At 38.9% G+C, this 111697-nt stretch overlaps 3 protein-coding genes across 4 annotated transcripts; 1 reads left to right on the top strand and 2 right to left on the bottom strand.

Moving 5' to 3' along the window:
* Positions 1-12417: 12417 nt before the first annotated feature.
* LOC145981963 (3-ketoacyl-CoA thiolase, mitochondrial-like) lies at positions 12418-40644 on the bottom strand. Of its 2 annotated transcripts, XM_083115470.1 has the most exons (8): positions 40394-40644; positions 37990-38156; positions 33573-33704; positions 31319-31583; positions 28610-28785; positions 24624-24824; positions 24074-24228; positions 12418-13603 (listed from the first exon to the last, which is right to left on the bottom strand). In XM_083115470.1, the coding sequence occupies exons 1-8, from the start codon at positions 40410-40412 to the stop codon at positions 13522-13524; spliced, it is 1197 nt and encodes a 398-aa protein (XP_082971596.1). In that variant the 5' UTR covers positions 40413-40644; the 3' UTR covers positions 12418-13521. The 2 variants fall into 2 exon arrangements, with proteins under 2 accessions (XP_082971596.1, XP_082971595.1); XM_083115469.1 differs by lacking the exon at positions 40394-40644 and having other exon boundaries at positions 37990-38178.
* Positions 40645-55973: 15329 nt separating this feature from the next.
* Positions 55974-102399, bottom strand: LOC145981895 (3-ketoacyl-CoA thiolase, mitochondrial-like). Its single transcript, XM_083115384.1, has 8 exons — positions 102243-102399; positions 95611-95777; positions 92292-92423; positions 89006-89270; positions 76788-76963; positions 71491-71691; positions 64378-64532; positions 55974-56227 (listed from the first exon to the last, which is right to left on the bottom strand). The coding sequence occupies exons 1-8, from the start codon at positions 102259-102261 to the stop codon at positions 56146-56148; spliced, it is 1197 nt and encodes a 398-aa protein (XP_082971510.1). The 5' UTR covers positions 102262-102399; the 3' UTR covers positions 55974-56145.
* Positions 102400-108918: 6519 nt separating this feature from the next.
* On the top strand, positions 108919-109284 carry LOC145981714 (protein GVQW3-like). The gene has a single exon (XM_083115119.1). The coding sequence runs from the start codon at positions 108919-108921 to the stop codon at positions 109282-109284; it is 366 nt and encodes a 121-aa protein (XP_082971245.1).
* The last annotated feature ends 2413 nt before the right edge of the window (positions 109285-111697 follow it).

Here is a 111697-nt window from a genome sequence, read left to right as displayed (position 1 = left end):
GAAAATAAGCCACAATACCAGTATTATTTACATACAGTAGGGTTTGGTTCATTTGGTTGTGAAGGATCCCACCTGAATTACTCTCTTCTCTTTCACTCCCCTTCATGCAGAGGCGAGGCTTCCGGTCATCGGGAGTTGCGGGGATGACAAAGCAAAATAATAAAAATATTGCTTTTAAAATATTTTATGGAAGAAGAAAAATAAATCAGAATATTCGCATATTTGAGCGAAATTAGTCAAGTAAAACCATTAAACAGCTAGAAATACGCAAGAGATTCGCTAATTTTAGCGCATCGATAGGAGTCTCCAGTCTACACCCCCTTTCCTCCGTGCCCAAACGTCCCGCTGTGTTTCCATTGAGTGCAATGATGTTAGGCGGACCAGTTCATCGCAGCAGGTCTGCGAATCAAAGGTCCTTGCACCGCTTCTCCCCCGCTTTTGAAGGTCTGGTCATGAGAGACCTTTTTCTTTTTTTCCAGCCTCCTTGTTTACAAACACGGCAGGGTTTCTGTGACATCAAGATGAAACTTCTCAGAATATCCAGCACTGTAAATCATGCAACGCTCTTGTTTTTAAAGAGAAAAAAACATATTGAAGAGCATCGCAACGCAACTTACACACAATACATGATGAAAGTAATGGTGCATAGAAAGAAAAACATAAGTAAGCAAAAGCATAAATTTCCCCACGGTTAGTGCTAGAAAGAACTGGAAAAAAAGCAGTTCTGGATCCATTCTATTTTCTTCATAGTATTTCTTCTTTTAATTTTTTTGGATCCGGCGGTTCAAATATAGACCGTAGAACGTGTTAAAAATGTAAACATAAACATTGGTGAGGTCTTGCCCGGTCCCCCCGGAACTTCCGGTTTAGGCCAGTCCCCGTTGTTGCCAGTGCAGATTCACCTGCATACGAAGTAAGAAATGAGCGCTTGTTTACATCAGTTGTGCGACCATAGTCAAGAAAGGTATTTGTTAAAGTTCTACTATGAAGGAGTGGACGTCTAGAATCCGTCGGATGATCAACTGCAGAGCAGAGTATTAAAATATGACGTGTCTTTGTGGCCGCCGTGTTGTATAGCATACTACATAGAAGTCTCTCATGTACACGCACAACGAACTCAAAACGTACAAAAGTTTAGATATATTCAATTATTTTGTAAATGAAAAAGTGAGGGAAAGATAATTGTATAAAACTAGTGATATTATTATATTAGAAAGTAAAGCTTAAGTGAATCTTTGCCAACAAATCTGCAGAAGTAATGACACATAACAAATGCTAAAGTAAATATATGTGCTCTCAACGTCGCCTTTCAGCCTGAGGGATTTAGGGAAAACCTATGATATGGCATGCCACTTTCACTTGCACGAATATACTTCAAACAACAAGGGAGTTTTCAGACTGAAGCGACAAGCGATATCGGGATTTCGCACAGAAGCATTGGATCTAAAGCAAACCATTCACCAGCCACGCTTGCGCAAATAATAGGCCGGGGCAACACAATGCACGGTATTGATAAAACAGTCCAGTCCGAGCGACAAGCGACACCTCCAATTTGTCGTGTCGCTTTAATTCGGAAGGTGTTTTTTTATTTTTGAATGTTGGTTTCCAAGAAACACGTATCGCTGCAGTCTGAAAGTTTCCTTTCGAACTAATTCATCATGAGAAAATGCACGTGTCGCTTGGACTGGACTGTTGTTTTGTTAGCACCATGCATCGTGTCGCCTCGGTCTGTCGTATGTAAGGTGAATTGTTTCTTTAGAGTAAAGGGGCTGTTGTTGCTTGTCGCTTCGGAGTGTAATCTCTGTGCCACTTAAAAGTGAATCCTCAGTGATCAATTAAATTTTTCGAACCGAAGCGACACAACAAGCTGCACGTGTCGCTCAGATTCCCAATGGTGTGTATTGTGCTGCCTGAGACTTGATTTCCCATGAGCGGTAAATGCTTATTTATAGACTAAATGGGCCTGTGTCGCTTGTCACTTTGGTACGAACCACTGCTGTCGCGTGTCGCTTAGGTTTGAAACCTCACTAAGAGGCGTGCTTTTCACCACAACACAATACGCAGATAAATGATCAACATGCTTAAAAAAATGCAAGTCGTACAAATCCTTTTCGTGTACCAACCCTTTCTTCGTTCTGCTTATATCAACAGGTTTCGTCTCTCTACGTCCTTTGGAAACCTACGAAGTGATACTTGACTCAATAAATTTGTTCCCGATCGAACTGTGAAACCATATCCTACACAGCTGACACCCTATTTCATATTAACGTCCATAGCACCTAAAGCGTAACCGGATGTTCGAGGGGGACCAGACGAGTGTGCATGCTCCGCAGTAGCTCCGCCTTTAACACCATCTATAGATTTTTTTTTGGGGGGGGGGGCGGAAATGTTCTTGGTTTACAAAACACGAAGTACTTCCTGCTGTTTTGTGTTTACTATGCTTACAAATGACAAGATTTTTGTTCTCGAGGTGATAGACATACTTACTCAAACAGAACCTTTTCCCTAACATATCTTACTTTCACACCAGGGATGGCCAAAAATATCAGGATTCCGGAAAATCTAAAAATATCGATTCAAAAATTCTACTACCCGGATTTCGGAAGTAATCCGAATTTCGGAGAGAGAAGTTTATTATTAATATTTTTTTTTAAATAGATTTAGCCATCTCTACTTCACATGTCATGTACGAACACTGTTATCATCATTATCAATGTAGGAATGCCCCCTCCCTTACCCTTCCTAGGTTGAAAGATTGACCCTGACGTTTGGCAAGTCTTGCGATGACTATGTAAAATGTCACGCTTCGCCACTGGCTTCATGGTCTTCTCTACCATACTGTAGAGAACAAATCTCCTTGTCTTACGCCTTAATTCACTTCAAATTCTCTCTCTAGCTCTCCTTCAATCTTTACTTTGCAATTTGTTCCTCATAATGCTTGCTTAATAGCGTGCCACGCATGGCTGTCCGCAAAAATCTTTCCAGGGACGGGCAAGCAAGGTATTTTTTCCAGGGAAGAGGGGGCAACGGAGGTGTATTTTCCCCCATAATAGTGATGACCCCTCAAAAACACTGCTTGAGTCTGGAATTACCATGTTCCTTCAGCACATTTATAATAATTAACATAAATTACTGTTACTGAAATGAAATTTATGTGTGAAATATATAATTTTTAGGTGGACGTCCATGATGCCACCTGAATATCAAAATTATACTTGTAGTATTTCTATTTCTCCATTGGTAACACTGTTAAGCCTTGTTTCCATGTTAATAAAACATTAAAATGCTGACTAAGGCAAACTTTTATAGTAAAGTACACTCTCCCCTGTGCTTTGCACCATGGCATGAAGGCGTATAGGGGTTGTAGAGTTAGGGCCCCACACTTCCTTGATCACGGCCAAAGGTGGGGGTGATGTGATCAGCACCATGCCCCTGGCTGCCTTTACCCCCCAGAGATTCCTCCAGGTATCCACTTTATACGATGCTCGGTGCTTGCCGGAGCTGCTTGAACAGGTGGAAAAATCCTGGTTTTCCCCCGCCGGGGATCAAACCCAGGTCTCTCGCATGGTAGTTCGTCTGAAGAGGACCCTGTTAGAGGGTGGAAACGTTTAGTTTTCATGTATATTTTTTATACTAAAACAGGGCTCGAAAAATCCCGGTTGCCAGGTCGACTAAAAATTTCAGCCTGGCGACTGTGATCTTTTGCTGTAATATTGCTGTTTTTAAGTTTGCATGTACAAAATTTTGAAGAATCTAAGTTCAAATTGCAGTACAGCATAAGTTAGCAAATTATTTTTTTGTCAACGTTGTGAACATTCCATAGAATCAGTAAGAATCACAACCCCCCCATTTCCAGCTTTCTCACATGCTTTAGCGATGTTTTGAATACAGTGATGCTCAGCTTCTTATAGATTGATTGATTTGCTTTATTTTACTTCGATGTTTGGGCCACTTTTGGCTAATTTGCGAAGATAAGTCATGATATGATGAAATTGATGACCGAACACTCGTAAACATCCATGCCCAGGTCAGGCTGATTCGAACCTGGGACCCCTGGCGTCGTAGCGCGATGTGCTAACCACTCTGCCATGGGGACAGTCTCAGCTTCTTATAGTATCCACAATTGCTAGATGGTTTCCTGGCGCCTGATTTTCAAAGCTGGCACCTAGCTGTGAAGAAGATTTTTCGAGCACTGACTACAAAAAGATTCCCTTGGTCAGCATTTTAATTTCTCCATTATCTACCAACCAATGGACGAAAAATCACACTGGCAATCAAATGTGATTACTTCGGTAAATGGTGACCATCTTGCAGCTACAAGCTTTGCAAGCACTCTTCTTCATTGTAATGTTGAAGGCAGCATGCAACACTCTTGTCATAGATGGAAAAAATAAGGTATAGTCTACCTCATAAAACCACCTCTTTTATATTGACAGCTTTTACCAGTTGTTAAAAGAATTAATATTTTTAATAGAGATAAATTGTTGCATCATCATCAGAAATTATAATTGTTCAGCTAGAATTAATTGCATATTTTGAAAGAAATGTATCTAATCGCTTGCAAATTTGGTATGAAATTTAATTTTTTGCACCTTAAGGTAACAATGGTCATTGTTGAAAAAGGGTTATTTTTTCTGTTGTTTCTCATTTTCATGGAAACTGAGGTTAAATTAAATCTAGTGATTTCTCTGAATTATATTGTTTTCTATCCAGTAAAAATTGTTTTCTGAAACAAAACACTTGAGTCAGGGAAGGTCTACTCTCAACCGAGTGACTAAAAACAATCAAAGCTTAAGGGAAGAGAATGAGTAAGTACATATAAAATCAGATTATCAAAAACAAGCAATAGTTGTGTTAAATAAATTAGTGGCCTTAATTTAATCAAGATGGATTGATTTGGTGTCTAAGTCCACTTTTATGCACAGTAAGGCTAATTGGGACTGGACCTACAGTTTAAAGTGGGATCTGAACCAATGTGTGCCTCCACTGGGTATCGAACCTGGGACCCCTTGATTACAAGGCGATGACGCTACCACTGTGCCATCGAGGAGGCTCAATTTACTCAAGAGATGTGTTAAAATGACGGACACGAAATTTGTAAAAATCTACTTTCTTCACAGTGAAGGTAATAGAAAATAGATAAAAATGAAAATGTACAATATAATAATTGTGCATCTCAACTGTGTATCATAAGAGGAGAGTAATATTAGATTTAACGATAAGTGGTGATACAATCGGATTTTTTATTAGTGGAACAAGATCATGTATTTCATTATCTCCACGAACAAAATGATAAACTACCCAGTCAACACACTAACGTTGCCACAACGTTGTATGTATGTTGTATTTATGATGAATGTTGTATGTAAGGGAACAATGTTGTGATAACGTTGCATCAACGTTACAAAATAAACATTCCACTGAATATGCTTTAGTTTGGATGGTCACCACCATGAGTGCCACAAGCGTCAGATCGGAGTGTTTTGTTTAATCTGAATTTGTGTGAACTGACCACCAAACCTTATATTTCCTACAGCGTACACTAGATGGCAGTGCGACTCAAATGCCAAACAAACATAAGTTTTAGTAACACAAATAAGAATAACTTCGATTGTAATTAGTGAAAAAATGTGTTTTATTATCCTTCAAAAGATGTATGAATATTGAAGTTGTAAGGAAGATCAGAAAATGAAATGTGGTGAATACAAGTGAAACTCCCATGATAAATATTTTTATCCAAGACTATATAATCAGGAGCTAAGTACTTCAAAAAGAAAAAAAAATGATTACCAGATGTAGTTAGAGATTGGTTAATTCATCAAACTCTCCAGACTAACAATTGCCTATTTTGGTGGAGCAGGAAAAGTTTTTTATAATATGTAAAGAGAAACTGTGACGTTACAAACATGAGTTTTTCCTGTTATGCATATGTATTATATACAAAAATGCCTTGGCAAGATTGCTAATAGCTTACCATGCGAAATAACCATATTTTAAATATGCATTGTTGTTATATTCATAAATTACACAGGCAGCAAGGTAATGTTGCAAAAAAAGTTGTGGCAACGTTAACCCCTTACATACCTAACGTTGCTACATAATGTTCAGTATATGTTGCCACAACGATTTCAACCTACGTTGCAGCAACGTGAAATAAATGTCCCTTAAACGTTGACACAACGTTGTATCAACATACATTCAACATTGTAACAATGTTAGGTGCTAACGTTGCCACAACGTTGTGGTAACATTACCTTGTTGACTGGGTAGAAGTAGGAAGGAATTCACTTACCTACTACCTGACCAAAATAGGCTATCCAGCTTTAAAAAGCTAACATCACTCGCATCTTCATTGACTGAAATTAAGTGATTCCATCAAAATATGAACCAGTCAGTTGTGGACACGTTTCCGAGCTTTGGAGATCTAACATCACTCTCGTTTGGAGATTGAAGTGAAAATTTACAAATTGTGAGATTTGCTAAATAAATTTTGAGTACTCTCGGTGCTCATAAAAATGACAAATTGTGTCATAGGCTTTGGCAGATGTGACAGACATATATTGTCCCAGAGCACTTTTGATGCTGACTAGGTTACACTAGAATCAGTGTAATTTTCAAATATTTTACTCTACACTCACTAAACCCTCCTTTAGAAGTTTCTTGTTTTCAGAAATTAAGAATCTAGAATGTGTCGGCAAACTGGCTGGGTCACTTAAAACTCGTTTTGATTTTAGATGCAACATGGAACTTTAAGCAATGCATGCAAGGTGGAAATCCCAAACTATTTATGCTATGTAATAAGGGTTGCCTAAATGAAAGTGAGACTCTTGGTTTCTTTCTGTAATGATTTATTGGTTGGAAAATATGAACATACATGAAGTAAAAGTGATCCATGGGTGACATATCCTCTACATATAGTCACCTTGTCTGTTCAAGCAAGTGTCCCAGTGCATCACAAGGGTATGGATACCCTGAGCGAAGAACGTTCGTGGTTGACTGCGGAACCAATCGTCACTTTTTTCAACGAGAAGGGCCCATTGCTTTGGATTGGCTGGATGCAGATGGGACTGTCAACACAACAACATACTGCACTACCCTAAACAAACTGAAATCGGCCCTCAAGAGTAAGCAACCTGGCATGTTGTCAAATGGGGTTTTTGTGTTGCATGACAACGCACAACCTCATGTTGTTTAGGGTAGTGCAGTATGTGGTTGTGTTGAGAGTCCCATCTGCATCCAGCCAATCCAAAAGCAATAGGTCCTTCTCGTCAAAGAAAAAAAGTGAAAATTGGTTCCGCTGTCAACCATGGACATTCTTCGCTAACATCGATCACTTTTACTTCATGTATGCTCATATATTCCAACCAATAAATCATTACAGAAAAAAACCAAGAGTCTCACTTTCATTTGGGCAACCCTTATATTAATCTTCTTACAAATGATTAGTGGATGATGATAAAGTCATCCCGTAAGTGATTTGATTATGTTTATTGTTGAATTTTTGGTTTACTTTTAATTTACTCTACGAGAGAATGGAATAAACACAAGAATACAAGAAAATTGAATTTAGAGGGGTAAAAACACATGAGTCTTCATTACATCATGATGAACAAGAAAAAATACTTCTAATTACTAAACAATTTCAAAGATCTAAACTACCGTATTGGCCCGAATATAAGTTGCCCCCCGCATATAAGCCGCACCCTAAAATTTGAAGGAGCGAAGAAAGAAAGAAAAGAAAAATATGATACCCGAATATAAGCCGATGGATGAAGAGAAAATATCGGTAACCATTTTGCAACAAACCTGTAGTGAATACCTGTATAAGCTTAGAGAAGAACGAACACAATCTTAATAAAATTCGAAGAGTATGTTATCAAGAATGCCGGCAGTTTTTACAAGGCCCAGTTAGAAACAACAATGCTATTGTTCCAGTTAGAAACAACAATGCTATTGTTGGATAACATTATGGTATCTACAATGTTATTGTTGCATTATCCTTATTTCAAATGGGAAATCAGCCGATTTTTAACAGCATATGATTTGACGAAATGTCATAATTTTTTTAAGGTAGCGAATATAAGACGCATCCTAATTTTTCACAATTGAAATTTGGATAAAATGTGCAGCTTATATTCGGGCCAATACGGATCACACACACTACATAATAACAAATTACACAGACATCTGCTTTAAATGTATTTATTTTTTCCATAACATGAACAACTGTATATCTTTACAACAGATTTTAATCTTATAAAAATAATACAAACACTTTTCTTTAATATTCACATACTTTTTGATTTACATTAAGAGATCATTCTTATCTGTGCTTCCTGCCAGCTTCTTAATTAAGTTTCCAAAATCTAATTGTGTATTGTTACAAAAAGCTGAAATGTGAAATAAAAAGACTAGGTGTCAATGAGATCTAAATTTATTAAATCTTATTTTAGCAATGTCCAGGTGGTACTGGCCTATGCTTTGTGCTGGAAAATACATTTTTGTTTATTTTTATTAACATCTTGGATCTGAGGTAAAAATGTCATAGCCGGGAAATGGATTTCTTCAAATTTACAGGAGAAAGTAATTACGGAATTGAGTTTGTGTGTAATTTCGGAAGGTCGTAGAAGTGTTTTCTAGCATTTTCAATGTATTTGGCCACTAAATCATGTATTTTTCTATAATAATGTCCGTGCGATGTATGAAAGCTGTAGCTTGCATTTCCATCCATGCACTTGAACCGGATGTTGTGAGCATCTGATGACGTAATTCCCAGTAAGTGTTTCCAAACACACAGTTTTTTCACTATATTGCCCAACCTAAAGCAACGTAACCTAACCTTACCGTGATGGTGCGTGAGGCTATCGTGAATGGTTTTTGAGGCTATTGGTGGATGGTTATACAATCCAGAATGGTTTCTGGGGGTATGCGTAAATGGTTTTTGGGGCTATGCGGAAATGGTTTTTCAGGCTATTCGTGAATGTTTTCGGGGCTATGCGGGAATTTTTCTGTTACGATGGTTGAAACACTGCTTTGCCATTTGAAACACAATGCTAGTCAAGATTTGAAACATTTTGCATGTTCAGGAAGCGAGAAAAGAACGAACAATAATTACTCGATATGTCGAAAATAGATACTAATTTTGTAAAAAAAGCAAAATCCCTTGTTAAACAATCTTTCGCAATGCAGAATAAGTAAGTACGAATGTCAACAATTACAGAATAAACGAGTTAGAGACGATTCCCGGCTTTGATAGTATTACTGAATCTGATTCACTTCAATATATAATTCATTGTATTCTCTCTTTCTTTCAACTAGATATGAACTGATGAGATGAATCAGAATTCGTGATATGTCAATATTTGTAACAAGGAGGAATGTGCTGCTTATACCAGGCGTGTCAATAATAATGAAGGGGTTACAAAAATTTATTGCAAGTAAACTATTGAACTTATGTTAATGAAACTAGTCCAGAACGATCGAGCAACGCAAACAGTTTGTGCGTGCATGTCTTGTTAAGCTTACAGTACATATCACTCACAGTGTTTTGTGCAATGCTTTGGTCCCCAAGATCACCGGACCTTACACCATGTGAAATCTTTTTGTGGGGTTTCAGCAAAGACAAGGTATTTATCTCACAGATGCCACATGATATCGCAGGAATGGACATTATCGACAGGCCCATGTAGATGCGTGTGTGGCAAGGAGTAGACTATCGTGTCGATGTGTGTCGTGTCACCCGTGGTGCACACATTGTAGGTGTAAAAAGAAAACTGAGTTCCTCGTTCGTTCTAGACTGGTTTCATTAACGTATGTTCCATACTTTTTACTTGCAATAAATTTTTGTAACCCCTCATTTATTTATGAAACACCCAGTACTTATAAATAAAAAATAAAATATCCAGAAGGTTTGGGAAAACAAATATATACCAGGTGTATAAGCTTAAATCTGCTGTTTTGTAGTCAGAAAAACACATGGTTTATTTATAGAAGGCAACAAGAAATTTATTCCAAGTACTTGCCTTTGCGAGCTACACATTTTGCCCACCTCTCGGGCAATTTGTGGATACCACGCCAAAAAAAGTCCTTCTCTTTCGAGGCAAACCACTCATCAAGCCATTTTCGGACGTCTGCACACGTATCGAAGTGCTGCTCAGCGAGGGCGTGGTCCATCCACGAGAACAGATGGTAGTCGGAAGAGGCCAGGTCTGGTGAATAGGCGGGATGGAGTAGCACCTCCCAGTTGCGTGTCTCCAAGTAGTTTTGGACCAGACTTGACGTGTGCGATGGGGCGTTGTCGTGGAGGAAAATCAGCTTGTCATGTCTTTGTTGATAATCCGGTCTTTTGTCACATAGAGCATGGTGCAATTTGATCAGTTGTTGGTGGTAGCGGTGGGCAGTGACAGTTTCACCAGGTTTCAACAGCTCAAAGTAGACGATACCCTGTTGATCCCACCAAACACACAGCATCATCTTCCGGCCGAAGCAATTTGGTCTCGAGGAAGATGTTGATGGTTGGCCGGGATCAACCCACGATTTCTTGCGTTTAGGATTCTCGAAATATATCCACTTTTCATCGCCAGTCACAATCCGATGCAGGAAAGACTTTCTTTTTTGTCTGGCAAGTAAGATTTCGCATGTGTTTTGGCATCTCTCCAGCTGCCGATCGGTCAATTCATGCCTCACCCATTTTCCAATCTTTTAAACCTTTCCCATAGCACGTAGACGCATGGAAATGGCTGCTTGAGTAACACCCAATTGCTCGGCAAGCATCTTTTGCGTTTGGGTATCGTCCTCGTCCAAAAGAGCCTGCAATTGATGGTCTTCAACCTTCCTGGGCCGATTTTCACGCTTCATGTCGCTCAGGTCAAAATTGCAGTCTTTGAACCGACGAAACCACTCCCTGCATGTTGTTTCCGATACAGCACTGTCACCATAAGCCTCCACAAGCATTCAATGCGATTCGGCAGCCGATTTCTTCAAATGGAAGCAGAAAAGCAGAGCTTCCCGCATATGCTCTTTTTCTGGCACAAAACTAGACATGCTTACCACAGGAACACTGTCTGTTGTTGTCTGCACGTGCAGACGATGTGCACTGATTCGTGTTGGCACATGTCCATCTCATACAAACACCAGGTATGGCGTGCCCATGGTAGCTTCATATGCTCACTAACGCCATCTATGAGCAAACAGCAGATTTAAGCTTATACACCTGGTATATGCTGGAAGTAGGGCTATGTCGATACTGATATGAGCAATTTATTCATTGATACCAGCTGATACTTTTCTGGATTCCTGGCATCTCACAGTCTTCAATAATGCCATGTCACAGTTTCATAGAGTTTAAATATCCTAAAAACGATAAAAAATGTGCAATTTTCGTTACTTTTGAAATAACATTATGGAGAGCAATGAATTTCATGATTAAATAATTATCTCATGTGAAACTATGAATATTTTAATGCAAAAATGGGGTAAATTGCTACGGTGTAGTAATTAACCACTCTCAATTGTTACCAGTTTCAAGTAACGGTGTCATTGGACTGATTGATTTAATTTGCTTTGCCTTCCTGCCCGTTCTGACTAAATGCAACAATGAGAATGAGTGATGATATGATGAAGGGATAATCACAAAAAACACCTGTGTCGGGACTCCTGGTACCGTAGTGCACTGTGCTAGCCACTCCACCATGGAAGTCGGTAAGAGTATCGACTCAGCCCTCATTCGAAGGCAACTAGAAAATCATCAGTTGTATTCTCTCCCTTAAAATAGAGCCTTAAATGACTAAACATAATTTGCAAGAAAATACCCCTGAAATACAGGGTGATTCTTTACGTAGTTTACAACTTCAATAAATTATAATTATTTATTGGAACCACATACAGACTTGGTTTATATGTCATTATGCAATAAAACACTTCAAGTTTTTGACTCATGTAGTGTGTAGTTGCGGAGTTGATCACATGCTGCGCCACCGGTCTATCGTTGAAAATGGCTTTCACTGGTGCGGAAAGAGCTAAGTGCGTGTTCTGGTTCGAAGAAACACTCCACTCGACTTTTTTTGTGGGGGTTTGTGAAAGATAGGGTGTACACCCCTCCCCTACCTCATAATCTTCATGAACTTCAAGATCGCATTACAACAGCCATCGCTAATGTTACCCCTGAAATGCTGGTTAATGTTTGACAGGAAATTGACTTTCGTTGGGATGTGTCCAGGATGACCAACGGTGCACACATTGAACCATAACAGATTTCAAATAAAAAACTTGAAGTGTTTTGCTGCATAATGACATATAAACCAAGTCTGTATGTGGTTCCAATAAATAATTATAATTTATTGAAGTTGTAAACTACATAAAGAATCACCCTGTATTTATGAACATATTAATTCCTCTGGAAAAAAGTACAAGCAATGACAAACTCATTGTAAATTTTTAATGAATTATATATGTAAAGAATGTAATTAATGTATCTTTGTAACAAAACGAAGTGGTTTCATTCAGTGTTGTAGCTAATTGTGTAAATAAATGTTTCTCCAGAAAATTACAGTTCTGTGCAAGGAGCAAAAACCATTACCCATTTTCCTAAAATTTGTAGTAAGTTTCCTAAATGTATGAAATGATGATTTATGAAATTTCTGTGTGTTAAATACACCGAGTCCATAAATATACTGTCATACTTTAAAGTGGTATTACGTCGCTTTGGATAATCGTATTTAAATGAAATTGGTGACATTTGAAAGAAAAACTCAAATATTTTTGTGCATGTCAACAATGGACAACAATATCAGCAATGGACAACAATGAACGAGATCAAACATAGAAACTGAAATAAATTCACTCCTGACAACAATAGACGATGTGGGTTCATCGTTGGATATTTAGCAGGCAGGCAGGTTACATGTGAATGTTTTTCTTTAAAATTGTGTTGTTATTACAGAAGATTTAAGAACGTAGTTGGTGTGTTTTAGAATATCATTACACGCAGAGTTTGGTGAACGTGTTGGTGTGTTTTATCATTCCACGCAGAGTTTGGTGAAGGTCTTATACAATTGGCTGCCGAGGTCACCTGAATTGACGGTCTGCAACTTTTTTTTTATGGAGTTACATAAAAGATTGTGTCTATGTACCCCCATTGCCTCAAAACCTGCAAGAACAGCAAATTCGCATCACTTCTGCAATCCAGTCCATCCCTGTGGATATGTTGGAGCGTGTGTGGCATGAATGGGAATATCGCCTTGATGTCTGCAGGGCTACTCGTGGGGGCCACATTCAATGTCTATGAGTTGTAAAATAAAATATTTGAGTTTTTCTTTCAAATGTCACCAATTTCATTTATATACGATTATCCAAAGCGACGTAATACCACTTTAAAGTATGACAGTATATTTATGGACACGCTGTATTTTACGCTAAATTATCATCATTCACACCACACACAACATAGATAAAAGAGCATTATGATAACCACCACCACTGGTTGGGCAGTCTTGCTAGAATGTTTCCACGTGTGATTTCCTTTTACAAGCTCTCCAGCAACAGAGCAATTCCTTGACCACCTCCAATGCACGCTGAGCCAATTCCATACTTGGCATTCCTCCTCCTGAAAATATATTAAAAAAGTACGAGATGTGATTGAGTTGGTGTTTTAAGTCCACTTTATGCATATTAATGCTAATCGGGACCAGATCTACAGTTTACAGTGGGATACGAACCACTATGTGCCTTCACCGGATATCAAACCCGTGACCTCTTGATTACAAGGCGATGATGCTACCACTATGCCATCAGGGAGGACCTTAAGAAATATGAGTATGGGTGCCATCAATGTTAATCACACATGCAGGGATGATTACTCATGTAATCTGTCTTGTCTGTGCCTTAGTAGCCAACTTCCATGGCAGAGTGTACTATGATGGCAGGTGTCCTGGGTTTGAATCCCGGTCTGGGCATTTCTTCATCATATTATCACTCATCCTCATCTTTACGATTAGCCAAGAGTGGCAGAAAAGCAAAGTACAGAGTGGTCACGAAGTGGGCATACCCCCTTTTTACTTTCGACAGTACGATGGTTCTGGTTGAATGCTTGATATGGACACATACCTGATGATTTAAGAGTACAGAACATTGGTATGGAGACTATCATTTTCATAGCACAGCCGAATTCTGGCCCATATTGTGCAGAGATAATCCACAGTAACATGCGAGACAACTGCTCGTAACTCTTGTGCTGTACGATACTGGTTATTTCTGACTCTGATGAACCCCCCAGAGGTGAGATCGGGACTTCTTAGGAGGCCAGGCTAAGGGAGCTGGGTAATCTTCAGAACCTCTCACAATCCAGCATGCGGGAAAGGTTTTATTCAGGTAATGATGCACTTGCAACATGAAGTGTGCCAGAACATGAAGCAGAATTTGGCTGTGCTACGTTTGATTCATTGAGTTGGTGTTTTAAGTCCACTTTATGCACAGTAAGGCTAATGGGGACTGGACCTACAGTTTAAAGTGGGATGCGAACCATTATGTGCCTCCACCGTGTATCGAACCCGGGGCCCCCTTGATTACCAGTGTGCCATTGGGGAGGCCCTGGCTGGGCTACGTAAATGTTGGTCTTCATAACAATGTTCTGCACTCTTAGACCATCAAGGTTTTCGTCCATATCAAGCATTCAAAAATAACTACCATAGTGTCAACAATAAATGAGGAGGGGGGGGGTATGCCCACTTTGTGACCACTCTATACAATACACCAATTCATCCATGCTTCCATTCATCAATCTGTCTATTAATCCATTCATACATGTGGCTACCCATCATTCCAACACCAATCTCTGTTCATCAATCTATAAATTTATCCACACATTGATTTTCATGCCCACTCATGCACTCATCAAATAGCCGTGGTGGTTTAGTCAGTAGGGCATCTGACTGCCACATGGGAGACCTGGGTTCGATTCCCAGGATGGGTGATCCTAACGTAGGAATTTTCCCAGCCTTCTTCTTGCATAAAGCAGCTCTCAGGCTCACCCAGCCTCAAATCAATGGTACATGAGGGCAACCCTGCAGAGGTGGGTAAAGGCAGCTGGAGCATTGTTGCTGATCACATCACCTCCAAAATGGCCAAGATTGAGGATGCATGGGCCCCTACCCCAATATCCACTAAATGTGCTTTCATGGCATGGTGCTATATACACGGGGAACATTACCTTACCTTTATTCATGCACTATTCAACTATTTGTCCATCCATTGATCCATGCACCTGTCTACCCTTCCATCTGAGCACCCATGCATCTCTTTCTTCATACATCCATTAATCACCTGCACACTCATTCGTACATCCATTAATCACCTGCACACTCATTCATACATCCATTAATCACCTGCACACTCATTCGTACATCCATTAATCACCTGCACACTCATTCGTACATCCATTAATCACCTGCACACTCATTCATACATCCATTAATCACCTGCACACTCATTCGTACATCCATTAATCACCTGCACACTCATTCGTACATCCATTAATCACCTGCACACTCATTCGTACATCTATTAATCACCTGCACACTCATTCATTCATACATTAATCACCTGCACACTCATTCGTACATCCATTAATCACCTGCACACTCATTCGTACATCTATTAATCACCTGCACACTCATTCGTACATACATTAATCACCTGCACACTCATTCGTACATCCATTAATCACCTGCCCACTCATTCGTACATCCATTAATCACCTGCACACTCATTCATTCATACATTAATCACCTGCACTCTCATTCGTACATCCATTAATCACCTGCACACTCATTCATACATCCATTCATCACCTGCACACTCATTCATAGATCCATTCATCACCTGCACACTCATTCGTACATACATTAATCACCTGCACACTCATTCGTACATCCATTAATCACCTGCACACTCATTCGTACATCCATTAATCACATACACACTCATTCATACATCCATTAATCACATACACACTCATTCATACATCCATTAATCACATACACACTCATTCATACATCCATTAATCACCTGCACACTCATTCGTACATCCATTAATCACCTATACACTCATTTATACATCCAATAATCACCTGGACACTCATTCATAGATCCATTCATCACCTGCACACTCATTCGTACATCCATTAATCACCTGCACACTCATTCGTACATCAATTAATCATCTGCACATTCATTCGTACATCCATTAATCACCTGCAAACTCATTCTTTCATACATTAATCACCTGCACACTCATTCATAAATCCATTAATCACCTATACACTCATTCATACATCCAATAATCACCTGCACACTCCTTCATAGATCCATTCATCACCTGCACACTCATTCATACATCCATTAATCACCTGCAGACTCATTTGTACATCCATTAATCACCTGCACACTCATTCGTACATCCATTAATCACCTGCACACTCATTCCTTCATACATTAATCACTTGCACTCTCATTCGTACATCCATTAATCACCTGCACACTCATTCATACATCCATTAATCACCTGCACACTCATTCATAGATCCATTCATCACCTGCACACTCATTCATAGATCCATTCATCACCTGCACACTCATTCGTACATACATTAATCACCTGCACACTCATTCGTACATCCATTAATCACCTGCACACTCATTCATACATCCATTAATCACATGCACACTCATTCATACATCCATTAATCACATGCACACTCATTCATACATCCATTAATCACATACACACTCATTCATACATCCATTAATCAACTGGCACACTCATTCATACATCCACTAATCACCTGCACACTCATTCGTACATCCATTAATCACCTATACACTCATTTATACATCCAATAATCACCTGCACACTAATTCATAGATCCTTTCATCACCTGCACACTCATTCGTACATCCATTAATCACCTGCACACTCATTCATAAATCCATTAATCACCTGCACACTGATTCGTACATCCATTAATCACGTACACACTCATTCATACATCCAATAATCACTTGCACACTCATTCATACATCCATTAATCACCTGCACACTCATTCATACATCCATTAATCACCTGCACACTCATTCATACATCCATTAATCACCTGCACACTCATTCGTACATCCATTAATCACCTGCAAACTCATTCGTACATCCATTAATCACCTGCACACTCATTCCTTCATACATTAATCACTTGCACTCTCATTCGTACATCCATTAATCACCTGCACACTCATTCATACATCCATTAATCACCTGCACACTCATTCATAGATCCATTCATCACCTGCACACTCATTCATAGATCCATTCATCACCTGCACACTCATTCGTACATACATTAATCACCTGCACACTCATTCGTACATCCATTAATCACCAGCACACTCATTCATACATCCATTAATCACATGCACACTCATTCATACATCCATTAATCACATACACACTCATTCATACATCCATAATCAACTGGCACACTCATTCATACATCCATTAATCACCTGCACACTCATTCGTACATCCATTAATCACCTATACACTCATTTATACATCCAATAATCACCTGCACACTAATTCATAGATCCATTCATCACCTGCACACTGATTCGTACATCCATTAATCACCTGCACACTCATTCATACATCCATTAATCACGTACACACTCATTCGTACATCCATTAATCACGTACACACTCATTCATACATCCAATAATCACTTGCACACTCATTCATACATCCATTAATCACCTGCACACTCATTCATACATCCATTAATCACCTGCACACTCATTCGTACATCCATTAATCACCTGCACACTCATTCGTACATCCATTAATCACCTGCAAACTCATTCGTACATCCATTAATCACCTGCGCAGTCATTCATTCATACATTAATCACCTGCACACTCATTCGTACATCCATTAATCACCTGCACACTCATTCATACATCCATTAATCACATACACTCTCATTCATACATCCATTAATCACATACACACTCATTCATAGATCCATTAATCACATACATCCATTAATCACGTACACACTCATTCATACATCCATTAATCACCTGCACACTCATTCGTACATCCATTAATCACCTATACACTCATTCATAGATCCATTAATCACATACATCCATTAATCACGTACACACTCATTCATACATCCATTAATCACCTGCACACTCATTCGTACATCCATTAATCATCTGCACATTCATTCGTACATCCATTAATCACCTGCAAACTCATTCATAGATCCATTCATCACCTGCACACTAATTCGTACATCCATCAATCACCTGCACACTCATTTGTACATCTATTAATCACCTGCACACTCATTCATTCATACATTAATCACTTGCACACTCATTCGTACATCCATTAATCACCTGCACACTCATTCATACATCCATTAATCACATACACACTCATTCATACATCCATTATACACACTCATTCATACATCCATTAATCACCTGCACACTCATTCGTACATCCATTAATCACCTATACACTCATTTATACATCCAATAATCACCTGCACACTCATTCATAGATCCATTCATCACCTGCACACTCATTCGTACATCCATTAATCACCTATACACTCATTCGTACATCAATTAATCATCTGCACATTCATTCGTACATCCATTAATCACCTGCAAACTCATTCATTCATACATTAATCACCTGCACACTCATTCATAAATCCATTAATCACCTATACACTCATTCATACATCCAATAATCACCTGCACACTCGTTCATAGATCCATTCATCACCTGCACACTCATTCATACATCCATTAATCACCTGCAGACTCATTTGTACATCCATTAATCACCTGCACACTCATTCGTACATCCATTAATCACCTGCACACTCATTCATTCATACATTAATCACCTGCACTCTCATTCGTACATCCATTAATCACCTGCACACTCATTCATACATCCATTAATCACCTGCACACTCATTCATAGATCCATTCATCACCTGCACACTCATTCATAGATCCATTCATCACCTGCACACTCATTCGTACATACATTAATCACCTGCACACTCATTCGTACATCCATTAATCACCTGCACACTCATTCATACATCCATTAATCACCTGCACACTCATTCATACATCCATTAATCACATACACACTCATTCATACATCCATTAATCACATACACACTCATTCATACATCCATTAATCACGTACACACTCATTCATACATCCATTAATCACCTGCACACTCATTCGTACATCCATTAATCACCTATACACTCATTTATACATCCAATAATCACCTGCACACTCATTCATAGATCCATTCATCACCTGCACACTCATTCGTACATCCATTAATCACCTGCACACTCATTCGTACATCAATTAATCATCTGCACATTCATTCGTACATCCATTAATCACCTGCAAACTCATTCATTCATACATTAATCACCTGCACACTCATTCGTACATCCATTAATCACCTATACACTCATTCATACATCCAATAATCACCTGCACACTCATTCGTACATCCATTAATCACCTATACACTCATTTATACATCCAATAATCACCTGCACACTCATTCATAGATCCATTCATCACCTGCACACTCATTCGTACATCCATTAATCACCTGCACACTCATTCATACATCCATTAATCACCTGCAGACTCATTTGTACATCCATTAATCACCTGCACACTCATTCGTACATCCATTAATCACCTGCACTCTCATTCATTCATACATTAATCACCTGCACTCTCATTCGTACATCCATTAATCACCTGCACACTCATTCATACATCCATTAATCACCTGCACACTCATTCATAGATCCATTCATCACCTGCACACTCATTCATAGATCCATTCATCACCTGCACACTCACTCGTACATACATTAATCACCTGCACACTCATTCCTTCATACATTAATCACTTGCACTCTCATTCGTACATCCATTAATCACCTGCACACTCATTCATACATCCATTAATCACCTGCACACTCATTCATAGATCCATTCATCACCTGCACACTCATTCATAGATCCATTCATCACCTGCACACTCATTCGTACATACATTAATCACCTGCACACTCATTCGTACATCCATTAATCACCAGCACACTCATTCATACATCCATTAATCACATGCACACTCATTCATACATCCATTAATCACATACACACTCATTCATACATCCATAATCAACTGGCACACTCATTCATACATCCATTAATCACCTGCACACTCATTCGTACATCCATTAATCACCTATACACTCATTTATACATCCAATAATCACCTGCACACTAATTCATAGATCCATTCATCACCTGCACACTGATTCGTACATCCATTAATCACCTGCACACTCATTCATACATCCATTAATCACGTACACACTCATTCGTACATCCATTAATCACGTACACACTCATTCATACATCCAATAATCACTTGCACACTCATTCATACATCCATTAATCACCTGCACACTCATTCATACATCCATTAATCACCTGCACACTCATTCGTACATCCATTAATCACCTGCACACTCATTCGTACATCCATTAATCACCTGCAAACTCATTCGTACATCCATTAATCACCTGCGCAGTCATTCATTCATACATTAATCACCTGCACACTCATTCGTACATCCATTAATCACCTGCACACTCATTCATACATCCATTAATCACATACACTCTCATTCATACATCCATTAATCACATACACACTCATTCATAGATCCATTAATCACATACATCCATTAATCACGTACACACTCATTCATACATCCATTAATCACCTGCACACTCATTCGTACATCCATTAATCACCTATACACTCATTCATAGATCCATTAATCACATACATCCATTAATCACGTACACACTCATTCATACATCCATTAATCACCTGCACACTCATTCGTACATCCATTAATCATCTGCACATTCATTCGTACATCCATTAATCACCTGCAAACTCATTCATAGATCCATTCATCACCTGCACACTAATTCGTACATCCATCAATCACCTGCACACTCATTTGTACATCTATTAATCACCTGCACACTCATTCATTCATACATTAATCACTTGCACACTCATTCGTACATCCATTAATCACCTGCACACTCATTCATACATCCATTAATCACATACACACTCATTCATACATCCATTATACACACTCATTCATACATCCATTAATCACCTGCACACTCATTCGTACATCCATTAATCACCTATACACTCATTTATACATCCAATAATCACCTGCACACTCATTCATAGATCCATTCATCACCTGCACACTCATTCGTACATCCATTAATCACCTATACACTCATTCGTACATCAATTAATCATCTGCACATTCATTCGTACATCCATTAATCACCTGCAAACTCATTCATTCATACATTAATCACCTGCACACTCATTCATAAATCCATTAATCACCTATACACTCATTCATACATCCAATAATCACCTGCACACTCGTTCATAGATCCATTCATCACCTGCACACTCATTCATACATCCATTAATCACCTGCAGACTCATTTGTACATCCATTAATCACCTGCACACTCATTCGTACATCCATTAATCACCTGCACACTCATTCATTCATACATTAATCACCTGCACTCTCATTCGTACATCCATTAATCACCTGCACACTCATTCATACATCCATTAATCACCTGCACACTCATTCATACATCCATTAATCACATACACACTCATTCATACATCCATTAATCACATACACACTCATTCATACATCCATTAATCACGTACACACTCATTCATACATCCATTAATCACCTGCACACTCATTCGTACATCCATTAATCACCTATACACTCATTTATACATCCAATAATCACCTGCACACTCATTCATAGATCCATTCATCACCTGCACACTCATTCGTACATCCATTAATCACCTGCACACTCATTCGTACATCAATTAATCATCTGCACATTCATTCGTACATCCATTAATCACCTGCAAACTCATTCATTCATACATTAATCACCTGCACACTCATTCGTACATCCATTAATCACCTATACACTCATTCATACATCCAATAATCACCTGCACACTCATTCGTACATCCATTAATCACCTATACACTCATTTATACATCCAATAATCACCTGCACACTCATTCATAGATCCATTCATCACCTGCACACTCATTCGTACATCCATTAATCACCTGCACACTCATTCATACATCCATTAATCACCTGCAGACTCATTTGTACATCCATTAATCACCTGCACACTCATTCGTACATCCATTAATCACCTGCACTCTCATTCATTCATACATTAATCACCTGCACTCTCATTCGTACATCCATTAATCACCTGCACACTCATTCATACATCCATTAATCACCTGCACACTCATTCATAGATCCATTCATCACCTGCACACTCATTCATAGATCCATTCATCACCTGCACACTCACTCGTACATACATTAATCACCTGCACACTCATTCGTACATCCATTAATCACCTGCACACTCATTCATACATCCATTAATCACATGCACACTCATTCATACATCCATTAATCACATACACACTCATTCATACATCCATTAATCAACTGGCACACTCATTCATACATCCATTAATCACCTGCACACTCATTCGTACATCCATTAATCACCTATACACTCATTTATACATCCAATTATCACCTGCACACTCATTCATAGATCCATTCATCACCTGCACACTCATTCGTACATCCATTAATCACCTGCACACTCATTCCTAAATCCATTAATCACCTGCACACTGATTCGTACATCCATTAATCACCTACACACTCATTCATACATCCATTAATCACCTACACACTCATTCATACATCCATTAATCACATACACACTCATTCATACATCCATTAATCACCTATACACTCATTCATACATCCCATAATCACCTGCACACTCATTCATAGATCCATTCATCATCTGCACACTCATTCGTACATCCATTAGTCACCTGCACACTCATTCATACATCCATTAATCACATACACACTCATTCATACATCCATTAATCACCTATACACTCATTCATACATCCCATAATCACCTGCACACTCATTCATAGATCCATTCATCATCTGCACACTCATTCGTACATCCATTAGTCACCTGCACACTCATTCCTACATCCATTAATCACCTGCACACTCATTCGTACATCCATTAATCATCTGCACATTCATTCGTACGTCCATTAATCACCTGCAAACTCATTCATACATCCCATAATCACCTGCACACTCATTCATACATCCATTGATCACCTACACACTCATTCATACATCAATTAATCACCTACACACTCATTCATACATCCATTAATCACCTACACACTCATTTATCCATACAGTTTTTCATCCACCTACCTGACCAACCAGTTATCCGTTCATACATAAATACATCAATCTGCTCCATCACACATCTGCCAATGCATACCTATATCTAGCCATCCAATCATCCATACGTCAGCCCATCAATCCATGAATGTTACTATTCGCGTATCCATGCATGCATCCTTTTTCATACATCTATACTTACTCTCATTCATCCTTCAGTCTTTCCATCTATACAGACATCCATCCATTAATCCATACAATCCTTCATATCTTTGCATTCATCCACCTATATGTTTGCTGATTTGTCTATACATCAATGCATCTAACAATGCCTATGTCCATCCATACACGAATATATACACCTGTCCATTTATACATCTATCCACTCATTCAGCGGTCTCTCAGTCCATTCAAATATGCAGCTGCCCATCTGTAAATACATCTTTTAAATAACTATACACTCAGTCATCCACCTGTCCAGCCACCCACCTTCCATCCATTGATTTGCATTGAAACAAAAATACAATATCGTACCTTAGCTCGTGGACTAAGTGTGAAGTGATCCGTGATCCAGAAGCACCCAAGGGATGACCCAGGGCAACTGCTCCTCCGTTGACATTCAGGATGTCTGGGTTGATCTTCAGTTCTTTCTGACAAGCTAGAGTTTGGGCCCCAAATGCTTCGTTGATCTGAAAAGAGGGAGAATGCAGTTTAACTAAGATAGAGCTAATATCACTTTGCACTTTTGACAGACGCCAAAATTTAAACCTCTTTCAGTCATTACCTATGATGATATTTGGGAATTTCAGCAAAAACAAAACCTTGCAAATGTGACAAAAGATTATAGTACACCACTTTTGACAAACAGAATGACTGATTCATTTGAAATTGTTGGGTTCTTCGGCACGAGGGGCCATTTTTCCCCCTTCTAAGTATGCAGGGAAAAATCCATTTATCTAAAACCCTTTCCTCAAAATTTAAGAAAAAAAAGATGTAAATATCCCTTTTGAGAAAAGTTTAAAATGTAATTTATAAAGTGACCTGCACAAGACAAACAGCTCGCTACACTCAAACACTTAATTACCTCAACCAAATCAATATCCTTCAGTTCCTTCCCAGACACTTTAAGGACCTTCTGGATGGCAGGAACAGGGCCAATCCCCATAATTGTGGGTTCCACTCCAGCGATGCCATACCCCACGAGCCTTGCCAAGGGCTTCAAGTTGTGCTGCTTACATGCCTCTTCGCTGGCGATGATCACTGATCCTGCACCGTCACAGATGCCCTGAAAAATTCAGAACTTATATCTAAAGGTACAAGAAAAATGTATAATACTTTTATCTAAAGATGAACAGACTTGTCAAAAAGTAAATGATGATAATGGTTCTTTTGTGAGAAACAATATTATGTTAAGATTAATATATTTAAACAAGTGTACACTCTGCTTCTCAGTTAATTGCTGTGGGTCATTTTAAGACCCCCAAAGCCATAAAATAGCCATTCAGATAGGCTAATCGGAACTGAACCTATAGTTTAAAGTGTGCAATGTGTCTCCGTTGGGAATCAAACGTGGAGTCCCTTGATTACAAGACGACATCAACAACTACAAAACAGTACTTTAAGTGACTGAAACTTTACATTACTCAATACTTTTAATACGAGACAGAGTCAAATGTAAACCTTAAAAGTCTGACATACTGTATTCAGGTCACATTTACATCAGGCATCAACTGTTAATTTACAGAACGACCTCAAGGCTGCAACACTGATTAAGTGAGCTTCACAACACCATTTTCGTCATTTATAAAGATGGCATCTCCATCACACACTTGCACCAGCGAAGAACAGTGGTTTCTTGCCCTCTGGAAGCCTAAAACTTATAGAAATTCTCTGCTAAATGAAAATGCATGCTTACCATGCCAGCAAGTTTACAAATGGAGGGAGAAGTGTAACAATGGCTTCTTGAGTTTTCAGACAGATGGGTGGAAAGACCTTTGCAATGGGTCATAAGCGACTACACGTGCATCCCAAATATTCTTCTTCACAAGACACACAGGCACTAACTCAAGACTTGAAAATATACGTGGATCAGCAATGGATATATTTATTAAAATGCAACAAACTTGTGCAACTTGAAACGCACCTGCACACACACACACACACACCCACGTTGCAGTGGCGGTAATAATCAGAAACGGGCCCCACTATCTAAGATGCTCCAAGTTCAACATAGTAGACACCATATATCTGAAACATACCTGTTCAGCGTTAATAACTGCAACGTACCGGGTTCAACGTTGTGACGGTCATCAATATTCAGATTTACCCATAATGTTAACTCTATTCTAGCCAGAGATATGAGGATCTTATACACTCAGGGTTCGGGTATACGTAATGAAAGATCGTGTCGACTTAACAAGTTTATTACTTCTTCTTCTTCTTTTCCCTTATGCCCACTTAGGCGTCCACCCAGCGGTAGAAGCCTCAATGAAGCTTTTTTCCGATGCGAGCCTCAGCAACTGGGCGGGTCGCAGGTGGCGGATAGCGAACGGCCACCAGATATGGTGGTTAGCTGCGAATAAGGCAATGCCAAATAAGCAGTCCCGGACCGAGGCGACAATGCTAACAGGGCCTGGGGAGGATGGTCTTTGGCAAGTCCATACTCAATAAAAACCCAGAAAAGCCCAATGACAGCATTGTGACATGGCGAGGAAGTGCCGCCATTAAATAAGCACTGCCCCTGCTGCCTTGTAGGGAGGGGAGGGATCCCCAAAGGCTAAGGGAAGGAACCCTAACAGAAAACCGGCCAACGGCTCTAGAGATGAAAAAGACTGTAGAGTCCCAACATCCTAAGAGGCGGAAGAGCTACAACCCCACTGCCTTGTGGTAAGGGTTTTGACCCGAAGGCTATGGGAGCAAACCCAGAAAGAAAACCAAGCAAGGGCAGAGGCTTAAAGGGAGCACTCCTCCCACTGCCCTAGCTTCATCGTAGGGCTAATAACCCACATGAAGTGAAATAATACATATTCAGAGAGAAAAAAAAAAAAAAAAGTTTATTACACTGGGGGTAAATGTAGATATCTGCACTAAACAAAGTCACAAAATCTTCTGATATGATCTCCTGGTTCGAAGCTCCTCTGCTGTCATCTTGGAGAGGGAGGACAGGGACCATTCAAAATTTCCTCTTCAGAGAAACCAGAGGGTGGTAAGGGACTTTTTTTTTCTTTTAGGGCATTGGAATACAACTGTGTTGACATAGGGGACAATAGGGCATCAATTTAACGACTCAAGGAACATTTAAATCTGCTTTCCTAGTAACCAAAGAGTAATATCAACAAGCAAAAGAGATTTACTATAAGCTTATAATAGATAAGGCTTAGTTAAACGTTATTTACTTTAATTAATAATTTAATAAAGCTAAACTAAAGACAGTAATTAACAACTACTTATTTTACCCTTTATGAAAATTAACTATCGATGAACATCACCCTTCGTATTATCTACCTGGTAGGCCGAGAAATATTGCTACCACTCGTATAATCTACCCGAGTAGGCCACACTGTAAAAAGCCCTCTTGTATCCCTAAGCACCCGTGTGCTTGCAATACTGGGCTATTTGCGGGAGCAGAGCTCGACCAAGAGTCTTCGAAGACACAGAACTAACTGGCCGGGGCCACGTCACTGCTTACATACAATTCTGAGTGCAGCACCAGCGCCTCTAGTGGATACTCGTGAACTACGAGAGTGCTGCTTAACATTGAGTGCCATCTATACAGGTTAACAATGAACTAATAGAACAATAACGCTCCCTGAGATATGGTAGAACTTCTTTCTCTACCAAGCATAGCAGTGAAATCCTATGCACAAGTGATAACAGAACAGATAAGATTACACAATGCTATTCTCAACAATGACAATAAAAAGAACAAATGCATAACTTTGTAACGATCTAGCAGGATCGTTGCAAATTCTACATGAAGAAATCTACTAGATAAAAAACGAAAACAAATGAAGGTTTTCATTTGACTGCCCCTCGTATATTTCACATCTTTCACTCAGAACTCTGCTTGTAGATCTCTACGAAGTAATAAAACTGTTCAATCACTAAAGTACAATTTGAAGGTTGTTGCTTCTACATCAGTCCTATTTAAAATTTTACGCAGATATCGAAGAAAAATTCTTATTTCACCTTAATAGGTGTGAATGTGACTGTCAGATTTTCTTTGTAAGCAGAAGATTTTTCCTCAGCAATGCACATGCTTTCAAAACTAACTAACTCTCTAGCCTTCTTAAACCAGAAAGTTTATGGCTGCAGCAGCACAAGCCTTCCATCTGTCCCTATCCTGGGCAAGATCAATCCAATCTTTTACATCCTTACTGATTTCCTTTAGGTCCGCTCTATCTCAATGTTATCGTCTTGGCCTTCCTACGGGTCTCTTACCATCAAGTTTCCCAACAAGAATCCTGTAAACTCTTCTTTCCTCTCCCATTCGTGCCACCTAAGTCTTCTTGATTTAATTATTCTAATAATATCTGGACATGAATACAAATTATGCAGTTCTAAATTATGTAACCTTCTCCACTCACCTGTCTCCTCATCTCTTTTAGGTCCAAATATTTTCCTAACGATTTTCAAATACTCTTAATGTATGTTCCTCTTTTAATGTAAGGGACCAAGTTTCGCATCCATATAATACTACAGGCAAAATTACTGTTTTGTATATTTAAATTTTTAGTTTCTTAGATATTATGCGAGAAGATAAAAGCTTATGATGAGAAAAGTGACATGCATTTCTTGAATTAAGTCTGCTTTTTATTTCATCTTTAATTTGTTACTATTACTCGTAAGTGCTTGAATTTGGAAACTGATTCAAACGAGTTATTATCAATAATTAGATTTTGATTATTACCTAACACTTGGTTTTGGCTTGCAAGCATATATTTAGTTTTCCCTTTGCTAACTTTCAACCCTATCAAAACTAAGCAAAATGTTTTTCTCATATAAATGCCTATGAACTGAAGAATTCAAGTCTAAAAATAATGCATTTGCTTTCACAAAACAAAAACGTACCGATGATGAACCAGCTGTAACTTTCCCGCCTTTCTTGAACACAGGAGGAAGTTTTGCCAGCCCTTCCATCGTGGTTTGTGGTTTTGGGTGTTCGTCTGTATCCATGACAACCTCTTTCTTCTTAATTGTTAAGGTTATGGGAGCCATTTCTTCCTTGAAATATCCATTGTCGTTTGCTACAACAGAAACAAATTGTTGACAATTCCAATCATCACATGATTCTACAGTCAGGCTGCCTTCGCCGAAACCATGGACATAAGTGCGCATGCACCAACTGGACTTGTTCACTCTCAAAATAGGGGTGACTGCAGAAATCAGAGACTGAAAACGATGAGCTTTTGTTTGATGCCGTGCATAGCCATGGGGCTAGAAATATGGCAGAGATGCACATTAACTTGTTAAGTTTTCATTTTTGTGAAGATATTATTTGTACTCACTTGTGGAGTGTAATATGTAGAGTTATATACTTCTTACAAAACTTAACAATTGCAATCTTGTGTGGTGCAATGACTCACAATCTTGAAAATAGTTGTTAAAAGTAGAAATATGAAGGTATGCTCTCCACCATGAAAGTATCCCCTTCTCTACGAAATTTTTGGCTTAAAGTTGACCCATATAATAAGGCTTACGTTTCTGGTCTGGTACCTGGAGGTCTGTTGCAGCAATGGCATTTTGGGAAGGGAAGGGTTCAATGAAAATCGTTTGGTGTGGAAACATCAATCAAGTAAATAGAGATATGTTTCAAATTATCGAAGGGTTCAGAATGAAAATAAAAACAAGCAAATCTATGTAAACGAAATATCACAGTGTAGTTTGGCTGGTGCTTCTACCTGCTTCCCCTCTAGCGTTTGGAAGAGACCTTTCCTGCTACTTTTGTCTTCCCTGGCTGGACTGTAATTATATTAATTGTCACACTTACAAACTATTAATCCAAGTATTAACTAAAAACCAAAAGGATTCACAGCATTCCATCTTGAAAATGGATTCACAGCATTTTATACTTGTACATACGAGGGCTATTTTACATACGAGGGCTATTTTTCTTTCAACCTCCGATAGGGCATGAAATCATAACCACAGTGAATAGCAAAATGGGTTTATTGACAAACATTAATGTACCGATGCACCAGCTTTCCAATACCCACTGCAAAGATAGGTGCCGCCTGTCTGTTGAGCCAGGTTTGACGAAGCTCTGCATTGTTGTGGAAGGACCGTCCTCCCAGTCACTTCCTCATCACCTGGGAAAGGTGGGAAGTCACTTGGCACCAGGTCTGGGCTGTAGAGAGGGTGATCAAACACTTCCCAGTGGATTCATTGAAGAAGGTCTTGAGTTGATGTAGCAACCTGTGGTCGGGCATTATCATGAAGCAAGACACTACCCGAAGACAGCATGCTTCTCCGGCGCACAGCTCCTTCCATGGTGACTTTCTGCTGCATTATGCCCCTCTGCCTGTAGAAATCGTATCACACTACTCACCTCGCACTTGGCAGGAGAGTCGATTGTAGCAGATATCTCTACGTGCCCGTCGCTCAGCTTCAACTGAAGCGTTGGCCTTGGCAGTGGTGGTGGCAGTGGCAGGGGGGACGCCAATCATGCTGCGTGACGTCCCGCTTCCTAGGGCTTCACGAGCCTCTTGGCGGCACCATTGGAGGTTAAAAAAAAAGCCCTCGGATATCTGTAATAATTTATTTTTAGTGAATGTAGTCCCGATATTTTTTGGACAGACCCTGTGCCAGGTGTCCCGGTTAAAAATTCTTAATTTCATCACTGGATGGCGCTGGAAGCAAGGGTTGGTGCACAGTCTCAACTGTTACGTCAGTGTGTTGCCAGGACAGTACCTGTCAAAACGCCGTGGGATGTGCAACCGTGTGAGAGTGATCGTGATATTGGGTTTGTGTGGGAAACATGTTGACCTTCAAACCAAATAAGGAGCATGTGCGGCACGTCCTGCTTTTCTTGTTCAATCAAAAGAAAAACGCGAGTGAAAGCCATCGTATCCTTGTGGGAACGTACGGTGACAATGTCCTAAAGCAAGATGCGTGTGTGCATTGGTTTCGACAATTCAAAAGTGGTGATTTCGACTTGAAAGACAAAGGTCACCCGGGCCAGCTGAAAAATTCCAAGATGCCGAATTGCAAGCACTGTTGGATGAAGACGATATGCAAACACAACAACAACTGGCAGAAAAGTTAAATGTTGGTCGCCAAACCATACCTGATCGTCTTTATGCCATGGGAAAGATCCAGATTGGGCAACAAGACACAGAAAAGTGATTTTGCAGCTCGACAACGCCTCATCACACACAGTGAAAGGCGTCAGAGACACCATTTCTGCACTTGGCTGGGAATTTTTGCCCCACCCGCCATACGCACCAGACTTAGCCCCTTCGGACTACCACTTGTTTTCATCGATGTCTCACTCACTTTCCCAGCAACACTTCAACAATTACAAAGATGTCGAACAATGGCTTGCTGACTGGATCACCTCAAAATGTGAATGATTTTTCTGGTAGGGCATCCACAATTTGATGGACAGATGGGCAAAATGTATAGCTAGCGATGGCGCATACTTTGAATAAAGCATTTGTTACCTTTCTCCCCAGATACACTTGTTTTCTTTCGGATCAATTAAGAATTAGTAACCGGCACACCTGGTAGTCCTGAATGCTATGTTTATGGAATAGAATAATCAATCATTACTCAACTTACCCTTCTTCCAGTTCTGCTGAGACCTGTATGCAAACTCATCTATTTCTTGCCTTGTTATTTTATACTTTTCAGCCAAGTTCTCTGCTGTCCCGCCCATTGATGTGTTACAGTATGTATCGACCGATCCACCCTGCAGATAGTCTTCCACTGTATAATCTGTTCCTAGTCTTGTTCCAAACCGGATGTTCCTTATGATAAATGGAGACTGGCTCATATTTTCCGTACCACCAGTTAGGACAATCTGTGAGTCGCCCATCAGAATGTCCTGCAAATAAACACAAGAAATGAGTTTCATGTACACATTTGGTTGATATAAAACCAAACTTTAGAAAAATGTGACGATATTTGTATGCACAACACATTGGCATTTATTTCCCTTAGGACTGAGGCAATACAATGTGTTTTTAAAACACAGTTACCCATATAACCACAACTGTGTCACTTGCCTAACCCCCACACTTTACCTCCGCACTCGAGGTTCGGTGCACTTCTTACTCGGCTCAGATTTGTCTAGGGGTATTTTTCTTTGTACGACAATGCACGTGGGTTGCTAAAAGCCAACATAATTATATAATTAACTACAAGAGACAACGGATAACCTTTGCGAAACCTTATTGCTATAGGGGATAAATTACCTTGTCCAGCATGTGTGAAATTAAAAACAGAAATTTGGGGTATTTTCTAAAGTTTAATTAACGTAAAATTTGAAGTATATACAAGTCGTATCCGAACGTTCATTTCTCTAATTATTTATCGGGCCAAAACTCTAATTTTGATGTTGGAATCTCTATTGTTTGTAACTCGATGCTTTACATTTCATGAATTACATCAGGAGTACACTTGTCACAAGGTAGACTCGCGTTACTCCAAGAAACGTCTTAACAGGCACAGTCGCCCGACGTGTACATTTCTCAACCTCTACGGTGACAAGGCACTAGGCTGCCCGGCGCACCGTAATTACTTCAAAATAACATCCAGTACAAACTACCTTTTTGCCTGTAAACTGGACACCAAGGCACTAGCTTGCCCGGCAATCCAATCTCTTACAGCATCCGTTTCAGGAGACCTGTCTTCCGGTCCTAGCTAACCGAAGCAAAAACAGCCTCTCCCTTCCGAGTCTCAGTTTCAACAGCCGACCTACCCCACTCTCATCTGGGAGTTTTGTTGGCGTCTGTTGCCAACCGCCCTTCTTTCAAAATTTTTAATCTTTAACAGCTAAATTGCCCGCCTTTCTTTTGAACGTTCGAAACACGAAGAAAGAACAGAGCTACATGGTTTTTATACATGGAATATATACGATAATAAATTGAGGTACACTTACCACATAATATACACGTAATTATCTAATTAATTAACATAGTAATAAAATATTTAAATAAGGAAAAAAAACACTGTTGCCCTGACACGGGAGCAGGATAACAACTGTTGGTCCAATGTGTTTTTTACGTGGGAAAGGTTGGGTTTACATTAGTTGGAAAATTCAAGTTGGTCTTACGTTGAGCTAATGGTTGTTGCTTGTCGAACCATGGAAAAGTGAGTCAAAATCAGTTTTAAAAACTATTGTCTCCTGTTAACGCAACTTTTCAAGAGTATGCTGTAAATTCTGGTGTAAAATAAGTGACATGTAACAGTGTTTTTTCTGAATATTTCAGTCACAGCACATACTGAAAATATAATATTTTGTTAATGAAAATAGATGCTATTTTTAACTTAGTCAGTCACAAGTCCTTTGTCAACTAGCATGGATAAAAAATATTTGTGCTGAGAATTGCCTATGGTACTTGTCTGTTTAGCTGTAGCAGAAGAATGAATATGAATGAGAAAGTGCTGTGTATTTTTTTTCTTTTACATAAATAATTTGTACTATAGTTTATATTTGGCCTCACAATAAATTATCAGAACACAAACCTAACTATACTTCAGTTTTCAGTATGTTGGCCCACACATTGGGCCAGTGTTGGAACCATGGTCAAAATTACCATTATCTAATGGCATGTTCTTACATTTGGCCAACAATTTTCAGTACAATTGGCCCAACGTTGGGCAAACAAGTTTTGGTTATTTGGGTAGTATTTTCATTATTTCTACATTTGTTTTATTATTTGGAACACATTAGGGGTGCCCAGGTACCCCTTGCACCCCCATGTGCACACCTATGGCTCTCTATACCCTTAAGTCACTCTCTGTACATTTGCATTTACACTGACAAACACTGAAATTAACAATTCGCTGTCCAATAACCAAGAACACTTACATGAGCTCCATTTACAATGGACTGGAAACCTGAGCCGCACAGTCGGTTAATGGTGAGGGCTGTTCGCTCAAGAGGAATTCCACAGCGCAATAAAACATGACGGGAGACAATTCCATCTTCTTGACACGAGGCCTAAAAAATGGTACAGATAACACATTTAGCGCATAATTTCTCAACATATAATTACATAATATATTGTTCTCCACCAAAAACTATTAAAAAAAATTATAAAACATCAAAGACCAGTTTCACAGATACGAGAGTATTCCATTTCAGAATATATTATTCTCCTACCACATATTTCTTTCACCGAAACATGAAAAACATGTACCATAATTTCACCACACAATCGTCGCACATTTTGTGCCAATTCTTTTTTTGCAAAAAAGTGGGGTGCAATCATTATGTGAAACTTTTTTTTTTCAAGTTGAGTTGTTGTTGTTGTTGTTGAGTTGGTGTTTTAAGTCCACTTTATGCACAGTAAGGCTAATCGGGACTGGGCCTACAGTTTAAAGTGGGATCCGAACCACTTGTGCCTCCACCGGGTATCGAACCCAGGACCCCTTGATTACAAGGCGATGAAGCTACCACTGCGCCATCGGGGAGGCCCCTTTTTCAAGTTGAGCTAAAAATCATTTAATACTAAAAGTTTTTGGTGTAAGATTAGGATGCAAAGAATACCCGTGAATATACGTTAAAATTCAATAGACCAAGTCAATGCACATTATTTCCTTGTGACAGTTTAACGAACATTTTTTCGGGCTGAAAAAAATTAACACGTTAGTTGATTTGTGCATTATAGTCGAAATATTACACTTGAGAAAATTGACTACAGTGTTACGAAATATGAACTTATAAAATGTAATCTTCTGTGTCAGAAGATTCTGCAGTGATATCGCTAATTTAGTTATCTGACACAACGATTACATGATGAAATGTTATAAACGATTTTTTGGACTGAAAAAACAGGGTGTAACGATTACAAGGTGAAATACAGTATATGTTACAGTTAACAAATAATATACTTACTTTTTTGTGTCAATGTGTGGACCTCTCAGATTGGAACATTAAATAATATTAAAGAAAGCAAGGGATGGCTAGGAATGCAAGCCAAATTCCTTCATTATCCTCACACAATTCAAAACACTCCAGTGCATTATCCCAAGACATATTTTCACTAGCTTACGAAACCATAATCAGGAACAAAAAAATTAATGAAACAAGCCCACTACTACTAAAAACTAGGGTTGAATCGGACCACTTTGAACTGATGCCGATACTCTTACCGATTTCCAATGATACCGATATACCGATACTTGAAAATTGCGAAAAATAAAAGTTGTTCAATATATTCATCAATTATATACATCAATTTACCAATAAATTTGCTTCAGAATATTAGAATAGTTGCTATGTAATCACAAAATACAATTTGTTATGGAAAGTTTAAATTTTGCATAATTTCCAAGATAATTAAATTAGACTCTGTGAAAGTGTCGCACGGCATTTTTGCTGACCCGTGAAAGACCAATATGCCATAAAAGTATCGGCTGGTATCGGTAGATGAATTCCAACCGATATTTCCAATACTTATACCAATACATCGGCATTGGTATCGGCTCAGCCCTACTAAAAACATAACATTATCAACAGTGAAATACCACAGCAATTTGTATGTTTTGATTATTCAGGAAAAAGATTTGTACGTTTATTTACTCACAGACAGACAGACACACAGGAGAGAGATAAGGTGGGGGGGGGAAGAGTGTGTGTTGTGTATGGCCATTTTGCACCCTTGTAAGTATATGAAAGGAAATGCCCTTATCTAAAACTCTTAACTTAAAATTATTAATGGATATAGAGAGTACCTTCAAAGGTTAAAAATTGAAGTTGTATAAGGACCAACACAACATATTAAAAAAAGGTAAAGGTAGTGTAAAAACTTCCTCAGAAACAGTGTAAAAGGCCCGCTAGTGCTGAGCATATCTGTGCATAGACTCACTCACAGGTTCAATTAACACAAACATTTTAAAGTCAAATTTATGTTAGTTCAGACCAGTGGTGACCAGCAGCAAGTATGATGGGTAGTGCCAACGTGATCAAGAAATTGAAAAGAAAAAAAAACCCTCTGCAATGCCTCCGCTCCCTCCTTGAGGTTGCCCCACTGGCCAAGATGTTTATCCTCGTTTGGTAACATGGAAAACAGTGTGAGTTTAAGTAATAACACACTAATACGATTCATCTTCACTCACTAACCTATCTTTATACACTACAGGACACTTCACTAAAAACACAATTACAAGAGGAAGGGAAAACAAATCTTCTCACCTTCTCCTCCCCCATGCACACGTATTCCAACTGGATGTTGAAAATATTCTAGACATTTGATGTAAAAAGAAATTGTCGAAATGCCAAAGGAAACTCGCATCACCATAGGATTTTTTACTTTTATATTTTTAAAAAGTCTGGATGGCCCTCTAGGCGCATCTATCTATTATCAAAATGTTCATTTAACTTTGGAAAAATACTAGGTTCGTTTCTCCAACAGTTGGCAGAAAAGTAGATAGTACCTTTTTCAAGAATTACTTCCCCAACGGGTCTTACAAATCCATCGTATTTAGCGACTTATCTCTGAAGATGGCAACTGTGTCAACACTGCGAAAGTTCCCTCACTGTGCCAAGCAAAAACGGGCACGGCTGGTGTCTTATGGGCTAACACCACCCCCCCGAAACCTTCTTCCCGGCTCATGGTGGAAATGTTACTCGCTGAGACTTCTCCAACCCTCTGCACGTGTTTCAACTTGGTTAGGCCAGCTCTTGGGTGGTGCAGACCGATGCCTCGCAGAGAGTACGAAACAGCTGGCGATGCATGCAGTGGGGAGGTTGGTACGGTTCATCTCTAGTCTGTGGTTGGGGCGGTCGTCACGTCAGCTTCACCGATTGCAAAATTCTAATCTCCTTGTCTGTAAACTATCAATGTATTAATTTAACAATACTGGGCTAGGTATGCATTTCTTCTGAGGGTAGTGCCATGGCACGGCGGCTCTCCCCCTTGAGCCGCCGCTGGTTCAGGCTATTCATTAATTTCATAAGTCCTTGTACATGTGTGCTTGTTCTTGCAATAAAAGCAACCATATTACATGTGCAAATGAAATGACATGTTATTTGTTATTAGACAGGGTTTTGAAGACCACAAGTTGTATTTTCATGCAGTGGCGGCGATTGTGTTCCAAAACCGGAAGGGGGCGAAGATAGTACATTTCCCTTCGTAGATAAGATTTAGCATAGTATGGGGGCAAAAGTTCTGAAAACTGGGAGGGGGGCCCAATCGCCGCCACTGTTTCCATGCATGTGTATTACTACATTCGCGCTTGAAGTGGAAAATGGGGGGGGGGGTGTTTGGTCGCATCTTGGGGTTAGTTAGCTGAGGGGGGGGGGATGCTGCTGCTATGGTTTAACATGGTGTCATCAAATACAAGAGCATCATTGGCAGATACTGAAATTTTAATAAAAAAAAACATTTGCCTACTTACACTACTGCAATTTAGACTTAGTCTCTTGAAAATTCCATACATGCAAATTTAAAAAATGGCAATATTACAGCAAAACATCACAGTCGCCATGGCGACCTGGATTTTTTGAGCCCTCCTTTTGGGTATATATTGCTCTAGGAAACTAGGAAGAATTACTGCCTTTGATGCATAATCAAGGCCCTTATTATACTAAAGTCATTCCGAAAGTAATGCCTCCACCTTAATAAATCCTCATATTTTTATCACATTGCAATGAAACTTCACACACACATAATGCGATATGTTACTAATGCACACAATATTTGCAGCTAACTGAATAAACAACATGAATAGCAGAGAAAAACAGGAGCTGCAATTCAGTTCTTGCAAATATAGGGTTGTCACAGGCAATTGCCAAAATGGGATGGTCGGTAATGTCCCAATCCCCTTACAGTCCAGAATTAGCCCCATTGAACTACCATTTGTTTGCCTCCTCAAAAATAACGTTCGCAAGGACAGCATTTCCAGGACATGGAAGACATTAAATTTACTGTGAATGCATGGATTATAAAACAACCTCAGACTTTTTTCCAGAGCAATTTCAGCATTGGGTTGAACAATGGCAGAAATGTATCGAAAGAAACGGACAATATTTTGAATAGCCTTATTAAATACCCAACATGTGTATATATTCTTACTTTTTACAGCAGAGGAAGCATTATTTTCGGGATGACTTTAGTAATAACTGGTAACTGAATGGGTACAAAAGAAAGAAATCCCTGTAGATTTTATATATTGAAAAGATATTGAAAACTTAAAATTTATATGACCAAAACTGCATATATTTGGTTACACTGAACAAATGTCTTGATATAGAGTTCAATAACAGTATACTTGATACTTACACTAAGAACGTTTCCAACAACCACAGAGTCGACTATTTCTGGATCCACGTTTCCTGCTGCGAGGGCTGCCTTGGCTGCTATCTCTTGGAGGTCGACGCACGTCTTCTGCACCAGCTTACCCCCCATTGTTCCAAATGGGGTTCGCTTGGCAGCAACAATGAAGATGCCTAAACAGACATACATTCCCATTAGAACTGATTTCAATCAATTAAAAGCATTAAAGAAACACTTGTTGAATTTTATAAAATTAATTTTGGTAAGAATTGACAATATAGAGAAAGTCTGTAATTTTCGGTATACTAACTAATTTTGGCCTCCTAATCACGAATCTGTTGTAGAAAACTGGGGGTCACGTCTGGAAAATGTACATTTTGATGAAACATTGTTCGTTAGTCCCACAAACCATTGACGTTAGCCCCCAAAACCATCCACGGGTAGCCACACAAACCATTCACATGAGGTTAGGTTAGGTTCCGTTAGCACTCATTTCACCCCTAAATTCATCAAAAAAAATAGAGTTCGTATTAAAATTGAACATCATAAATCATTTCCTTGTAAAACAACGGCGTGGTTGGAAACAATGACAGGAGATTACATTTTTGTTCGTAAAACTACGCATAGCTATACACCTATATATAAAAATAATAAAAAAAAATCAATCGGTTTTTTTTTCAAATTTCCAGACGTGACCCCCATTTTTTTTACAACAGATTCATGATTAGGAGGCCAAAAGTAGTTAGTACACCAAAAAATATAAAAAACTGGAGACTTTCTCTATATTGTCAATTCGCTCCTTAATTTTGAAAATCAAATTATAATCACAGATAAAAATCATGTGTTTTATAAATTACAGTGCAAAGTACTAGTCGAATAACTATGTTGAGGTCCCAGGTTCGATACCTGGAGGAGGCACATTGCAAAGTCATCGGAACCCACTGTGAACTGTAGGTACAGTCTCAATTAGTCTATCTGTGCATAAAGTGGACTTTGAAACAAAACTTCAAATTTCATTAACTTTGTTGAATAGGGGAAGGGGAAATCATTTTATTTGCTTATTATTGCCGGCCCCCTAACCAGAGTGGTTAGTACATAGCATTACGACGCCAGGGGTCCCAGGTTCGAATCCCGACCTGGGCATGATTCATCACTCATCCCCATCTTCGCAAATTAGCCAAAAGTGGCACAAAAGCGAAGTAAAATAAAGCAAATGAATCAATCAACTATTTAATTATCGCTTGTAGCTTCATTAACGTCACATATATGAGGGAGAATCATATTTTGGGGGAAGAGCTACACTTGGCAACTCTATATCCAACTATGTCTTCTCTGGATGCTAAGGTGAAAGTTTTTTGGTATAATTTAACAATACAGGGAATTTATCCAATTTGTTTGAAATTTGGGATAATTACTAATTTGGACCTCGTAATCACGAATCTGCACTTAAAATTTGGCGCTTATTTGGGGGCAGGTGAATCCGGCCAATTTCTACCATGCCTTTAACAGGGACTCTATAGAGAAAGCCGGGGAGCCGGAGCGGAGGCGGGGCCGCGTTTACGGTTGGGGGCGGTAGGTCAATTACCCCAGGGGCGGAGCCCGGATTCAGTGGGAAATTTGGACTCAAAAATTTCAAACGGCAATATCTGACCTTCAGTCGGCTATAAATTGGTAAATAGTTCTTTCCGAGCTCCAGATTTATGTTCTACACAATTAGCATTACATACTGTTCACAAAAAAAAAAAAAAAAAAAAAAAAATTGATTGAAATCGAGGGTGTAGAAATAAGAACTTAATTTAGATTATTTTGCTATTTCCACGTGTGAGCGCCAAATTTTAACTGCAGATTCGTGATTAGGGGGCCAAAATTAGTGAGTATGCCAAATTTCAAACAAAATTGAGAAATTCCCGGTATTGTAAAAATTGTTTGTCTTTCCAGATCTAAAACACCCGTACCCGTCGTAGCGTACTGTGTTAACCACTCCTTCACGGAGGCCGGCTCCAGGTTGGAAATTTCACAATGACATTTTGTCATAGGAAAATCGTTATGTAATGAGTAGTGATTTACAACATTAAACACTTAAGTCAAGTTAACCATAATTTTCGAGGGATCAAGCCTGACAGCTCCTCTATATAATATTGACTTAATATTGGGGACAGTGGTTCGGATTTCACTTTAAACCCAGATTAGCTAATCGTCCCGATTAGCCTTATTGTGCATAAAGTGGACTTTAAAAACACCAACTCAAACAAATTAACTCTTGAAAAGCATATTTTCGCACTAAAAAAAACTCTGAAAATGCTTCTTCACTCACATTCTTCAAGTTCTCCATTTAGCAATTCCGTTTTCGTGTAAAAATTAAGACATACCCTTTTGCAAAATATAATTTATCAAATAAATTAAAACTAACCTTTTGTTAGCGATGCCATATTTAAACTTTGTATTGCCAAGCGGCTTAAGATACTGTATGACTTGTGCTTTCAGTTCTCGTTTTAGCAAGCGCATGGTGAATTGCTTCATTTTAGTATCTCATCAAGTATCAAAGGTCGTATCTGGTCATGCCAATCTCCTCCAAGACCGCATACAATCGTTACTGTTGTATGAATATGCAGAGAGCAATACACGCAACAACAAGAACAATAAGTAACAAACAGTGAAAATGCTGATTATAACGTAAGAAATTAATAAAAAATAAAGGATAACTTGTTGCGTATGCAAAGTTTCTTCTGTGATTGTGCGAGGAGCATGTCTATGGGAGCACAGAAGCAGACGACAACACGAAACAGACCTCAGTGTTGCCAACCCATCGTAATAAAAACAATCTACATTTGCGGAGTTGTAGACGCGCTTTCCAATGACGTCACCCACTGGGTTTTGTGTTGAGGTGGAGGGTTAAATACAAAGAGTAAATATATAAAATGCCTCTTGTAGTATTGTTTTAAATATTGAATATTAAGAAAATCACACTGACAAAATAGGAATCATATCATCTTGTGTATTTCATGATACAAGCCATGAAAAAGATATGTAATAAAAATGGGTACAAGCATGGATGCAGTCAGTGCCGGATCTACAAATCTTGCCCCCCCCCCCCATATATAATGTCTGTGTGTGTAGAGTGCCACACACGTAAATTTGCCGTTGCGTAGAAACGAATTTTCGTTTCGTCTCCCTCTCTCTTAGCATCATGTGTTCTACCCTGCTCGAAAACCTTCGCTATTGTTGCCATATTGTCATTCCATTCCTGGACACACTCGCGCAAACATCATTGAAAACAATTGAATAGCGCTCCAGCTCGCGGTTCCCACCGTTCGGTAGGGACGCTAATGTGGCAATATAGCACGGCGTAGTGCTTGCTTCTTTTATGCAGTGCATGTTCATTGGCTAGCTAGTAACTAGTGTTGCCAACTGTAATAATGAAGCACTATTTCTGTCACGGAAGGGGAAAAGGCAGGTAAAGTGGCGGTGAGTTTTGTTGGATTGGAAGCACCATATTTTTATTTTATACTAAGTATTTGACCGGTTTGACGTTGTGTGCGTGTATTGCGTGTGTGTATGTAAAAGTGTGTGTTTGCTAATGAACGTTAAATTCCATAATGCCTCCAGTTCTGTCGAAGTTGAAATCAAAAACCTTGCATAGCCAAGCTCGGGAAATTCTAAGCAACGTGCACGAGTTCATGAAGGAGGAAGCCAGTCATGGTGTTAGCATCCCAATAAAGCATTTTGGCAAGAGAGCAGCGAACAGCAGCAACAAATTGTTCATATTTCATAATTTTGGAATTATTCAAAATAAATAAATTATGTGGCTCCAACATCATTTCAACTCTGGCTCCGGCACGTGTTCTTGTAGAAATTGCATAGACGAGGCTGTCATTTTTGCTGCTTAATGCGATACATATTGTTTTCTGTGTTAAAATTGCCATGCTTTGATGGGTGACCAAGTTCATAGCAGGGCCGGCGGAAGGGGAGGGCGTACCGTGCCATCGAAAGAGCGGCAAACTTTGAAGAGAAGAAAAAAATAAGCCTATTGAAAACTGTGATCGAGCGAGATATTCTTTTGCGCTGAATAGTATTGAAATAGCATAAGAAGTCTCATTATTTATTTTATATTTTGATGTTTTAGTTAGGAATATATTGATTTTCAATTTTCCGTTGCTGCGTAATGACCGGGGGGGGGGTCGAATAGAGCCGCCACCTCCCAGGGAGGCAAAGTGACCAGCACCGGCCCTGGTTCATAACAAAAGAAAAAGCCGCGCAGCTTATCTTCTAGTGGCAGTATATGTACTTGTTATTGTTGTGGAAGCCGGCATCCTTTGTAAACCGACTGTCGCCGATCTCAGAGAGGAAATAATAATACTGGTTGAGGAGGAGTGTTATGGTGCAATTGTAGCGGTTTAACACGTTGGCATGTTATTATCTGCCGTTGCAGTTCATACCAGTGTATACGGGTTTTGGGTGTGAAAAGTTAGAACGCCACCAGTGCATTAATGCAATGAAAAAATAATATATATATATAGGCTATATATATATATATTGTTTGAAATCACTCAAATACGGAATCGTATGAAGAAGTCTTCTTTGCAGCATTTTTGGTAATTTTACTTATGTGTTAGTTCATATTTTGCGAATTTTTAGTCCATATGTATGTAGCTACATACAAAGCCACTTGTTAGTACATATTAATCCTAGTCCTGGTATAATGCATGACGTTTAAAACTCAACGTTAAATAGACCTGAATTCAGTAATTTTCTTGTTGTACGTAACAGCTGTGCATCGGCGCACTGCAGCGATTTTTCTATCTGCTCCATTAGCAACACTGCTTCTTTAGTTGTTTCGCGCATCGCACGGCAGAATTATCTGCGCTGGACTCTAACAAACTCACATACGAGAGCCTACAGGTTGATTCAAAAGTCCGTTAACATCCTCTATAAAAAGTAAAGGAGTTACGCTGGGTACAATTGATAGAAACAGGTTAGGCTTAGGGAGAACCACGTTGGTGTGTTCCAAGCTGATGTCCACCATATTAGTGGCCGCCATATTGAATTAACTCAATTTTTTTTAATGGGAAGGGGGTGATGTGCATAGGCGCCGATTTGTTAAGAGATTTGGGGGTAGATAAAGCTAAGTAAAGCATAAATACTGATTTCTTTCTGTTTGCAGGAAGAGGGGCAATTTTTTTGTCCTTAAGGTGGAACCTAAAGCCCCTATCACACGGAACTGGATTTCTAGTTGGAATGCCCTAGTTGGCGATGAACTGACTTTCTGGGTAGTAATCATGGCCGCCTGGCTGACTGCTTGACTGGTTTTGAGGAATAGGACATGTTCTAATTGCTACTAACTTCTTCGACTAGATTCTGTGGAACAGCCAATCAGAGCAAAGTTTGGCCATGTGAAGATATTCTGTGAGTTTGTAAAGTAGCCTTTTTTTTGTCTGTGGCTTCCGAGTACATACAACTAGTGATGGGTTCAAGCCGTTCATTTGTGCGAGTCGACTCATGAGCGCTCGCTCACTGAGAAGAGTCGTTCAAAAGAGTCGCCAAGCTTCTTTTTCTCGAAACACATGCCTGAAAAGGGGGAAGGGGGTAGGTGGTGTTGAAGCAGATGATTGTATTTAAGTAAACGAACACAACGTACGTCCTTCAAGATTAATAAATTGTATTGCATTTTTGTGTATGTGTGTGTGCGTGTAGCCGACTAGATGGCCAAGATTCTGAAGTAATCGACATTTGATCTTGCCACAGAAGTTCCCGGGATCTAGTCCCGGTCTGGGCAAGGATATTCTTTACGAGTGTCCCTTCATCTATATCATCACGCATCATCCTCATCGTCGCGATTACTTAAAATTTGAAGAAAAGCGGCATAAAATAAGAAAAATACAAATACGATTCTGTATGTGTGTGGATATACATATATGTGTAAACAGTAAACACACACACACACAAACAAAATTTATACTTTTTTTTATACACATACTTGTTTTCATTACTCTGCCTCATGAGTGAGATTTTCTATATTTGTATCTTGTTTCAGTTTACATTTCATGCTGCGGATAATGCAAATTATGCAGTACGATAGCATACACAGAAATGCTATATAATTATATCAACCTTTTATTAGTAATAACGTGCATTTACATATTCTTCCTTTTTTGCATTCGATCACTGGTTTTAATATCGCAACAAAATGCACTCCAGATCTGCGCTGCGACACATGCTTGCATTTCCACGAGCATCGCTCGTTCACGACTCTTGAAACAGCACGAAGAGTCACAGCACAGTCCCACGACTCTTTCCCCATCATTCGTTCACGACTCGCGAGTCGGCACGAAGAGTCATTAAGCACCTTAGCGACTCTTCTCCTCCCTCATCGTTCACGACTCGCGAGTCGGCACGAAGAGTCATTAAGCACCTTAGCGACTCTTCTCCTCCCTCATCGTTCACGACTCGCGAGTCGGCACGAAGAGTCATTAAGCACCTTAATGACTCGCTCGCCTTAGCGACTCTTCTCCTCGCTCATCGTTCGCTCGCGAGTCGCGAGCTCTGTTACACAAGGCGCGGCGGCGGCAGTCTCGCCAGCAGACTGGATCTACAGTTTAAAGTAGGATCCACCCGCTCGCTCTCCGCGGATGGCTAACAGCTGTGTTTAAGAAATATATATCGCTCTTGAACATTATCCATATCCATCCCATATCCATGTTTTTGTTGTTCTACAGTCATTCAATATAAGTTTCTGCCAATATCATAATGTATGATCGAATTTCTATAAAGCGGGCCAAATTATACGTATGTATTTTTTTTTAATGTTGCTTTCTACTAGTAAAACACCTTAACACGTAGGCTCACCGCTGATGGCCAACAGCTGTTTATATCACTCGTGAACATGACCCATGTCCATCTTACGTAGTTGTGCCTAATTCTGCAGTCATTCAATAAAAGCTTTTTTGCAGTATCATGTACGATGAGATTTATGATTAAACTTCTATATTTAATCTTTAATGATATTTTCATTAGTAAAATATTTACACGTTAATGTTAATGAAATATTTCACGTCATATGAAAACGATTTTGTCAGACAATGTTTAAAGTTCACTTTATGCTCAGACAGTCTAATCGGGATTGAAGCTACATTTTAAACTGGGGGTCTAAATCACTGGGCAAGGTGCCTCCACAGAGGATCGAATCCGAGACAGGAAGCGATTTCCTTACCAGGATTTAACAAGGAATGAAAGGATGGCTGAATAACATAAATAAAACATACTCCATGGTGCATGTTCTTTGTTTCTTGGTTTCTATGTTGGCCAGCTTGAAATAATCTTGGAGTGACAGATAAGTGGTGTCGCCCTCCTCAAAGTAAGCCTATTGACACCGAAAGTTCCGGGTTCGAACCCCAGCCCAGAGATGAGTGGTAATCTGTATTTATCCTCTTGTCAATTACTCTAATCACCATCCATCCTCCGTCGTTGCCTTGTAACGATACCTGGTGGATCCCACTTTAAACTGTAGATCCAGTCCCGATTAGCTTATCTGTACGTAAAATTCATTCATCCTCGCTGTCAATACTAAGTAATTAGGTATAAAAGATGCATAAAATACAACAAAGCGTGTTAGGCAGTTAAAATATTAAAACTGAATTAATAAATTATAAAATATAATTACTGCATGCTAATTTATAAGAAATTATAGCATTTTAAAATTTGTTTGTTCCTTAATGGGAAAATAACTAGTAGCTTATTTCTTCTGTTCATTCTCATGTTAACAGATTTGTTTTATTGGATAAATAAAATTGAACGTGTAAATTAAAAGGTTTACATGTGCACGAAGCGGAAGAGCAACTCGATCGAGTATCGTGGTGAGACAAGATGACTTGGCACATCGTTTCAACTCGTGAATGAGAATGCATATCTTGTTCGTGATTTGATTTCAAGTTAAAAACACCTGTCAGGTCTTGTTCGCTTATCGATTTCAAAGCATAAATCGGTATCGTTACTCCAATGAGACGAGATTCTCGGACAGTACATTTTACACAGTGTCTCTCATCATCTCACCAACTTTGGAAGGGTTGGCCCTGTTTTCATTGCGATTTTGTAATGCCCTGCTACTTGTCAAACTGATTCACTTCCAACAATTTCAGTCGCCTCTGTGGAGGAGTGGTTAGAACAGTGCGCTAAGAGGAATCTCGGAATTGAGTGTCACTTCATCAATTTCATTATATCATCACTGATTTTCATGTTCGCGATTAGCCAAAGTGGCAGAAGAGCAAAGCCGGGGCAAAAGTGGTATCCCGAGCCGCTATGTGTTTCCACCGAATATCGGCCTCAGGATTCCCTGCCCTCGTGCCGCGATGTGCTAACCACTCCGCCACGGGGGCCGGCCCTCCCCATCACTTCTCTGTTTTATACTAAAGGCTATGATTGAATATGAATTTAAAATTTTGTGTGCGTCACTTAGGCTATTTTGCACCCTTCACTTTATACGGGATCCAGCCCCTTACCAGAACTAAAATAACATAACTGTAATGTCCTGTAGTAACTAAAATATTAAAATAATCTGACCGGTTAAAAGCTGAGGCTGTAAAGGCACTCTGCACACATAAGGACAAAACACAGGACAACACACACACATTCCTACGAAAATTATACTGGCCGTAGGTATAGACGCCAGAGCCTCGTTAGTCTGCAAAATGCAGTCCAGGGTGTACTATGTGGAACTGAGGTTGACAATTGGGTGTACTACGTGGAAGGATCATCCCTTACATCCCTTAAACTATATTTCTCGAGACCCTTGATGTGCTAACCACGCCGGCATACATTATAGAATACTTGAGTTACTTTTGTCAATATTAATTTTATTGATTGCATTTTTGTTTTACAATGATTTTGCGCACTGAATTTTGATATTTATCTTTGCTTTTCATTTGTGTTTTACTTTTATTTTGTATATAATGCTGTGTTTCTATTGGTGTAAATTTGTGATTCGTCTCTAATAACGTTATCATTTCAATGTGATTTATATTTTAATCTTCTAATCTCACGTGTATAATATATAAGTATATGTATGTACACATGCATACAGAGAGAAAGAGAGGGAAATTGCATGATATGATCGTTAAGGGGAAATCCCCACCGTTCCCCGCATAATTTCAAATTTGTTCCTTGTATTACACAAAATATATTAAATTAATGTTATAACAAATTGAATATCTATTATAGATCGGATTATAAGAAATTATGTATAACTGCGTGTGTGAGCGTGTGTTTGTCTCTCAGGTTCTTTATTAAAAAATCAGAAAAACAGAACATAATGTAGTATTCAAATATAAAAAGACCTTCATTTCACGAGTCCACTTATAATGAATTCATTATCATGTGGTTTGTTCTATTAGGTAATTCTTAACTGAATATAAAAAATTGTAAGTTATAATTTTTGTTTTAATACATGTTTGTTATTTTCACTAAAGGTTTATCATTTGAACTTGTGCTTGCTGCTTGTATTACGTCATTTTTGGATTTGGAGTAACATAAAACAAAAGGTGTTTATTGTCTTTGATCTTGCTTTAGAAAATAATGATTGGTTGATTGATTTGGTTTATTTTACTTCGCCTTTCTGTCACTTTTTTTGGGTAATCGCGAAGATCAGGATGAGTAATGAGGTGTACTAACCACTCCACCATGGAGGCCGGCGCTTTAGAAAATAATTAAAAGTAACAATCGCTTTCCACACTAAGTATTTTGTGTTGCAAATTATAAATTACTGCCTGCCTTTTCTGATTCACTTTAATAGCATAGTGGTTAACGCTGTCATGTATTAAAATGGTTTGCTTGGCAAAAATTGTTATAAGTCCACTTTTATGCTCCAATAGGCTAATCGGGTCTCCCCGATGGCGTAGTTATAACGTCGCCGGTAATCAAGGGGTACCGTGTTCAATACAAAGTGGAGGTTCGGATCCCACTTTAAACTGTAGGTCCAGTCCCGACTATCCTATCTGCACATAAAGTGGACTTAAACAATAACAACTCAAAATAGGCTAATCGGAATATTGTAATCAAGAGGTCTGTGCCTAACACCTTCCCAAAATCTTTACAAGACTCCCCTAATATTTTTTACTAACATTTAATTTCTTGTAATTTTAGCGCTAATGGTTTGGCCGAACTTGAAACTACAGGACAAATTTGTTGGCTGTTCTTCGCTGCCCGTCATGGGCTGAGGTTGCGCGCTCTCTCTCTCTGCAAACAACACTCGCGAGCTCGCGAGTCGACTCTTTCCTTCGTTCAAAGAGTCGCTAAAGTGTGCCACGACTCTTTGAACGAAGGAAAGAGTCGACTCGCGAGCATGCTCCTTCCCCTCTCATCGTACACGGCACGTTTCAGCCAGCTTTACTCAACTAGGGGTAGGGAAAAGGAACAGAGAGGACCCCCCCCTCCCTCTCCTCTCCAGTCCCCATTTGCTGCCCGCAGAATCGACTTGCTTTCTTTAAAAAATTCCGGCCGCCAGGCGAGTATACACTTGCGCATGCGCCTTCCTTGCAAAATTCGTGGAAAGGAGAGGGAATAACGCTATGTCCAACGTGGATACGGGCAGCGCGGTGCGTGCGGTGCAATGCGAGCAACGCGGCAGTCGTATCCGATCAAACCTGTAGTCAGCAATAAGCCCGTCCTACGTGGACACGTTACGCGTGCGATTCGTCCGCTCGCAACGCACGCAACGTTTGATTTTCAAACAGGTTTGTTTTGTATCGCATTTGCCGTCCGGTGGCGAGTCGCCGAGAAAGATGGAAGGGCTTATTACAGAAGTGCAAAGAAGAAATGTGTTGTGGGATAAAACAAACCCTCGTTACAAAGATCGTTTAATTGTTGATAAGGAGTGAAATTCCGTAACAGTTTTCACGTTTTAAGTATTTGAAAGTCGTGAGTGGATGAACAAAAACATCAAATTGTATTCACTGAGAAGGAATCACAGAATACGGTTCATACATTTTCTGCTGCTCTCGAAGCGCGGTTGTTTACCTTCGAGAGCTGTAGTTCCTGTCCATCACATTTTCGTCCAAGACGTTTACAAGATAATCTTTTTCTATGTCAATTATAACATTATGCAGAATGCGAATTGCTTTAACAATATGAACAGCATGCTGTACACTACTTTCAATTGGTTTCAATAGGATCCTAAATTTCGCAGAACTTATGCCGAAAGCACACTCCACTGTCATTCGAGCACGCGATAAACGATAATTGAAATATGACGCGGCTGCATTATTTGAACTCTTCTTTTAGAATATGGTCTCATCAGATATGTTCGTAATGGAAATGCTTCGTCTCCTACAAACACAAATGGGTCTTTTTGATGGAAGTTGGACAGCTGCAAATCTTTTGGTAAGAAACCATTTTCGACATTTTGATAAAGTGCTGAGTTAGAATATACACCAGCATCACTTTCTTTGCCATATGCACCCACATCGATCATTAAAAACCTGTACCTTGCATCAACAACGGCCAAAAGCACCGAACTGGAAGCCATGTTCGTCGCAACTGCTCATCACAATCGCACGCAGTAACGTTGGACACTCCCGGCGTTCACGCACATATCTGCGGTGCGGCGCTCGCATCACACCGCACGCACCACGCTGCCCGTATCCACGTTGGACATAGCGTAATGGAATAATAGTTGCTTGGCGGGCGGAGGAGTCGTGGCACACATACGACTCTTTGAACATGTCGTTCAATTCTGGTGAACGAGTCGTTCACCGCTCACAAGAGAGAGTCGTTACTTTTGAACGACTCGTTCACGAACGACCCATCACTACATACAACACGAAAGGCATGTGTACAATTGAAAAAGCTAAAATATTCTTCCATACGTGTATAGTAAACGTTGTAAAGTATGTATTTTATCAGCGCCGTTCTTCTCTACCTAAAACCATTTAATGCGATGCGGATAGTTATCGTATTTTAAAAGTGTGAAGTGATACGTTGTTTACATCTCGCGCGGCCGCCATTATGGGAACGAAAGACTATCGACAAGTACGGTATTAACAAGTACCGTGTGAGGCGAAAATAGCAAATGGGTAGCCAGTCCAGCGTCAACTAGAGCATTCCAACTAGAAATCCAGTTCCGTGTGATAGGGGCTTAATACACTTGAATTAACCTTTGAAAAATAGTAATTGCAATAACTGTATTTGACAACAAAACATATATATCAGGGTACATCGAATTTTTTATCATATTCTGTTTATAATACTTATTCTTACAATCCTTTACAGGAGTTTAATATCTTGACACATATTTACATAAAAAAGGAAGGCCCAAGATAAAATTTTCATCTGGGCGAGCGATTTTTGAGGGGAGGGGTGTAAATGTGGCCGAAGCATCGTGCTGATCACATCACCTCCAAGATGTCCGGCATCGAAAATATGTGGGGCCCTGCCCCCACATATCCTAAATATGCCTTCATGGCATGAACAGGGAACTTTAACTTTACCTGGAATATTGTATTCGTTTCTGTACCTCTGAGTAACTATGTTTATTTTTTATATGCGCATTTGCTGAGGGCCCCCCTAAAGGCTTACTTGTCTCTGGGACCCTGCACACTGCGGGGTTTTGCAGGTTGTAGATGCTAAGCGTGCCGATGATGAAAAGAGGAAATTGAGAGAGACTATTTTCGTTAAGTTTGGAGGGGGCTCTGAGCAAAAAGTGTGCTTGTTAATTCAATAGACCTGGAAAAATCCTCAATTTTATTTCTCATCTCAGACTGAAGTACGTGCATCATATATAGCTATAATAGAGGGAATTATATTTAATTTTTTTTTAAAAAAATATTCTTTCTGTTTCCTGACGCACTAGGTATAAATAATCCTAACTGTTGACAATAATGTAAAATCAACAATTGCAGTCTTAACATTAAAAAATTCAATAAGTAACCATAGATTTAAGTGCAGCTGATTGTGTATAATGTTCTCCTGTACACCACACAGAAAGTAAGTCATACGTTTGTTCTGTTAAGAGATATGTTATATTCATAATTAGTTGAGAGAACCAGAGAGACAGAACTCCAATTTATCAAATTTACAGGAGAGAAGAAATAATATATTTTTATGAATATGTTGGACCCCTTAACATATTCCTGTAAAAAAGGCAGTGCATTGGAGGTACAAGACTTCACCTTACTCCTAAGGATTAGAAGTGGATATTTGTCTGACTCCAAACTTAGAAGTTATTTAAAAAAAAATGAAAACTGCCTTTTTGAGTGAAGTTTCTCTGGTTGTCGTATGATGAATTGTGGTTCGATGTTGCTAAAATAATTTTTCTACAAAATTTCACTTAATTGTAATGCCACCACTCAAGGTGGCACAATTAACCAATATGGATTTCTTTTTTATTTCTACAGATTCTGATTACAAAATCCATCCGATATAACAGTTATCAATAAATATGAATTATTCATTCTCTTCTGTGTGATTCAAATGTCTAAGCTGTTCAAAAAACTAAACCGTATATTAGAAATTGCTTCAAATCCTCGGTACATAAATTAAAACTATTATGTTTACAAAAAATGAAAATATCAAAACATGAACTCAGTTAAAGGCTATTTACAAATAGTAATGTAATGACTAACGCTGTGAATTTTACCAATAAAGTGATATTGGCCAATATCTACGAGTGCCCAGAGGGCATGCAATTCATGATATGCACTGCATCATAGGGAATTTGGAGGGGAGGACAAAAATAATGAACTTCGATAATAAGTAGTAAACAATTTGAAAATATATTTATTTGTACTTTTGTTATTCTTGCACAAAAATTATGGGAAGGGTTGATTGATTTATTTTTTATTCAAGAGTAAATGTCACACAATCTATCAATACAGTTGAAGATTTCTGCTTTCAATCAATGGGAGTTTGTTCTTTTGAATTTGAAACTTACAGACCCCTTTCCATATGATATGTCCAAATGATTGCTGGACAGTTTGTATGAAATGCAGGTACTACACAGACAACTCAACATGGTTTGCTACATACAATGTATTCTTCTACGGTGCCCTTCATGGTTGAATTGGCTGCGGAGCGGCGGCTAGCATGCCGGGCAGTGAGAGCACGAATGTCGGCAAACTGGATGGAAAATCCACATAAACTGGAGCTGCTAGCTATTTAATAATGAAATACGAGGAGGTACCCAAAAAAAAAAAAAAAATGTCACCTTGTTTTATTTTGACCATACATGTACATGTTGTAGGTACATTCAGGTAAGCATGTCTACTCTAGTCACCTTCAAAGTATTGCCCATGTGCTTTAATGCAATTGTTCCAAAGTTTTTGCCACTCTTGAATACAGTTTCAAAACTCCTCTGGCGCAATACTCTTCAAGGTCTTGTCCGTAATGTCTTTGACCTCATTGACGTCATGGAATCGCTCCCCTTTCACATTCCTCTTCATCCACAGGAAAAAAAAAAGTCACAGGGTGCTAAATCGGGTGAGTACGGGGGATGGGGCACAAGCACCATGTTGTTCTTTGCCAAGAACTGTCGCACTGACATGGCCGTGTGGGCTGGGGCATTGTCATGGTGCAGTAACCACATTCAACTTATCTTCAAATCCGTCAGTTAAAATGTGCTGGCAGGTACTCCAGGACAACTCCACTTCTTCAGAAATTGGCTCGATAGTCTTTCGACGATCTTCATTAATGGCATCTCGAACTTTTCCAATGTTTTCTTCATTTCTGCCTGTCGAAGGACGGCCAGGCCTTGGCAAGTCTTCTGTTGACATGTCACCATCTTTGAACCGGGAAAACCATTAGTAGACTTGTGTCTTTCCCAAAGCAGCTTCATTAAAAGCTTGGCGAAGCATAACAACGGTCTCAGCAGCCGTTTTCCCCAACAAGAAACAAAATTTAACACAGATCCTTTGCTCCTTGTGGTACACCATCTCAACAATCACTCAAAAATCACCAGACTCTTGCCGCAACACCACAAACAATGCAACACTGCGAACGAACCGCTCAGCACAGAATAATGCCAACTTGCAGATTGATGCAAGATATCCCATACTAATGACACCTAGCGGCACAAGCCATAACTACATCGGTAATCCGCGCAACATTATGATTCCGTTTTTTTTTGGGTACCTCCTCGTAAGCTTGTATAATTACATTCACAGTCACAATTTACGGCATTTTTTATGGAATTTTTCACTAAAACTTATCAGTTCCTCTTCAATTTCTCTCCTGATGTTTTCTTTCAATTCTTCTCATGTATGGCTTCAGGTTTAAAAGCTTGGTATCTCATTTTGTTATTTAAATGGACTAGGACCTCATTTCATGGTATGCCCCAATGCATAGTAAAAGATACTTCATATTTTTATAAAACCAGGTTAACTTGATGTCACTAAATAAAAATAATAACAAAATGTACTCGGTTAAAGGTTAGTTCTAGAAATATCAGATTAGTAAAATGACTGTTAATTGTACCGCTCAATCGATGTAATATGACTATATAAATAGTTTTAATTAATCTGTCCCATCCCTACTAGGTATTTAGTAGGGATGGACTCTATTGGTATCAGCCGATATACGCATATTGGTGTATTGTTATAATTTAGTGCAAAATTCTACCATTTTGTTATAATTTTTATTGATAATATCCATATCATACTTTAAATGTCTAAATATGCAACTTCTTTTGCACTGCAGTCACCTGAAAAACATTTATTAAGGAGGCCAATGAAGCATTCAGGTTTTTCAAGAACCATTTGGAATTTTATATTGGTATCCGCCAAAATTTCATATCAGCCCATCCCTAATATTTAGGAAATTAGGAATTTGTGGATACTGTGTAAAAGGAACTTCTTCATCTGATCAAATTAGTTCACCTTGTTATCTTTATTGTAGAGGAACAGTGAAGGTGGCTGTGTCTGAATTCTCTACTCCGAAAGAAAGTGCCAGCCAGACATGGAAGGATGAACATCCCGATAGGACAACTACCACCTTCATTATAACCTTTGACTACTTTTCATCATGTGTTAAAAACAGCAAAATCACTAACTAACTCTCTAGTCTTTTTAAACCTGAAGGTTTATGGCTGCAGCAACACAAGCCTTCCATCTGTCCCTATCCTGGGCAAGATCAATCCAATCTTTTCCATCCTTACAGATTTCCTCCGTCTTCGTCTTCCTACAGGTCTCTTACCATCAGGTTTCCTAACAAACATACAGCAAAATCACACATACATATTATTATTACAACAATCATATCATATGAACAAATGGAATAATAAATAAAAGTTTGTGTCTGAAAAATATCAATATATATTTTCAATTTTTGCAATAACAAAGGTACTGTATATGTTGAAACATATACAAAAAGCCTATAAAAATATACATATGACTTTCAAAATCCTGACACATACCTTACATTATAAAAGTGGAAAGATTGTATATCATTTAACAAGGATTTCCAGTTTTGAGATACTAGCACAGAACTATCACCAAAAACATACAACAAAAAGCATAAATTCCAACCATACAATACTGTGCAATTAGAAATTTGTCTTCAGTCTTCTCAAATATTATCTATTAATACAACAAAGAGCCAATTGGTGCTACAAGCAAATATGGTACATAAGTTTATGTAAGGCAGTGTACCAGTATTGTGGGGTGTTTGCAATGTAAGTTTGTTTCGATTGTAAGTAATGCCTTCTGCAACTATAGTCTTGGTAAATGTCTGTTATATCGGAGACACATTTCTAACACATATTTTCAGTTTCAAATGGTTCGTACTTACCAATTGTGTATTGCAGAACCTATTTCAAGGTGCCATTATGCTTTTTACACGAAAATAACTTCGATTTTTCACATTACAAGTAATTCTTTTGGGTCCTTTCTTCCATTGCGGAACATAGAATACTTCGCGCACAGCTGTGGATCATCACGCGTCGTGCTTGTGTTTTGTCGATTTGGAGTGGGCATGCAGTGTTGCAACCTTCTTAACCGAAAAACACCTACTTTCGTGTTCATTATGTCATCGCAAACCATTGACGGATAGCTCCAAAAACCATTCACGATAGCCCCAAAAACCATTCACGTTAGCCCCACGAACCATTTCCGGCAAGGTTAGGTTGGGTAAGCATAGTTAAAAAAAATAAAAAAAAAATCTAGTAAAAAAAAGGCACGTTTGGAAACACTTCTTCCTGTCGCGAGACCGCGTGACTTTCGACACTTGCGCCATCTGCAGGTTCATAATGAAAACAACGGCATAATGTTGTCGCTTCGCACAAAAGGCTACTTTATTACATAAAAGTGCTTATTTACTGTTGTGCAGCATTCCATAGTGACAAAATACCTCCACGAAGTTTGATAAATGCAACAGAAACTCATTTCCGTAAGTAGTTTCTCTGTAAATTTGAAGAATAGTGTCTCCGATATAACAGACATTTACCATAGTCTTCATTCTTTTGGGGGAAAAAATTGTTAGCAAGTTAATATACTAAGATGAAGTACTCACATTTCCACAAAACTAATTTTTCATAAATTTTGGTTGCCAATATCCTCGAGCTTAGTTTTATGGATCAGTGCGTACTTCATTTCAATGTATTAATATAGTAATTTTTATAAATAGTTTGTATTGATAACAATGACCCGAATATATTTACTTCTTTTTGTTAAATGTTTCAGTTGGAGGGGATCTGGGCATCAAGTTCGTAAATTTTACTTATCATCCCACTCCATCATTTACAAATCAAAGTGTGTATAAAGAGTGGGGTATTATAACATTTTCACCAAATTCAAAGCACATTAAAAGTCACTAACACAAAGAAAATTAGCCCAGCATTAGTAGCTTCCATGTTGATATTCTTTATTAAGAAAAATTGCAAATTGAAGAAAATTATAATACACATACGTAGACAGTAAATACCGTTCAACCTTGACCAATAGTTTCAGTATCCAAATATGTTAAATCACGATTAACAAAATTTACCCAGCAACATGAAGAAAGGATAAGAAAAAACATTGTTAAAGAAGTTTTTGTTTAATTTGAATTTACATAATTACAAATCATCCATTAGAAAATATTGTATGAAGAATATAAAGCTTTTTCTGTTGATTGCAAAATAGCATGAAGCAAATAACACCACCACAGGTAGTTCAGTCTTGCTGTAAGGTTCTTCCATGTGTGGTTTCCTTACAAGCTCTCCAGAAGCAGAGCGATTCCCTGACCACCTCCAATGCATGCTGAGCCAATTGCATACTTAGCCTTCCTTCTCCTGAAAAAGAGAATCAATAAATTTAATAAAACGAAATTTGTATCACCTCTAAGGAATATTTCAGACCGGATCAACAAGCAACGCAGAGCAGCAAGGGTTCACACCAAAGTGACAAGCGACAAGCAACATGGGCATCTTCAGTATATGAAGCATATCGCCCACTGAGAATCGGACAATCCACTGAGAATCCATTATTCATGGATCAAATTATAAAGCAATGCAAAAGAAGAACAAGAAAATGCAAAATTGGAAATTATAAGATTAAAACGGTATGGGTACAAACATTACTATACACTGATGATATTGTTCTCCTAGCAAAAGATAGCAACAGCCTACAAAATGCTGTCCTAGAGTGGGGCCGAGCATTCAAAGAACGAAAGATGGAAATCAATGTTAGCAAGACGAAAGTCATGCACTTCACTAAACAAGAACCAGCAAGGATGCACATTCATTGGAATAATAAGACCTTAGAACAAGTAGAACAGTTTGAATATTTAGGAACCATACTAACTGCGGACGGGTAAATGGACTCTGAAATTAATCACAGAATTCAGAAAGCAAATAATCTGTACTATAATATTAGTAACACCATTATAGGTAAAAAGGAGATTAGTAAAGAAACAAAAATGAAAATATATAAAACAGTCTATCTCCCCACGCTATTATGTGGATCAGAAAGCTGGATAATGCAAACTAAATTGGAGAGCAGACTTACTGCTACTGAAATGAAATTCTTAAGAAAAACTGTAGGAAAGACAAGGAGAGATATGATACGAAACACAACAATAAGAAGAGAATGCCTGAATCAGGAACCACTGATTGAATTCATCGAGAAGAGGGAATTAGGCTGGCTGGGACATCTTATTAGGATGGAGGAAGAGCGTAAACCAAAACAAATATTCGAGGCCCGACCAGAAGGAAAGAGAGGAAGGGGACGACCCAGGTTGAACTGGAACCAGTACATTTATGGACTGGCACAGAAGAGAGGGAAGACACCAGACCAAGTGAAAAGACTGGCACAGGATAATTCCCGTGCCAGAAGTCTGCAGGTTTCTGAACGCACGGCCATGAAAATAGGCAGCTGGGCAGAATTGCGCTGGTGCCACATGTGGGAAAAGCAAAGCGAGAGCGGGACAACAGTCGCTGGTTCCCGCACACTGTGTGGCAACGTCAACCGGGCTGCGTTGCCTAGTTCGAGTATCAGATCGACCTCCCTCTGGGGCACTTTCAAGTCCCATTCGATAACGAGCTGGCTATCATGTGAATTTAAAGTTTGTGACAAGCCTCAGAAACGGAGTCCCATATCTACATGTCAGACCAGAGATGTCCATTTCACTTCAGCCTCGCGAGGCCTGCCCTCGGAGCTCAAGAACAGCCTCACATGGCATCAGCCTCCAAACTCCATCTCGGACTCCAGACTCCAAAGGCCCCCAAACTCCATCTCGGACTCCAGATTCCAAAGGCCTCCAAACTCCATCTCGGACTCCAGATTCCAAAGGCCTCCAAACTCCATCTCGGACTCCGGATTCCAAAGTCTTCCAAACTCAATCTCTTACTCCGGACTCCAAAGGCCTCCGAACTCCATCTTGGACTCTCAACAGCCTCAACCTCTGAGCTCAAGGTCTGCCTCTGACCTCACATGGCCCCAGCCTCCGAACTCCATGTGGAACTCTGGCCTCCAACGGCCTCACTCTCCGAACTCCATGTGGAACTCTGGCCTCCAACGGCCTCAACATCCAAACTCCATCTTGGCCTCCAAGCGCTAGGTTTGCCTCTGGCCTCACATGACCTCAGCCTCTGAACTCCAATCGGCGTTTGGCCTCACACAGCCTCAGCCTCGCAAGTCTCTTGGAGGCCGAGGCCTGGCCTCCGAAAGCCGAGGCTGGAAACCTCTGTTTCAGACTACTCTGAAAATGTTTCCAGGACAGAGCTTGTTTTTGAGTTTTTCGAAAAGAAGGGTAAATGGCAAACAATGGATACTGTGACGAGCCATCATTTCACACATGGGCGTAACTTGTGACCAAACATCGGGACTTAACTTTTATGGGAAAAGGTAGAATTGAGAAGTTTTCTATTCCATCAGAAATCATAAAATTTACTCATTATTTATTTTTTCTCAGATTCCAGGAAGTCAACAAAATACCCTTAACTTGTAATCATTAATAAACTTGAAAATTTTGAGGGGAAGTACCCCCTTGCCACAGCCAAGTTATGCCTATGATCTCACATTACCCCATTTCCGAATACAACAATGCTGAGATTAAGAATGTGAAAAACTTTACTTTAGTGGCCTGATATTGCCTACAGAGAATTTCAGTAATTCGAAAGATATTATTTATTCTAAAATTTCATGCCCATACACATATAAACAGGCCACATACTTGTACCAGTAGCGGCTCGTGCCTAAAATAACAGGTGAAGAAGTATATTTATAGGCAATGAAAACAAATAGTAAGTGCCAGTGCCCCCCCAATTTAAAACGTCTTTTTTGTCTTCATCCGTCCATCTGGAAAATGGTGTCTGCAACAAATTACACACTAAGTCATTTACTGGGTTCATTGTAGAAACCACAGCTCAACACATGAACACAACACACGATAGGAAACGCGAAACACACACGCGGAACAAGATCTCACGAGAACGCGAAGATTTTGCCACAAGCACTGGATGCGATGTTTTCTCCGACGAGAGAACTGCTTCATCTAGAAGGCGACACCCGTTCAAGGCCAACGCTAGGTGACGTCACCGTTGCCATGACAACCGGCTAAGTTTTCCGCAACCTAGCGGTGTTTGCTCTTGGGTTGGGACGAACTCAATACGTGCGTAGCGCCGAGCGGCGTGTTATTTGAGTATTATCGTGTGCGTTCTGCTGGGAAATAGTTTAATTTAACAAGCAAATGAAAAATGTCAATATTAATTTGAAAATTAGGTGAAAACATCTGCACTTGTTGCACTTGGCCAGCCGCCACTGACTTGTACGTATATAAAATAATGCAAATGCTTTAAGTTAACCAGGTTGCGTTATTATCCTCCCTTTCCTGCAAACAAGGATTTAATTCAAATTTTTGTGAATTATTAGTGATTAATTTGTGCTCAATTACCACAATACGTAACCAAGTTCATTTTTCAGACACATTTTAATAAGAACACCCTCTAAAACATTTTATTTTGTTAAAAGAGTGCAAATTGTTTTTTTTTTTTTCATTGTGAACAATTGTGCATGCAATTGAGGCATTTGTTCAAATTGGCGGAATGGATAACATAATTCTTTATGCCAGAATAACTTTAACTGACAATTTCCCACATAGGTGAATTTCGTTTAAAATAGTATTAATAGTTCGTGAAGTTTCTCAACGCACTTTTATGAATAAAGTGTTAATTCTAAATTCTAAATTACAATGCTAATGCCTTTTTGATATTGCATTGGAAGAAGAAAATTGAAATAAGTTCATGTTCAATGCTTATTTTATTGTTGTTCTTATTTTGAAGTGACTATTTAGTGTCGTCTTGATTTTTCTCGTATAGTGCCATTTAAATGCCTATTTTCATCATTTTTTGTGCCTATTTGAGAGGTTTTTAGTGCTGATAAATCCGCACCCTATTCATTAGCATAATAATAATAATTGTTACTACTTGTACTATTCAAGTTTTATCAATATTATGACGGTTATTGTCATATGGCATCATAATATTAAAAGAATGTAATGAATGTTGAGAACATTTAAATAATCTACTTACATCCGTAAACCAGTACAATACGAAGTTCAGAAAATAACGCTAGATGGCACCAGTTGTAAGTCATTATAAATTGTAAAATTCTTAAATCACATTGTACGTGAATGTTATTTCGAAGTTAAATTCAAAGTCATGGTTTTGCAAGTGCCTTTATAACAAATTTTAATCTCTTGTTGTTGAAGATCTCATTGTCGTAAAATTTACCGCCAAAAACAGTTTGCTATCGCTATGCACAAGGACATTTTGAAGTGACGGCGGCTGCACGCAAGGACAATTTGCAGTGATGGCGAAAACCTATAAAATTTACAGCGTAATATTCTCCATGCTATCGCATGAATATAGATAGACAGTTTGTTCAAACGTTTATTACAAAAATATCTTGGACATATACATCTGCAAGTATTGTGATAATATACAACTATTTTAACTGACAAATTATCCGAGTTAATTCTGTTGTACAAAAAAGACGGTGGTAGAGGTGAGAAGAAGAGGAAGAAAAAAAGCGGTTGATTCTGGAAAAGATGGAGCGGAAGAAGCTTGTTGGTGAAGAGAAGGGATAATCTTTTCCCGTAAAATTTTGGTGATCACACATTTGTGAGACAAGGACTGAGTGTTGTTTCCACACCGGTAATGGGTGAGGAACGTCTTTAAGATTTGGAGAAGGAAGATGCGTAAGTGATATGTTAAAAATATCGTGCTCAAATAGTCCACAGAGGGACAACGGCATGGCGTCTTTTCCCGGCTACAGAAGGTAAGCTGTTGTTTTCCAAACTTTTAGCATGAGCTCATGTCGACTCAAATTAGGTAGATCTACCAAAAATTAACAGTGTACAAATATGCATGCATTCGTGTGAGGCGTGTGTTGCAAGATAAATTACACAAAAATCGTGTGCAACGTCATGATGTACATCAACTGACAGGCGACGTTTTCATTATCTGGTTCGAGCATTCTTTGTTAAAAAAAACAAGAATCTTGTATTTTTCTATGATTAATAGTTGAACTGTGTACAGTGTGTTTGTAACTCATTGAGAGTGCATTAAATACCATAAGTGGTAAAGGATTTATGGTAATTTAAATTTTATTCAGAGTGACCTGTGGGGGGGCTTCCTCCAAAACAAGGGAAAAATACTGGTTGGGGTTCTCAGTTCTCCTGGAGCGTCATACGAAAATTACTTATACTCAGATGGGGTTTCTGACGTCATATTTTATTTGGGGTAGTTGATCTCCCCCGGCAAATTTCCTCCCACCTTCGCTTTCAGGCGCTGCGAGAGTGACCTGTGGGGGGGCTTCCTCCAAAGTAAGGGATAATACCGGTTGGAGTTCTCAGTTCTCCTGGAGCGTCATAATATCCTGACACCCCCCCCCCCCCTATAAAAATTTCAGCCACATACTATGCACTTGAGTGCACTATGCACCAAGTCCAGCACCCTCCCCCTTCCCTCTCAGACAAAAATTCTGTGTACGGCATCGGACATGGTTGCTGCAAAGTCCAGAAGTTGGGGGGAAAAGACCGCACCCCATGCAACAGAGAGCCAAATGAGATGCCAAATAAAGCAAAGCTCCTAAGCCCCGAGGTACAAATCAACTCTGGCATGTCTCCTAACAAACAATAGTAGAAGCCTGGCTTCCTTTCTGAAAGACAGACAGTTTCATATAATCCGAATTTCTCAATAATTCTCATAGTACAATCTTTGGAAACCAGATGTAGCTTTGGTGGTGGTATTCAGCTGTGTGTGATCGAATTCTGCTTTTGTGTAGGGGAGATGTCTACTTGACTTTGCTCGCGAGGTCCAGCCTTACATGCCTCCAGCCTCACAGGGCCTCAGCGTCCAAACTCTAACTCAGCCTCTGGCCTCACATGGTCTCAGCCTCCAAACTCAATCTCAGCCTCCGGCCTCACATGGTATCAGCCTCCAAACTCCCTTAGCCTCTGTCCTCAGCCTCCGAACTCCATCTAAGCCTCTGGCCCTACATGGCCTCAGCTTCCGAACTCCATCTCAGCTTATGGCCTCACATGGGCTCAGCCTCCAAACTCCATTTCAGACTCTGCCTTCCCATTGCATCAGCCTCCGAACTCCATCTGAGCTTATGGCCTCATATGGGCTCAGCCTCCGAACTCCATCTCAGCCTCCAGCCTCACATGGGCTCAGCCTCCGAACTCCAACTCTGACACCGGCCTCCAACAGCCTCACCCTCCGAACTCCATCTCTGACTCCAGCCTCCAACAGCCTAAGCCTCCAAACTCCATCTCTGACTCCAGCCTCCAACAGCCTCACCCTCCGAACTCCATCTCTGACTCCAGCCTCCAACAGCCTCACCCTCCGAACTCCATCTCTGACTCCAGCCTCAGCCTCCGAACTCCATCTCAGCCTCTGGCCTCACATGCCTCAGCCTCAGCCTCCAAACTCCATCTCAGCCTCTGGCCTCACATGCCTCAGCCTCAGCCTCCGAACACCATCTCAGCCTCAGGCCTTACATGGCCTTAGCCTACAAACTCCATCTCGGCCTGCAGCCTCACAGGGCCTCAGCCTCTGAACTCCATCTCAGCCTCAGGCCTTACATGGCCTCAGCCTCCGAACTCCATCTCAGCCTCTGGACTCCCATCGCCTCAGCCTCCGAACTCCATCTCAGCCTCTGGCATCCAATGGCCTCAGCCTCCAAACTCCATCTCGGCCTGCAGCCTCACAGGGCCTCAGCCTCCAAACTCCATCTCAGCCTGCAGCCTCACAGGGCCTCAGCCTCCGAACTCCATCTCATCCTGCAGCCTCACAGGGACTCAGCCTCCGAACTCAATCTCGGCCTGCAGCCTCACAAGGCCTCAGCCTCCGAACTCCATCTTGGCCTCACATGGCCTCAGGCTCCAAACTCTATCTCAGCCTCTGGCCCCACATGGGCTCAGCCTCCGAACTCCATCTCAGCCTCCAGCCTCACATGGCATCAGCTTCCGAAATCCATCTCAAACTCCAGCCTCCAACGGCCTCAGCCTCCAAACTCCATCTCAGCCTCCGAAATCCATCTCGGCCTCACATGGCCTCAGCCTCTGAACTGTATCTCAGCCTCCAGCCCCCATCTTAGTCTTGGGCCTCCCATGGCCTAAGCATCACAAGGCTCCTTGAAGGCCAAGGCTGGACATCTCTGTGTCGGACTGCTCTTAAAGTTCCGAACACATGGGGTTGTGCTCCAACATGGCAACAATGCAAACTCCTGCCACCTGACAAATTTCATGGCCATGCATTCAGGGTGGAACATTTCCATTGGCCGTGCCTCCAAATGCCCTCTTGTGTCATTCCGCATCTCTTCATTTAGCTTTGGCAAGCATCGTGCTCGGCACGGTACATGGGCGGACTACCCTCAGAAGGGTGCATGGAATTTTCCACTTGGGAGGTTCAGGGTAGTGTGTTTCTGGCATCTTAGTGGGCGATAACCGTAAGCCAGCATACACCATGCATACGCCAACAACAGACCAAAGCAACACAATGGAAGCTATTGAGAAAATCATCCAGTCTGAGCAAACAACAAGCGGTACATGCAGCTTGTCTTGTTGCTTCTGTTCAATAGGTTGCATTGGTCTGGAAGCTCCCTAAATTCAAAGCTTTCGTATTGTAGCAACGTCCTCTATTATTAGTCCTATCCTGGATAAATACAACCGAATCTATTTCTATTTGGTGCATCTTACACTGATCAATACTTTAAAAAGGAATTTGTAATATATGATATATCAGTGGCAACTGGCAGCTGGTACAAGGAGTAGTGCTAATCCAATAAATGTATATCAGAATAAAATCCACACAAGTTTACATCACAAAAAAATCAAATGAATGAGTTAAAAAATACTTTTCTCATAACCCGGGTCTCCTGCATATTAGCAGCATACAAAATATATTTATAACATCTTGTTTTTCAGGCAAAGTTAAGGCTATGGAAACTTTTCTTTCACTTAACCATGTTTACATCAAAATTTTTGTTTGTTGGGCTTGAATATGTTTATAAGTCCAACTTTCTGCACAGAAAGGTTTATCGGGACTGGACCTACAGTTTAAAGTGAGATTTGAACCACTATGTGCCTCTATTGAGTATAGAACCTGACATGCCAATGGGGTTTGCATCATCAAGAAGGAAGCCCCCCCCCTCCCATCTGGTTTGCATTCCTGTGCTTTCCACTTAACCATCGATTACATCATCCATTTATACAGAAATGCATGTAACTATTCATCGACACATCCAATTTGGAGCATGAAAATTATACTCTTATTTGCACATGCAAAATTTGACACCCCAAGCTTCTTCATATCTGGAAACAAAGCTGTTTTGAGTCACCCTAAACTCAACTATGCACCCATTTATACACACAAACGCCCTTAGGATCCATTTCTACATACATTGTTTCACACACATACATTAAAGATTGTCGTACCTCAGCTCGTGGACTAAGTGTGAAGTGATTCGTGATCCAGACGCAGCAAGGGGGTGTCCAAGGGCAATGGCTCCTCCGTTGACATTCAGGATCTCTGGGTTGATCTTTAGTTCCTTCTGGCAAGCCAGAGTTTGGGCTCCAAAGGCTTCATTTATCTAAAAAGGGAAAGTTACATAATTGTTCATGTGTTTCGTTGCAAATAAAATATTTCTGAACTATGTGTAATATTTCATTTTCTCTAAAAAGTGTTATAATATAAACACTAGGGATGGGCAGATATGAAATTTTGGCCGATACTGATAAAGTACCGATATAAAATTTACCAAAACCGATATTCTACTGATCCGATTAAAATTAGATACGGTACTTGAAGAACCTGAAATGTTCACTGATCTCCTTAACAAATGTGTGTTTCGAGGTGACTGCAGTGGAAAAGAAGTTGAATATTTAGTCAATTACTTTTTTAGAAAGTACGACCGAGATTATCCATAAAAATTACAACAAAATGGCAGAATTTTGCACTAAATTATAAGATATTTATCGATATATCGGATCGGTAACTTTAACGATAAAACCGATATGCCTATATCGGCAGACACCGATAGAGTACCGATTAATCGGTCCCATCCTTAATAAACACTAATGATGACAGAAAAACTTTGTACTCATGGTCATCATTTACTGCTGCGTCTCTCATTCCCATAATACAGTGAAACCTCGGTTTTAGGTTTTTCAGGGGACCAAGTTGAAAAACCTTAACATGCGGGAAAATGTAAAATTGAGGAAAATTCTATAACATTTAGCTATGATGCGATAAGATGATAAGATTGAATCTGTAATGCAGGAAAATTGAAAATCCGGGAACGTAGAATCAGGGTTCCACTGTATAAACACTAATTATTAGGGCCCCAGATAGTTATGCATTTTGCATATGCAAATGCAAATATAAATCATGTAAATGTTTTGCATATTTTAAAGCCAATGAGGACAACCACTACTAAAATTGTACTTTTGTCTGTGCATTGTACATTAAAATTATCCTTCCGTCACCACTTTGCTTTACAAAATATGTAGAGCTGAGCCAATACCACTTTGAACCGATACCGATACTTGAAAATTGCAATAATGAAGATTTGTTCAAAATATTGGTGTGTAAATATCCTCCAATTATATGCATCCATTTACCAAGAAATTTATTTATTTATTTGCCAGAGAATTCCAAATACAGCTTTGGCCATTTTACATTGGAATGTAATAACAACAGAAATAACAATTGAAGTAACGATAAAAAATAATAACAAACTAAAATACATATTCATGTTGAGGGGAATAAACAACGCGGTTAATAATATAATTTAAAATTAATAGAACATTTACAAGTAAGTTTCGCGGATATATTTTTAGTAACTCGTTTACATCTTATAAAATACGTATATGTGATAAAATAATTTACATGTTACACAGTAGCTTTTTAAAAATTGCCTGATTTTCAAAAATGTCAACTCGGTTTGGTAGTGTTTTGTATTGGCCGGTTAGTCTGTGGAAGAGAGAACGCTGTATTAGGCTTAATCTTGGTTTCTGATATGTGAAAAGCTGAGTGCTCCTTGTGGTGCGGGACGGTACTCGAAAGTGAATTTCTTGAAGAAGGCGATCACTTCTTATGTTCCCATTGGTTATTTTATGGATGAAAATATGGTCTGCAAGTATGTGCCTATCATGAGGGGTATGCATATTTAGCATTTTCAGAAGGACGGACTTGCTTTACAATATTCAAGAATTGCATCAGAATATCGAAATATATATTATGTAATCACAAAATCCAGTTTTTCATGCAAAATAAAAATAAAGTTTGAATTTCTCATAATTTTCAGGATAATTAGAGTCGGCGAAAGCGTTGCGTGGCATTTTTGTAGACCCCGTGAAAGATTAATATGCCAGAAAAGTAGCATCTGGTATCAGCTGATACCGATACATCGGCAACAGCTCAGCCCTAAAAATAAGGAAGCAGGATTTTTTTCATTGTCTTCGCGGGAACATTCAACAACTACTCTTTTTGAGAGAGATAAGACAACAATGCAATGGATAATCTACAGATATTCTTGAATTTGGCATATCAGATACTGTTGCCTTAAAATATTGTCCAATTATATCTTGTGAGATAAAACAAGTTTTTTTTTCTCGGTATAAAAATATTGTTGCTGAAAACAGGAGGAGTTTCGGAAAACATCAGAAATGCAAGTTTTACCTTAATTACATGCAAAATTGTATGAGCTGAAAAAAACATCTGTTTACATGTACGTTTTTTGCGGTAACTGAAAGGAAACATTTATAAAAGGTAAGGTGTTTTTCTAACTAAATTTTTAACTAAATATATGCTTACAGGCCGAAACCAAGTGTTAGGTAATAATCAAAATCTAATTATTGATAACAACTCGTTTGAACCAGTTTCCAAATTCAAATACTTAGGAGTGATATTAACAAATGAAAATGATATTAAAGAGGAAATAAAAAGTAGGCTTAATTCAGGAAATGCATGTTACTTCTCTCTTCATAAACTTTTGTCTTCTCGTTTAATATCTAAGAAACTAAAAGTTAAAATATACAAAACAGTAATTTTGCCTGTAGTATTATATGGATGTGAAACTTGGTCCCTTACATTGAAAGAGGAACATAAATTGAGAGTATTTGAAAATAAGGTCCTTAGGAAAATCTTTGGACCTAAAAGGGATGAGGAAACAGGTGAGTGGAGAAGGTTACATAATTTAGAACTACATAATTTGTATTCATGTCCAGATATTATTAGAATAATGAAATCAAGAAGACTTAGGTGGGCAGGCCATGTGGCACGAATGGGAGAGGAAAGAGGAGTTTACAGGATTCTTGTTGGGAAACCTGATGGTAAGAGACCTGTAGGAAGGCCAAGACGAAGATGGAGGGACAACGTTGAGATGGACCTAAGGGAAATCGGTAGAGATGGAAAAGAGTATATAGAACTTGCTCAAGATAGGGACAGATGGAAGGCCTGTGTTGCTGCAGCCATGAACCTTCGGGTTTAAGAAGGCTAGGGAGTTAGTTAGTTAGTTAGTTTTAAGGTGTTTTTCTAAAGTGCATATTTGCATATTTTGCGCCTTTGTAGTGCATATTTTACATATTGAAGTGTATAACTATCTGGGCCCTGCTAATTTATGTTAATATGCCCAAAATTATAACAGGCCATATATAAATCACAATTATGAATATAAAAATAAAATGCTATGAAATATTACCAATGGTGTCAGATAACAACAAAAATAAAGTATGTTATTAATGTATTTTACTGGCATTGGTCTGCCGACCCTGCGGCCGAGTGGTTAGCACATCGTGCTGCGACGCCAAGAGTCCGGGTTCGAATCAAGCTCGGGTTTGGTTGTTTGTGAATGTCCATTCATCAATTTCATCACTCATCCCCATCTTTGCAAATTAGCCAAGAGGCACAAAACACGAAGTAAAATAAATAAATCAATCAATCAATCAGTCAAAACTGGCAGTGGTCTGTAATGGCTACAACCGGAATTAATTTATTTTCACCTTCTATATCTTTTATTTGGTCTAGGAATTAATTCGTGCGGTTGTTACCCACACATTGAAGCTGTAGTTCAAACACAAAATACATAAATACCTTAAGAAAAATATTGTCCATCGCGAGCCACCACTTTCGCCCATCTGTCAGGCAAGTTACGGATTCCGTGGCGAAAGAAGTTCTCATCCTTTGAAGCGATCCAGTCAGAGACCCATTTTTCGATATCTTCTGAAGAAGTGAACCACTGTCCAATCAAATCGTTATTCATGCAATCGAACAAGTAGTAGTCCGAAGGAGCAACATCTGGTGAATACGGCGGGTGGGGTAAAACTTCCCATCCGACATTTTCTAAATAGGTTTTGACCGGTTTTGCGACATGTGGGCTAGCGTTATCATGTTGAAAAATAAGTTTATCACGTCTGTTCTCCCATTATGGTCGTTTCCTGGCCAGAGCTTGCTTCAAACGCATTAACTGTCGTCGATAACGGTCTCCATTAATAGTTTCACCCGGTTGCAGCAGCTCATAGTACACCACACCTTTCATATCCCACCATATGCACAGCACAACCTTTGCACAGTGAATATCTCGTTTCGGTTGTGATGGACCTGGTTCACCTGGCTTCACCCAGGCCTTTTTTCGTTTCGGGTTCTCGAAATGCATCCACTTCTCATCGCCAGTAACAATGCGATGCAAAAACCCCTTTCTTTTCTGTCTTTGAAGCAGCAATTCGCAAATTGTTTTTCGTCTTTCAACGTCTCTGTCTTTCAATTCATGTGGAACCCAATGTGACATCTTTTGAATCATTCCCATGGCTTTGAGGTGTTTGGAAACTGTTGTTTGATCAACGCCTAATGCTTCTGCAAGTTCTTCCTGCGTTTGACACGAATCCTGATCGAGCAATGCTCTCAATTCTTCGTCTTCAAATTTTTTTGGCTGTCCAGGTCGCTCTTGGTCTTCCAGGCCGAAATCACCACTTCTAAACCATGCAAACCACTTCTGACATGATCGCTCAGCTAGCGCATGGTCACCATACACTTCCACCAAAATACGATGACTTTCGGTAGCACTTTTCTGCATGTTAAAGTAATGAAGCAGAACACCCTGCAAAAACACTTTATCTGGCACGAACTGTGCCATGTTCAGTTGACTACAAAATGCTGTTGTTGACGCGTCAATCAACTGCCCTATACTACGAACGATGCGCGCTGACAGGAGTTTTCAACGCATGTGTGGATACACGGAACTGTGGGACGATACGCTTGTTACAACATCTCTTGTCCAGTCACACAAATTAATTCCTAGACCAAATATTTAGATTGAACCCGGAGCCTTTGACAAGGTCATGAGTTGATCACGCAATGTATTTGAACACCAATCTTTGAAGTTTGTTTTAGAATACAATAGAATAGACTTTTCATTTCCTGCTGAGCGAGGTTCAACCTAGGGCTGCTCTACCTCCTACCAGGTGTGCCAGTTAATAATTCTTAATTTAGTCGCTGCATGGTGCTGGAAGCAAGGGTTGGTGCACAGTCTCAACTGTTATGTCAGTGTGTTGCCAGGACAGTACCTGTCAAAATGCCGTGGATGTGCAACCGAGTGCGAGTGATCGTGATATTTGGTTTGTGTGGGAAACATGATGAGCACGTCCTGCTTTTCTTGTTCAATCAAAAGAAAAACGCTTGTGAAAGCCATCGTATCCTTGTGGAAACGTACGGTGACAATGTCCTAACGCAAGACGCGTGTGTGCGTTGGTTTCGACGATTCAAAAGTGGTGATTTCGACTTGAAAGACACAGTTCGCCTGGGCGAGCTGAATAAAATCCGAAACGCCGAATTGCAAGCACTGTTGGACGAAGACGATATGCAAACGCAACAACAACTGGCAGAGAAGTTAAATGTTGGTCGCCAAACCATATCTGATCGTCTTCATGCCATGGGAAAAATCCAGAAGGCAGGAAAATGGGTCCCACATCCACTGAACGAGAGACAAATGGAAAAGCAAAAAACAATGTGTGAAGTGTTGCTTTCTCAGCATGAAAGAAAGTCTTTCTTGCATCGGATAGTGACTGGGGACGAAAAATGGATCTACTTCGAGAACCCAAAATGCAAAAGGTCATGGGTTAACCCAGGACAACCTTCAACATCGACCGCAAAACCGAATCGCTTCAGAAGGAAGAAAATGCTGTGCATTTGGTGGGATCAGAAGGGTGTGGTGTACCATGAGCTTCTGAAACCAGGCGAAACAGTGAATGCTGTTCGCTACCGTCAACAACTCATCAATTTGAACCATGCATTGATCGAAAAGTGCCCAGATTGGGCGACAAGACACGGAAAAGTGATTTTGCAGCACGACAACGCCTCATCACACACAGCGAAAGGAGTCAGACACACCATTTCTGCACTTGGCTGGGAATTCTTGCCCCACCTGCCATACTCACCAGACTTAGCCCCTTCGGACTACCACTTGTTTTCATCGATGTTTCACTCACTTTCCCAGCAACACTTCAACAATTACGAAGATGTCGAACAATGGCTTGCTGACTGGATCACCTCGAAATGTGAACAATTTTTGTGGAAATCCACAAAATCCACAAATCCACAATTTGACGGACAGTTGGGCACAATGTATAGCTAGCGATGGCACATACTTTGAATAAAGCATTTGTTACCTTTCTCCCAAGATACACTTGTTTTCTTTCGGATCAATTAAGAATTATTAACCGGCACACCTGGTAACTCAGGACTAGGTATTACAAAGTAGGATTACATGTGAAAAGCATTAAACAAAATGGTTTAGAATACATGAAAAAAAATAGCACTCGCACACTCACACACATAATTAAAAAATTATATCTAAAAAGAAGTAAAGAAATGTGTACACAATACGCATTATTCCTGATGTCAGGTGTGTGTATGGATATTTTGGGGAGAATACTGATAATTTAAGTTGGTTAGCGCTACGATGCAAGTGGTCCCTGGTTTGAATCGCGGCCTGGGCGTGGATGTTTGTGAGTGTCCATCAATTTCATCATATGATCACTCATCCCCATCTTTGCAAATTAGCCAAAAGTGGCACAAGAAGCGAAGTAAAATAAAGCAAATCAATCTTAGCCATATGTGGAGTGACTTCATCATTGTTTTTTCAGTAAATATGGTATAATCTTTTCTTTGAAGTGTTTGATTGCACAAACTAACTAACTAGGACTGGACATACAGTTTATTGATTGATTTGGTGTTTTAAGTACATCTGATGCACAGCAAGGCTAATCGGGACTGGACCTACAGTTGAAAGTGGGATCTGAACCACTATGTGCCTCCACCGGGAATCGAACTCAGGACCCCTTGATTACAAGGCAATGACACAACCCCATCTGGGAGGCCTTGGACATACAGTTTAAAGTGGAATCCAAATCACTATAGTGGAACCTCGGTTTTATGTTTTTCAGGGGACCAAGCTGAAGAAACTGAAAATGCAGGAAAATGTGAAATCCACTGTATATGTCTCCATGGGTTTCTAACCTGGGATCCTGTTACTGCAAAAAGATGATGCTTACCTCAACCAAATCAATATCCTTCAATTCCATCCCAGACACTTTAAGGACCTTCTGGATGGCAGGAACAGGGCCAATCCCCATGATTGTGGGTTCCACTCCAGCGATGCCATACCCCACGAGCCTTGCCAAGGGCTTCAAGTTGTGCTGCTTACACGCCTCTTCGCTGGCGATGATCACTGATCCTGCACCGTCACAGATGCCCTGCAAAAATTACAATTTATACATCTAATGATACGATGAATAACTCAACAAAATAAGTATAATATGATATACTAAGGCCTACATCCAAGATAAGTCCTATATTGATCCAGAACTTCTCTTCCTTGTTAAGCTCTTGTCCTTATTATCTTCTAAATGTTTGCCAATTTAAAATCAATACATTAAGAGAAAACTTTCACTAATTTGTAGAAATTTATCACAATGTGGCATTAGTAGAGGCATGCATATTTCGTTTTTGACGAAAACACAAAATGTGAAATTGTGAAATAACTAGAGGAACATATTTTTGATAAATAAAAAAACAAATTTTCAGTACAAAAGCAGAGTCAATTTCGGGTTCAAAAGCGGTAAATAAAATAAAACTTCGCTGTTATAGCTGTGAAAAATCATTATCAAAATGACATTTTGGTTTTAAAAATGTGAATATAATCCTAAATTTGATTTAAAAACTGCACTTACTACACAAAATAAACATATCCCTTCTAATAACACATTTATGTCGTTACCAGAATATTAAGTTTATTCCTGCATAAAGGGATCCATTTTTGCATCTCAATATTTACAGCAGAATTAATCAATTTTCCGTGATTTGCATAACTCACAGGATAATTCTGACCAGAAAGTGCCGCGTAGGTAAATAAACTCCAAATTTCTTGTTTAAGAGTCTATTTTGCATTTTGCAGTTCATTTCGCATTATTTCGTGACAAAACAGGGTAGGAAAATGCACCTCACATGTTTCAGAAACATGAAAAATTAACATTAGAATGTGTTATTTCATATTTCGTGTTTTCGTCAAAAACGAAATATGCATGCCTCTGGAAATAACACTGTAATGTTCATTTTTCATGTTTTGGAAAGGTGTGAGGTGGATTTTCCTACCATGTTTTGTCACGAAATGATGTGAAATGAACTGCAAAAGTGAAATAGACTCTTAAACAAGAAATTTGGAGTTCATATACCGACCTGACACTTTCTGAGGTATGAATTATCCTGTGAGTTATGCAAATCACGGAAAATTGATTAAATCAGCTGTAAATATCTGAGAAGCAAAACTGTACCACTTTACACAGGAATAAACTTAATACTTAGGTAGCTATATAAATGTGCTATTACAAGTGAAATGTTAATTTTGTGTAATAAATAAAGTAAAGAAAAGTGCTCCCCTGTGCTTTGCACCACACTATGAAGGTGCGTAGTTTTTAAATGAAATGTACGGTTTTATTCACCATTTTAACACCGATATGCCATTTTCTAATACTGAAATGTGCCTAGTTTTTGCACCGAAATCTTGATGTGCCTATCAGCATTAGTTAAACACACTCTGACTTTCCATATAGCTCTAATTACATCTAAGAACAATTTCTATTATATACAGTGGAACCTCGATTTTGTTTTTCAGGTGACCAAGTTGAATAAACTTCAAATGCAGGAAAATGTAAAATTGAGGAAAATTTTGTAACCTTTTGCTATGGTGGGACAATGAAGATTGAATGTATAATCCAGGAAAATGCAAAATCCGGGAACGTAAAATTGGAGTTACACTGTATTTGTTTTAACTGTATCTTCAGTAAAGTTTTTGGGAATAACACTAGATCAAAAATTAACGTGGGAAGAACAAATTAACAACATCTGCAGTAAACTATCATCTAATCTATACGTGCTAAAACAAATGGCTGAATATAATTTAACAGAAATTAACAAATGCATATATTATGGACTAATTTACCCCTATGTTGAATATGGCATAATAGCTTGGGGTGGATCATTTTATAATAATACTGTCAGAATACTGAGACTTCAAAAGAGAGCACTTAGAATAATGTACAAACTAGGCTGTAGGGAATCTTGCAAAGAGTTATTCAGGGAGAAACAAATAATGACAATATACTCCCTATACATCTATAAGGCTATAACGTTTGTTCTAAATACTGGAAGCATGACTAAAAATAACCAATTACACAACCACAATACAAGGGGGAAAGATAATTATTACCAGAACCAACACAGACTCAATATCTCAAAACAATTGACAATGAATGCCGGGAAAATATTCTACAACCAGCAACCTCATGACATAAAACTGATATCTCCAAAAAATAAACAAATACAAACAATAAAAATATATTTGACAGAGAGAGCTCTCTACAGTATCAGAGAATTCATGGAACAAGAAAATACAAGGTCAATGTACTAAACAATATGTATTTTAATTGTATTCTTATTTCAATCATGCAACAATGATAATGTGTTTTTATTTTTATTGTAGTGTAATGAAGTGTATTTTTTTTAATTTTTACTTGGTGTAGTGATGTAATGTACTACACAATGTTCCTTCTTTTTTGTTATGGTGTACTTAACTAGTTATTATTTCATTATGTATCTTGACGTTTTCCATGCCCTTCTAATCAAGGGTCAACGGAAGAAAAGAAAATTCAAATTCAAATCTTATTTGCACTATGGTACACACATTTTAAGAAAATTATTCAAGGAAATATGAAAGTAATCATAAAAGGCAAACAAGTATTTGTGTATTACTAAGACATGTTAATGATGTTTCATGACAACATTTAGGTTAGGTGTACTGTAATGATCACAAGCACTACAGAAAGGAGAAGTATTTCTACAGGGTATCTACTTTACAACTGAGATAAAAATTCAAGTATAATTCCACAAAAAGCTGAGAAAATAAGGCAAAGTGACAATACTATTCTATGAATAATATTAAGATTGAGGTATATTAAGATTGAAGTACACTGTTTGCACTGTTTTAGTGTAAATGTTTATGTACGTATTAGTAGGGTGACCATACGTCCCGTTTTGACTGGGACAGTCCCGTTTCAGAGGTGTTTCCGGTCGTCCTGTCAATATTATAAAACACTGTTTGTCCCGTTCTATAAAGGTCTAAATTTAAGATATTTCATGCTAAAAATTATGTTGATGGAATTTTTAAACCAGCGTCATGGCAATACAGTGGCAAAACAGCTGGATTGCATTTCAAGCACTGCATAACAATCAAAATTTTCCATTGCAGTCGAAAACGTTCGAGCAGACAGCAGTTTAATGTTAAAGTTAGTTCGCATTGTTCGTTGTATTGTTTTGTGTGTATTCAGTTATTTGCAGAGCAGTGAATAAGCATGGTCAAGAAATGTACAAGTAGTTTTAATACGGACCTGCAACAAGAATTTAAATTCCTGTGTCTTGACACAAACTCAAAAGACGAATCTCGCGTTGTGTGTCATATGTGGAAAGAATAAAGCTGTTTTGAAGAATACTTCTAGCATTTCTCAACTTCAGCGTTGGACTAACCAGACAAATTCTGTGAACTAACATCAAATGCAAATCAGAAGGGATTGTAATAATAAATGCCTTTGACCACGATCATATTTCATTTATTGTTTATGACCCATACTTTAATAAATAATAATACATTAATAATAATAACAATAATTATATAATTAGGACCAAACAATTTTTTGGCTCCGGTATCCCTTTCTACACCCTCGATTTCGGGCACATTTCAAATATTTTCGTGCAAATATTTAGTTCCTCATAACAAACAGTGTTTCTAAATAGCTCGGAAGTTAATTTTTTAGATCTACGTGCTACGAAACTTATGTTTTTTTAAAAAAAATTAAAATTCCTTGCGTAACGTCAAAAAGGGTTTTCAGGGCTTCTATGATGGCGGACGATGGATTAATGTCACAGGCGCAAGTCTCATTTTTTTCTTTTTCTTCTTATGATTGACTTGTGCAATGGGAACATTTGTGCTTGCGATATGTTATTTGTGTGATATATTGGCAGGTTGGACATTTCAGACATTGGATTTCATTTATGCGACTTCAGAAATTATTTCTTTTTTGGCAACTGCATGCCGAAAAGGGGAGGGCTGTATTTTGTAAATGACTTACTGTAGGATTGGACAGGAGTGGAGGGTGGTATTTTGTGGAAAAGGACAACAAGGACTTTCAACATAGAAGTTACATCATTTTTCGATTGATTGATTGATTTGGTGTTTTAAGTCCACTTTATGCACAGTAAGGCTAATCAGGACTGGACCTACAGTTCAAAGTGGGATCCGAACCACTTGTACCTTCACCGGGTATCGAACCCGGGACCCCTTGATTACAAGGCGACGACAATACCACTGTGCCATCGGGGAGGCTGCATCATTTTTCGAGTTTTAAATTTAACTTCGACCCACAATTCAGTGCCTGGCCTTGGTAAAAAGAGGTAAGTTACCTTCTTAGGTTTAATTTTAGTCTTCATTTTTGGTATATTCATGTGTCAATGCGGAAAACAGTGAGAAATAGTGTTGGGGGCAGGTGACTCCGGCCAATTTCTAACATGACTTTAAACGGGACTCTATAGATAAAGGCGGGACCGCGGTAGCGGTAGGGGGTGGTAAGTCAATTACCCCAGGGGCGGAGCCTGGAATTGGTGGGGAATTTAGACTCAACAATTTCACTCAACTTCAAATGGCTGTACATTCGTAAATACTTGTTTCCACGCTCCAAATTTTTCTACTTCATAATTAGCATCACATAATCTTCATAAAAAAAGAAAAAACTTCCAAAATCGAGGGAGTAGAATGGGACAACGGACCCCAATTTTTTATGAGGAGGGAAGGGGGAACTGGCTTCTTTGAGCTGTCCCATTTTGGGGTCAAAATATTATGGCCACCCTATGTATTAGCCTTGTAAGTGTATGCATGTGTGAAGCAGTGTGCACGAACTAGTGTGTTTGTGTGTACATATGTTATCAATTTCTATGTAATAGCAAGCAGATGTGGTAAAAATCAATTGGATGGTAAGTGGAAGAAAAAGCATTACAGCCTGAACTTTGCCATGTAATAGAAATAATAAATAAAATCTATAAAGAATGGCAAATATAATTTTGATCTTGCAATTTTTCCTCTGAGGTGTGATCAACACCATGCTCTGAATATTAACTGAAATCTTCCTTTAATTCTAAATGAAGCTATTGCGTTTTGAAGTTTTCACAGGCTTTCGGAACAGTTTCAATGCTATGCGAAAGAGTGTTAAATTACTTGGAAAGAATTTTCCTACAGTGTACCTACCGAAGCAGAGCCTGCTGTGACTGCACCATTTTTCTTGAACACGGTAGGCAGTTTGGCCAGTCCTTCCAGCGTGGTTTCTGGTTTTGGGTGTTCATCTGTATCCATGACGACCTCTTTCTTCTTGATTGTCAGTGTTATTGGTGTCATTTCTTCCTTGAAGTAACCACTGTCATGTGCTGCAACAAAGAAACAATTTCCATTGTAGAAACCATTGTTGTAAACAAAACATTGAAATTATTTATTACTACGCTTTAAATTTCAACACGTTCTAGAGAGTTAGGCTTTATGGCTTACTAATTTTTAACAATGATAAAATATACCTATGCTTTAACCCATCCACATACCATTTAAATGCCAAATTTTTTGCCATGAAATACCATTTAAATTAGGCCATCTCCCGTGATGGTTGCACAGCAAGACAAGATGTCAAATTTTGTGAAAACTATCCAAGCAATTTATGTGAAAATTTCATATATTCTTTATTTGCGTGGGCGAGGTTCAGTATGCACATATGCAGTTTACTTGAAAAATAAATAGAAACTCACCTAATAATTTTGATCACACATCTGTCCATTTCCATTCCTCAATCTTTCATTTTTTTCCTGCCACAGCCACCTCTTCCACACTTTCACTACTTTCACTACATTCTTCAATTTCACTAACACAAAATGAATCCCCGTGTTCATCTCCACTTCCAAAATCCACATTTGCCTCTTCATCGCAATCAAAAAGCAACTTTTCAATCGCAGAATCTTCTACAACATTCTTACGGAACATGTTTGCAAGATGTAACAAATGAAGGTTTGTTTACATGAGAAATTACTGAACAAAACAGGCTTGAAATGGTATGAAAAACTTAGCAGCACAAACACACACGTCATAGAATCGAAAGATCATACAACCTCTGCCATCTATTGACAGAAAAAGAAACTATGTGATAAAAATCGTGAACCCGTCGATTCGACGACTAGGTACGGCAAGCAAATGTCCAGACAGGCCGTCGATTCGATGGGTTAATTATACTGTAGCCCTGAAAAATTGTCGGCAAGACCATTGCGAACTACTTCACTGGCATTCAACAGAAGGGTAAAACGTCAAGTCAATTCCGAGGCCAACGTGGTGGTTTTCCAATACAGGGACGAATGAAGAAGAGGGAAAAACCTCTGACCCCAAATTTCTGACAGCCTTAAACTTGTTCATTCTACAGTCGCTTCCCTGGAAAGTGTTGAAGGAACTGTTGAGGATGCAGTGAAGAAAAAGATGTGTTCCATTTTGGAGAAGAATCAGGGTTACAATACAATCTGTGCTATTAAGAGAGTGTTAACTGAATGCAAAAGCTCTGCTGCTTTCGATATTGAGTACACACCAGAAGATTTGTGCAAGTTTAACCTTTTGAGTCCCAAGGCCATTTTCACAAGTAAGCCTCACGGTCCCGAGCCGATTTTGAGCAAAATGCAGAGTTTCAATTAAATGAGTGTAGATCGGAGACTAATTGCCCTAGAGAGATGAGTGATATACCGTTGTACGCGGAATGAACCAGAGATTCAGACTATATGAAATTTATGCAAATTCGGCGTATACATGGAGGGGGAAAGGGGGGAAATCCCCTGAAAATACTTTTTTTTAAAAAAATGGGGTTTTGCCCCCCTCCCGCCCCCTCGAAAAAAGTACATGACAGTGTCGACATGCACATGAAAATGATTGCTGACATGTAAGGAACACAAAAATATTTGCATTATTATCATATGACCAATGTAACTTGAGTTGTACATCCCAAAAGGAATGGTCGGCACGCCACTGATTCAAGCTTCAAAATGCAGCGGTACCTTGAAATGACTTTAGCTCAGAGACTATTTGCCCTGGAGATATGAACTATATACCGTTGTACGCAGAATGAATCACAGATTCAGATGATATATAATTTATGCACATTCGGCGTATATATGGAGGGGGAAAGGGGGGAAATCACCTGAAAATACTTTTTTTAAAAAATGGGGTTTCAACCCCCCCCCCTGAAAAAAAGGATACGAAATGTTCAAAAGGCACATAGAAATTATCGCTGGCATGTAAGAAACAGAAAAATATTTGCATCATTGTCGTATGACCAATGTAACTTGAGTTGTACCCCCAAAAGGAATGGTGGGCACGCCACTGATTCAAGCTTCAAAATGCAGCGGTACCTTGAAATGACTATAGCTCAGAAACTAAATGCCCTAGAGATATGAAAGATATACCGTTGTATGCAGAATGAATCACAGATATGGAGGGGGAAGGGAGAAAACCCCCAAAAATTATTTTAAAAAATTGTTGAAATGTTTGTAATTTATATTTTCCCTTGAAAAGAGACGCAAAAGAGAAGTCCCTTTTCCCGCCTTTTCACCTCCATTTTCATGAAGAAAAAAAAAAGGTGCAAGAAACATTTCTGTTAAATACATGTGTTAGGAACAATATAAAAAAAAAATCGAAATTCTAGCCAAAAATAGAAAAGTTATAACGTAAAAACTACGACCTTGACACAGCGTCTCGATCGAGACACTTGGGACCGTGAGGGTTACTTTTAGGTACCTCGATCGAGACGCTTGGGATCCAAAAGGTTAAATATGCACCAATTACATCGTGTGAAGTGGAGAGGTCATTTAGTCAATACAAAGCCCTGTTACGCGATAACAGTAGTACTTTCGTGTTTGACAATTTGAAACACATTCTTGTTTCTTACTGTTCAGGGGACATGTGTTGTAAAAGTAACAGTAATTCAAAAAGATTATGCCTAATATTGTATTTCGGATGTGCTTTTTGTTCATTTGCCTGATTTGAGGAATTTGTTCCAAGAAAATAGGACATACATGCAGGTAATGTGATATTTCTTATGTTACATATTTCTTACTTTTTGAATGGTTTAATTACATATTTTCGAATTTTTAAATACATATATATGTACATATTTTTCAGTTTTTTAGTACATAATTATCCGGGCCCTAATAATAATAATACAACCTCTGACAATAAAGTTCGGTGAATGATTTTGAATATCGAAAGTAGACGAATTCTTAATGAAACCTACCTTACTGTCCTTCGAAGTAGTCCCCTGCCATGGCTATGCACCGTTGAGAACGGCTGTACATGTCCTGGAAACTTTTAGAAAAGTCTTCTTTCGGGATGGTGTTCAAGACCCTCGTCACATTCCGTTGGATGTCCGGAATATCCTCAAATCTCTGACCTTTCAAAGCGATTTTGAGGCGTGGGAAGAGAAAGAAAACTGGAGGATTCAGATCCAAATTTCTTGCAATGCATTGCTACAGAGGATGAGAGCTGGTGTGTGAGGTACGACCCTGAAACGAAATGCCAAAGCATGGAATGGCGTTCTCCTGCATCACCCCGTCGGAAGAAGGTCAAGGCGTAAAAATCACGCATCAAGACGATGCTTATCACTTTCTTTGACAGTGATGGCATGATCCACAAGGAAATCCTGCCGGAGGGAACAACAATTTTTCCGCCTTGGCCTTCTTCCGACGGGGTGATGCAGAAGAACGCCATTCCATGCTTTGGCGTTCCGTTTCAGGGTCGTACCTCACACACCAGCTCTCATCCTCTGTAGCAATGCATTGCAAGAAATTTGGATCTGAATCCTCCAGTTTTCTTTCTCTTCCCACACCTCAAAATCGCTTTGAAAGGTCAGAGATTTGAGGATATTCCGGACATCCAACGGAACGTGACGAGGGTCTTGAACACCATCCCAAAAGAAGACTTTTCTAAAAGTTTCCAGGACATGTACAACCGTTCTCAACGGTGCATAGCCATGGCAGGGGACTACTTCGAAGGACAGTAAGGGAGGTTTCATTAAGAATTCGTCTACTTTCGATATTCATGATCATTCACCGAACTTTATTGTCAGAGGTTGTAATATAGATGATTACTATGAACGAACCTACACCAGCCAAACAAGCAAAGTTTAATTTGCAAAGTGCATGAAAGATTAATCATGCATCTTCTGGGAAAAGTGAGGTGTCCCTAACAAATCACGATAGTTACATCACTTCATCGAAAACAAACAGGCAACTTGTGTACAGTATTTGGTGGCATGTTATCTTTATGTAAACAGTTTACTGCTTTCTCCACAAGCCATCTTTGCGAGTAACAAGTTACACTTCATTTTTAAAATTGGTAAATGCAATTCAGTTATTTGACTTTGTGTTTTAAGTCCACTTTATGCACAGTAAGGCTAATCAGGACTGGACCTACAGTTTAAAGTGGGATCCGAACCACTATGTGCCTCCAGCGGGTATCGAACCCAGGACCCCTTGATTACAAGGCAACGACGCGACCACTGCGTCATCGGGGAGACCCATAATTCAGTTTCTTTCTCCAAGTAACTAGTAACAAAATTAAGAGGGTTCCTTTAGTTAATTATCTTTATGATTTTGCATGAAAGGAAATGGTCTTCAAACAGATGTTTGCAATATATTGAAACAAATGTTCGCATGAAAGAATGGGTGAATTGATGCTAGTTAAAATTGTGAGGAAAATAATCTTGCACTGCATGTGCCACAAATGTGTTTATTTTAGAACACATAGAACATGACAGTATGACCTTCAACCATCACTGTGCATAAAGTGAGGCACACCCCACTGTTTCTTGGTTAAACAATAATTAGCAAAATTATATCCCCCCCCTCCCAAATATTAAAGAAATAAAAATGTTAATCTTTCTTTTCTTGTGTAGAGGTTTACTCTATATTGCTATATTTTAAAATACAGTAAAACCTCGTTAATCCGGACTAACGGGGGGATAAGTTGACCGGTTTAACGAACGTCCGGATTAACTGATATAACCTAAAAGAACAGTAGAAAGTGCATTAAAAATCTGTTTATAGCAACAAAACACGTTTATTATGGTGTATTTAAAGGGCATTCCTGTACAATGCGGCTTCTTCTCGAAAGTCTGTGGGAAACAGAATATAATCAGTGGTTGACTGCCTTTTGCTTGGGACGATCTCCCATGGACGTATTCTTAGCCGTTACGGAGCAATATGACGAATCTTATTGCTGACTTCTAGCCACATTTAAAACCTTGCATTCTGCTTTTTTTTGGGGGGGGGGCTCTTGCCTGTCCGGAATAAGGGAAGTCCAGCTTATCGGGATCTGGATTATCAAGGTTTTACTGTATATGAGCTTGATTATAATTTAATGCTTAAGTTCACTTTATGCACAGATTGGACATTCAGGATTGGACTTACAGTTTAAGATGGCACACAAACCACCACAGTATGCCCTTGGTTTTAGGTTCCCGGATGTTACATTTTTCCACATTATCCAGTGCTTATTGTGGTCGAGTTGTCTGTGCAGCAGGAGCTAGCATCGTGGGCAAAGAGAGCATGTCTGCCTGTATTTAGACCCACAGTTTACGCTGGCTTTGGCACTGGATGCAGGAGGCACGTAGCTAGGGATGGGCTAAGGTGGCTTAAGCCCCCCCTCCAAATATCTAATTTAAATGTTACTGTTAATAACAGAAATAAAGTTATAACCACAGTAAAAACTGCATTACATCGAAAAAGGTTTAGTGTGCGTATAATAGAGGAACCAAGTTATATTTTTATATTCTACCATTTAATCGAAAGAATAAATGGATTCACAGCTTACAAAACTTATAGTTTTCTTTGTGAGAGGTCACAGAATATAAACTTCAAGTAAAATTTACCACTTAACTGTTAAAGCCTTTTTTTTTAAACGATTGTGTAAAAGTTAATAACAAACTACAATAACTATGATTTCAGTACACTAACTGTACAAAATATAAGAAAAGTAATGGACAACAATTGTGTTAGATATTCACTGTGAATCGAGTAGCAACGTCTCTCCATTTATGTAATAATAACAATAAATTTGGATTGAAATTGGTATATTTTTAATAACTTATGGGTCATTCAATGTCAAATCATCCAGAATTTTGTGAAAATGTCACCCACCAACCCTGATTTTGATGAAATTCGGTATACTTATAGAACTTTTGATGCTGATTACGAAAATGACATTTCTCTTTAATACGATTAATTTCTAATGTCATGCAATGCAAATTATTTTTTTATCACCCTGTCTCTGAACCACCCATCCTGATTTTCTCATCAGGCATTAGTACATACTCTAAGCTACCTATATATAAAATTTGGGGGAAATTGATGGGGGGGGGGCATTTTATGAAATTTGGTGTTGAAGTTAGTCATTTGTTTTTTTAAAAAAAATATATATATGACTATGCATACAAATACATGGGTATTGATATACTCATCTGAAACGTTATTTACATAAACGCTTACACTATTCTGAACAAAAGAAAATAAACTTGAGGGTTCTATGTCAAACCTGAAGGAAGATACAATCATTTATAACCTAATGTGTCATTCGAAGTGGAGCACACGGATATTTTAAAAAGCACGAAACTTCTGAACCCCTTGACCAATGTCATTTTTGTAATCAGCATCAAAATCTGAGATGGTGGGTGACAAGGTCTGGATGAATTGACATGGAATGACCCTTATAATAGTTATTATTAAAGGCACATATTTTTGGTAAATAAAAAAGCAAAATTTCGGTATAAAAACTGAGTCAATTTCAGGTTCAAAAGTGGTAAATAAAATAAAATATTGGTGTTATAGCGGTGAAAAATTGGATCAAAAGTGGTATATAAAAATACATTTTGGTTTTAAAATTGTGAATATAATCCTAAATTTGATTTAAAAACTACACTTATTCCACAGAATTAACATTTCACTTCTAATACCCCATTTATGTAGTTATCCGAGTATTAAGTTTATTTCTGTGTAAAGGAGTCCATTTTTGTTTCTCCAATATTAACAGCAGAATTAATCAATTTTCCGGGAATTGCATAACTCTCAGGATAATTCAGACCTCAGAAGGTGCCACGTCCATGAATAAACCCTAAATTTCGTGTTTAAGAGTTAATTTCGCTTTTTGCAGTTCATTTCGCATTATTTCGTGACAAAACATGGTCACAAAATGCATCTCACACCTTTCAAAAACAAGAAACATTAACACTACAATGTGTTTTTTCAAATTTCGTTTTTTCGTCAAAAACGAAATATGCATGCTCCTAGTTATTATTGTAAAATAACAATAATTATTATTGTCATTATTATTTGTACTAATCAGGTTTTATATATGGCCTGACCCCCTCTACAAATATTTCTGGCAACGCCTGTGCTGATAAGGGATAAGCATACCCCCCGAAATACAATTCTGGCTACGGACCTGACTGGATGCGTGAGTGCTTCAGTATCCAGACAGCTGTGTCCAATTTGCACGTGTTTGTGAAGTGTTAAGGTGTTAACAAGTGTTTTAGATTGTTTTGTTTTAGTTTATGTATTACTGGTGCTTTTGCGCTGTCTAATAATGCCACGCTATCCATACAATTTAAAACAACAAATATATATGTACGTCATTATAAATTCTTGTACGGAAGTTAGATGTTTTGCAGAAGAATTCCAAGATGTTCCTGTTCCACACAGGGACAGTTTTCAAAAACTTGTGAATAAATTTTGGGAAACAGGGTCTCTTCTTGATAAGTGAAGGGCCTTGTACTTAGTAAGGAGAAATTAGATGATGGAGTATGATTGGAACATACTCCTCAAATATATCTCCAGTGCCTTGCAGAAGAAACAGACATTTCCATGACGTCTGCATGGCAAGCTACAAAGCTTTCAAACATCGGGAGAGAAATTGAAGCAATTTAGGAAGACGAACAGACGCGTGTCAGTGAAATTTCCTAAAATGATGCTGTAAATGTCTGGATGCAGAAGGACATCATTTCCAACACCTCTTGTAACAAGGTACGTGCTCATTTTAATTGTAACTGTCAATGTAATGGTACGAGATTATTTCATTACATAGTAGGGATGGGAGAGATTAATCGGTACTCTATCAGTATCGGCCGATATAGGCATATCAGTGTATCGGTAAAATTACTAATTATTTTACCGATCTGATCGATAAATATCTTATAATTTAGTGCAGAATTTTGTTGTAAATTTTATGGATAATCTCCATGCCCTACTTTGTAAAAAAGTAAATGTCTAAATATTTAACTTCTTTTGCATTGCAATCACCTCGGAACACACATTTATTAACCCATTAATGCATGGTGTCCGATTAATCGGACACTGACATATTTGCATTTTCTGTAACACTGTTTCACTTTAATTGGTTATATTTTTCAAATCTAGTTCCTTGGTACCTCTGTGATGCATATGTCACCCAACGGGTTTGGCAACATTGTAAATTTCCCGCCAAATTGTAAGGGAGTGAAACATATAGAGTGAGCTGTACTACGTTTCTGCGTAACGGGAAAGCTAATTTCAATTCATATGTAGTAGTTGACATTTATCCGAGATGTTTTTTGACAAATATGAATAAGAGACATTAGTAATCAAACATGTAACACTAATTTCTGCATTAGTTTTATCCCTGAGCTGCTATTGCGAGAGAAAATATAGTGTCCGATATATCGGACACTGTGCTCATTGAGCACTTTATGCAGATTTTCCATTTCCTGTAAAATTTTCGATACCTTTGATGTTTAGACATTGTCAATGTATATATATGTGTATGTATGTGTGTGTGTGTGTGTGTGTTTGTGCATTAGTGTGTGTATGTGTGCATGTTTATGTGTGTGTGTGTGTGTGTATGTATATATGCATGTATGTGTGCGTGTTTATGCATTTGTGTGTGAATGTGTGCGTGTTTATGCATTAGTTTGTGAATGTGTGCGTGTTTGTGCATTAGTGTGCGTGTTTGTGCTTTAGTGTGTGTGTGTGTGTGTGTGTGTGTGTGTGTGTGTGTGTGTGTGTGTGTGATCAAATTTTGACTACTATGGAGAATGAAGATATGGAGGAGGAGGAGGAACAACTCATTTATGTTACACCACCAGTGGATGGCAAGGATACAGACGAAGACAGTAATAAATCTAATGATGAGCATGCGGCCAAACTAAACAATTTTACTTACGTGAAATTTAAAAGACTTTCGTAATTCCGCGTTGCACAATTTAATGGTTCAATCCTATTAATTTCGAAGATCCACTACGAAAGTCTTTTAAATTTCACGTAAGTAATTTTAAACCGCGTTTACCGCAACCACCATGAATAAACAATTTTTGGCGAAATACGCTAATGAGTGTTTGTGAGGTGCAAACTAAGATATGAAGTTGTGTTGATTGTGAAGGTTCATCCAGTAATGTAGCGTCTACATCTACCACTACACATAACACTGATGCTTCAAAAAAAAAAATAATACGTCTTCAGATAAAATCAAGACCCTTGTGGAAGAAAAGTCTACCTTCAATCTAATTACAAACTGAGTGCTGCCCTATTGAACCATCTGAAGAAGCACAAAACTGTGAATCACCATTAGACTTTTATAATTGATTTTTTGATGAGGACATGCTAAATCTTATAACAAATCAATCCAAATTGTATGCTTCGCAAACAAATATTGATCTTCATTTGACGAAAGAAGAACTTCTTGTTGTTCTTGGTGGTCTCTTGTTGTCAGGTTATGCAAAATATTCAAGCAGACGTATGTTTTGGTCAAAAGAAAAAGATACTCCTTCGATACTTTCTGAAATCATTCCTTGCGATCGGTTTGAGACTATTCTGCATAATATTAATTTGAATGACAATTCACGTATAGATGAGTCCGATCGTCTGTACAAGATACGGCCATATTTTGAGAAACTTTTCTTCCTCATCTTTCGAACAGCATGGGGGTGTGTACGAAATACTTTCCATCGACGAGAGTATGATTCCTTACTACGGGAGGCACTACGCAAAACAGTTCATTAGAGGAAAGTTGATCCATTTTGGGTTCAAGAACTGGGCAAAAAAGCTCTAGTAGTGGTTACATGATAGATTTCCAGTTGTGCACAGATATAATCTCATATCGGACCACTGTGTTCTATACTGTAATAATAATAATTTTGTGTATATTTGTTGATTTCCATTGCAAATGTTTCCATTTGTATTGTTTCTTCGAAATATGTGTATGTATTTATGCAAACATACACATGACCAGTGCCCCATTTTTCGTCACTTTTGCACCTGCACTATGATAAACCTAATCTGCAAAGGGAAATATACTGTCTTTGCCCCCCTACATTTGGCACCTTGCCCCCCCTGCCGCCCGGTTTTGGAACCCAATATCCGCCACTGTATATGACTGATCTTAAGTGTTTTATTTTCTTTTGGTTACATATTTTGCACAGCAATACTTTTTCCTTGGGACAGCTATTTATAGACAAAACATGAAAGTGATCATTGTGCACAGTGTCCGATTTATTGGACACACGGAAGTGATCGTAGTGCACAGTGTCCGATTTATCGGACGCACTGTATCTCTTACATACAGTGTAAAAATAAAAATGTATCGTATATTGTGTCTTATTTGAATTGTACTAATACCAAAACCATGAAAAAAATTTCATGAAAGGAGTTTGTAAACTTTATGCATTAATGGGTTAAGATCAATGAACATTTCAGGTTCTCCAAGGACCATTTCTAATTTTATATCGGATCGGTAGAATATCGGTTATCGGTATCGACGAAAATTTCATATCGGCACATCCCTATTACATAAGCGATTCCAGTTATGTGGATGTTGCATCCAGTTTGTGGGTAGATGTACTCTCACTGCCCAGTGTGCTGGCTGCCGCTCCATGGGTGACTTCACCGTGAAAGGCACCGTACATCGATTTGTACATTTTCCCACATTTCAAGTTTTTTCAGCTTTGTCCTTTGAATACGTAAAACTGAGGTTTTACTGTATGTTCCTCCACTGGATATCAAATCTGAGACACCTTGACTACAGTGCAATGATGTTATTATACCACTGAGAGTTCCAATTACAATTTAATGAAAATTAATGTTTATGTTTGTATCGTCTTAAAAAAAAGAACAGGTGGTTTGCAATTCATACTATGTGAGTTATATCATAGTTATTAGAGCTAGGATATTGATGACCTTAAAATTGCCAAAAAAATGTCCTTTAAAAAATGCATTTATGACCTAATACATGCAAGAAAAAACTTCTCTCGACTTCCACAGACACGAGAGGAGCGTACTTGAAATGAACAATATCACTTGCTGTTAAGTCACTTCCAATTTGATAGAGTGCAAATTGCTTCCCTGACAAAATGTCTGATACAGAGCACAAAACTTTGTACCCCTTGTTTTTTTAACAATAATCCATCTGGCGACAATGCACTGATAGAGGGGGAAATCACATTGTTTGAGCTGAATTGTTACACAACAGCTTGTGTCAACAATACTGCACAGAATTTTTTCTCTCTTCAAACACAGTCGTTCTGAACTGCGCTGAAGGCAATGAGACAAAAGTCAGGAACCTCTCTCCTTCAAAGGGTTAAATTTGCATGTAAAATGCAAATGTAGAAAAATGCATAAGATGACTTTTAAAAGGCCGAAAAATGACAAACGGTTTAAAAAGTTTTAAAAATTACCTTTACTCCAAAAAGGGTAAAAAAAAAAAATGCCGTAACAAAGGCATTCCAATGAATTCACTTACGTATAAAACACGTTCCTATCTACTTATGCAATGTTTCTGCCTTACCAAAAATAAGATGCATTTGCAGTGCTCGAAAAATCTTCTTCAGAGCTAGGCGCCAGGAAACAACCTACTAGAAATTGTGCATACTATAAGAAGCTGAGCTGGCCCCCGTGGTGGAGTGGTTAGCACATCGTGCTACGAAGCAAGGGGTTACGGGTTCGAATTTCAGCCTGGGCATGGATGTTTGTGTGTGTTCATTCATCAATCTCATCATATCACTTATCCCCATCTTCGCAAACTATAAGAAGCTGAATATCAACGTATTCAAAACATCGCTAAATCGTGTGAGAAAGCGAGAAATGGGGGTTGGGGGACAAAGAGTAAGAAATTGTTAGTGATTCTATGGAATGTTCACAACGTTGATAAAAAAATCATTTGCTAAATACGTTGATAAAATAAAAATTGCTAACTTACACTGTACTGCAATTTGAACTTGGAATCTTTAAAATTTCGTACATGCAAACTTAAAAAAAAAACGACAATATTACAGCAAAAGATCACAGTCACCATGGCGACCTGGCGACTGGGATTTTTCGAGCCCTGTGCATTTGCATCAAAATCCTAGCGCTAGTAATTAGAATATTTCTTACCTTTCTTCCAGTTCTGTTGAGACCTGTACGCAAACTCATCTACTTCTTGCCTTGTCAAATTGTACTTCTCAGCCAAGTTTTCTGCTGTCACTCCCATAGGGGTTTTGCAATGCAAATCTGTCAGTCCATTCCACAAAGAATCTTCAAGTTTATAATCTGTGCCCAGTCTTGTTCCAAACCGGATGTTCCTTATGATGAATGGAGACTGGCTCATGTTGTCTGTGCCACCAGTAAGCACCACCTTTGAGTCTCCCATTAGAATATCCTGTGAAAGAAAATAATAGAAATGCGTTAATGTAGAACCCTGGTGTTAACAGCAGCTTTTTCTTATATCTTTGGATTAGAGGCATGCATGTTTTTGACGAAAAAACAAAATGTGAAATAACATGTTGTAATGTTAATTTTTTTCGTTTCTGAAAGGTGTGAGGTGCATTTTTGTCACTCAATTCACTCCCCTACCTCCCACCTTGCACCCACTCACCCCTCCACCTATCAGGGCCTCAAGTTGTCTGTTGGACATAAGGCAGTACTGTGGTAAGGACGACGCAAGCGCTGATCATCTTGATTTGGTTTGTTATGTTGTGCACTGTACGTCAATTTTACGTGGCGCTAGTAAAAAGAGAAAAATCTCTCGCGTAATTTTGACATTCGTAAATTCAATTTGGATAGTTAGAGTTTGAAAACAAAAGTTAGAAGCATGCACTATTTTCTTGTAGGACTTTAAAATTACATTCGTTCATTATCTACAGCGTCATTGTTTGTTTTTCACTGTTCGAACTTTTCACCTTCATTGTACGTACGGGCTTGTCAATCAAGACATTCTCTTAAAATATTCTATGTTAAATAAAACCATGTTTATACATTTTAAAATGAAGAATAAAGTTCCAATTTAAGGAAAATAAAGAAAATAATGTTCACAAAAAATTGTCATTTTGTTTTCATGATGTAGAGGTTGCGTTAAAAATAGATTCCTTCATGTACGTAAAATTTACATAGCGGTAGTTACACTTTAATATTGGAACACAATAGTGTTCTAGAGTTAAACATGAAATTTAGAGTTTATTTACTGACATGAAACTTTCTGAGGTCTGAATTATCCTGAGAGTTATGCAATTAATGGAAAAATGATTAATTCTGATGGAAGTATTTGAGAAGCAAAAATGGACCCCTTTACACCGGAATAAACTTAATACTCTGGTAACTATATAAATGTGCTATTAGAAGGGATATGTAAATTTTGCGTAATAAGTGCAGGTTTCAAATCAAATTTTGGATCGTATTCACAATTTTAAAACCAAAATGTCATTTTATGTGCCGCTTTTCATCAGATTTTTCACTGATATAACACCAATATTTTATTTTATTTACTGCTTTTGAACCTGAAATTGCCTGTTATATTACCAAAAATATGTGCCTCTACGTTGGATATTATATGACATGACCAATACAGGGTAATTCAAGATGAATGGTGCAACTTTGCAGTTATTATGATGTTACTATTTTTGATAGAAAATCAGATAAGGCATAAATACTAAGAAAAACACTGGACGTTTTAGTTACATGACTCACATTATATAGATTCAACTTGGGAACCACGTGTAATGCTGAAAAGGTCCAAACGATAATCAACCTACTTGCTATGCACGAGACAGGAAGTCGTTGCCAATGGTTTCGAAGGCACTACCAATTCGCAGTTGTAACTTTGTCAAATCTTTCGGAAGTGTGAAACATATGCATTACTACCAAATAACATTTAGAAATATCATTGCACCATTGTGATTGAATCAGTTCTCGATGGCTCCAACATGCAATATGCCTTCTACTCGTCATTAGCCATTTTGCGACACTGGCGATTCTGGTGGACAGTGGCGGCACCAGGATTAATCATCTAGGGGTGCTGAGGGGGTGCGGAAAAAAATTTAAGGTGTGCGATGTTGAAAGTAAGAAAAACATTAGACACGCATCCAACCTTTCAAAACTGAGGGGTGGGGGGAGGACAGTTTAGTATAGTGCAGGAGCAAAAATAGCAAAAAACGGGGTGAAACTGCTACCCTAATTGTCACCACTGATTAACATAAATTATTGATTGAAAAGAAATTGAAAGCAGCTGAAATTTTTGCTCCAGTGTGAGGAAGAACAAGTAGGCGGAAAATGAACCGTTTATCAACAATGCAATAAAGAACCAGAAAGATAAAAAAACATAACTCACATTAAGTTATAGGCAATTATCAAAAGCCACAAACATACCACTTGAAGAAACAAAGAGAAGAGAAAATTTATAACAACAATGCTAACGAGAGGGGAAAAAAAAGTGCCACTGATCTTCATAGAGGATGCCGCCAGTACAGAAAAGCATATATACAAAGCATTCGCTGACATTCGCTATGAGACTCGGCGGCAAGCAGCCCGGTATCAGCGGTTGTCTTTCCCGGTGTACGGGTCCGCGACAGTCGCTTATATTAAACCTCGTAAAAAAGTTTACAGTAACAGGGTCAGTTCTGAATAAAAGTGGAAAGAAAAATGGGGAAATAAAGTATACAAAGACAATCTGCACACCATCCATGAGTTAAAAGAGAGTATTGTACGAGAAATCGGGAGAATTACAGTAGACGATCTTGCACGTGTAAATGCCAATTTCCTTGGGAGATGCCAGGAATGTGTTGCAGCAGAGGGACATCATTTTCAACACCTTCTGTAGTCAAGGTTAGTACACATTGTGAAAACTGTAATTTTAATAGCCGACTATAGCGACTGTCGTGGACCCGTTCACCGGGAAAGACAAGCGCTGACGCCGGATCACTTGCCGCCGAGTCTCGTAGCAAATGTCAGGGAATGCTCTGTACATGCACTTTCTAAAAAGTGCTTGTCTGTTGCATACGATAATAACAGTCTTACTTCAGTATCCAACATTCGGCAGTCAATATGACGACATGACATAATGTAACACTCTAAGGGTTAGTGTTTTCAGTTGACCGTGGGGGGGGGGGGGGTGCAGAAGAAAATTAAGGGATGCGCTAGTACCCCCTCGCGCCGCCCCTGCTGGTGGAGCATCGGTTACCCAGAATAAGCTTGCTAAGTGGGGAAAAAACTTCCAGAGTTTTTCTTTATATTGATGCCTTGTCTGATTTTCTATCATAAATAGTAACGCCATAATAACAGTGTAAATTTGCACAATTTATTTTCAATTACCCCGTATACTTCGTGAAAGGGACTCAATGTTAACCTACATTCAATATAGAAATGCTGGACCAAAAACAAATGAATACTGTTTTTTTTTAATACTTACATGAGCTCCATTTACAATGGACTGGAAACCTGAGCCGCACAGTCTGTTAACTGTAAGAGCTGGTCGGTCGATAGGAATTCCAACACGGAGCAACACATGGCGTGAAACGTAGCCAGCATCAGGTGATGTTGCCTGAGAAAAGATGGAAAAATAAGGCCTCAACACTTACCAGTTAATCAAAATATACAACACACACTTTTTTCATGCAACACTACTGCAGTTAAAGCTGCATGTCCATTTTCCAGAGTAATTAAATTTTTGGACGAAAAATAACAAGACTGCCAAAAAAAACCTTAAAAGTCCAATAAAAATTGCAGGTATACAGCTCAAATTTGTATGAGGGAGCAACTGTTACTTACAAAAGGACGTTAAGGCTGCAACACTGATCAAGTGAGCTTCAAAATGCAATTTTTGTAAATTTAAAGATGGTGCCTACTAGTGTTTCTTGCTGTCTGGAAGCTCAAAAACTTGTAGAAATCTCTGGCAAATGAATGCAACACACAACAGGAAGTTTATGAATTGAGAAGTAAGTCTCTCAATCAGGCACATAGCCAGGGGGAGGGCTAAGGGGGCCAAAGCCCTCCCCTCCCGAAATCCTACAAATATCTAATATAATAGTGTATAGTGGTAATTAATTTTACTTTCTTAGCAGGAATTAACATATAACATATAACAGAGGAGCCATGTTACATTTTTATTTTCTACCATTTAATCCAAAGAATAAATGGATCCACAGCTCACAAAATGTATACTTTTCTTTGTGAGAGGTCACACAATATAAACTTTATGAGTAAAATTTAACCCTAACTATTGAAGCCTTTTTTTTAACGGAATGTGTAGAAGTTAATAACAAAATACAGTAACTATGAATTTCAGAATACTAACTGTAGAAAATGTAAGAAAAATAATGGACAACAGTGTTGAATATTCACTCATAGGGTGGATCAAGTAGCATAGCCTCTCCATTTATATAATAATAATAATTATAATAATAACAATAAATTTTTAATATAATTAATATTTTTAATAACTTATAATAGTTATTATTGTAAAATTAACAAATTAAAATTACCGTGGTAATAATTATCATTGTCAATATTATTTCTACTAATGAAGTTTTATCAAATATTTCTGGCGATGCCTGTGCTGATAAGCGATGAGCCCTTTCCCTGCCAAAATAAAATCCTGGTCACGGGTTTCCTCTCAATAGCCTCAGTTCACAAGCAGATGGGTGGGAAGACCATTGCATTGCCCGATAATTGACATTTGCAGGCAAAATACCGGAACTTCCTTAAATAATTTGGCATGCAGCTCTTATTGTTGCTATTCAAAGTGAACCATGTTATCTAGAGGAGTAGCTCTCAACCTTCGGGAGTCTGCAGACCGGTAATTTTTTTTTTTAAAAGTTGATGCCCCAATCGTAATAATTTTAGTCACACCCTTCATATACAAGGATTTTGTAGATATCAGAATAACTTTTGGTGAAAGTATATTAATCTCGTAATCATTTAATGGTGTTTATTAGGCTCTTAGAAAGAAAAAGGATGGAAACAAAATATATGTACTGATGGGGTGAAGCTCACACAAAAGGAAATTTACTATGCAAACTGTAAACAAACTTAAATTTCTCTTGATTTAAACTTCAATAATTTTTATGGGCAAAAATGTATATTTTAAGTTACAATTATATAGTACACCCAGAATATTTTATATTCACTTGAAGAAAAGTTACTGAAATTTTGGTAACAGTTTCATAGATCGGAGACACATTAAAATTGGATATTGTGTTTCGCATGGTTTGTACTTATCAATTGTGTATTGCGGAACATAGTTCAAGGTGCCATTATGCTTTAAACACGAAAACAAATGTAATTTTTCACATTCTGAGTGTTTATATTTTATTCCTTTCTTTGCTTCCGGAACACACAATATGGCGGACACATCTTGATTCACGTTGTGGGTATGCAGTGTTTCAATCTTCTGCACCGAAAAATATCTACCATCATGTTAGTCACCAGTGGAAATTATACATTATGCACGGGTAGCTGACGGATAGCCCCACAAACCATTTCCGATAAGGTTAGGTTTGGTTACGTTAGGCAAGCATAGTAAAAAAAAAAAAGGGTGGTGGTTGAAACACTGACAAGGGCTTACGTCATCAAACGTAGCAGCATACGGTTGTCGTAGGGCAAGCTAATGAAAGCAATGGCAATTTTGCATCGGTGAGATATTTCTCTTGAAAAATACATGATTTCCGGGTCAAATATATTCCACGATGAAAGAAAATACCTCGACGAACATTGTAAACCTTGGAGAAACTCATTTCCGTAAGTAGTTTCTTGTGTAAAATTGAAGAAATATGTATCCGATGTATGAAACTGTTACTGAAATTTTTATATTTTCACTAACCTACTCAACAAACATTTCCATACTAGGTTCATGCATATAGTATCAGAAAAAAATTATATTTATATAGTTTTTTGTTTGCTTTAATGAAACTGTTCAAATATTTTACAGGGTCGTTTACTAGAAAAATCATTTCTATAAAAAACATGTATCTATGTGTAGTGTGCCAAAAATCACATAAACAATTTTAATCAAGTTTCCTTAAAAAAAATATTAAGAAAACGATTTAAATAAAAAAAAAATCATCAAAAATGATTTTTTAAAATAAAAATCATGATTTTTATTCACCCTGCATTGAAGCAATTAATAATGGACACAAACAAATATTAATGTTTGTTGTTCTGTTTGTCAATGGTGACCAGCCAGTTACAAGGGATTTTATTTGATGAAGATTAAACTACCTTAGCTTAGAGGGGGGAGGGGGAATCTGAAATGTGAATGTAAAACGAAATCAGCACTGGTAGTGGTAGTAGTTACATCTATGTATTAAGTCTTACCTCAACTGACATTTGGTCATTCATTAACGTTATGGCAGCAAAGAGAAAGGGTACAAACCACTAAATACAACAATTATGTAAAGTAAAAAAAAAAAGTAAAGTGTTCCCCTGTGCATAGCACCACGCCATGAAGGCGTATAGGGGGTGTGGGGGTAACGCCCCACACTTTCTTGATCCGGTCGTGAGTGGGGGTGATGTGATCAGCATCACGCCCCTGACCGCCTTTACCCCCCAGGGTCTCCCCCAGGTACCCATGTTATTCGACGCTGGGTGGGCGCCGGGGCCACTTCCACCGTTAGAAAAGTTCCCGGATTTGAACCGGCCGGGGATCGAACCCGGGACCTTTAGCATGGTAGTCAGACGCGTTACCGACTGAGCTATGATCTCTCGTAATACACTACAATGCAGATACTTACGCTAAGAACATTTCCAATAACAACGGAGTCAACGATTTCCGGATTCACGTTCCCTGCGGCGAGGGCTGCCTTGGCTGCTATTTCTTGGAGGTCAACGCACGTCTTCTGCACCAGCTTCCCTCCCATCGTCCCAAATGGAGTTCGCTTGGCAGCAACAATGAAGATACCTAAAGAGACATTATCATTTATTATTACTACTACTATTGGATAACATATTGAATAAAGGGTACCAGTTTCATAGATCGGTGACACATTAAAATCACATATTTTGTGTTTCTCATGGTTCGTACTTACCAATTGTGTATTGCGGAACATAGTTCAAGGTGCCATGATGCTTCTTACATGAAAACAAACGCAATTTTTCACATTCTGAGTGCTTTTTAATTCCTTCCTTCGCTTCCGGAACACACAATATGGTGGGCACATCTTGACTCACGTTGTGGGTATGCAGTGTTTCAACCTTCTTCACCGAAAAATACATACTATCGTGTTCGTCACCGGTGGAAATTATACATTATGCACAGTACCTGACCGATAGCCCCACGAACCATTCACGGATAGCCCCACGAACCATTTCCAATAAGGTTAGGTTTGGTTACGTTAGGCAAGCATAGTAAAAAGAGGGGGGGTTGAAACACTGACAGGGGCTTACGTCATCAAACGTACGCAGCATCCGGTTGTCGTAGGGCAAGCAAATGAAAGCAATGGCAATTGTGCGTCGGTGAGATATTTCTCTTGAAAAATACATGATTTCCCGGTCAAATATATTCCACGATGAAAGAAAATACCTCGACGAACGTTGTAAACCTTGGAGAAACTCATTTCAGTAAGTAGTTTCTTGTGTAAAATTGAAGAAATGTGTTTGATGTATGAAACTGTTACCGAATAAAGCATACATGAAATCCTATGTGAAAAAGCTGTGTAGGCAAGGTCATTTTGGTAGCTGATCTGATGTTGGTTTCAATTTATGCATCTCCATAAAATTGTTTGAGATTTAAAGGCCATATGATATCTTGATGCATCAAAAATATTCATATAGTTAAAACAAGTAATCAAAAAACTCTTTTCAGTGTTGCCTATGTTTCTTTATTGTTGTACTTGATATCATCATCATCCTTCACCGTTTCCTGCCTCTGGCTGGGTTGGCATAGAAGTCAAGCCTCTTCATTTTTCCTGGTCTTCCACCACTCCTCTCTTTCAATGGTGTTCCAATCTTGTCCTCTTCTCCTAACACTCTCCGCCAACTGCTCTTTCCACCGACATCTTGGTCTCCCCCTTGGCCTTATTCCCCCTCCTTGTGCATGGTAAGCTCTTACTGGTAGTCTTTCTGCACCCATCCTCTTCATGTGTCCGAACCATCTCATCTGTGCCTGATCTATCCTGTGCTGAAGCTTCACCACTGTGTCAGATTTCCTCATTCCTTATTCTATCCCTTCTAGTCTTCCCCAATATACTCCTTAAAAATTTCATCTCCACTGCCTGCATCTTTCTTTTGTCTCTCTCTGTCATTGTCCAAGACTCTGCTCCATACATAATTATTGGCACATAGTATGTATTACCTTCTTGCATTTCATAGGTACATCCCTGTTCCATATTAATCTTCGAACACTTTCATATAGTCAGTTCACTACCCATTTGTCGTCTTCTGTTTACCTCCTCATCTACTCTTGCACTTGAAAGTGCTTCATTAAATCTTTTGTGTGTATAATAGAGCTGAGCCGATAGCACCATTTGCCACTACCGATACCAATACTTGTATAATTCCAGCATAAAATAAAAAGATTAGTTACAGTCATACTAACTCGTTACATCCGCAACTACCTGACCCAGCATTAGTGCGGTGGGGGGTTAAAAACATCCACCTATCTTATGATGACGATCTTCAAGCAAGAATTGGCAATGAATGGTTTATTTCCCACAGCATTATCTAAGCAGTTACATGCCTTCATGGTCACATTTGGGGACAGCTTTCACTTGCCCATGCCTCTGATCTTGCCATCTGCTTCCCAGGAGGGTGTGGGGTGTATGATCCAGTGTTACTAGGAAAATCTATGGAACCTCTTGTTCTGGTCTTCCAATCTGTTACAAGGAAGGGTGAACGAACTTTTAGAAAAGACAAATGTTGAGACGAGCTGTTGCCTTTGACCACTTTTCTAGCCACTGAGAATCTTTGATATCGGTAAAAGAAAATCAACCGATACTGCCGGTATCGGCCAATACCCATACATCGTAATTGGCATAGCCCTAGTGTATACATATATTAATTAAAATAATGTTTTAGTACTGAACACTAAAGAGAACATGAGCTCTTTCCAAGACCAGTTCAGACAAATGGTCAATCAATTGAGATGTACATTTTAAATGTTACTTTTCTTGAAATTTATTAATCAATTGTGGAGCTTCTGTATAGCTGAATGGTTAGCATTCAATAGAAGCAGACTTTGGTTTAGAAAGCCAGAAAACAATGGTGATGAAGTTCATTGCTAGACCAAGTGAGACCCAACAAAATTTCACTTGGCAGACCTTAGACCTCAGACAGTTGTTACACCTCAGACCTTGGTTTAGTTTTAAACAAATATTAAGTACACTTTATATGTTGGTATTGATCCAAATTCTCAAGTAACAGCACTTACAACAGTAAAGTGAAAAAACCCAGATAGAAATGAACACTAACAAGGCCTTGTTTTGCATGTTAAAGATAAGACTGTGGAGCTTGTTTTGCATAAGAAATTTATATTTCAAAAGTAAAGGGCAATTGGATAAGTAGTGAAACAAAAATATAAAAAAGGTAAAGTTCTCCCCTGTGCTTAGCACCACGCCATGAAGGCGTATAGGGGGTAATGCCCCACACTTTCTTCATCCGGTCGTGAGTGGGGGTGATGTGATCAGCATCACGCCCCTGACCACCTTTACCCCCCAGGGTTTCCCCCAGGTACCCATGTTATTCGACGCTGGGTGGGCGCCGGGGCCGCTTCCAACGTTAGAAAAGTTCCCGGATTTGAACCGGCCGGGGATCGAACCCGGTACCTTGAGCATGGTAGTCAAGACGCGTTACCGACTGAGCCACCGCGGCCACCTGAAACAAAAATATATCCACTCCCTATTTCTACATAGTCGTGATTATTTTTGGAGCACTCCTCGAACCGTGAAACAAGCCTTTTTATGCCTTTTGTATAAAATTCCACCACATGGGCGTGCAAAAGTTTTAAAAATTCCAAAAATGAGATTTTTATGTGATAGGTCACACAATGTAAAAAAAAAATAAATAAGAAAAACAATTGTGCTGGATATTCACTCATCATGTGGTTCAAGTGGAAGAACTTCCACAAGGATATAGTCATAAAATTTATACTGGTAAGTTAGTAATAAATTAAGAGTATATCAACAGACTGAGTAACCATATACGAGTAATAGGTGGGCGTGGCTAAAAATTTTGTTTTTTGTTCTTCTGTTCACTCTGGCATCAAACAGTGGATGAAGGGTATGCTTTCCATTCAATCAAAAAGAACCAGTTTTAATGTGTCTGAGGAGAGGGACTTCCTTCTCAACAAGGATTCAATTAAATAGGGAATGATTTCATTGTCTTCCTACAGTGCATGTCATGGAGTACAAAGTTACAACTTAAAGCAATTTGTGATTTTTGCAGATTGTTTCTGCTCATCATGCTAGAAATTAATAATGATTACGTTGGAGAGCCTTAAGCATTGTCCCTTTTGTTTAGAAGAAGTATTTTCACCACATTGCATAAAACACTATTACACAAACTAAAAAGGGTAAATGATAACAGCTTCAAGTCTTTGGTGATGACTCTTATCATTAATTGTAACATTACAGAAAATTTAAGCTGCCAAGCTACGACTAGGATTCTACGTATCAATACATTTTTTTTTGGTGGTCTGTCTTAATCATTTATCTGTTTACAATAAAGTAGGGGTAAATGTCTGTTATATCGGAGACACATTAAAATAGGATATTTTGTGTTTCGCATGGTTCGTACTTACCAATTGTGTATTGCGGAACATAGTTCAAGGTGCCATTATGCTTTTTACACGAAAATAACTCGCATTTATCACATTACGAGTAATTCTTTTGGTTCCTTTCTTCCGTTGCGGAACATACAATATGGCATGCACAGCTGTGGATCATCGTGCCTCGTGTTTTGTCAATTTGGAGTGGGCATGGAGTTTTCCCAACCTTCTTAACCAAAAAATACCTAATTTCGTGTTCATTATATCATAAACCATTGACTGATAGCCCCACAAACCATTGACGGATAGCCCCTACAACCATTCACGATAGCCCCAAAAACCATTGATGCATAGCCCCACGAACCATTGACAGATAGCCCCAAAAGACATTCACGATAGCGCCACGAACTATTCACGTTAGCCCCATGGACCATCACTGGCAAGGTTAGGTTAGGTTGGGTTAGGTAAGCATAGTTAAAAAAAATTCTCGTTAAAAAAAGGCACATTTGGAAACACTGGCGAGACCGCGTAACTTTCGACGCTCACGCCATCTGCAGGTACATAATGGAAACAATGGCATAATGTTGTCGCTTAGCACAAAATGCAAGTTTATTATATCCACAGTGGTTATTTCTTGTTGTGCCGAATTCTACGGTGAGAAAAAACCTCCACGAACTTTCAAAATGCTACAGAAACTCATTTCCGTAAGTAGTTTCTTCTGTAAAAAGGAGTGATTTTACAATACAGGGAATTTCTCCATTTTGTTTGAAATTCGGCATACTCACTAATTTTGGCCCCCTAATCAAATCTGCAGTCAAAATTTGGCGCTCACACGTGGAAATAGCAAAATAATCTAAATTAAGTTCTTATTTCCACACCCTCGATTTCCAAATTTCCCGCCGATTCCGGGCTCCACCCCTGGGGTAATTGACCTACCGCCCCCAACCCCTATCACGGCCCCGCCTATATCTAAAGAGTCCCTGTTAAAGGCATGTTAGAAATTGGCCGGATTCACCTGCCCCCAAATAAGCACCAAATTTATACGTGAGCGCCAAATTTTAAGTGCAGATTCGTGATTACGAGGCCCAAATTAATAAGTATCCCAAATTTTAAACAAATTGGATAAATTCCCTGTATTGTTAAATTATACCTGCAAAAAAGTTCTAATTTAAATGGAGTACACTTGGTTCTTGGTACCTTAGCTATGTTTGGCTGAGATAAATACAGGCGAGTTACCTTTGATGATATATTCAAAATAAGTGTAATCGTAAGGCAGTTAATGGGAAATGAATCTTCTGCTCAACAAAAAGGTATGTACAAGGATGATAAACTCGTATGTAGAAGGTAACATAGAAGCCTATTTTTTTCCATATCAAATCTTTAGATATGTGGTGAAGACACCATCAAAAAGATGACATTCATATGCAACTCATGGATATATCAAAATTTGGTACTACTTTACCATACCGGAGACACCTATCAATGATTTATTTCGCAATTTTTTACATTGATAACTTACTATTCTGCGTTGCAGAACATTTCTTTAGGTGAAACAATGGATGGTAACTCTTTACTATACCGGATACGGATTTCTTCAAATTTACAGGAGAAAGTACTTACGCAAATCATTTTCTGTAGCATTGTTGATGTTCGGGAATGTAGTTTTGATCCATTTTAATGCGAATGCATGTGGTTTTCTACAAAAATCTATTTCCGACGCGCTATTGCTGCTGCTACAACATGATGTGTCGAGGATGCGTCGTGAAGTTGTTGCCAGGTGTGGAAGATGCCGTGGAATTTGGGTAACACTTTACTATACCGGAGACGGATTTCTTCAAATTTTCAGGAGAAAGTACTTACGCAAATCATTTTCTGTAGGGTTGTTGATGTTCGGGAATGTAGTTTTCATCCATTTTAATGCAAATGCATCTGGTTTTCTACGAAAATCTATTTCCGATGCGCTATTGCTGCTGCCGCCATTTGCTTTCTGCACGAGAGCAGAATACGCTCTCGTATTGTCCGTATATGCTAAATTGAATGAAAGGAGTGCTAATGAGCCCGACCCTGTGGCCGAGTGGTTATCACATCGCGCTGCGACGCCAAGGGTCCCGGGTTCGAATCCTGGTCGGGCTTGGTTGTTTGTGACTGTCCATTCATCAATTTCATAATTTCATCACTCATCCCCATCTTCGAAAATTAGGCAAGAGGCACAAAACGCGAAGTAAAATAAACTAAATCAATCAAAAATCAATCAAGGAGTGCTAATGGAACCTAACCTAACAGGCCTAACCTAACCTAGTAGGCATACCTCGTCCCAGTGATGGTTCGTGGGGCTATCATGAAGTTTTGGGCTAACGTCAATGGTTTTTGGGGCTGCCCGTGGATGGTTTGTGGGAAATAAGGAACAACAGTAAGTACACGTTAATGTAAGAAATAGACATTATTTTCGTTAGAAATTCATTATTTCACCCAAAAAAATGTTCCGTAATGCAGAATAGTACGTTAGCAATGTAAAAAATTGCGAAATAAATCATTGTTAGGTGTCTCCGGTATAGTAAAGTAGTACCAAATAAACAAAATCAATCAGGACGTTTCAAGCCAAGTCTGAAGTAATCGTGCAAAAAGCAAAACTTTTTTTTTTTAATCAAAGAAATTAACACTAACCTTTTGTAAGCGATGCCATTTTATGGTTGCTTGGAAGTCAGGCGTTTTGAAACTTGATAGACCAACTTAATTCTCCGCTTCACTTTACCTTACGTTCACTCTTCCCTCTCGCCAAACGTAAAAGACTTTGCGCATGCTGTTTTGCTTTTAACAGGCGCATGGTGACTTGCTTGTTTTCGGTTTATCTTGTTTGGTTCCAAAGGTCACCGTCTTAGACAGTAGTCGCTCGGAGCACAAGCGGGCTCGAAATTTCACTCGCCAACATTTGTCACTCTTTACAGTGTCGATTCTGGTACAGCGCGAACCTATCGTCACTTCCTCGTTCTCACGCTCCGGAAATTCATTTCGTTCATTACAACTTGGGGGAGGAAAGAGAAGCAAAAATAAGGTAACCAGGTTTTTAAAACAACAAAACGGGACATTTTGCATAATTTCCTGAAGGAAAAATGGGACAAAACCGGACGGCAAAAATGTACAAATTTTAATATAAAAACTGTTTCGTCATAAATACCAAAACGTCTTAGTCTGTGCCAAAACTAATGAAATAAATAAGGTAGGCCTTAATAATTTTTTTGTTCGGTGTACGTTAAAAAAGTCGGGACAAACTAAAAAAAGTTACTGTCCCAGCTAATACGGGATGTGGTCACCTTAAGCAAAAAAGCTTATCACTTTGATAACTAATAATAATAATAACAGAACAGAAATAAATAAATTGCAACGACCAGATAGGAAATACATGTGGTCATATTCTACCACTTAATCCAAAGAACAAATGGTTCCATACTTTTCAAAATTCAGGAAAGAAGAGATTTTCATGTACGAGGCCACAAAACGTAAACTGTTGCACTGAAATACCAAACAACGATCAAAACTCAATACGGATTTAGCGCGAAATGAAATAGTGGTAGACATTTGAGTTAGCCATCAAAGTTCGCCGGTTCAAGTCGCGGCCTAGGCAGGGATATGTGTTCTCTGTGAGTGTATCTTTATCAATTTCATGTATATACTCGTCCTTCTCATCGTCGCGATTTAAAAAAGTGGCATGAAAGCGACTTTAAGTAACAAAAATACAAATAGGAAAAAGAGCTGACGGATTTAGCGTGAAAGGAATTACCGCGAGCTGAATTGAGCGCGAAAATTTCACTTTCGCCGGTGTTCCGACGACCAAACTAGTTGGATGACTTGTGACTTTGATTTTTGCACCAAATACTCACACAATTCCAAAACTCTCATCATCATCATTATATTCATTTAATTTATCTCTGTTTACTACATTATGATAAGGACAAGGTACGAGAACAGGTTCACGGTCCATGTTGTATTTATAACGTGAGCGTCGTTATGGGGGAGACACGGAGGAAGTCCCCCTCAATAATTCAAAGGTGGAGGGTGATATTTGCTGGTGGGCAAAACTTCTTAGGCCCGTATTTATAGTTAAATCTCAAGACACTGTGTAAGAGATTCTTAGCCAAGACGATCTTGGGAAGGTAATCTCGTCTTGAGACAGTATCGTTTCATAGTCGTATCTTGAGAAAACTCTTGGCTAAGATCCTCTCTTCCCAAGGAAGGAGACCTTCTCTTCGCCAAGATCTCGATCCTGAGATGCCATTGCCTCAAGGGCTACCAACTTAAAACAAATGCAAGAGAAATTGTCAAAAGAAACAACAAAACACATTTTTAAATACATTAATAAACTACGTGAAGTTATGAACAGAGTCGTAAAAGTACATTTATTTCGATAAGTGATGATTTTGTTACATAAGATGAATTACTTTCCTGGCTTTGGGTTAGCGATAGGGTTGTGTGTTGGTAGTAAAACAAAAGAAAATCACTCAGCGGTGTGCAGTCAAGACGTAAAGTCACAGCAGGCGCTGTGGTGTAGCTTCATGTTTTGTTGTTCATATACGTTGATGAAAGAGAAGCAAGAACAACAAAATAATTATCTACTCACGGATTAAAACTTATAGATACTCGAGTTTGGACTCAAATTAAAAATTAACTAGTAATTAGTCTACATAGAAACGAGTTACATCAAAACTCAGCGTACTCAATTCTGCGTTAATCTATGCTACGCAATTTTTTTTGTCTTGAGATAAAAGTGTCCCCCCCTTTTTTTTTGCATACGATCGTCACTGAGATTAACCTAAAAGTTAGAAAAGCAACGTGTAATAAAGAAAAGCAATAGGTACATAATAATAAAATTATTATTTTAATAAAAACAATGAAAAATTATACTGGATAAATACAAAAATAGAAAAAATCAAAACTAATATTTGAGCCCCGCCTCCTTCACTGTGCGGTGGCACCAGTGCACGCCTCTAAAACCGCCACTGTCAAATCCAAAACCTTTTATGAGGTGGCTAGAATGCTCAATATAACAGTGGCGTGCCCAGGATTTTCGAAAGGGGGATATGTGTACTTTTTTTAGTAGTCAGTCCTCATTTTGCAATATTTACCTGCCTTTGACGTTTTTTTTAATACTGGGCCAAAGGAGGGAGGGTTTGGTCCCACCAACCCCCTTTGGACACGCCACTTGTAACTGAGGTGACTTTCTGGAACTTGTATTTCTATTGTTTACGACCAAAGATAATATTGGAACTTTTCCATTGGAATTGGTGTTATTCAGCAATTTCTGATTTCTGTAGTTACATAATTGGAGTGCTATCTTATCACGTACCCTCGTACTCCGCGTTCTCTCTCATAATGACTGTGAAGTCGATAAGAACGCAGAAAATACCTGAGGTTGGACCTTGAACAAGGACATCCACAGGTTTTGCAAATGATCGCTCTCTTTGAAATTCTATAAATAAAAAACGGGTTGTGCGATCGCGATGAAATTTTAATATGGTGCAAACAGAAAGGTTTTAAACACAATGGAGTCCATTAGTGGTGACGTCACAAGCAGACGACGAGTTGAACTGAGTCTTCACAACGAGAGAACGTGTTTTCTTCCTATTCAATTCAATGTTATTTTCCTTCGGAAGGGGTAGCTTTAATTATTGCGACAGCAGTTATGAAACAAAATTATGATGCGTATCGTACATCAATGTAAACATGAGATTTCGGAGAATACGTCTATATCACACGGAACTGGATTTCTAGTAGGAATGCCCTAGTTGGCGCTGAACTAAAGCCCCTATCACACGGAACTGGATTTCTGGTTGGAATGCCCTAGTTGGCGCTGAACTAACTTTCTAGGTAGCAATCATGGTCGCCTGGCTGATATGTTCTAATTGTTACTTGCCTTCCTCGACTGGATTCTGTAGAACAGCCAATCAGAGCAAAGTTTCGCCATGAAAAAGCCCCTATCACACGGAACTTGATTTCTAGTAGGAATGCCCTAGTTGGCGCTGAACTGACTTTCTAGGTAGACATCATGGCCGCCTGGCTGACTGTTTTGGAGGAACAGGACATGTTCTAATTGCCACTTGCTTTCCTCGACTGGATTCTGTGGAACAGCCAATCAGAGCAAAGATTCGCCATGTGAAGATAATCTGTGATTGTGCAAAGAAGCGTTTTTGTCTGTGGTTTCCGAGTGTTACTCCAGCAATGTATAACGTATGCATCATGAAAGGCACGTCGAGTTACACCATCTATGCTGAGTGCACTGTGTTTACATTTGAAACGACTAAAATATTCTTCCATACGTGTACAGTAAACTTTGTAAAGTATGTATTTAAGCAGCGCCATTGTTTTGTACCTAATAACATTTTATACGAAACGTTATTCCTATCGGTTGAATAGTTATCGACTTTTAAAAATGTGAAGTGATACATTGTTTACATCTCACGCGGCCGCCATTACAACTTCCATCGTATGGGAACAAAAGTCTATCGTCAAGTACGCTGATAAGTATCGTGTGAGGCGAAAACTAAAGTCGTTTTCACGTTCAGAAGACACAACGGCGCTTATGGAGAAACCGCACAGTGTTGCCAATACAGCGCTAGCTCATGTCGCCGGGAAATGATGACCTTCCTTCACAATGAAAGTGTTACATATTTTGTATATATAATGATAATTATATGTAATTATTAATATTAATATTATACTGTGAACGTTACAGTTACCCTTTTTACAATGATCCATTGCGATCACTACACACGCGAGTGTAATGCACGAATATGACATTCAGAAATCACTTAAAAAAGTAAAAATCACTGAGAGATCACACAACTGAAAACACTTTTTCGGGAGAGGGAAAAAGTCTAAACAGACCAAAGTAGATCTCTCACTCAAGTAAGGGGAACCTGGCACATGGGTTAAATTCAAGTTGCAACCCAAACAAACAAATGAGTTATGGCCCACGTGAACTGATAAGACGTGAATGACTCAAGCAAGGCATGTCATATTTCTATCTTGAAGCCCCATATTTTGTCACGTGTTGGAAAGCCTTTCAAAGGTTAATATGATGCCTATGAATTTATGTGTAAGTTGGAAACTGAAAGGTGATCTTCATTTCAGTATTAATGTCGACAGTAATGTAAACAAAAAGAACGTGTATTTGCGACAGCACTAATGTTGCTCACAACAGCAGCATTGGAAATAATTGTCAATTATTAAATTTAAGTAATTTCAATTCTATTATAACAAACTGCATGAAGTTCATATTTTTACTGAATGGAAATAAAATAACAACTCGAAAACTTGGTGGTGATAGCCGGAATGCTGCGGTGAGCCAGCTCAAGATGGCCAGACAACGTCTCCTTACTGCGCGCGCGGTTCGGGTTAAAAAGAAACTCCAAATGCATGGAAGTAATATTTCTGGGAACCTTTGAGTGGTTATAAAAAATAATTTCATTATTTTCTCCACAACTTTGTCGCTGGAAGTTTTTACTTGGAATTACAGAACAAAAAATGGCCAGCGACGACATTTTCTACTGCACGAATATAAAAAGTCTCCACATACATTATATGAATATTTTTTAATGCAAATATGCTTTAAAGTATTGATAAATTCTGAGTACCACCATCACCTATGACAATTAAAAAACAGTCAATTTTTTTTAATAATGAATGCTTCAATTTTACGGCATGTTTCAACGTTAGGAATGAAAACAATGTAAAAATTGTGTTTTCACAGAAAATTTGCGTTTTTAATTTATCTAAAATTATGTAAGCAAGTTACCAGTTTTTTGGGTTCACCATCGTACTCTACAAAATTTCCTGCAAAACTGCAGGTACCGATTTTACTTAAGCTAAATTTGTAAATCCAGAAATTTCACAACAGCGCGCTCGTATTTCCCATAAGAAAAGCATTGCCCATAAGAGCCCATTGTGCCTTCTGAACGTGAAAACGACTATAGCAAATTGGTAGCCACTCCAGCGCCAACTAGGGCATACCTACTGGAAATCCAGTTCCGTGTGATGCGGGCTTTAATACAGTATTGGTCTTGTTTTGAAACTCTTTGCAAAAATCCATTATTATTGTCAATCAAGTTGCGAAACCGACTTTAATGCAGCAGAGTAAAGATCCCACGTGGAAACTGCAGGCTGTCACTGCGGGTCAATGCAAGAGGTGTTGCTACGTTACTTCGCAATGTAAATTAAGAATGATAATGGATTTTATAAACAGATGAAAAGAGATTCAAAACATGACCAACATTGGATTTGTAGGACTACTCAATACTATAGGCGTAAGTTGGAGGTTTTCTTTGGGAAGGGGGGGGGGGAGTCCAAGTTGATCGATGAAAAGTATGCATTGCATGTATGTACATGTGTGCGTGTATGTTGTGCATATACGAGGGCAAATCAAAAACTAAAGGCTATTTTGTGTTTTCGCAGGAATAAACGAAGACTAGTTGTGTCTGACGTCACCACGTGTATACTTAGAGTGACGTGGAAGTAGGAGTATCAATCACTGCCCAATTCAGTCGAGTGTTGCGGAGCAAAAAGGTCACACGTATGGACGCACCACTCCACGAATGCACCATCGTGAAACAGCGCGCCGTAATGCTCTTCTGTGGTCGAAGGGAGCCAAACCGGCAAACATCCATCGTCAGCTGTTAGCGCATTATGGAGCAACGAAAGGTGTATCAGTGGGTGGACAGCTTTAAAGCGGGACACACAAGTGTAACGGACGAAAGTCGAAGAGGACGCTCAAAAACATTCCGCACAGAAGAAAACGTCCAACGGGTGGATACAATTATCAGGGACGATTGAAGAATCACAATAGCACAAGTGGTGGAAATCTTGGACATCAGTTTCGGATCAGCATATACAATAGTGCATGATGAATTAGGGTACCATAAAGTTTGTGAGATGATGAGGTCCAGCAGGTGGTGCAGACGTGGCTTCGTGAGCAATCAAAAACATTGTTCGCGGACAGGATGCGGAAGCTGATTGCACGATACCAAAGGTGCATTGCCGTACAGGGGGCATATGTCGAAAAGTGATAGGTGTAGTTCTTCTTCTTCTTGTGTGGAAATAAAGATGTGAAAATTGCCTTTACTTTTTGATTTACCCTCGTGTATGTACTTATATACGAGGAGGTACCAAAAAAACCAGGAATCATAATGTTGAGCGGATTACCGATGTAGTTACGGCTTGTGCCGCTAGGTGTCATTAGTATGGGATATCTTGCAATTTGGCATTTTTCTGTGCTGAGCGGTTCGTTCGTAGTGTTGCATAGTTTGTGGTGTTGCGGCAAGTGTCTGGCGATTTTTGAGTGTATGTTGAGATGGCGGACCAGAAGGAGCAAAGGACCTGTGTTAAATTTTGTTTCTTGTCGGGGAAAACGGCTGCTGAGACCGTTGTTATGCTTCGCCAAGATTTTAATGAAGCTGCTTTGGGAAAGACACAAGTCTACGAGTGGTTTTTCCGCTTCAAAGATGGTGACATGTCAACAGAAGACTTGCCAAGGCCTGGCCGTCCTTCGACAGGCAGAAATGAAGAAAACATCCGAAAAGTTCGAGATGCCATTAATGAAGATCGTCGAAAGACCATCGAGCAAATTTCTGAAGAAGTGGAATTATCCTGGAGTACCTGCCAGCACATTTTAACTGACGGATTTGAAGATAAGTTGAATGTGGTTACTGCACCATGACAACGCCCCAGCCCACACGGCCATGTCAGTGCGACAGTTCTTGGCAAAGAACAACATGGTGCTTGTGCCCCATCCCCCATACTCACCCGATTTAGCACCCTGTGACTTTTTTTTTGTTCCCGCGGATGAAGAGGAATGTGAAAGGGGAGCGATTCCATGACGTCAATGAGGTCAAAGACATTACGGACAAAACCTTGAAGAGTATTGCGCCAGAAGAGTTTCGAAACTGTATTCAACCATGGGAAAAACGTTGGGACAATTGCATTAAAGCACATGGGCATGTGCATGCATGTAGCATTGCTTTATATCCAAATTTTTAGAACTCCCTTATCTGATAGGAAAGTAGTGAAACTGTTTTGGTTTGCTGACAGGGATCGATGGGTGAACACTTGCTTGAAGTCAGACGATAGAGCGTTAGATGGTACATAGGTTCCCCTACAATCTCCCTCGATAGCCCCGTGACAAGGTGTGGAGAGAAGCAAGGGATGGACAGTCGCAAGACAACTCACCTCTCGATCAGGCAGTCTGGAGAGTCTGTCGGAGATGGACTCGCAGATTCGACGAGCTTCCTTGACAGACTGGCGATCAGTCATCATGGGCCTTCTGGCGTGGCCGGACAATGGACATCGGCCCGTCCAGGGGGTGCTCGTTCGGCGGCGCAGATCGTATGCGCAGTTGTCCGTGGATGCATGACGTCACCATCGAAACACTCGGCACGGAAAAGGCTGGTTCCTTATGCAAATATTGAGAAATTTGACAACGAATATCTTCTAAAATATACTAGCAGGGGAAAAGTTACAACTTTTACTGTTAAGATTCATCCTTTCTAATCAATTTATCACAATGTTGATTCAAATGTGTAAAATGGTTTTCAAGAAATCGTGTTACGAAGGAACCCCTGTTTTGTTCTCTCCAGGCTTCCAATGTAAGGGAGTTTTAACTTAAGCGCGTTGGATTTCTTTTTGCTCTATGTTTTGAAATAAGATTATTTTGTTCTTGTCAACTGAAATCATGCCTAAATGCTATGGAAAGCTGTGAAAACTATTATCAGAAAACTAACGGAAGAAAACTAAAATATCACAGCTTGATTGATATAAAAAAATGCGAGATTGCCCATTTTTGTGAAAAAGGCATTGTGCGAGATCTAAAAGCAGAACTTTATAATATTGTATGTAAATGTAAGGGTGTAATAAACGTGACTGCTTCCCAGGTACGTATCCAATGGGGGGTGTTTAGGGGGCTCAAGCCCCCCGAAAGTTTTCGGTTTACACTAGATAAAATGAGATTTTTTGTTTCTTGTGGTGTCAAATAAAATAATGTGACGTTAATTTAAGGAGAGAAATAATTATCGAGGCAAGAAGGAGAATATTCTATAACCCTGTTATTGGTAACTGCTCGTATACAAGGTGGGAATCAGGGGGCTTAAGCCCCCCTTCAGAAAATTTTCAGTTTACGCTAGATAAAATTAGGTTTTTGGCTTCTTGAATAATATGGTGATAATTTGAGAGAGATAATTATCTAGGCAAGACGGAGAATGTTCTATAAGCCTGTTATTGTTAATAGCGCGTATCCAAGGTAGGGATCAGGTGGTTTGAGGCCCCCCCCCCCGCTCCCCAAGGAAATGTTTCAGTTTACACTGATAAAATTAGGTTTTTGACTTCTTGAATAATGTGACGATAATTTAAGGAGAGGAATAATTATCGAGACAAGACGGAGAATGTTCTATAACCCTGTTATTGTTAATAGTGCGTATCCAAGGTGGGCATCAGGTGTATCGAGACCCTCCCCCAGGAATTTTTTCAGTTTACACGAGATAAAATTAGTTTTTTGTCTTCTTCAATAATGTGACGATAATTTAAGGAGATAAATAATTATCGAGGCAAGACGGTGAATGTTCTACGGACCCTGTTATTGTTTATAGCGCGTATCCAAGGTGCGGATTGTAACTCGTGGACTCCCCCCACCAGGAAAGTTTTCATTTTACCTAGATAAAATTAGGTTAGGATAAAACAAGGGAGGACAAGACACATTAGTGGTGTTCAGGCTCGAATGAGAGAGAAATATTCGTGAACTGTCTGATTCCAGTTCCCTGCACACAGTTTGAATCTTGTGTTGTCGAGTGGATTGTGCATTCCGTGCATGTGTAACACCTTCGTAAAAACACTTCTGGTACATAGATGTTTTGATGCCTGATGAGAAGAAATAGACAAACATACATACTGAGATGGTTCCGGCACACAATATTAATGCATGGAAACAAAGGAGTTGAGTGGTAGAAAATGTCCCGATTTCACGTTCTGATTAAAATGACAGCCTTAAACAGTGCCGACGATTTAGGAGATAGTTGCTCCCCATTCTTTTGCCTCCACACTATCACACTATGGCCTCTTAATGCTTGTCTCCTTGTCCCCCC

Source organism: Lepisma saccharinum, chromosome 30, assembly GCF_977018435.1.
Source record: "Lepisma saccharinum chromosome 30, izLepSacc3.1, whole genome shotgun sequence".
In the NCBI taxonomy this organism is placed as follows: domain Eukaryota; kingdom Metazoa; phylum Arthropoda; class Insecta; order Zygentoma; family Lepismatidae; genus Lepisma; species Lepisma saccharinum.
This window is presented reverse-complemented; position numbering and strand designations above follow the sequence as displayed.

Bases quoted from the DNA above. Each gene is read 5' to 3' on its own strand.
- LOC145981963 (XM_083115469.1), bottom strand. From the start codon at position 38,178: ATGGGAATGTATGTCTGTTTAGGCATCTTCATTGTTGCTGCCAAGCGA. The intron at 33,705-37,989 runs GTAAGTATCAAG...ACCATTTTTTAG, and splicing joins TTGTTGGAAACGTTCTTAGT to GCCTCGTGTCAAGAAGATGG. The intron at 24,825-28,609 runs GTACGTTTTTGT...TGAATTTTTCAG, and splicing joins TTACAGCTGGTTCATCATCG to GGCATCTGTGACGGTGCAGG.
- LOC145981714 (XM_083115119.1), top strand. From the start codon at position 108,919: ATGGCGGACCAGAAGGAGCAAAGGACCTGTGTTAAATTTTGTTTCTTG.
- LOC145981895 (XM_083115384.1), bottom strand. The intron at 71,692-76,787 runs GTAGGTACACTG...TAATTTTTGCAG, and splicing joins TCACAGCAGGCTCTGCTTCG to GGCATCTGTGACGGTGCAGG. The intron at 64,533-71,490 runs GTAAGCATCATC...TTCCCTTTTTAG, and splicing joins AGGATATTGATTTGGTTGAG to ATAAATGAAGCCTTTGGAGC.